The following is a 139856-nucleotide window of genomic DNA, read 5'->3' as shown; positions in this document are numbered from 1 at the left end:
ACAGCACTCCCGGTGCACTGAGAGGGGGCTGGGCCCTTCACAGCAGGAGGGCAGTGGCCAGAGCAAGGTCAGGTCACCGGCATCCTTCCCACGAGGGCCAGAGAAGGGCCAGACAGGATAAGGGTCTTCTCAACGGCAGTTGTCCTCACAAACAGGCTGGCTTTTTTTTTTTATAACGTAAGTTCCTGACACATTTAAAAAGTCTCCTACCGCCTGGCCAGTGTGGCTGTGGTTGAGCTTCGACCCTGCACCGAGAGGTCACAGGTGTCCGATAGCCTGGGGACTGGCACCAGGCAAAGTGCTCGACCATTGTCTCCTTGCTCAGCCTTGTCTCCCACCCTGAACGGCCTGCCTCGAGCTTGTAGATTAACTCCCATCTTGCTCTTATCGATTCACATTCCAGAGGCTCCATGCATAGTCCCCGCAGGGCCAAACCCTAAGGGACAAATTCCAGCTGCAACAGGCAGAAATAAAAGACACGAGCCCCTACATTGAGCGCGGCTTCTCGGACTCCTGACCCCCGGAGTCTGTGAACCCGCCCGGAGTGCACCCAATAAAGCCTGATCCCTGTTTATTCGGCTGATTGGCTCTCCAGTCTCTTCTCTGTGTTATTCGGCGGCGCCCCCCCCCCCCCCCCCGATTCCTTACAACTGGTTCGATTCCCGGTCAGGGCACATGCCCAGGTTGTGGGCCCGGTCCCCAGTGAGGGGCACGCAGGAGGCGGCCAGTCACTGTTCTCTCTCGTCAATGTTTCTATCTCTCTCTCCCCCTCCCTTGCTCTCGCTCTAAAATCAATAAAGAAAAAAGAAATTTTTTTAAATAAAAAGTTTCCTGCTACTGAAAATAAATGTTCCATAAACGCCAAGTGGGTTATATACAGTTTCTTACACACAATTCACTCGGTTCACAGGTTTCTCTTTTCCATCCTGTGTCCTCCACCTCCAACCTGCATGCCCAGCGGCCTCCTTCTCCTGGGTCCCTGTCCTGGCTTCCGCTGCCCTGGGGTCACAGTGGCTGGGTGGGTCTGTGCCCTCCCAGGTCAGCCTGCTCACCGCAGGGCTCTGTCCTCGGCATTCACTCTCTAATTCACCTGGGCAAAGGGAGGGATCAGACACGGCAACGGGCCCTTCAGTAACGCACAGAGGATTCTTTCTCTCCAACCTCGGCCAGCGCCCAGGTCAGGTCCTAAGTGAACCCACTTCATTTCTGCACCTTCCCCAGATGGCCACCATCTGAGGTTCGGCGACAGGCAGCTTGAGGTAGCAGTTATCATTGAGCACATCCTCCCTAACCACCGAGGAAGGGACGCCTTTGGACACGGAGAGGTGGCCCTCCTTGAAAATGAGAAGGACCCATAGCTGACATAATTTTTTTTGTTTTGTTTTGTTAATTCTCACCCCAGGATACTTTGCCAGTGATTCTCCAGATAGGGAGGGGGGGGGGAGACATCAATTGGTTGCCTCCCGTAGGACCCGGACCAGGGCCAGGAATTGAACCTGCAGCCCTTGAACCTGCAGCATGCCCTTGACCAGAAATCGAACCTGAGACCCATGGGCCCATGGGCCGACACTCTAACTGCTGAACCGAACTGGCCAGGGCTCCATAGCTAACTTCTAAAGCAGATTAGCTGAAACATATTCTCGATCCATGGCTGGAAGATTTCATCATGACTTTTTTTCTTTATTGATTTTAAAAAGAGGAAGGGAGAGGGAGAGAGAGATAGAAACATCAATAAGAGTGAACATCGAATGGCTGCCTCCTGCATGTCCCCCACTGGGGATCGGGCCCACAACCTGGGCGTGTCCTGACTGGGAATCGAACCAGTGACCTCTTGGTGCATGGGTTGATGCTCAACCACTGAGCCACACTGCCGGGCTTCATCATGACGTTTAAGGTGAAAAGTGTATAATTTGAATATAAACACGCTGGTCCCGAGCAGTAGCGCCGGCAGGATGCGGGCAGGATGCAGCAGCACTTGCATTCATATGGAAATGTGACTGCTCATGAATTTGCATGTGGCTGAGCTTTTCCTATTCAGATCCGCACCCAGTGCAAGAGGATGGCAAAGCCAGCTGGCTGGCGCAGGGCAGGGGCGGTCAAAGAACATGGGTGGGACCACAGCCCTCCCGGCACAAAGCAAAGACGTTATCAGGGAAGCTCACAAAACAAGCACCCTCAGAGTCAAAACCCAGAACCTCCCCTCCAGTCGCCAGCTCTAAAATCCAATGAAACTGCATTACTAGGAATAACGAACTGAAAAAAAAAAACACAAGTCCTATTTATTTTTTTTAAATCCTCACCCAAGGACGTTTTTCTATTTATCTTCAGATAGAGTAGGAGGGAAAAAGAGAGGGAGGGAGGGAGAGAGAGAGAGAACGAGACACATCGACTGGCTGCCTCCTGCACAGCCCCAACCAGGGCCGGGGATGAACCTCAATGGAGGTACGCGCCCTTGACTAGAATCGAACCTGTGACTCTGGTCCTCGGGCCAATGCTCTAACCCTTGGGCAAGACCGGCCAGGGCACGAGTCCTAATTTTGTGGGGTTAGATTCCACCGACTGAAAGCAGTCTGCCAAGTCCCTGTAGACGTTGGCAGATGCTCACTCCCCGCCTCTGCGTGTCTGGTCCAGAGCTGCAGGGGGGCAGGGACGGGGCCCAAGGACACGCTTGAGTTGGGGGAAAGCGGCAAAGGAGAGAGCCGCGTGGCCATTGGGCTAGGGGGTTGCTGCAGGCAGGGTGGCTCGGAGGCTGGCCATGGGCTTGCTCACACAGGGTGTCATGTGGCCCGTCCCCAAGGAGCCTCGGCGGCCTGACGGCCAGGGTGCCCGGCGCAGGCTGGCTGAGCGCAGGCCTCTGCTTCTCCACCAGGGCCCTGTGCCAAAGGAAAACAAGGCCCCTCTTTCAAAAGGCAGTGCGAGGTGCTGTTCAAGGTGCTGAAATATGACCTGCTCTCCTGCCTTGTGCAGTCGGAGGCGGTAGGAGAGGTGACAGAAGGGTGGGGCCTCCAGCACCTGCTTCGCTGTCCCCCCAGCCTCACTAACAAAGCACAAATGCGGGGATGACATTGCTCAGAATTTCAGCAGGACGACTGCGGAGCATTCAGCCCCGAGCCCGAGCCCTCTGAGCACAGGGTCCAGGTGGCTGCCCTGGCCAAGGGCCTATGACACCGCTGCCACCGGCAGGGACTTACAGGGGGGACCTCGAGCCAGCTGGGGCCGGGCTGGTCCTAACAGCCCCAGAGCCAGAGCCAGGGAGGAGGGGCAGGCTCATATCAGGCAGCCGGTTTAGCGTAACAGCTGCCACGTGGGCTGCCTTGCCCAGTGTGTTCCAGAATGTTCCACCCACTCGAGAACACATGCGCGTCATGAGCTGCACCTGCAAAGCCTCCCCGAGTAGGGCCAGGCTCACTCTGACCCGAGCCACTGCCCCCTCGTTATCCTTTCGCCACTCTGCTGGGTGCGTCCGGCCCTGTCCCCGCCACCGTCCCCGGCCGTCCCTTCCGGCCACGGCAGAGGGGTGCTAACCAGGGCAGAGCCGCCCCGCCAGGCCCGCACAGGAGGCAGCCGACCGCAGTGGACACTTCGGCGGGAGCCAGGCTCCGGCAGGCCCGGACCAGACGCAGGAGCTGGTGTGCCTGGCAGACACGAGCTCCGCTCTGGCCCTGGTGAGGCGCAGTCCTGAATCCACCTGGTGCCAGGGCAGGCGTGTCGCCCGCAGGACTCGCTGTGAGCCAGCTGGGGCGCTGCGTGAGTTGACGGCGGACGTCCTGTCCTTGCTGAGCCGAGCACAGTGGGACACCCAGGGCTTCGCGGGGCGGCGTCCGCAGCTAAAAGGCAGGCAGAGGGCCGGCGGGCACGGGCGCCCCCTGGGAAGGCGCTGGGCGGGGCGGCAGCGCTCTGCTCAGAAATCCCAGGGGAGGAAGGAGCGGAGCGCGTGCCCTTGAGAACGTCCTTGTCTTTGGAATGGTCCCCAACCTCCTCCAGGGCACTCTCGCTCGTGGTCGCCACGGGGGCGAGGCGCCGGGTGAGTCGTGAGAGGCGTCCGCTGTGGCCGGGCAGGCTCTGAGGGCAGGACCTCACGACTGTTGGGGCGATTGAGGAAACTCGCTGGAGTCGCGAAGCCTGGGTTTCTGTCACCTTCCTCCCCGACCTGACCTGTCAGTAGCCAGGGCGGCCCCACCCCTGCGGGAGGTCCCACCACGAGCTCAAGCGGGACACCCTCCTGTTTGTGGAGTCTGAACCGTGTGCGTCGAACGGGCTCCGTGGTCGGTGCGCGCCGGGCGGAGGCCAGACAGTCGACAGTGCTTCCGGGCAGTGTCTGGGCACCGCCTGAAGAGGCTCAGGACCTTCGATGTGGCGCCCACACCCCGAAACATCCGCCGGGAGGCCGTGCCCCGCCTCTGCTGTCAGCACCTTGTTTTTTATCGAGGTGAACTGCACACAACGTATACGTCACCATTTAAAGTGTGCACGCCCGTGGTATTGGCGGGAACGGCAACGTGCACCCGCCTGCGGTCCAGTCCCAGACACCCCTCGTCCCTCAGGGCAACACTGTGCCCACGCACTCATCACGTCACCCCCCCCCCCCCCGCCACCGTCAAGCCCTTCACACTGAATTACATGAATTCAAGTGAGGGTTTTCAGAGAGATCATGGCTCTAGGGCACCTTTCACACTGAAGCAATCCAGAGCTAGACGTCGGAGAACATCACCCCTCGCCGGGCCGGGCCGGGCCGCACTGCCCTGTGCCTGGTCGCCCCGCGCGCTTGGCCACACCGACTTCTAACACACGGGATGAAACCAGCCAGGAGTGAGCGAGGCGACCGGGAGGTGCGGGAACATGGACCGTCTGAGGCTGCTGCCGTGCAACATGCTGTTTCATAACAAACTTCGTGTATGAGTAGCAAGAGTGCACCCTAAAATGACGATGAGAGCACAGTACGGTGAACACAGACCACTGTCATGTCACCCGCCCAGGTGCCGGGCCCGACGCGGCTGTACTTCCAGCGTCACCACAAACACCGCGGCAACGCGCCGTGGGCAGTGTGACCGTGGCCACAATGTCGCGGAGGCGACAGGAGTCCTCCTTCAGCCCCATCGGAATCTCACGGGCCCCGCACGGCCTTGGCGTGCGTCTTGCCTGCACCCAGAGTTCCTGGGAATTGTGGGGACCCCTTGTCCTGGCCACAGGGCTGGCTGGGGAGCGGAAGGGGCTCCGCTGTCATCAGAGCCGTTCTGCCCCAGTAATGCGTTCAGCGGGTTTGCGGCTTCCTGTCATGAGCCGGCCAGAGGGAAGGCGACTCCCGCCCATCCGAAGGGTCTTCCCCACCCCTCCCCCTCAGGGAGCACCCAGGACAAGGTGTGCTCGCACCAGTGACGAGCCAGCGCGCTGACGGAGCCGGACCACGGCGGCGAGGAAGAAGGGAGCAGGAAGCTGGAATCACCCACACGGCTTCCCTGGCTGCTCGGTCTCCTGTGCGTGCCCCCTTCTCAGTCCAGGAGCCTCCATAGAATCGTTCTAAACATCTTCTCTCCTCCTCCTGTGGGACTTGCCACGGTGACTCCCGAGGCCCCGATGGCCCAGTCACAGCTGGGACACAGCCCACGTGCACGGCGGCACGTGGACCCACCAGAATTAAATGTGGTCCCTGCGGACTAACTTTGTACTGCTTTGAGCCACACTAAGCCTATGACCTGAGACATACAGGTAATTCTGGCCAAAACACGTCTGCCTCGAGCAAACATGAGTGAGGTCCACCCATCGGTCGAGTCTGCACCAGGAAACCCGGGTGCTTTGGGGGACACCCGAGAAGCAGGCGGCTTGCCTGAGGGCGAGGACTACAGCCTTTACTCCGTACACACGCCTGACCCCAGGACTGGGCGTCAGTAGCACATCCCAGGGAACCGGCCCTGGTCCGGGAGCCCTCACAGCCTCTGCACAGCAGCTGTGAGCGGTACAGCCATGTGACCAGTATCCAGGGCAAGAGAGGGACTAGAGCCTGCACCCAGAAGTGGCCCCGGGGCCTCCCTGCTCTTGGAAGCAAACATCACTCAGACCGTAATGTCCTTATTTACCACAGTGAGGAGGGTGAGCGCCTTTCCGCGTGTCTGCCGGCCTCCTGTGGCCCCCGCCGCCGTCCTCTGTAGCTTTGGCCCCTTTTCCTGTTGGGCTCCTGGTCTTTTCCGTCTGAGCAGCAAAGTACTTTCTAGCCTGTGAGTTTTCTGCTGGCGGGCTGGTCCCTGTGGTGTCGCCTCAGATCAGCAGAGTTCAGTGAGGGAGCTTATCCCCGGCACGCTGGTGGGCTGGCTCCTTGGCCAGAGGCTGTAGAAGCAGAACCGAGATTGCCCTGAGGAACAGGAGACTCTGCCTGTGGACTGAAGACCTGCTCCCGCCCCGGTTTCCACCGGCCGGGCTGCCCCGCGGACTTCAGACCCTCCAGCGGCTGCATCCATTCACTCGTCACACGCATGGCCAGCGCAGAGAATGACCATGGGGACAACCGACTGCAGCCAGCAAACCAGCCAGCAGGCCATGTCCAGGGGCAGTCGGGAGAGGGGAGGCGGCATTTCGTATCTGAGTTTTCTCCGAGGATGGGAGGGCTGAGCAGAGAATTCAGGGGACAGCGAGTGAGCCGCGCAGTGGGGGTCCTCGCAGACCTGGCGAGTTCTAACAGGATTGTCCAGACGAGCAGGGCCGGGGGAGGAGGGACAGGCTAGGGGCAGGGAAAGGGGTGAGGCCACGAGAGCCACCCCGGGTCCTGGGTGGGTGCCGGGGTAGACGACAGCAGCTGCGTGGGCTCAGGGATGGGCCCGGGGGTGGGGGTGCTGGGCATACACAAGGTGGTGGTCAGAGCAGAGGCCCTGGAGGTAGTGCGGACATCGGCCACGACACGGACGGTGTGACAGAGGTAATGAGAGGGAAGGTGACATTGGGGACTTGCTGAACTGGAGATAATGAGAACAGTCAGAAACGAAAGGGCCAGAAGGAAAGCCAGTCTGCGTGGAAGAGTCGCAGGTTCCACTGTGGTCAATACTCCGTTTCGCGCTGACAGCGACTTCGGGGGTCACTTGACCGTTGAGAAAGCTGAGGCGGAAGAGAGAGGCTCCGTGCAGACCAGACGCAGGTGTGCCGGCCGCTGGCTGTGTACGTGCCGACTCCAGCTGACCTCTGCCCCTGGCACCCCAGAGATGACACCGGTCTCTGCAGTGCTCCCCACGGCCACTGTGTCCCTTGTGACGCCCAAAACCCGGTGGCCGTCCTCGCTCCATGACCACGGCCATCGCTGCAGATCTGGGGGAGCTGGTGGTGCCATGGTGTCAGCCGGTGACAGAAGACGGAGGGGGTGTTTGGGGGCGTGGCCATAGCCCGAGGACTTCACAGGACTGAGAACTGCTCCTGCCTGGGGTCTGAAAGGCTGAAGCCCGTTTTGTTGTTCTTTCTTTTGTTCTGATATAACCCAGATCCCTTTGCTGCCACAAGAGGGCGCCCGAGAGCCGAGTCCCAGAAGGTCCTGGGGAAGGACAGTGCCCAGCGCCCAGGACCCCTCTGCAGGGAAGAGCTCCGGAGCAGGGGCCCCACACATCCCCCCCGGTGCTCCCCTCAGGGTCCGGCTGCCCCAGGGCCTGACTGCTTCTCCAGGCACATTTCACCTGGTATCGAAAGAAGAGAAATGAGTAAGGAGCTCAAGTCACCACTAACTTTATTTATAGAAACTGCAGGATGAAGTGAGAAATGTCTCTGGAATACCAAGTAGGGGGAATGATAAATCGATGCCTCCAAATTATATGAAATGCAAGAAAACCACCCAAGTGCCAATGACTCAGAGGAGCGGCGATTGGATCTGATCAGGACTGGAGGCCTTCCAGTTTGGTGACAAATCGGTTATGTTCCTGACACCCTCCAGGACAGACCCAGCTCTCTTCCAAAGCTGCCCAAACCATTTGCAAATGTGGGGTGGGGAGCCGTGAACACTGAGCACTTCTGGGGCTCCCAAATGAAGCTGGAGCACAAACCGGGGGCCTGTGCTTGGACTTGGGGCTCTGGGACGCTGGCGGAGCAAACACGAGGGCTTTCAGGTAAACGAACAAGCGTGCACCAAGGTCTGCTGTCCCCCAGACCCCATCCTGTGTGCAGCAGCAGGACCCAGAGCAAGGGACAGACTACGAACAAGCATGTTCTTTCCTGACCACCTTGGCCAGCCCACTCTCTAGGGCTTGTCCCCCAGCCCTGGATGCTACCAAATAGGCTTACAGTGCATCCCTCCCCTTGAGTTCCCCAAAATCCTCCCTTCTATTTGGCTCTGTGTAGTAGTCATTAGCATTTTTCTGCCAAATATTTCCTAACTGGGCCCCTTCTAAGCACATGCAGTGATGGTACTGCCAACCCCCTGCCTTTTTTGGCCAACATATTGTGTGTGTGTGTGGGGGGGGGGGCACATGTCCCCTCTGGGCTGGAACGTTTAATTGCCCAAGTGTGACCCCCAGAGCTCTTTCCCCTCTGCCGTGGTGGCTAGTGATGTCTGAGAAGCTGGCCGCCCAGGATTCTGCCCCAGATGTGAAGCGGAGCCCCTGACTGTCCCGGACGGTCCCGCCCAGCATGTAACCTACACGACGGAGGCTGGGGGGAGGGCAGCGAGGAAACCGGTATCAGAAGCAGGAAAGCGGTGGTTCTAGGGAGGCGGCGGTGACTCATGAGCAGACTGTCACCTGCGACTCCCCGGGAGCAATCTTACACCTCAGCAAAGCGTGGCTCCAGGGGCGCATGTTCACTGCTGTTGGATTCTGCTGGGGGGACAGGGTGAGAAAAAATGGGCTCAGACAACAGTGACCGGGTTTGTACGCAGGGCCGAAAGGGGAGAGAGTGAGCAGAGTCGGGGACCTGAGGACCAGAAGGAAGTCACTGCTTCTCCAGCACCACGGAAACGTGATCAAGCAGGAGCATCAGGGACAAACTGCCACTTTCACGAAGGAAACCAAGCCCCAGCCACAGCCCCACTTCTAACCCTCTGACCGGACCCGGCCACCCCCCCCCCCCCAGTGAAGCACCTCAGAACATGGAGAGCCGCCTGGCTGGGGCTCTGCCCGCTGCGCTGGGAGGCCGGCCATTCTCTCCGTGGGTCCGCTGCCAGCCAGTGGCGGGGTGGACAGGCTGGCATGACCCCAGAACCTGCAAACCGGCAACAAAGTAGCAGTTCTCACTCCCTGCCCGGGTCACGCTCCAGTAAGTCTGCGACACTGACTTACCAAACACTGCACCATCGCTCCTGGGGTTATGTTTTCCCAAGCCTTTGGTCACGGCATTTTTGTCATGGGAAAACATTCAGCCAAACCTTCTAGAAAGTTCCAAAGCTTGACTACAGGTGGACCTAAAACTTGCATCCCAAGATCATTTCTGAGAGATCCGTCTCGAGTTCAGAGTGTGGGTTCCCACACAGGACAGGACAGCCCTCCAGGGCCCCGCCGTGGGCTGCACCACCAAGGCCACGGCAATGGCCTGAATTCTGTGTCGTGGAATCGGGGGTGCGGACAGGAAGCAGAGATGTGACGCGCCTCCCTCTTTACCAGGCGTGAGGAGAGCCCGCTCTGCCTTGGGTACTCGCCTGCCTCTCTGTGTGCTTGCTGGGGTCCCAGGACCCATGGGAGAGTCCCATCCAGCCTGTCCCCCACCCAAAGTGCTCCGTACCCCAGTTCATCCCGTCCTTCTCTGTGATAGTGAAATCTCCAAGGCCTTCTTTACAGGTCACCTCAGCTCGGAGGGGAGGAGGGGAGGAAGCGCTGGGGTTAAATCACACCAGTGCCCAGCAGTTTCGACAGGAGCACCTGTTCTAACAGGTGACTGTCATCTCAGGCAGCAGAGGTGGCCACAGGGAGGAAGGCACAGGGAGAGTCAGTGAACCGACTGGGAGACACAGGGGAGGTCGCCGAGGACGCTCTTCCTTACTCGGGTCCCTTGATTAGGTCGTTTCCCCCGCTCCTCCTCTCCCCCATCCTGCACCCCAGGAATCGCTCAGGTCCCGAGTCTGGACAGCTTTCTGCGACCCTCGGGGGCAAGAGTGACCAGGGCAGACGGGACAGACAAGGACAGGGGCTGCCCTGGGCCTCTGGACTGCTGGCATTTGCGAGTGTTTATAACGCGGGCGTCTGTGAGGCTGAGGTCCTCTGGCGTCATGTGTTGTAAACGGTTTGCCGAGATGAATCAAATCCGTCCAGTGGCTGCCTCTCTGTTTCTCTTTGCTCCTCGTTGGAAAACAAAGCGGAGTCAGGTCTGCGTTCCCGGCAGGCTTCCGCCGCCTACGCCATCCTCTCGGGGACGGCTCTGTCGCCCTCCGTTTCTCTGTGTAACAGACAGTCCCCCGAGTTCCCTGTAGCTGCAAGAGGATGGTGAGCGCGTCCCAGAGCTCGGCCCCCGCACCCCAAGGTCAGCGTGGCTTTTCCCATTTCACAGGAGGACACGAGGCTCCGGGAAGCCGGGGACCTTGCGTTGTCTGTCACTGCTGCCAGCCCAGGGCCCCCGGCCCAGTGTGCCCGCCCCTCGGAGCTCTGCGGCACTGTTTGCCCCTCTCAGGGGGGCCCCGGCACGTGGTCCACAGGATTTGTTTGGGATAGAAAGTACAGTCTGGGATAGAAAGTACAGTCACCATGGGGCTATTTCTAGACAACCAAACTTGGGAATTTTTCCCCCAGAAGGGACTTCTTTGGGCTTTACAGGGACAAGTGAGGGGACGTTTGACATTTATGACCCACGCAGGTCTGGGCAGAGTGTACTCCCCAACGCTTTGGCTTCTGAACACAACCTGGCAAACTCCACAGGTGCCCAGGAGAAGGAGTCGTGCGGACACAGAGCATGTTCAGCGAGGGTCAGACCTGTGCTTCCCAGAGGTCATCCCCTGGACCCCACCGTGGGTTCAGCCCGTCCAGCAAGCCTGCGGAGTCACACAGGGCAGGCTCCACATGTACCCACAGGTCACAGGACCTAAGACCTGAGCTGACAGATTTTAGGGACTTCAGAGGCAAAAGCTCATTAAATGATCTGAACAGAATTCTAAGACAGCTGGGAGCAGGAAAGACCTCCCGCTGCCCCTCCCCCACCCCTTCAGTCTCCCTCAGTGCCTTGCTGTGCCGGGCTGGGCATCCTCCCTCTCACACACGCCTGCTCGCACACACATGCACACACGCACGCACACACAAACACGTGCACACACATGATCCGTGGCCAAGTTCAACTTTGCATAGACAAGAGCGGCAAACACATCCTGATGAGGGACAGTAGCCCCCAGGATGGTCTGAGCAGCTCCGGGCAGTGGGATGCAGTTTCGTGGCTCTCACCCCGGTGACTGTAGGAGCGACGGAAGGATGAACACTGCCACGGAGGACCGTGTGTCCTGAGGGGCCCGTGCCGTGATGGCGAGTGTCGGGGGGCTGGGACTGTAACAGACCCTCCAGGACCGAGCTGACTGTTCCCAGCTGTGGGGCCTGCCTGGTCCCTGCCCTCCGCTGCGTCTGATTCTCCACCTTCTCCTCAGTTCTGGGCATAGAGGTCGAGGTGGGAGTAGGTTCCTGTTGCTTCAAACCAAGAATCCAAGTGGGTGCCCACAACCAGGACACCCGGTGGGCCCCTGGGTGTGTACATTCTTCACAGCCGCAGTCTGGTGACAAGCTGAAGTAATCAGCTCTGTCTTTATTTCTAGGTGGCAGCCCACCCACGAGACATGGCCAGTATCTCTTCCTCTCCCGTGATTGATTAAAGAGATATCTGTCACCGCGGGGCCTTCTTGCAACTGATTATTTTTCTCATCAGAAAGAGAGAAACTGCCATTGTCTGTTACAAGGGGAGAAGCAGCACGTTGAGACCTGCTGTCCACATGCAAACCACCACCCACTCACACACGATGCTCCCCTCCGACCCCCCTGCAGCTCACTACCTGCAGAGTGTGTGCTGGCATTTTCCACAAAGCATTATTTTTTGAAGAACTTTCACAAAGGAGACAAGGACTTCAGCAGCGGATCAAAGTGGGTTCCCAGCCGAGCCTGTTCCCAGCATCCCCAGGGGCTGCACATCTGTCCTCAGGAGGCAGGTGTCCCCCGAGCTCAGCCAGCCACCTCACTCTTCTCAACTCACTTCTTGTCGTGTACGCCCGGCACAACAAACACTTTAAGTCCATTTCGGTGGTTGTCTTCAAAATGGCAGGAACTCCCACCCGGACAGGACTTCACGGGGAATTCAGGAACATCCAGGAGCAAAAAGCTTGGATGGGCCCACTGACTCACTCAGGCTTCGATAGCAGACAGATTTGCTCATGAGCCCCTGAGGAACGACCCTGCCTCATCCCCACCCACAGCAGGGCACGCAGGCTACTGTTCCTGTAGGAACAGCACTGAGATGAGACCTGTTGTCACAGTTGGGTGGCCTGCGGTAGAAACGCCCAACATGAATGTGATCATTCAAAGCAGATATTCTAGGAAGCCCTCATCTTGGTCCAAAGGCGTCTGATGAGGATGATGGATAGCCATGGTTCATCAGAGTCATTGTCAACTTGAGTCGACAGCATTAACTCAGAACCTGCCTGGAAATTGCACCACAGGACACAGCTGTGCCCTCAAGTTAATCCGTCTTTTCTCTTTCCAGTGTTTTTATGTCCTGTGTAATGAATGAAAGGTCTGTGGGCCTCCCAACCTCAAAAGATTACAAGGCACTGGTTCTGGCAGCAGAAAATGGGTAGAAATAACAAATCTCAGTAATACACGGAAACCTGTTCCGAGAAATGCCGTCTTCCATTCAGATGAACTCGAATAAAGTATGGCCAGAGACCTGTGAAAAGATGCTCTGCATCACTAATCATGAGAGGGATGCAAATTAAAACGACTATGAGGTATCACCTCACACCTGTCAGAATGGCCACTGTCAACAAATCCTTAAACAACAAGTGCTGGGGAGGGTGTGGAGAAAAGGGGACTCTAGTGCACTGCTGGTGGGAATGCAGACTGGTGCAGCCACTGTGGTAAACAATATGATGTTTCCTCAAAAAAATTAAAAATGGAACTGCAATGGACCCAGTGATCCCATTTCTTGGAATATATCCTAAGAAGCCTGAAACACGAACCAGGAAGAATATATGCACCCCTATGTTCATAGCAGCACTGTTTACAATCACTAAGATCTGGAAACAGCCCAAGTGTCCATCAGTAGATGAGTTGATAAAAACCTGTGATACATTTACATATTGGAATACTATGCAGCTGTAAAAAAGAGATCTCTTCTTCTTTGAGGGGACATGGAGGGAACCTGGAGAGTATTATACTGAGCAAAATAAGGCAGTCAGAGAAAGACTAATACCACATGATCTCACTTATTTGTGGAACTTATTTTGTGAACAAAATAAGCTGTCGAACAAAGAAATCCAGAATCATGGAAGTAGGGAACAGACTGACAAATCTAAGCAGGATGAGGGGTGAGAGGGGTGGAAACAGATAAACCAAAGAACGTATATGCATATATGCACAACCAATCGACATGGACACTAGGCTGGGGAAGGGAGGGGGGTGGGAGCAGGAAGGGGGGTCAATGGGGGAAAAGGGGGAACATCTTGAGAAGGCAAGCCTTCTACAGACAACCCCCTTAGGCAGTGCAGAGACCCCGCCCCTGGCTTTTGTAATCCCCTTACATCTGCCAACTGCCTACACTACAGTGGAGCTAGAGGGCCCCCAAATACCTGGAAGCTTAAATGGCAGCTGGAACCCAGGCTCGGGGCTCAGCTGGGCCAGCACCAGTGTGCATTAAACAGTCATTTTCTAATCCTCCGAGTGCGTGCAGTCTGTCTCTTCCTGCCGCCCAAACTTCTGCCACAACAATCTGTTCTACTCTCAATAGTAAAAAATAAATAAATGATAAATAAACAAAGTATGGCCAATTTACACTGTTCTCTTCTATGTTCATATTCCAAGGAAATGCAATTAAAAGTTAAAAATAAGAAAATATCTACCATTAACAAAGACATTTTAAAAGGCAACCACAGCCCTGGCTGGTTTGGCTGAGCAGTTAGAGCGTCGGTCCACAGACCAGTGAGTCGGGGTTCGATTTAGCCAAGGCCACGTACCTCTGTGTCGGTTCATCCCCAGCCCTCGTCGGGTCGTGTGGGAGGCAACCAGTCAATGTGGCTCTATCACATCGATGTGTCTCTCTGTCTCCCTCTCTCCCTTCCTCCCACCCTATCTGATGATAGAAAAGTATCCTCAGGTGAGGAATAAAAAAATAAAAGGCAACCACAGCCACCACAGCGTAAGACACATGCAGGCTTGGGTTTGGCTCATCCATCGATCGCCAGAAATCTATTGGGACCCTGTAACCCAGACGTGGGTTAGACACTAAGATGACTGAATTGCTCATGAAAGACCCGTCCACACCCTCAGGCCGCTTACACTATTCTTGACTGTCAGGAACGAAGAAAAACCCACCTGTGTTCACACGAGACTGGTGGTTCAGCGGCATTCTGAGTGGTTTTGTAGAATGTAGACGTTTTATTCCCCTTCATTATAAACTAGGAGTCCAGTGTTCTTGTCTGGCAACTCTATGGTCTTCCATTCTGTGTAGATGCTCTAAAGACACCCCCCACCCCCACTGCCTCTCCCAAACCAGTGCCGTTAGCCGGAATGTTAAGTGGTCAGAGTGCGGGAGAGCAGGAGGAGCGCCCCAATTTCTGCCACCGGATGTGGGCCGCTCCCCTTCCCAGCAGGATTGGAGATCGTCCTCGGGGTCCCCGGCCCCTCAGGCACCACCTCAATCTTTCCCATGCAGCTGGAACTGTTTGTCTCGGAGTCTGGCTCCACACTGGACTGTGCCCCCCTGAGAGCAAGCCGCAGCCACTCAACCTGGGCTCCGGGGCCAGCTCAGTGCCCCCCACCCACTGACATTCACAATAATGTTGCCAAGTTAATGAATGAGTGGACAGATGGCATCTTTGCCTGCTTCCTGTCATCCTTCACGAGGGCATTGCACGGAGATCTTTTCTTAACTTCTTAATTGATTTGAGAGAAAGAGAGAGAAACATGATTTGTTGTTCCACTTATCTGTGCATTCGTTGGTTGTTGTTTTTTTAATGTTTTTATTGATGTTTTTAGAGAGAGAGGAAGGGAGAGAGAGAGATAGAAAAACCAATTGGCTGCCTCCTGCACGCCCCGTCCTGGGGATCGAGCCTGCAACCTGGGCATGTTCCCAGTCTGGGAATCAAACCGGCACCTCCCAGGCCTTGGGATGAGGTTTAATCCACTGAGCCACACCAGCCGGCCCATTGGTTGCTTCTGTATGTGCCCTGACCGAGGATCAAATTCGCAACCTTGGTGCATCAGGACGACGCTCTAACCAACTGAGCTACCTGGCCAGACCTGCATAGAGATCTTAAATTCGGGAGTAAGCCACCATGACGCACCCGACTCCTATTGAACTTGAAGACGTGACTTCCCTCGGCTCCCTTGTTGCTACTTTCCAGGGACTGAGCTCAGGACAGGTGGTCACCGCCACACTGGGAATGCCACCTGGCTAGTACCTCTGTTCCTGGTGGTCAGGGCAGCAGGATCATTCAGTATCCAGGTGCCTCCCATCCGTCTCACAGAGGCTGTTCATCTTCCACCTCTCAGCTGTTGCTGACTGATCCATTCATTCCTTAAAAAAATTGGATTCCTATATGTGTCTGACATCACGCTGGATGCTGTAGAGAGTACTATGGTGAAGGAGACACAGCCCCGGGGGAGTTTGAAGTCCACTGGGGGTAGTGTATGATGAGAGCGGGGGGCCCCACAGAGAGAAGTTGAGGGGCTACGAGCCTCTTCTTCGGTGCCGCCGAGTCACGGTTTTGCGGCTGTTTGCTCTATTCCAGGCCGCATGACTTCACTGCCTGCGCCAGGCGTCTGAATAATACGGCCTATTCTATTCTGATGGAGCGTCTGCCGTCTGTCATCTGCATTTCCCTTTGGGGATAAGCTGTCAGTCACTGCTTCCCTGAAATGCATGAGGATAAGCACAGACTAATTTAGGGGCAGCTGGATAATGAGTCACACTGAAAAGGAGCTAATGAGAGCCTGGAGTCGGCCCAGTGAGCACTCACGGACGTTTAACCTGCGTGGACAGCAATCAGCGTCCCTTCACGTGGTCCTTGGCAGCTGGGATGAGCCTGATGGAGGGGCAGAGGGATGGGGTGTCCCACTGAGCCTTGCTGTGGAGGCTGGGACCCATATTTCGACGGGGGCCCCCTCCTCACCAGCAATGTCCACTCTGTCCCCTGCCCGGGCCCAGCCCCAACCACAAAACTCGGGGCACCCAACTGGCTCTGACGTTGCAGCCATCGGGGAGCGCTCTGCAAAGGTCCTCAGCTCCCGCCCCAGGGAGGGGCTCTGCTAAAAGCAGATTCCCAGGCCCACCTTCAGAGACCCTGATGCCTTTGGTCCAGGTGGGGCCCAGCACAGACCCCTGGCACCCAGAGGGCCCTGCTCTGCTGGGGGCGCTTCTGTCCCTTGAGGGCTCGGAGGAGGGACATTGTCTCCGGGACTCAGCCCACACCCGGGTCTGAGACGATGCCTCAGAACATCTTTGCTGAGGGGAAATACTGACCCCTTCTGAAACACCTGAAATAACAGCTTATTCCCACTAGAAGCTAGTATTGCTTTTCCAACACAATAGAGTAAAATGACTATTTTTCAGATTGACCCCTTTATAAGGTAAAACTTTGTATGAAACAGACATCCATACTCGTCACAGATTTAACCAAGTCACGTGGTGCCTTAGTGAGCTCCTCAACCTCTGAAAAACAAGGAACCTGAAACCACAGCCTCCCAGAGAGCCAGGATCCACGATGTGGTCCCAAGAGGAGAACCCTCCACAGCCCCTGGGTCAGGGAGCCTGGTTTGTATCCACTGTGGTCTGCACTCCCACAGACCCTACAAACACCTGGTCCCCCCAACTCTACAGTGAGATCAAACAGACCAGCGCGGCCTCGGACACAAAGCAAGGAAGCCTCTGTTCCGAGCACAGACGCGGGGGCCTGGAAGTGGCAGGAGCCTTCGGGACCCCTGGGTGCGGAGCTGGCGTGTTCCCAGCATGACCTCTCGGGGCGAAGACTGCAGTGCCCCCTCCTGGCCCAGGCAAGGGCTTCTCCAGGCCTCTCGTTTGTTTGCAGTTTTCTCTCCCCCTCTCTCTCTTTGGTGAGGATGTTCATGAGTAACTGGTCATCCTTCGTGACCACTGTGGCACTGGTCACAGGCCGACCCAGACGGAGAGAGAGTTGGGCCACGTGGTCTATTGACAGTGTCCCCAGCACAGACACCCTGTGTCACCGCAGATCCCAGCTCCCATGGTCGTCCACATGCTTCTCACTTTCCCTCCCCAGGCAACGCTTGACCTCGAAGGAGGAGAACCGATGGGGCCTCCGCACCCCAAAACAAATGTTTCTCCTGCAGGCCGGCCATCCTCATCCTGACACTGGACACCGGCTCCTGTTTCCTCCTGCCCCCTTTGGACTCACAGGACCTGTGGTACGACGACAGTCCTGTACGCTGGCCGATCTGGTCCTTAATATCTGGGTCCCGGGGCCTGGCGCCTCTGAGGTGCCCTGAAGGGCTCTGACATCCTGAGCCCTTTCTCTCCACCTTTAGAGCCTCGTCTACACTTTAGGGGCCCCCCAGAGGGGAAGCCCCCTACCTCCTTCTGTTCAGCTCCTGTTCACACACTTACTGGACACCATGCTACGCCCACCCAAGTAGGTGGTGCCCCACACAAGGGTGCCGGCCAGAGGGCTGAGTTCCAGCTCATAGCAGGACTCTGTGGAGTAGGGGCCATGGGTGCCCACGGCTGAGACCAGAGAGCAGGGCCTGAGACACGCTGCGGCCCCCGCGGCAGCACGGGGTGCAGGCCTGTCGCGCTCCGCGGCCACACGGGCGCACAGACACGTCTGTAGACTGCCGTGGACACGCTCTAAGACGTGAGCGCCCAGACCATCTTCTCCCAACCCTCGTGGGCCAGCGAGAGGCTCACGGAGCCTCTCCTGCAGCCCCATTGCCGAGTGGGGGACACGGGAGCCCAGGTCTCAGCAGGCCCAGGATCCTGAGCTGAGACCCACCACAGGGAAGGGCTTCAAGGCCTCTGTGATGGTCAGTTTATGTGTCAGCTGCCCGGGCCACAGGGTGCCCAGAGAGTTGGTTAAACATGATTTAAGGTTAAACGCGTCTGTGAGGGTGGATCTAGCTGACTCCATCTGATTTGATCAGAAAAGATTACAGGGAGGATGTTGGGCAGCTCGTTCCATCTGCAGGGAGGATGTGGCAGGACCAGGCTGGGAACATGGGCAGACACAAGCCAGGGCCATTGACAGGGTCTGCTGAAGACACTGCTGCCGCCACCACCCCAGACGCTGCCACCCCGGACGCCGCCACCCTGGACGCCACCACCGTGGACGCTACCACCCTGGACGCCGCCACCCTGGATGCCAGCACCCCTGACGCCGCCACCCCGGACGCCGCCACCCCGGACGCCGCCACCCCGGATGCGGCCACCCCGGACGCTGCCACCCTGGACGTTGGACCCACCACTGCCCTGAAGCCCTGCGGCCCTGGAACACGACTGCCTTTGCGGCCCACCTCTCGTCTGGGCTTCTCCTCCTCACTCCACAAGGAAGCAGTCCGGGGCTGGGTGCCCAGAGGGAATGAACAGAAGGAAAGTTCCACTCCCCCAGCTTGAACCGAGCACCCGGGTCTCGAGAAATGTTTTACTGAAGCACACAGCAGAACGGAATTTTCTGCAGATGCTTAGATGTCCGTCTCTCGTCACCGAAACGAGAAGCAGCCAGGACCTCGGGCTGCTCGCAGAACGTTCGAGGAGGGCGCGGGCAGGGGCGGACGCAGGTCAGTCCTTGGGAGAAGGAGGCGGGGCCTTCGTTCCGTTCCTGAAGCTCGTGGACCAAGTTCCCTTTGACAGGCCCCTGTGGATGCGACCAGACGTACCCAGAGCGCCGTTTACCCCCGGCTGCACTCCCGACATCGGAGGCCACGTTTCCCAGCCCCCATACGCGGAGGCCGGCCCTTGGGGACCCCGGTCCAGTCCGGACTCCCCTGCCCCTGCGGACAGGCCTGCACTTCCTAACAAACAGACGTTAGGGTTTTAGAGATCTTTTCGACACTGTCAGCTTCTTGGGGCTGACGTAACGCCACGAACTTCGTAGCTTCAAACAAGAGAAATGTCTCTGCCGCAGTCCCGGGGGCCGGAAGGCTGAGCTCAAGGTGTGGGCAGGCCTGGCCTTCTCGGGGGCTCTGAGGACAACCTGTCCCACCCCCCCAGCTCTGGCTTCCCGGAGCTGACACACGCCTCCCTCCAGTCTCGGTGTCCGCCTTCACGGGCCTTTCCCTGCGGCTCCTCCTACGGGACACCTGCCGCTGGACTAGGGCCCACTCTCGTTCCAGGGTGAGCTTGTGCCGAGATGACATCCGCAAAGACCCTTCTTCCAAATGTCACAGTCACTGGTGTGGACGGACACATCTTCTGAGGGGGCTGCCATGAAGTCCACAGAGGCTACTCCTGTCCCTAGAGCCCCAGCTTGTGCGGGAGGCGATGAGCCCTCGGGGACCTGCGTCCCCACAGAAGGTGGGCTGTCACCAGAGTGAGGGAGCCTCACGACAGACCACACTGGGGCCCCAGGTCCCACGTGCAATACTTCACTTTCCACTCTCTTTTTATGCTCACACCTGGGCCCACTTTATAAAAACAAAAAGAAGGCATTCACCCAGCCTTGCAGATCGACAGAGAAGCAGCGCAGAGTTGAAAGCTATTCAATTTCTCTACCGCCGCGTGTTTTTATCTCAAATTGCCTGCATTTCCTCCCCACCGAGGATGTGAAGTGACAGTGTCTCAGGCTCCCCATCTGTGTGATAGTCTGAGGACAGGACACCCCCGGGACCCCAGGAAGCCTTGGCTCTCATCTGTCCAGGGCATCCGGGGGCCGGAGCCGCGCTGGTTTGATGGGGACCCAGCCAGCCCTCCATGGGAATCAGATGGACCGGCAGGGGCTCCCCGATCCTACATCCTGCAGCCCCCCAGGCGGCTGTGAAGCCCAACACTCGCACCAGGCTGTGTCCACCACAGTGGCTCCCTCTGCTGGAAGCTCCCCCTACCTGCCTAGGCCTGACTCGTCATCAGCCAGGCTCAGGTCACACGCCATCCCCTCCGAGAGGCCTTCCTGACCCTCTACCAGCCATAGTGGTCTCCACTCTCCAGATTCTAGGGCCTAGAAGGTGAACCTCACGCGGGCAGGAACCTTGTGCTCCTAACACCAGGAATAGCTCCCGTCACAAAATAAGTACCCAACGAATGTGTGTGCACCTGCCTACGGGACTTCTGTGAACATGTGCTGACATTTACCTACCCAAACCAACATCTCTATTAATTCATCCATGTATGCATCAACCCATCGTATATATGCGTCCATGCAGCCTTCCATACAAACACCCACACGCATAGCCAGGCATCCACCCATCCGTCATTCTCTTCACGCTTTCAATACTAGCATCACTCCACCAGGTGCCTGTGGCTTATGCCATTAACCTCTTCAACTCTTCTCCTGGCTTTTTTTTTTTTTTTGGAAGTTGTAGGAGAAACACACACGGGACATAGATGCAAATGACATGGACCAAGAAAGCTTTGCTCTTATGAGATCGTCATGGCTTGTCTCCTCACCAGGGCAAAGTAGCTCTCTCCCTGACCCAGGGCCCCAGGCCAACGTTTTCACGTCCACCACGTGCACACCAGTAGGGAACCCTAACTGACTGCAGCAGTTTTTCTTACTTGCCCCTCAGTTAAAGCAAAGACTAGAACGCAGAGATCGCTAGAACGCCTTCTCTGGTTTTCGTTTTGTTTGCTGAGAGGTAGCTTTTTCCCTTCCTCTGAGAGGCAGCTAAATGGATTTAACAATGATTCACTAAGGCGCTGTCTCCAGAGCATCAAATCAGTCCCTGGATAAGTTTACATTCAGTCAGATAACTAGATATTTTCCCTCCAGAGCCATAAATCCTCAATCTGACTAGCTCGCCGAAGCAAACGGTTGTTTTCTTGTTCAGTAATGCTAATACCACCGTGATGGGCTATTGTGTGTATGTTAATTACACCCTAAAAACACCACACTCAGCTAAGGAGCATTCCCGAAGAAGCTTTGCATAATTTTCCAAACAGGATCGCCTTTTCCAGTTTCATGCCATTTTGCCCACCAATTTCCTCTCTTTTTTTCAGCTGGAAAGTGAGTGAAAGGTCAGCGCACAAAACCAGCCTGTCACCCGGGACTTAGAATGGTGTCAGCTGGGAGGCGGATCATTCTTTTTGCCTTGCACGTAACGACATCAAACTCACGTGCCTGGTCACAGCATCTCTTGAAATAATGAATGTGGGCCGCAAAATGATAAAAACGAATCTTTCTCAAATATGGAAGACTGTGTATTCTCTCAAGCTGCCATGAGACATCCACGGTACAGGCCTGGGAGTCCTCGTGTGTTTTGTAGGTGGGATGAGATGAATCAACGTGCACCACAAGAGAGATTCCTGTTGCGTTCCCACTGGTGCTGAACGGGCCCATGCGCAGGACTGACGGCGTGCTCAGGTGCACACGCACACGCACATGTGCACACACGAGGAAGGTGGTCTCTGGTGGCCACGCCTCCTTTCCAGCACTGTCACGTGCCACACACTATGGTCTCACTTGCAAATTCTGATGAAAAGGGATCACTCGTAATAGGGAAAGGAACGCGTGACCACGAGGCTACGTACAGCTGGGTGTGCACAGCTGTAAGCGACCGCACAGGACGTCGTTTGCTTCACTCTCATGACAGTCTACAGGTGATAGCTGGTGGGTGCACAGAGAACCGTGTCAGGGTCAGGTTGCACGGGGACATCACTGCCTAACGATTTGTGTCAGGCTTCTTCTGAGCAAAATATCAGGCCAGCTCTCTTACCCACAGGCACAGACAGAGGGACTCCTGCCACAGCTGCAGCTCCCGGTGGGGACAACTGCAGCGGCGGGGTAGCCAGCCCCAAACCCACACACCCAGCCATCCAGGGGGGCAAGTGTCAGGAAAGGCTTCAGGGCTGTCCCGGGGCGGGGAGATGTTCCAGGAGCAGACCTCGTGCCAAACACTTTCAGGGTGCTATTGCTCACCTCTGGGTTTCTGCCCAAGCACCTGGGTCAGGCTGGGGGACTTCTCAGAGGCACAGGTCACTTCGTAGGAAGGGCAAGACCAGGGCTACCTTTCGACATTCTGCTTTGAAGTCACCGTTTCAACCTTGGGCCTCTAGCAAGAGGCTCACTGCTTAATTGAAATTAACTTCTCTGCCAGCATGTGGAGTCTGTTCCTCCGGAGCTCCCTGCTTTAAGTGCTCCTCCGGCTGGGCTGATAGGGCCCCTCCCGCGCCGCTGTTTATGCCCCACAGCTTTGATGGCCTCCCAGCTGTGCGCGTGCCTCCCACACATGCAGGTTCGTGAAAATATCCTCACGCTCTGCCCGCGCTGCGTGGAGGAAGCGAGCGTCTACCGGCCCCTCAGCGAACGTGCTGCAGAGAAGCTTAATTGTCCGTGAATTTCACAGCAGAAGGTTAACCCCTCTAACACTGCTGGGCCTCAGGCGCGAGCCTGGACTGTCCTGCAGCTGCCATCCTGGAGCTGGGGGCAGGGCAGCTCACCCCGCGTGCTGGCTCCCCAGCCACACACCCCCAGTGAAGACCGCGGGGCCCCTCCTCACCTCCGCATCCAGCTGGCCAGGCCCTGAGCGCTCACCTGCCCCTGGCTTACTCTCCAGATGTCAGTACACTCAGGCGACACTGGAATAGTAAGTAGGGAGCCAGCTCTCCCTGGGGGAATGGGAGCTAACAGGTCAGCAAGAGGAGAGTCTGCAATGACCCACGTTGTAGGGTTAGAGCTGAAGATGCCCATGTGGTCACATTCGAATTGACATGGAGGAAATATTTATAGACACGTGTTTTCTCGCACCACCCGCGGAGAGGGTCTAGAAGCAGCGACATCCAGAGTCAGTGAGCCCCCCTGGCAGATGTTGGCTTCCAGTCTCATTCCCCAGGGAAAGGACCGGGGCTCCTGGAAACAGCTGGTTCTGGGCCTGGGACAGGAAATGTCTTTAGTGCCAGAAAGTAAGGAAATGAATGCCGAGAGGGAGGGAGGGGGAGAGGGGACAAGGGAAGGAAAGCACATGGCGGGATGTCCAGGGGACACAGGAGCCAACTGAAAGAGAGCCCAACGGCCGAAGCTGGAACAATTTGAGCAACAAAATAGATACTGGATTACAGCCCAAGAGTAAAATAAATACCCATGAGTTCATGCTGAGATAAATAAATGGTTGAATAAATAAACACATACGGAAGAAGAGACAAGTTTCCCAGGCCAAAGACAGGATCTATGCAGACACTCTGCGCCCCCAGGAGGTGCGTGTACCTCCCCTCTCTCTAGGTGCAGGCTGTGCATGAAGAATTCCTCCCAAAGAGGACAGCGTGGAAAGGGGGTACGAGTAACTTCACAGTGGAGAGACCTGACACACGAACTCTGCCTGGTGGTCAAGGTCAACATCCACAGTGATCCGTCAGTCATGTGACGGCACACTCTGGATATGATGTGAGAAATGCGGCACTTCGCCTCTGTCATCTTCCTGCCCCACACCCACACCCCATCTAATCATAAGACAAACATCAGACAAATCCTCATTGAAGGCACCCTACAAAATAGCCGGCCGGCATACCTCAACACGCCCAAGGTCATCAGGGTCACCGGAAACCGGGAACATCTGAACCTGTCACAGCCTAGCGGAGCCTAAGGAGACACGGTGACTGAATGTCACCTGGTTTTCTGGATGGGATCCTGGGACAGAAAGGGGACTTTGGGGGAAACCGAGAGAACTGCATAAATTACGGACTTTGGTTAAGAGCCGTGTGTCAGTGCGGGTTCGTTCATTGTGACGAGGGTATCTCACTGCGGGGAGATGGTAAGAGACGGTAAGAACAGCTGCAGGATGTACGAGGACTCCCGATACTACCTTTGCAGGTTTTCTGCAAACCTAAAACTGTTCTCAAATAAAAATTTTATTTAAAAAAATATATAGTGAGCATATTAAGCTTGTGACTCACGAACATTATTGCTGAGGATGGGACCCGGGCGTCGTCCCAAGGGCACCCAGGTCCCTGCTGAAGTGACTCATGCCGGACCCAGTCTGGCCTCTCGGAGCTGCTCCCAGAGACTTTCTCACCAAGCTCTCAGGAAGTCGCTCTCTTTCGTCTTGGATTACAGGGCTGGTGGGATGTGGGTTCTGGGCAGCCAGCCAGACAGCCGTGACACCAGCCACATGGGGAAAGCCCATTGGAGGGAGGGGAGACAGACAGACAGAAAGACAGATTAAGACCCTGGATCTATTTGCATCTAATGCCAGATTCACCCCTGGACCCTTTAGCTATGAGTCAAAGTGTTACCCTTCCTTACCCTTGAGTTGAGATTCCATCACTTGTGTATAAAAGGTTCTAACACACCCTAGATGTGCATGACGTTAGCTGGTCTTGTTTTCAGAAGAAAAGAAATTTGGGGAACCGTGCCTCGCATCGTCAGAAGTGTATAGCGGGCACCTCATTGATACAGAGCTCAGATCCGTTTTTTCTGAAGCAGCGAAGTTTGCTGTACGCAGCGGCTAGACACCCCGTCTTTCCACCGCCCGGTCACGCGGCTGCCGCTCTGGCCCTCCGAGGACAGCTGGGGTTTCGCGGGCAGGCTCTAGACCCAGCCCTGCCACTGTGCTTATAAGAAGCCAGGGCAGCACATTTACATTTAAACAACAACAATAACAACCCATAACCACAGTTACAGAGCTACTCAAGGGCTAATGTCCTATAAATGTGTGTGGCTGGTCACCAGGGAGACAGCCTTTGAAAAGAGACAGTGCGGTGCACACACGGGAACCCAGCCCACACATTGGCTGGCTCCGTTCCTGGAAGGTCGCACTGTGCCCCAGGTGACGCTCATTAAAGGCTGACGCTGGCCCAGCACCCTCTCCCAGCAGCTGGATGCCATTACTTGGAGCCGGCTCAGGGAGAAACCGCTGCCTGTCCTGATGTGGGAGCGGAAATTTTGTTTAGAATGTTCAACTTGCTCTAAAGGGGCCTCTTCAGCAATTCTTCAACCTACGCTCCCGAGGGAAAAGAATTACAACTGCCATGGCAACAGTGATTTAGTGCTTGTTACACAGAAAGTAAACCACAGGGCTCTCACACAGCGGTTTCAGTGTGCGCAGGCATGAGAAGGCGGAGAGGCGGCAAGAAGGAGATGTGGACACGGCCCGCCGTGGGTGGCTAAGTGTTTACACACCTTATGCCATGCGATCCTTGCAAAGGCCCCGAGAGCCCATTTTACAGAGCAGAAAGCCGAGACCTAGGAAGGAAAGTTTAGCCATGTAGCCAGCGTGGCCCAGAAAGTAAGAGCTGGATTCAAACCCCAGCTGACCAGACCCAGGATCTGCTGGCCCGACCACTACCAGCCTCCTTACACACAGGTTACCTGCATCCAGGTCAACTTGGGTCACTCCACAGCGTTCGATCCTCCAGTGGCTTTCATCACACCTGGAATGAAAGCCAAGTTCTGCAAACCCAGCTTGCTCTGATCTCTGGCTGTTCTGTCGCCTCCTTCCACCACCTCCCTGCCCCAGCGCTGGCCGCCCCTGGCCTTCCCACCACTGCTCCCTCCACCTGGGCAGCTCTTCTGAACAAGTCTCCTCCGTCAACTGATTCACGTCTCTGTTCAAATGTCACTTCCTCCACCATACCGTTCCTGACCACTAAACATAGTAGCCCAAAGAATTTTCTGTGCTCTTTCTTGGCTTTATTTTTTCCTATTTTATAGGTTTTATCTCTGTCCTGGCATTATACATCTTTGATTTGTTTATTGTCTATCTTCCCACCAGAATATAAGTCCCAAGTAGATGTTTATTGTCTGCCCCCCACCAGAATATAAGTTCAAATTTAGCAGAATTCTGCCTATCTTGTTTATTGGTAGAGCTTTTTCACACCTGTACTGGAGAGAGCTTATCGTATTGCGTGTATGTGTTGGTGGGTGCAGGGTGGAGGGGCTCACATCTCTTCCTCCTCTGTCTGCCTATGAACTCGCCAGAGCGCAAGGCCCAGCTGCTCGTGGCTTTGCCCCAACTCCAGCTCCCGGCTCCTGGCCCGGGGCTTCTCTTGACCCCTGCTCAGTGAGCGTTTATTGGCTCTTGTCTGAATGTGGGCTGGCCCAAAGGGTGGACGGCCCGGCGGCTCCTGCCGGTCCACCTGCTCCAGGCTCCGAAACAGGCCATCCTAACGTTTCCAAACTGGCAGATTCTTTGATTCCTCCAATGTCCCATCTCACCTAATTTCTTAGTAGAAGCGTTTTTGGAAAATTCCAGTCTCTTCCGGTCTAAACTGATCGAGAGAGGAGATTTTCCTCGTCAAAGGATGTTGGGTAGAGAGAGTGAGCACAGCACACAGGCCAGAGCTGGGGTGTCCAGACTGAATCGACAGCCTTTCCCCAGGGGCCAGAGCATGGGGAGGAACACGGCAGGAAGTCTGGGGGTTCGGTGGAGTTCAGAGGCGCAAATGAAGAGCGAGCATGAGAGAGCGAGGAGGAGGAAGAAGACCCTGGAAGGTGCAGGTTATGATGAAGGCTGATTCGGCCGCTGTGACCCTGGCCGAGTTACAGTCATGAATGTCACAGACAAGTGGGACCTTTCTGAGGGCAGGTGGCCAACCGCTGGGTCTCCGGAGACCCTGCTCCCTTGTGACACTGGCGCATCAACCATGTCACCTGGCTCTCCAAGCCCAGTTATTTAAATGCACAAATATTGACAATGGCTCAACGGTTAGGAAAGAAGAAAAAAAGAAAAAGGATTTTCCTACTGTTAAGATCTCACTTTCCCATCATCTGAAATTTGTAAAATATACTCTGTCACACATATTGAGGGAGGGGCACCGTGGGTTTATTTACTTGTTTTGTAGGAACCAAGACAGGAAATGCCCTGCTCTCTCCCCCAGGAGGAGTCAGAAGGCCCTCCCCTTGACCCTCATAAACCCTGGGGTTTGGGGTACGTGGGAAGGTGAGGGGCTCTTACCAGGATGCAAGACAGGGACCTTCTTATGCCTTTGGACAAGCAGCTGCTCAAGAAATCAGTCACAAATCTACAAGAAGCAGGGCCACGATCAAACTTTAAGTTTATGGAAACGTTTCTTTCACTAAAATATGTACCAGCTCTGGCCCTTGAAACTGGCATTCGGTATATTTTTGAAGCATTCCAAGCACCGCGGAGGCCACCAAAATAAATGGCACACCACCGTCCTCTTCAGGAAGCCGGTGGAGACGCTGGAACCCTGGGACGGAGGATGCATGCTGTTAGCACATCATCGCCCCGGTCTGCATACGAATGAGGCTCTGCTATTTCTGGAGATGAGGTCATCAGTTTGCAGTTGATTCCAGGGACAATGGCAGGCTCACCACCGAGCCGAACCTGAGGCAGGAGGAGCCTTGGTTCTTGGAGCAGCCCCAGCGCTGACTTGGAAGCCTGGGGCTGCTCCACACGCCTGGACACCTTGGGGGCCCCTGCAGCGGGGAAGCTGAGGACAGACAGACTCAGCAGCCCACCAGCTCTCCCAGTACTGTCCCCGAGCCCAATGGGAAGGACCCAGCCTGCTGGGTTGGTGGCTGGTGGGCGGCCTTTTCCCCCCTTGCCAAAGAATTTAGGGAGGAAGTGCCTACTGCAGAAATGAGGTCTTCCTGGCAGTTCCCAGAATCGCCTGAAGTAGCCAAACCGCCTACCTCGCCCCACTTTGTCCCATTCGGGGCCTCCTCCAGTCCTCAGTGATGTTCTCTGTCTCCCTCACACTGGCACAGCTCCGGGGCCGGAACGAGCTCTTCCGCTCTGCCTGTCGTCTGAGCCCGGGAACCGAAGCCTGGAGGGGTTGGGGTCTTTCTGCAGCTAAAGGGCCGTGAGCTCCCCCGCCCAGGGTGTCCCTCAGTCACACTCACACAGGACCTTGGAGCCTAAGGCCAGCCGAGGTCACTTGAAAGCCTTTGCAAGTCTCAAGCGCATTTGTGGGGCCTCAGCGTGACAGCAGCCAGCCCGCGCTGGTCTATGCCACAGACGGACACCGGCGGCTGGACGCGGCGCTGCGGGGAGGCCCAGCCCAGACAGCCCCTTCCCAGCCCACAGAGGCTGAGCCCCGCCACTTGGCCGCGTGGGAGCCGGCCACCAAGCAGGGCCCGTGTGTTCTCCGCGTGCGCGTCTCCACCGGCCGCAGTGTGCCGGGCCCCAGCGCCGTGGGCCGGCAGGAAACTCGTCCCTCACAGGGGCTGGAGGGCTCCAGGCCTCGGGGGTCAGCTCGGGGCAGCCCTTTCCTCTCAGAAACTCCGAAGAAGCACTTCAGTTGAGGGGCAGGGAGCGTGGCTCTCAGGGCCGGCTTGAGTGCTGATTCAGCCAAGGTCAGAGACCAGCAGGCCAGGAGCGAAGGACGCCAGCCACTGCGCCACAGAGGACGGTGAGGCCACGCGGGCGGGCGGGTCCCTGTCGCGGAGACCCCAGGACCGCGCCCCCCCAAGGTCACAGTGAGCTGGACAGGGCGGTGACCGGGGTGCTGGCAGTGCTTCCTCGCCTGACAGACGCATAGCAGCCGTGCTCCCTCTGCGCTCCAGGGCTGCGGGTGTCCACACACTGTCCCCGGCACGCTCCAGGCCAGCGCTTGTCACCCCCACGCCGTCATGCGAAGTCAGAGGCTCGGGGAGGACGGGCCGCACCGCGGAGCTCACATAGGTGTGCGGGTGTCCGGGGCCCTGCGGAGGGCGCCCCACCCGCTGCAAAGAGCCGGGGGCTCTGGGAAGGTGGCATCGTGAAGGTGACACCTTAATGGGTCTTAAAAAAGAGGTGATCGCGGTGAGGAGAGAAAGAGGGACGTTCTCTGGGTTGAAACAAGGGGCACAGCCACGGATGTGCCAGCGAGTGCCTGGCGTCTTTGGCAGAAGAGGGGCAGAGAAGGACCCAGTAAACAATAGATGCCTGGGGGGCCACACTGGGAGGCGAGGGGGGTCCCCACAAGGCCGTCCAGGGAAGTGACGTGGGCAGATCAGCCCAATAGGACGATCTGGGGTGCCCGTGTGACAGGGATGAGAGTCAAGGGGAAGCAGGGGACCGGGCGGGACACCACAGAAATGGACCAGAGAGCAACAGGGTCTGACCCTCCAGCTTGCACCAAGGCCGTCACTGTCGCAGGAAGGGGGTTGGGAGGCCAGCGAGGGCCTGGGAAGCCGGCTGACCCCACACCACAGCAATAAAGCGACTCGATATCTGCTCCGCCCCTGGGGTCACAGCCCCACACTGATGAAGAGACGCCTCCTTCCCTATGCAGCCACTTCTAAAACTGTGGGAGGAAACTGCTCCTTCCCTGACAATTTTATCACTTTTACACTTCTTTTTTTCCCGGTTTCATGGAAAAAAATAACATCCCAGCATTTGAAATGTGTTTTGGAAAAAAAAATGCCTAAAACCCCACCACCTCAACACAGCCCCTTCATAGTCTCTTCCCAGGTTGGTCCAACCGTCGCTGGCCTGCAAACTCGGGAGCAGGGGCGGGATGGGCCCACAGTCCCCACGGTCCACGCGCTGACGAATGGGTTGTGCCGGGACCAATGGCTGGAGCCTAAACGCCCTGGATTCTGCTGTGCCGTGGAGGGTACCTGCGTACACTTGGTTCGCTGTACCTTAGCCTGTGTACACCCGTCATCGTTATCACCTTGGTCTCCCCTTGGGCAAGTGTGCCACGATTTAATTATAATTAGTCCCGATCTTCGTAAATGTGGGTCACTTTTTCTTTCTTTCTAAATGTTTCCGTATTAAACGACCTCTCCTCTCTAAGCTGACAGGATCCAGAAGGCCCACAGGGAAGGTGGCCGCGTTTTGCGTCCTTACACACACAAAGCCACATTTTGGAGAAACCGTGACTACGGTTCCAAAAGATCAGCCGCCGACTTGGAAAAGATATTTGTAAAAACATGATCGTTCAAGGAGTACTGTCCTTTGTACAGAAACAGCTGGTCTAAATCCATAATAAAAAGACTTTAAAAACAGAACAAAGGGCAAAGAACGTGGATGCCCTGAAGAGGCACGTGCGAGCACAGACGAGAGTCTGTCTCAGAGAAAGGCAAGCTGAAACAAGACATTTTCCTCTTCATCAGATTGAAGAATGTAAACTGGGTTAAGTCTTATTTTACTGGCGGTGTGGTGAACGGGCACTCTGGTTTTCTGACGGCGGGTGCACAACCCGGCATAGACCTGTACGTGCGACATTGCGATGTGCAACAGGCAACGCGTGTTTGCTCTTCGCCCCGGTGTCAGGCACAGAGCGGCTAAACCCTTGGTTTCCTGATGCTAATAGTAGAAAGGTGTCTGGGTTTTCATCACAGACCCCTTTCGATCTCACCTGAGATTCTGTTAAAGACGTAACTGTCGGAAGCACCTGGGTCACCTAAGGATGGGGGCAAGTTGCCAAGGGAACCACCAGATAATTAGAGGGTTGGAATATTCAACCTCAGCCCCCTCGGGAGTGGTGAGGTGGAAAGAAAAGGGGTGCGGGGGTGCCTCCATCACCAGCACCAGGGATTCTATCAGTGGTGTGTATGTAACGAGCCTCCATGAAAACTCAAAGGATGGGGTTTGGAGAGTGGCCAGGTTTGTGCCACATGGATATTCAAAGAGAGCAGGACAGCCCAGCCAGTGTGGCTCAGTGGTTGAGTGTCGACCCTGCACCAAGAGGTCGCCAGTTCAATTCCCAGTCAGGGCACATGCCCAGGTTGTGGGCCTGATCCCCAGTGGGGGGCATGCAGGAGGCGGCCAGTCGATGTTCTCTCTCAGCGATGTTTCCATCTCTCTCCGTCTCCCTTCCTCTCTCTCTCAAATCAATAAAGAAAAACATTTGTTTTAAGAGAGCAGGACATTCAGGACATGTGAGCTCTCTGCCACTCCCCACACCTGGCCCTGTGCATTGCTCTGTCTGCTCCTGAGTTACATCCTTTTCTAATAACCCAGTGATCTGATAAGGAGTATGTTTCTCTGAGTACTGTGAGCTGTTCTAGTGTATTAATCAAGACCTCTAATCTGTAGTGATCGATCAGAAACCTGGACTTTCACTTGGCGTCTGAAGTGGGGGAGAGCAGTCTTATGGGGCTGAGTCCTTAATCTGTGGGCTCTGACCCTCTCCAAGCAGATGGTGTCAGAATTGAGTTGAATTATAGGACACCAGCTGGTGTCAGAGAATTGCTTGCTGGTGTGGGGAACCCACGCATTGGAATTAGGTGCTCAGACCGCTGACCATTATGGAGAGCAACTCAGCAAAATAAAGAATGGAAATGGCCCTGGTGGGTCTGGCTCAAAGGTAGAGCGTCAACCTGCGGACCAATGAGTCACAGGTTCGATTCTGGCCAAGGGCACGTTCCTCAGTTGTGGTTCGTGCCCGGCCCTGGCCAGGGTCATGCAGAAGGCAACCAGTCTGTGTCGCTCTCACATTGATGTCTCTCTCTCTCTCTCTCTCTCTCTCCCCCTCCCACTCTATTCGAAGATAAATAGAAAAATATCCTCGGGTGAGGATTAGGAAAAAAAAAAAGAAGAATGGAAATGTGCTCACACTGTTACCCAGCACTTTCTAAGGATCATCAATTCTACACAATAACAGCACAACTACCAAAGGGTGGTTTTCACATTGTTTACAACCAGACAACACTGGGGAATGTCAACACCCGCCTTACAGTGCATCTTATCTAAATAGATAAGAGAGCCTGCAGGTCAAAGACCCACGGGGCAACTAGGAAGGGGCGGATCTCTGTCTTCCGATCCAGATGGGACTTTGCCTTTCTACTACATTGTCTGAAATATTTACAGCTGGCCATAATTTTGTAATCACCAAACCCGCAGAGAGAAAGAAGTGTGTATAAATCAGATGCTCCTGAAACACAGTGCCGTGGTCATCTTTCTGCAAGGATTTTCTCCCTTTGTGCTGAAGCTTAGGGCACACAGACCCTTTCTCAGACTCGGGGTGCACCCTGCCAATGGCTGTCCCAGAGCGTCAGACAGCTGACGGGTGTGGGTCAGTTCCCTACCTGTGTGCAGAAGTCCGATTCCTCCAAGAGGCCAATGGTCGGACTTTCAGAATGTAAAGCACCTTGTCCCCAACCAGTTTATAATTGTTTTTCATTTTAAGTTTGTTGTTGTTGTTGTTAATCCTCACCCAAGGATATTTTTTCTGTTGATTTTTTTTTTAGGGAAAGCAGAAACGGGGGGCGGGGGGCGTGAAAGAAACAGCCACGTGAGAGACACATCGATTGGTTGCCTCCTGCACACGCCTGACCTAGGGTCCAGGATCAAACCTGCAACCCAGGTTTGTGCCCTTGACCGGGAATCGAACCCACGGCCCCCCATGTGCAGGCTGATGCTCCAATCACTGGGCCACACAGGCCAGGGCTCGTTTTAAGTGTTTCATGAAAGTTGTACATAAGATTATTTTATTCCTATGTCTCCTCCATTGTTTCTTCCTTTCATTTGCCCTTTTCCTCTCCTGCTTAGCGAGACGTGGCTTTATGTTCAAGGATCTTCTGTGGGTGTGTCCAGCGTTAGTCCAGCGATGACCACCGCGCTAGGGGTGCCCGCGTGAGCGGTGGCACCATCACCGGCCTTCTGCTGCTGCTTCCCTTCAGTGCAGATGACGTACCTCTTCCTGGAAACCCGGACCACTTTGCCAGTTCGCTGCCCTTTGTAACGTCCTTGCAAAAACGTCATCAGCCTTGCGGAGGGCATGGATCGGACCCTACACTTCTGTCCCAGCCCTGTGGGAAGAGGAGAAGACATCGTCCTCCTGCGAACGTGGAAGGTGCACTGAAGTGCTTTTACGGTCCTTGCTCGGATCAGGGGTCACAGAGGGAGTGAACGCCATTCTGACTGCTGGTGTCTCTACAGTGGCCGCAGAGGGAAGAGCGCCAGAGTCTAGGGGGCCCCGATCCCCTTTAACAAGGCTTGCTCCGTGTCTTGTACGAAGTAGGCACCAATACATTTTGCTTGTTTGACAAATGCCTTTTGTCCCCCCCCGCCCCCCCTCCCCATCCCTGGTTCAGAAGAGTTGGTTGGCTTAGGAAGCGATTGGATTCTTTTCGGAATAGCCATTTACAAACACCAGTTAGACCCAAGAGAGAATAGGATGAGGATGCTTTCGGGGCTGAATCAGCAGCAGCCTACTGACACACTTCCTGGCCCACCCAGTCCAGGGGTGCCGCTGGGAGCAGATTTGGGGAGCTGCTGGAAGGTGCTCTGCCTGGCCAGGCCCAGCCACTGTTGGAGTCACCCTCCAGTCTTTCCCTGAGAGCTCCCACCTCCTTCCCAACGTCTGCACCCTAACTGGTGCTGCCCCCTCCGCAGGGACACGGTAGGCCCTCCTCTCCCTCTTCCTCGCGGCTTTGCTCCTTGCGGAGGACGAAGAGCGAGCCGGAGCGGGAGCTGGGGAGCAAACCCCGGCTGCTCACGCACGCTCTCGGCTCAGCCCTCTGACTATCAGTGGGCTCCCACCATGGCGTACTGTGAAGCCCTCCTTTGGTGCGGGCTTTATGGCAATTACAGAGTGAGCTCTGTATACAGGCCCAAGCCTATGTGCGGGCAGGAGGGTGCCGGAAGAAACTGCAGCCCACAGGGGGTGGGGAACGGGCTGGACCCAGCTCCAGCCCTCAGCAGCCCGGCGGCTCTTGGGCACCAGGAGCTCCTGCACCTCCACCCTCCCTGTGAGACTCAGGTGGGTGGGTCTCACACCCATGCTCCAGACAGTTGGAAGCTTCCTCCGGGACCTTCCCCAGGACTAGCTCCCCCTATAACTTCTCCAGGTTTATGCAAACCGAGTCATCGAGTCCACAGAGACCCGCTGGCCTCCTGCTGCCCGGAGGCTCCTGATCCCAGCCTCCAGCCCACTAGGCCCCAGCACACCTGGCAGAGGCAGGTGTTTTCTTTGTTCTTATCTTGGTTCTGGGGCCTCCCATTGGCTGCATTCCTGCTGGACAGGCCAGGACCAGAAATGCAGGTCAAGGACGCAAGGGGCATCCTCCAGCCAATGTCATGGGCACCAAAGGACTGGCTTCCGGAACCTGACCTCGGGGCCCTGCAGGATGAAGGAGCATACATTTAGGCAGAACACGTGCTATGAAAGGGAAGGAGGACAAAACCCAGAAGAACATCAACCTAACAAATGAGCAGAAATGAAAGGCTCGAACAATCTCCAAATCCCACCACTTCCTGCCTTGTCACTGGTCCCCTGCTGCCCTTCCCCCTCCAGGGTACTGTCCGCCCAGAGTGACCCTGTGAGAACCCGAGTAGGCCACTTCTGCCCTGCTGAGTCATCTGACGGGGTTGGGGGTGGGAGGAGGCAAGTCCCTTGTATAGCCTCCCTCAGGGCCTGCCAACCCATCACCTCTCTGACCTCACACCCCCCTCCCCTCCAGCAACACTGACCTCCTGCATGAGAAACCTTGGCACCAGGCTGCTCCCTTTGCTAGAAGGTTCTTTCCTCCCATAAACTCCTCCCCTTGCTCCCTACACTCCACATTCTGTAGCCCCGTCTCTGTATGACTCTTCTCTGTGCTAATTATTACCCAACAGGCGACATGTCACATTGAGTTAGCCCATCTGTCTGTCTCCCACTAAAACGCCAGCTCCTCCGCTGGGTTCTGTGTCTGTGCTCTCCAGTGAGTGCCCAGCACCGGCACTCTGTAAGGCCGGGTGCTCAAGGCTGCAAGTCACTGCTGCTCCGTTGGAGACGGGTCCGGGCCAGGACTGCGGTGTCATTGGTTGAATATCCATAAAGCAGACTAGTCAGTCGGATACTGATGGGAGCAATTATTATCCTGAATACAGGATCAGCCAGGCGGAGTAAGAGGCCGGCCCAGGTGGTGCCACGCGCTCAGTCACAGACCTGCACCCTCCCGTCAGCAGGTAGGTGTCTCCGCAGCAGCAGCACCACCATAGGAGATGATTCAAGAGGGCTGGGTCAGATGACAACAACACATGGAGAATAAATAAGCACCAAGCTCATGAATGAGCCATCTGCCGGGTCTGAGATTTCCACGCCAGGCAGCACACCAGCCCCACAAATCAGTGGCTGGATTCAGCCAAATAGCACCAGAACATTCAACAACAGAGTTCAACATAATCATAGTGCTCGCTCCAATTTTCTGGAGACACATTATCACAATTGTGAGTCAAGTGACTAACTGTAACCAACCGTGTTCACCCCCCCACACACACACACACACACTTCAAAGGCCTCCTGGCTCCCTCATCTCAGCCCCGGTCACTTGTTAAGCGAGCCTCATGGTGCCCAGGCTCTGACGTGGTCCCTTCAGTGCACTGGATGATGGCAAAGCCACCGTCCTTCTTTGAGAGCCCTCATAAGCAGGCAAGGGACATAATGACATGTGCTGGGCTGTCCAAAGGCTGAGGAGGACGGTTCACCTGAAGATGGGGAGCCCCACCCTCTCCAGCACCCCAGCCTGGCCAATGCTCCAGGTGGCCCTGGACCAGGAGTCTGGAAAGCCAGTGACTGTGTGCCAGGGAGAGGCCGGATGGCCAGGGAAGGGAAAGGCAAGGCCCATGGCTGTGGCCAGCCTAGCTCGGGCAGGCCTGGAAGGGAGTCCCCTGGGGACCCCAGGCGCGCTCTCCATCGGCAAAGCCCAGACATTCAGCAGATGGAAGGCAGAGGCTTGGGACTCAGAAGCAAACAGTTACGTGCACTCTCCAGCTGGTTGGACACCCACTTCCCAAAGCGACAGGCACTCCCAGCAACTCATCCGCACTGGGAGAGAACCGGAGGGCCACAGGCAGCCTCACTGTGATTGGCCTGGCGCCCCTCCTTGCCCTTCCTGCTTGCCCCACACTCCCTGTGACAGTTAATAAGGCTGTGGGGGTGGGGTGCAGACCAGTTCTGAAACTAGTTAATAGGCAGCTGGGCAAGCCTCGCTCTGGCTACATTAAGGACAGAAATAAAGTTGCCATCTCAGCTCCGGGGGCAGGTAGAAGAAACTGTCGCTCCCGAGAACGTACAGAAAACTTAGGAAAGGATGTGCCTCAATGACAAGAATTCTTCCCATTTCCTATCGGATGGAACGAACGGGGAAAGGGGCCTGGGGAATGTTCCTAGTCCTGAGTGGTGCTTGAGTTTGGGTGGTGAGCACACATAGCCCAGGGCCCGGGCCAGCCAGGTACTGGCTGAAGACTGACTGTCCACCTGGAGAGGTCGCTATGCGCAACTCTCTGCGGGAGGAGGCGACCAGCCCTGCGGCCAGAGGGGTCGCCGCCTGTGGGCACCTGTCCAGAAGGCACGTGGAGATGGACTGCCCCTTTGGCTCCGTCCCCAAGGCGGCTGGAGTCCAACGGAAGCAGAGGAGAGTGCGCCTTGATGTGGGAAGGGAGGAGAGGGAGCGTGAAGAGGGAGCGGGGAGAGGGAGGGGCGCGGAGGGGAGGAGACCGGAGGGGGAGGGAAAGGAGGGGAGGAGGTGGACGGGGAAGGGGAGAACAGGGAGGGGAGACGGGAGGAGGGGAGCGGAGGAGGAAGAAGGGGAGCGAGGAGGAGGAGGGAGGCAGGAGGAGGGAGGCGGGAGGCGGGAGGCGGGAGGCGGTGGCCGGGAGGAGGAGCGCCAGCAGAGGCCGCGCGAGCCGGCGGAGGCGGCGACCAGGCCCGGTGCGCGGCGGCGCTCTGGTTGGCTGGTCCCCGCGCCCTCCGCCGCCGCCCCCTCCGCCTCCTCCCGCCCTCCCCGGGCGCTGGCGTCGAGAAAGTACAGTAAAAAGTCCAAGTGCAGCCGCCGGCGCAAGATGGGATCCGGCTCCTCCAGCTACCGGCCCAAGGCCATCTACTTGGACATCGACGGCCGCATTCAGAAGGTAGCCCCTGCGCACCCTGCCCCGCGCCGCGCGCCCCTCCCGGCGCCCCTCCCCGGCCGGCTCCCCGCGGGGGCCCTTCCCCGGTGACAGCGGTGGGGGTCGTGTCCGCGCGTCCGCGCGTCCGTGGGTCCGGCTGGTGGTCTCCGACAACTTCGGCGGAGGCAGCAGGACTCTGCCGGGAGAGGTCTCCCCACGCACTGGACCCCGTGGGAGGGGAGACTCGCCGGCGGTGTTTTCTCCATGTCTCGGTAGAGCTTTCTTTGTAACAGAGGTGATTAGGCTGAGTTTGTGCGTCCAGAGGCTGGTACGTGAACTCACTTCAGTTCCGGCGGATCGACCCCAGAGCAGATGCCCTGGAGCGGGTGGGCAGACCACGGGACAGGGTCCCCGCGCGTGGAGGGCGCCCGTGGAGCCGCCAGCCGAGGACCGCGCCGGCTGCCTGGCGGGTGGGGAGCAGGTGGGGGGCACAGCAGGGGTGGTCAGCTCTGACAGCAGAGGGGTGATTGGGGCTGCAGAGAGACCGGGTGGACCCCTGGACCAGCTCTGCTGCCCCTCTGCCTTCCTTGGAGACATGAAGCCCTCCCCCGAGACGGCCAGTGTTCCTAACTAACTTGAGTCTCATCCAGAGCAGACCCCATTTGTTGATGGCCCCTCCTCTTCTAAGGCCCTGGCAGGGGTCCCAGAGAGGCCTGACCCCTGCTTCTCATTGTCAGAGAGGGACAATAAATGAGCTGGCTTGGAGGGGGCTTTCTTAGCTCCCCTAGACTCCCCCCAGGGAAATGCCACAGTGAGGCCACCCTCCCAACCCTCAGCTGCACAGTGCCTCACCTTGCTCTTCTCCAGCGGCACCTCAGGGAAGCCAAGGAGGCTGCCCTGCCAGGCAGAGTAGGCGCCGGGCTCTGGGGCTCTGGTTCTCAGACACGCCTCCAGCAGCTGACAGACTTGCCAAGGAGCCCTCCCTCTGCTCTCACCTCATCCCCAGCTGGATCCCCGGGAAGTGAGTGCGGGCTCCCTTCCCCCACTGTAGCCCAGTTAATAAGGGGGTGGGGGGAGGGGAGGTGCAGAACCAGAACCCCCTCTGCTGTCTGAGCTGACCACCCCTGCTGTGCCCCCCACCTGCTCCCGCACCACTGTAACAGAACCAGATCATGGGGACAGGAAGCATCTTCAAGGGCAGGTGGTCAACAGCAGACAGGACTAGACTCAAGTCCCCTGGCTTCCAGGACCTGTGACTGCGTAGGAATTTATAGCAGCTTCCACTGAATAACCCCTGCTCCGGTGTGCACACACATCAACACATAACATGCACGTGAAAACGTGTGCACGCATGAAAACACTTAGAGACACATACACGTATCACATACAAACTCACGCAAAAGCACAACCATGGCCCTGGCCGGCTTGGCTCAGTGGTTAGAGCGCCGGCCTGCGGTCCAGAGAGACCCGGGTTCGGTTCCCACTAAGGGCATGTACCTCAGTTGCAGTTTGTCCCCTGCCCTGGTTGGGTCGTGCAGGTGGCAACCACTCGATGTGTCCCTTTCACATCGATGTTTCTCTCTCTTCCTCTCTCTCCCTCCCACTCTATCTGAACAAAAAATGGAAAAAACATCCTCGGGTGAGGATAAAAAAAAGCACACCCATGCATGCACTCACGGGCAAACATGCACACACATACAAAACACACACTTTTTGTGCCACACCAGATAAGAAGTATCGAACATCAGCATTTTCTGTCTCTTGAAAGAGGAGAGATGAGATGCTGTCGCCAGGTCAGAGGAGACAGCTCGTTCCCAGGAACCTCACAGAGATCTTCCTGAAAAGCCTGGTTTGAGTGGATGAAAGTGGGAGAGGTTCCTGAGGGCAGGAGGCGAGCTCCCCGTCTGGCAGGCTACTCTGCTGTCCTTGTGGGGAGGGTGGTTTTTCATAGGTGACACACCCGAGGTTGGGGTGACTTCCAGGAAAGTGGCCCTGCGGACGCCCTGAGAGACTCGAGCACCTGTGTTCAGGGGGGAGGCTGTGGCCCTGGGAGGGGCCAGATCTGCTGCTGTTCTGGCTCCACCACTACTGTGATCTTGAGCAAGTCCCTCCGCTGCTCCGAGTCGGCCTGCTCGGCTGTGACGTGGGGGAACATCTGCTTTATAGACGGTCAGGGGAAGTCAGCGCGTCCGTGGAACCAGCCGGGAACGCTGCCGGAACATAACGGCACTGTGCTCGCTCTGCGTCCGATAAATGTCCTTCAGCTGACACGAGTGAGGAGGAGGAGGCCGTGGTCTTTCAACCTCTGCCGTCCCTGCAGTGTCGGACCTTGCTCGGTGGCCTCTCCCCTTGCCCTTGTCATGTTGGAGGCTCAGAGCTGGACTTACAGCCTGGTGGGGAGCCGAATTGTTTGGGGTGCCCAAGCATGTGCCCAAGGGGGTCACCTCCCACTCCCCTTGGACTCCACTCCAGCTTCTCCGTGCAGACTTCAAGTGTCTCTCGGCTCAGGGCTCTGTCCACAGTGTTTTAGGGCTGGCTTTTCTTAAAGTCCCAAACACTGGATTGATTCTGTTCCCGTACACCGTCGGGTCTGCCTCCCTTTTACCCATCCCAGCCTGTCTGTGGAAGGTCGTAGACACAGACCCCGTGCTGCTTCCAAGGAGAGGTGTGGAGAGAGGAGAGAAGGTGTGTGTGACGTGCGGCACACGTGTTGTGTTGTCCTGTCTGGTCATCTGTCCTGCGGCTCCTGCATTCTGTCTGCTGTCTGGCCCCTGTCTATCCTACTGCTGGCCATTCCGTGCTCTCCCCCGACAGTGGCCCTGCGGGTGTTACCTGCTCTAGCAAAGCTTCAGGTGGGTTTCTGTAGTGTCTGGAGAGAGGCCAGTGCTCAGTGTCTCCAAGTCCCTATCGTGGCCCTGGGTGAGTCACTTAACCTCCATGCCACTGTTTCTCGACTGTCACATGGGTGTGCTGTAGGGCTCCTGTTGGAAGAACCAAACGGGACAAGGCCAGTCACTGATTGAGCAGCTGCTACGTGCCGAGTGCTGGGGTCCAGGGTGAATGTACCATTCATGACACAGTCCCACTGAGAAATGGCTCCCTGGCCTGTGCCAAGCACTGGACCTGGGCCCTGGCAGGGCACCATAGTTAAAGCAACCAAGCAGGGCACCTTGCTCCAGACAGGAGGACGCTGCAGGCCCGGCCGGTGGGAAGGGCTGTGGTGCCGGTCGCGGGTGGGCCTATGAGTAGATTCGCCTCCTCTGAGAAGACTGGCTTTGGGGGGAGGGGTCCTTTCTGGACCCGGTAACCTTAGGATGACCCAGGTTAGGATCTGCTGAAAGGCAGGGGTGCCACCAGCAGCATCCCCACACTGTCCCCATTGCCTGCGCCTCCACTTGCCAAGGAGCACACATGGGACCAGCCCCCCTCGGCACCAGGTGAAGGAGGAGGAAGTGGGAGCCAGGTCCCCAAATCTGGAGAGCTGGGACCCTGCCCGAGGACTCCTCTGCAGGCGTTGGGTCTCTGTATCTGTGCCCAGAGGTTTGCTTGCTTCTTCCCTCAGCTCCCCCTGGCCGGGCCTGGCACCTGCTCCTTCCTCCCCCCACCTACAGAGACAGGTGTGCTTTGTGGGCGCTCAGGGCATGACGGGGCAGTGCACGTGGCATGGGGAGTCTGAGGGGCTCCGGCCTGGTGCACATCCAGCTGTGGTTTGCTGACCCTGCCCATGAGGCAGAGTGGAGCCTTTGTATGAGCCCCAGGCCTGGGCCGGGGCTTGGGTTTGGTGAGAAGCCCTGGGGTTCCTCAGGCCTGATGAAAGGGACCACCTCTGCCAGTGCCCTGCCTGGTCTGGGGGTTCCCTGGGGCACAGTCCCCCTCACAGCTCTCTGGCTGGTCCCTGCCTGGTCTGGGGGTTCCCTGGGGCACAGTCCCCCTCACAGCTCTCTGGCTGGTCCCTGCCTGGTCTGGGGGTTCCCTGGGGCACAGTCCCCCTCACAGCTCTCTGGCTGGTCCCTGCCAGGTCTGGGGGTTCCCTGGGGCACAGTCCCCCTCACAGCTCTCTGGCTGGTCCCTGCCTGGTCTGGGGGTTCCCTGGGGCACAGTCCCCCTCACAGCTCTCTGGCTGGTCCCTGCCTGGTCTGGGGGTTCCCTGGGGCAAGCCCCCTTCACAGCTCTCTGCCGGGACCACCCTCGACCACTCTGGCTGCTGTGTTCTGGTCCCTCCTCTGATCTGCAGCAGGTTCCCAGGTCTTAATAAGCAAACAGCCATTTGCGAAGTTGTTTCTATTCTAAAGCGAGGCAACCAGAGAGGGAACTGAAAGGGAAGAGCAATGCCTGAAAGTTGTTAAAATGTCAACAAGTTTCTAGTTGGGAACAGCCCCTCCCCCCACCTGTGACTGCTCCCCCTTCCAGGCAGGAGCCGAGCCCCAGGCGTGCTCAGCCTGTGGGCCCTTCGCACAATGCTTGTCTTTCACCTGGCCTGGCCCTGTTGCGACTTGGAGCCCCAGATCACGCTCCCTGGATTCCTCAGAGACCAGCATCAGTCTCCGTGGGACTGTCCCACGGAGACTGTGGGCCCTGACCCACCGCCCCTCCCTGGAGCTTCTGGGTCTCTCCCGTGGCTGAGCCCTGTGGCCAGCACTTGGAGCCCAGGCCTCTGCACCCCCCGGGCTAGCGAGAGACTTGGCCCCCTACTGCCTGTCTCTCCCTATGTCCCCAGCCCTGTCCCGCACCGCCTGAGGGGCTGCAGGCTCCTCTGCCTTTGTTCTCGCCTTCAGCACAAACACAACTGTGTTTCGGGCTGGCTGCCTGTCTTCAGGGCAGTCCTAATCTGATGGTCGAAGGCTACACCTGACCCACATCTCTAATGTGCTCAGCGCAGTGGGACCTTGGGTCCCTCTGCACAGGCCCCTTTCCCCCTCTTGGAACATGTCTTCCTACCACCTGACGGCCCAGTGGGATTTTCCTTCACTCGAACACCTGTGCTCCTGGTTGGCCCATCACTCGGAGCATCCTTTTCCCGCTGACGGCAGGACCCTTGCTCATTCGCACAGGAACACCGATCAGAGTTCTCTGGGCTTCCGAGCACCTGCCAGGCAGACTCCCCTTCGCCATCATCAGCAGTTCCAGCCAAGTCCATCTATCTTCCTTTAAATGCTTGTCGCATAAGATCTTTAAGAAGATATTGAAGTGGTAACATAAGCTAATTGCAACCAAGGGAGATTAGAGAAAGGGGTGATCCCACCTCCTTTTGGATCTCCAGCGTAAAACAGAAAGGGGGTTGGTAGAAACAGGCAGAGGAACAGGCCATTCTGATGCCCAGCCCCCCCAGCTTGTGATGACCCCTCTGTCTCCAGAGCTGGGCTGTGAAAATTAATGAGTGTCTCGGTTTTCCGTCTCTTTTTCAACAAGTACATCAGCCCGGCTGCCTGCGGCGCCACAGCAGGTGCTGTCCGTAAAGAACTTTTGGAAACTGGTGTCCGTCCACATTCCAACCCCAGGATGCTGAGAAGTGAGGGAGCTGCTGGCCCCCCTGCCCCCTCTCACTCGCTGTGGTCTGCGGGCCACTTAAACCAGATATTTCCAACACCTGGAGGGCCCAGGAAGGAGCTGGACGGAGGCTTGAACCCCACTAATGTCATCGGGGTTGACAGATAATGACATGGAGACCTCCCAGACGGAATGCAGGGTGCCCTGTCTCGGGCTGGGCTGCTCCTGTTGGTCACAGCGAGGGGTGCAGGCTGTGCTGCCGGGGCAGACAGCCCAGCTCTGCCACTTGCCAGCTGGGCAGTCACTTTGTCCTCGGGAACGTGGGTGCAGTGGTGGTGCCTCCCCCGGAGTTGCCCGAAGATGACACCAAGTAGTACCCACGCAGTGCTGTCCCATCCTCTGGCCTGGGCACAGTGCTGCTGGTCCCGTCCTCGGCCCCTCCTTCTCCCTGCACCTGTCAGCTAGGAGGCTCTGGAAGAGGCCATGCAGGTGCTTTTCTTGTCCTTTGATTTGTGCCTCTGTGAAACTGCTGTGGATCTGAACCACAGAGGGGGGTACAATGCCAAGGACCCCAAGGCCCTGGGTCCCACTACCCCTGGCACCTTTGTCTCTGACTTGGCAGATGCTACTCATACTGGAAATGGGGTACTTCACACCCTGAGCCGAGGGGGCCTCACCAGAGCCCCATGGGCTGAGGGCTGCCTGGCCCAGAAGCGTGCAGAACACACCCCGGTTGTCAGGGGAGACAGCGAGGGCAGGGGCGGGCACGGCGTTCGCGGAGACCACTCGTGAACGGCACGCAGATGAGAGACAAAGCAGGGCTGCGGCCAGGAGGCTGTCTCAGCGCCAGCAGCCGGCAGGGAGGCAGCAGGGACCGGCCAACAGGGAGCCTTGGGTCACAGCACGCTGGGTTCTTGTACCCCTGTTCTGGGTCTGCTGCCTGGGAGCATACCCCTCCCCCGCCATCTCTCCCACCACAAGCGGCACCAGCTGAACCATCTCCGGTCAGTCACCCGCTCCCTAGCTGTGGGTGACCCAGCAGGCAGCGTTCCTGGGGGCTGGGGGATGTCCTTGGCAGTGAGGGCTAAGACAGTCTCCAGAGGACAGAGGGATCTCAGGTGCCCACCTTGACAAGACAGCAGCACCCCACCAACTCATCCTGCCCCCCGGGAAGGAGTTCCTCTTGCTCCCCATTCTGCCCCACCAGCCAGACAGATGGAGAGATGAGAGCTGTCCAGCGGGGGTGTGCAATGGGACAGACACACCTGGGCGCCCATTGCTCCAACTCCACGGAGCAGAAGGTCCAGTCAGGAGGGGCACAGCCGGTGCGCACTGCCAGGCAGTGGCTCAGCTCGAAAGGGGTGCACAGCCTCTTGCTCAGCTCGCCGAGCGGGTCCTCCCGCCTCTGTGGCTGAGGATCTGCATCCCCACGGTTCTGGATCTTTTTGAGAAAAAAAGTTCTCTCAGTGCAGACCCCCGAAGACCCGTCTGCAGTATAAAAACAAAGCGCACACATCTCTGCCGGGCACCCAGGCTCGCAATAACGCGGTGGTCCCCGGGCAGATGCCCTCAGATGCTGTGGAGTCAGCTTCAGACATTTTCAAACTCAGAAAACGCGTCTGCAGTTGACGGTGTGGGCTGTTTGCCTCGGCCCGACCCTGACTGCTGGGTCCCCCTCCTCCTCCACCATGGTTACCTCGCGGGCCCATGGTCGTTGCCATGGTCTGCTCCCCTGGCAAGCCTTGGCCCGGGACAAACTCACAGCGCCCCTGAAAGCCAGGTCTAGGACAGTGACGGAAGAGCCAGACGTTGTATTTGCTTGGCTTTAGCTTCCCTGCTAACATGTTTTCATTTTTAAAAACTGTAGAAAAATACACATAACACAAAATGTGACCATCTTCACCCCGTCTGAGCTCACAGCTCAGTGCTATTAAGCACGTCCGTCCGCGTTACTGTGTGAACATCTCCACCCCCGTCTCCAGAACTTTCCGTGTTCCCAAACTGACGCTCTGTCCCCACCAAACACGAATCCCCCACGCCTCCCCCAGGCCTGGCGCCCACCGTCTGCTTTCTGTCTCTAGGAGTGTGGCTATTCTAGGAACCTCGTGGAAGTGGAATCACTCAGTGTTTGTCTTGTGTGACTGGCTGACTTCACTGAGCATCATGGGCTCAAGTTTCCTCCATGTTGGAGTTTATCAGAATGTTCTTCCATTGACGTTCGAATAATATCCCATTGTGTGTATATACACACTCTTTTCATCCATTCATCCATCATGAATCTGCCCGATTTTTAAAAAATATTTTTATTGATTTTTAGAGAGAGGGGAAGTGGGAGAGGAGAGGGAGGAACATGGATGTGAGAGCAAAACCTCGACTGGCCGCCTCCTGCACACCCCCTATGGGGGATCCAGCCCTGAACCTTGATTGGCAGCCTCCTGCACACCCCCTACGGGGATCCAGTCCGGAACCTCGATTGGCTGCCTCCTGCACACCCCCTATGGGGATCCAGCCCTAAACCTTGATTGGCTGCCTCCTGCACACCCCCTACAGGGGATCCAGTCCCGAACCTTGATTGGCTACATCCTGCACACCCCCTACAGGGATCCAGCCCTGAACCTTGATTGGCCGCCTCCTGCACACCCCCTACGGGGGATCCAGTTCTGAACCTCGATTGGCTGTCTCCTGCACACCCCCTACGGGGATCCAGTCCGGAACCTTGATTGGCTACATCCTGCACACCCCCTACAGGGATCCAGCCCTGAACCTTGATTGGCCGCCTCCTGCACACCCCCTACGGGGGATCCAGTTCTGAACCTGGGCATGTGCCCTGACCAAGGATCGAACCTGCAACCTTTCAGAGCATGGGATGACGCCCAGTCCACTGAGCCCGCCAGGCCCTGCCTGATATTTTTTAAACCCCGGTCATTTCCATACTTATGTCCTCAGTTTGCAAAGTGTAGGCCTGTTGCAATGGTATGTTATGTCTTATGAAACACTTTGTGGCCTGAAACCCGCCCCCTTTCCTGGTCGTAGCTGTCTGTCCAGGAGGGTTGTGTGTGGTGTGGTCTGTTATGTGTTACAGGCGGGGAGAGGACAGACGCTCTTCAGATTCAGTTACGCTCAGTCCACTCACCAGCAGCGTGAGGTCACGGCGAGAGCACGGGTTCGGGGCGAACCCGGCAGCATGTGCGAGTTACCTGCGTGCTTTCGCGTCTCCGTCTGCGAAGCGGGCTATCACGATGAACTGCATGAACGTGCACCAAGTCTGAAACGGGCCGGCACGGGAAGCCATGGTTATTGTTATTGGTTTATTATTTATTTTTTTATGTTGTGGATTCAAGGCAGCCGAATCTCTGTGTCTGGTTGGAGGAGGCTTACCTAGACCCCTAACCTCATGCTCCAGGTTGGCGAGTGGCCCGTGGGCATCTGCCCTCGTTCCGGCACAGGGACTTGTGCCCAGGCGTGCTCCATGGGACAGGGGGCCAGCCCGCCCACGGTGCTTCCAGCCCAGCGATGCCGTGTGATTGTGTTTCCCAGAGCAACCCCAGGTGCACCCTCCGTCCCCCATTCTTCCCACCAAAGAAAGGACTACAAATGCCTCTCATTTCTCCTCCGACCTTTCAGAGGTGGAGTTCCATCACGGCTGCGAGGAGGGAGGGCAGGAGGAAGGCTGGAGGGAGGGAGGGGGCCACTCAGGTCCTGGGCAGCAGGTCCTGGGCTTAGGTTCGTCTGTTTCGGGGGGGGGGGCAGTAGTGAAACCCAGCACTTCGCGGTACTCTGACAGGCGGAGTCAGCTGCTGGGACAAGCTGTTTGGAGAGCGCTTGGCCCGTCGCTGTCCATCACAGCCCCGGACTACTCTGCTGTCTTTGTCACTTGGTTACTGGCCATACCGCCCACAGGCCCTCAGCCCCCCTGTGCAGCCTGGGAGAGCTGCTCAGCCCTGGGGGGTGGAGGGGAGCTTTGGGGAAACAAAGTCAGAGCCCACCATAGAATGGCTGTAGTTGGCGGGATTCGTCATACGCGAACTGTCCTCGGTTTAGTTCCGAACACTGCGATCAGGGGACACCGCCACCCTGCCTCCTCCAGTTACCTCCGCTAAATGGCAGGTGGGTGACGAGGGCACTGGCTCTCCAGATGGGGTTCAGTCATCCTTGGGGTTCCAGCTGCACACTGTGCCGTCTCATTCTGTAAACAGAGCAGTTAATGGAGCCCAGAGACTCAGGCTGTCTTTATCCTCACCGCTTCTGCCTTTGGGATTTTTTTTTCTTTAACTTTTACAGCCTTACAAATAACTGAAAAGGAGGCAGCGCATTTGACATTATCGTCTAGAGATCTTCAATAATGTCTCCACCTGGAGTTTGCATTGGATAGAACAGCAACCCAGAGCATCATCCCCGACGGCTGGCTGTCAGCAGACGCAGCTGGGTGTGGCTGGAGACCCCGTCTGTCACATGTCTGTTGGCCCCGCCGTTTCCAAAGTGCTTTGGGGAACAGCTGCCAAGATGTTTTCGCTCAAGGTTGTGTTTCACGCAGGGAAAGGTTACCATCGGAGTGAAAGGTTCAGAATGAATGGTCAGACATGCTCTGAAAATCTCTCAGGGAAGCATCTTACATGAGACTAGCTTGTCTCGCCGCTGCAATTAATACGAGAACATCCGAAGCTTAGGACGTACACGAGAAGCGCTGGGAAACGTGACCCCAGAGGTGGCCAGTGGCTGCCTGGCTATTGGGGGTCCTGAGTACCTAAGATGGCCCCTGAACCATCAGGATGTGGATCCGTGGTCCCCACACGTGTCCGAGTCCCATTTGCATTGTGGTGTTCTGAAGGTGGAGCCCAAGGGACAGAGATGGGAGACGGCATCTGTGCCCTCCTGGCAAACACAGCCTGGAATATGCCAAGCAGTGAGGGTCAGGAGAGGAGTTGTTGTAAATGGGGGGAGTGTAGGAGCGGTTAGTTTTCTCTGCAAATATTTCTTCTAAGAGTGCCGGGGGGCACCGTGCTGAAGAGGTGACGGGCCTGACGTGGGCCACAGCCTCGGGCAGCTGAGAGCACACAGGCTCAGGGGCTGCGTGGATGACCGAGGAGCTGTGCCGGGCACCTGGTGGGTGGGGCAGGCAGAGGGCCCTTCTCGGAGTCGGACTCGCCCCCCCCAGGTGCCAGAAGCGTTCACCCATAATCATCACCCAGACCAGAGGTTTCCATGAACGAGCCTGAGGTGTGGGCTGGGTGTGCCAGCAGACACAGGCTGACCTTCTGAGCTACAGACATGTCAACACGCCTTACGCCTGGCCACCTACTCCCTGCACCCTGACGCATCTTCAGGAACAGGACACAGAGTGCCAGCCCCACGTCCCGTTTTTCCCAACCAGTCTTCTGCCAGCATCCCCCTTCCCAGGCCTTTCCCCAAAGCCCAGGCCTCTCCAGGGCCTGGGGACCCCAAGTCGCCTGGCGTTGGTGCTGGAGTAGGCGGAGCCGCCGCTGGGTCTGGGGGTTCGGATTCAGCCGTAGCCTCTGCGGTGAGCCCACTGCACACCCTCCGGAAGATGGGCCAGGCCGCCCCGAGAGCACCCTGGAACCCGCTCAGCTCCGCACACCAGCAGCGGCCCCCCGAGCGCCCCCAGCTCCCACCTGCCCCTCTGAAGTGCCAGGCGTGGCCTCTGGGAGAAAGCCTGGGGGTTAACAGCTTTCAGCCAACTGCTGTGATCTCCAGGCATCGAACTAAGCTCAGCGGGCCAGAGAGGATCGTGTTCGGTGCAGAAGGCAGTATGGGCACCCGTGAGGGACACAGGTGCTGCCCGACGTGGGCCGTGGCAACGGGGGATGCTGATCTCAGCGTGATCGGAAGGCACCGAAGTTACGTCCTGAAGCCCAGCGGCACTGAGCAGAAGCCCCGCTCCCCGGGGTACCCGCAGCTTGGGGCACACGAGGTCTGCACCTGGGGCGCTTCTGCGTTCACGCGAAGCAGGACGGGTGGGACCGTGACTCCAGTCACCGTAACGGCGGGCGTGAAGCTAAGCTGGACCAGCTCGAGGTCCCTGCCGCCGCCTTCTAAGACATTTCTTTTCTGGCAGGAACACCGTGCTCAGTTTTTCGAATGCAACTTCCGGCAGTGGAAAGGAACGGAGAAGAGGAGGCCAGGGAGAGAGGGAGGAGGCCTTCTTCCCACTGCAGAGGAAGCTCTTTGGACCCCTGCAGTACCCACGGCCATCCTCTGAGGCCTCCGAGTACGACACACGCGGCCACTTTCTCGGGGTGCCTGTGTGAGGGCCTCGAGTTCCATCTCGATGCTTGATGACTAGGACAGCTGAGCTGTCTGGGTCTGAGTTGGGGTGGATCCTTCCAGCCTCCCGTTCTTAGGTCTCGATCTCACACGGTTCCTTCTACGTCCGTCTCTTTGCCCTTGTCCGCCCACTGCCCTGCTCACAGCCGCCTGGGGACGAGGCTGCAGGGGCTGCAAGTCAGGAGAGGGTTCCCCAGGGACGGTCCCTGTAGGGCTTCAGCCCCAGGTCCTCCCCAGCCCTCCCTCCTCCACCCTCCCTCTCCCCGGGGGTGCCAAGAAGCCCTGACCCAGGACAGGCCGCAGGGACCACACCGGAGCCCTGATTCAGCAACTGGTCAGGCCAAGGGGAGAAGTGGGCAGAGGAGCGGAGCGAGGGTCTGGTGAGGGGAAGTCTAAGGATCGCGCATCCACAGTCGCCTTTTCGAATCTGAGCTCAAGGAGTCAAGCAGGCTGAAACCAGGAGACACCTTCAGTCTGTACCCCCAAACGTAGTCCTCTGAGCTCGCTCCGGCTCAGCACGCTTCTCATTCCGTCAGCTCCCGGTTTCTGCACTTGCAGTCCCCTGTGATCCATCACTGATGACAGTGGAGATTGGCCCCAGACACCCGAAGTGAAGAAACAAAGCAAAGCGGCCCAGAAGGATGACAGGAGCGGTGATCGGATCAGCCATGACAGATGGGTTCAGTGCAGAGGAGGCCCGAGACCGCCGCAGACGCCCGGCCGGAGCAGAGCTGGAGGGGTGTGCAGACAGCCTGGCCAGCTGCGTCCTGCTAGGGAACACCCTCAGCGAGGACGGGAACTCCCCACAAATTCCCAGACCGTCTCCTCCAGGCTCCCCACCTCCCAGCTCCCACCCAGGCCCACATCGGCTCTTCGCGGGGCAGCTTGGGCCTGCTCCTCCGCCTTCGGAGTCTCCTCTCTGTAGCCCATCTTTCTCTGGTCCCTCCTGAAGCTGGGTCCCAATCACGTGCACACTCCATGCCTCACACAGCTTAAAGGACTCGTTACCTGTAAGAAGGGCCCAGCCTCCTCCTCGGTATGTGTCGCCAACTCTCCCTCCGGCTCCCTGGTGATTTTGTGATTTCATTTAGGGCCACCTGGATGTTCGGGGATAATCTCTTCTCAAGCGCCTTAGTCTAATCGCACCTGCAGAAGCTTCGGAGAGCAGAGCCTCCTGGGGTCAGGCTACTAGTGTCTCCCCTGTGTTGCAGTTTACAGAAGTGTGTAGAGAAGAGGGTCAGGAATTTGCCCACAACCCCGGAGTCCGTGAGAGACAGAGCTGGCATGAACCAGGGGCCGGCTCCAGGCAACAGGCAACAGGTGGTCATGCCCCAGTGGACAAAGGTCTGCCCATGGAATGAGATGGTTGTTGAAGCATCTCAGGCTCAGGGCAGAAACTGCCCCGTGGAGCTCACAGCACCTTGAAGCCAGAGGAAGTGGCCTTATCTCCACTCTGAAGATGAGACTCTGAGACTCAGAGATGTGAAGAGACCTGTCTAGGGCCACACAGTGTGTTAGAGAAAGAGCCAGAGTCAGATCTTTGAACCCCGGCTCCGAACCTTTCCACCATCCAGGTCAGCGGGCTTATTGGACTTCTCTTCCGTCTCATCACGACCATGCAAGCTCTGCAAAGGCAGTGAAATTGCTCTTCAGGGGCCTCTCTTTGTATTTGCCCACAGCAAACTCTTCTACAATCCCAGGGGGTTCTGTACGCGCGCTGCATCCGAATTGGTCAACGTCCTGGGCCTTCACCCACACTCGGCCTTCACCGTCTAACAGAACCTTGTCACTTCATCCCAGGGACCAGCTCTTCTTCTTGCCCTGTGCTGACCGTCACCCCTCTGCTGGGCGAGTTCCCTAACTCTCTCAGCCTTAATATCTGCCAAAGAGGAATAACAGTACCTACCTCTAGGGCATAGGGTCAAATACAGTGTGTGTTCTTCAACAAACAAAGGCAAGGAAAAAAAACAGGGACCGTGTGATACACACACACTTACTAGACGAGGCTCACACACTGCGTTGGCTTGCTGTCTTCTTAAGGCTCTTTCTATCCATAAGTTTTGTCCCTTTTACATTCCTTGCCATTTATTTGATGAAGAACACGTATTACTTCTGATCCTTAAAACATGCCTTAAAGATATATATAGGTATTGATAGATGATAGATAGTTAGATAGATAGATAGATAGATAGCAGCCTGAGAAGATAAGGGAAACTGTTTTTAATTTTCTTTCCGTGTGATAATCTCACTGTGGCCATCTTAAACCAAAAGAAAGAGATCTTATATTTTAAAGATCCATACTGCAATACACACAGGTGATACAATACGATGTCTGGGATGAGCTTTATAGTAACTCCGGCCAGGAGAGTTGGGTACAGACAAGCAGGCTGCGCCTCGTGTTGACAGCTGCTGACGCTGGGAGGTGGAGGGTGGCTTCCTGGAACCACACCTTCTGCTCTGTGCTGTCTGAGCATTTCCATCGTGCAAAGCTCTTTATTTTTTCTTTTTTAATATAATGTATGTCTTGTGCCTGCTTGTGATAATAAATGGTAGTTTCTGTTACAATTTTATATCCTTTTCAAATGCAGTGACCAGAAGCCTCCTTCCTAAATTGGAAAGGGAAATAAGACCTAGTGCAGACTTTATGTTAGCAAACAAAACAGCAGCGTGCCTGGCAGCTGACTGCAATCCGTTCTAGTGGTGATACTATTGCCGTGTGTTCTAAAAATAAGGGGCTACACAAAATGAACCATTTTATCCATAACGCACAATTAGAGGTGAATTGCCCGTGTGCATAGACGGATGGAGGGATGGATGGATAACTAGACAGATAAATAGATAGACTACAGCCTTTCTTCAGTGAACGCGTATTTATTTCTTTTATTTATTTATTTATTTATTTATTTATTTATTTCCAAATCTTTATTGTTGGATGTAAAATGTATTACAGATGTTCCACATTTTTCCCCCATTGACCCCCTCCTCCCCACTCCCGCCCCCCTCCCACCTTTTCCCACACTATTGTCTGTGTCCATTGGTTATGCATATAAGTTCTTTGGTTTATTTCTTCCCACCCCCCCAACCCCTTTCCCTTTGAGGTTTGTCAGTCTAGCCATGAGTTTGTGCTTCTTAATCCCTTCACCTTTTTCACCCATTCCCCCAACCCCCTTCCCAACTGGCAACCAATAAAATGTTCTCTGTATCTATGAGAATGTTTCTGTTCTGCCTGTTCATTTTGTTTGTAGATTCCATTGTTGATAGATATGTATTCATTGCCATTTTGTTTGTTCATACATTTTATCTTTTTCTTCAAAAAGACCCTTCATCATTTCATATAATAACGGTTTGGTGGTGATGAACTCCTTTAACTTTTTCTTGTCTGGGAAAGTTTTTGTATGTCCATCGATTCTAAATGACAGCTTTGCAGGGTAGAGTAATTTTGGTTGTAGGTTCTTGGTTTTCATCACTCTGAATATTTCTTGCCACTCCCTTCTGGCCTGCAAAGTTTCTTTTGAGAAATCAGCTGACAGCCTAATGGGTACTCCCTTGTAGGTAACTAGCTGCCTTTCTCTTGCTGCTTTTAATATTCTCTCTTTGTCTTGAACCTTTTGCATTTTGATGATGATGTGTCTTGGTGTGGGCCTCTTGGGGTTCATCTTGTTTGGGACTCTGTGCTTCCTGGACTTGTATGTCTGTTTCCTTCACCAAGTTAGGAAAGTTTTCTGCCATTATTGTTTGAAACAGGTTTTCGATTTCTTGTTCTCTCTCTTCTCCTCCTGGCACCCCCAAGATGCGAATGTTGGCACGCTTGAAGTTATCCCAGAGGCTCCTTACTCTATCCTCATTTTTTTGGATTCTTTTTTCTTTTTGCTCTTCTGATTGGGGATTTTTTGCTTCCTTATATTCCAAATCGATGGTTTGCTCCTTGGATCTACATACTCTATTATTGAAGCTGTGTAAATTATTCTTTATTTCAGTTAATGCCTCCTTTAATTCTGTGTATCCATGATTTCTAACTGGTACTTTTTTATGCTCTTGATGCCCTCCCTAAGTTCACTGAGGTTCTCACTAAGTTCATTGAGCATCCTTATAAGCAGTATTTTGAACTCAGTATCTGTTAGGTTGCTTATCTCCCTTTCGCTTAGTTCTTTTATTGGGGTTTTGTTCTGTTCTTTCATTTGGGACCTGTTTCTTTGTATCCTCATTTCGGCTGCCTCCCTGTGTTTGTTTCAGTGTATTACTTAATGAGAGGTATGGGGCTCGCTGAGACCCGGTGCTGCTTGTTTGAAAGAATTTAGGAAAAACCTGAAGCAGGATCCAAGACCGGCCAATCCTATGGTTAAGCAAGTGGCAACAGCTTGAAAGTTGTGTGGGGCAGGGCGGGGCCTCAGGGAGTCAGCAGGGCGGGGCTACGAGTGTGAGCCAGGTTGCTGGAGTCCCAGATATGGTTTCTGTCCCCCAGGAAGGGCTCACCAAAGGAACAAAGGCCTCTGACAGCACATTTGTCCCCGAGGAAGCCCCATCTCCAGCTCTCGCTCCAGTGCCAAACAGCTTAGTTCTTCCCTGTAAGACTCTGGCGCCCCTCGAGCTGCCTCCCCTCCGAGCTTAGAGGGAGAGAGTCCGATAAGTCCGTGCGCGGGCCCTTTAAGGAGCTGCCTGGGGCTCCAGCCGCTTCAGCTTCCCTGAGCCTCAGTTTCCACTGGTTTTTCCAGCCAGAAGTTATGGGGACTCTCTTCCTGGCACTGGAACCCTGAGCGGGGCACCTGGTGTGGGACGGGGACCCCTCAGTCCTCAGGAAGGACCTTCCCAGCCACGGGATCCTCCTGATTTTTATCCACCACGCTTGGGTGTGGGACCAGCCCATCTCACCGCTGCGCGCGCGCCGCCTCCGCTGCGCCGCTGCCCCCCCCTCGCGCCGCCGCCCCTCCTACCGGTCTGGATGTAGCTGCTTTTTTTTTTTTTTCCTTAGTTCCGTAGTTGTACGACTTCCATTCAGCTTGATTTCAGGCGGTTTTGAATGATGGTTGTTCTGTAGTTTAGTTGTAACTTTGATGTGGTTGTGGGAGGACGCGGTACCGCGTTTACCTCCCGCCATCTTGACCGGAAGTCTCCCGCGTATTTATTTCTTGAGTAATAAAATGTGGGGTTTGGGTCCTGGCCGGTTAGGCTCAGCGGTTAGAGCATCAGCCTGCGAACCAGAGAGTCTGGGTTCGGTTCCCACTAAGGGCACGTACCTCGGTTGCGGTTTGTCCCCGGCCCTGGTTGGGGTCAGTGTGAGTAGCAACTAGTCGGTGTATCTCTCTCACATCAATGTTTCTCTCTCTCTCTTCCCCCCCTCTCTCCCTCCCGTTCTGTCTGAAGATGAATGCAAAAATGTTCTCGGATGAGGATTAAAAAAATTTTTTTTTAATGTGGGATTTGGGTCTTGGTCTCTTTTTAGTTCGTTGTATATATTAGGCGTCTGCCATTCTCGAGCACTGAAGAGGCGGCGGGAAGTCCCTGCGTGCTCCCCAGAGACAGGAAAGGCGCAGGTGCACTCGAGCTGGAGTTTGGCTGTCCCTCGGGTGGGCGTGCTGGGCTTGCCTCTTGGAGCCGGAGCGAGAGGTCCGGAGCCAGCCTGAGATGCTCTGGTTTGCTTCGAGGGCGGGCAAGCCTTCAGAGAAGCTGGTGTGAACGCCGAATCGTTTATAAACGCTACAGAAAGTGAATCATGGTCCTACAGACAAAAGGAATGGAATTTGAATTTGTTTGTTTTCCTGTGGGAGGGGCTCTGAACCCATACTCACTCCAAGTGTGCAACGAGAAATACCAGTCATTTGAGAACAGGGCAAACAGATACTGTAGACTCCATTAAGGGACAGTGACAGGGCAAAGAGGCCAAGAAACCACCTCTACTTCCCATGCAGACCTGCACTGAGGGTCTGATTTCATAGCTCGTGTCTCCGGGCTTGGAGCCAGGGGGTCCGCGGTTGCCTCCTGGACCACGTGGACAAGCCAGGCCCGCTTCTCTGTCTGTGGCTCGGAGTCCTCACCTGTGATGGTGATGACGACGACACCAAGCTTAGGAGATCCTCCGGCCAGGGGTGGCCCTGGGATGTGGAACAGCAGGAAGGCAGCTCCGGCCCCCCAGGGCCACCCAGTCACAGCGCCAGCCCAGAGCAGCCACCCGCCCGGGTCACTCTGCTCTCTGCCCCCTTTGCCAGGCCCCACTCTGCCTGATGACCAGATTAGTACAGTGATTTGAGCAATTTAGCAACCAAACTGGTTTTTTTCTCATTAAGTGTTACATGTGATTCTTATATATAAAACACGGAAACAGGAAGTGACATGTACCAGCACCCATTTACTCTGCAAGTTCAAATCTAGAGCACCCACTAGAGAATTAATGGGAACAGAGAGGGTCCTTGTGTGAGTCTCATTTGGAACTGGGGGTTCGGGACGGCAGCCACGGGCTCATGTTGGGCTCAGCATCAGTTTGTTTTGCTGGCCCCCCAAAGGCGGCCCGAGGTGGGCCTGGCCTGCGGCGTCCTCTGGGTGGGGCCAGGCCCGAATGCCCTCCCGCTCGCCAGCCAGCAGGCGTCTGTGAGACAGCCGGGGCTCAGGACAGCAGTCACGCCTCGTGTGGACGTGACCCCAAAATCACGTGTCCCTCCTCGAATGCGTTAATACTTCGGTGATGATAGCTGAGTGCTTGCTTTGTCATTAGTGTCTAAAGGAGTTGAAGTCAATCTACGTAAAGAAAGGACATCCGAATCCACTGCTGCCAGGACCCAGACCCCTGTGGCCCAGGGCAGCACTGGCCACGCCCACTGTGGAAGTCTGGGGTGTGGTTTCCCCACCGGAGCTTGTCTCTGCCCACCTCCAGCCTGGACCCCTGGGGCCCCTGCCCAGGCTCCTTACAGCCCCCTTGGAAGGAGGCCCCGGCCTGCACACCCCTCCTGGTCACCAAAAACCTCACTGCAGTAGGGTCTTGAAAATGCATGGATATGGGGGCCATTAGGACAAGGTCTGGACTTCTTTAACCCGATGGGGAGGGAGGCCTGGCTACGGCTGACCCTTGGCACCCCGAGTGACTGTGAGGGGTGGGAACTTTGCCTCCCCATTCCCTTTTCCATCTGCATGTCTCTAGGTCTCCCATCAGCTGCTCAGCCTGCTACCTGTGGCCAGCACAGAACAATGGAACCTTCTCCGGGTCCATCCCAGGAGGCGCCTGGCTCCATCCCTGCTCAGTCTGGTGCTCTGCCCCCACACCGTCTCTGCCCCTCTCCCACTTCCCCGAGTCTCTCTGGGTGCACCACCTCCCCGCACTCCTAGCTGCATGCTGTTTAAATTCTGGTTTTTGTCTTCTGGTTCACTGTCGTTTAATTATCTCATCCGCTTGGCTTAATGCCAAAGAGGATTCTTTCCAGACGAAAATGGTAAGACTTTTTTTCTCTCATAAGAATTGTGCGTAAGGGCAATGCAGCATGCTTCTAGGCACCCTTGTAAGCTAGTTCTGTTATCATTTCCTAACTTCCGCTGCTAACCAGATAAGTTCTTTCTTCTTTCTGCGCATTCATTGTAGAATATTTGAAAAATGCAGAGCAGTACAGAAGGAAATGGAATAAGCTGTTATCACACCGCACAGAGGAGACAGCTAGCATATCAGGCCTCTCCCACTGGTGTTTTCCCCGAGTGTGCGTGCACGTGTGTTTCTCTTTTACCTAATTTTTGGCCCTGATCACTTCCATTCCGCCTCAGCGGCATTCCCAATAGAGCCTTAGTCTTCAAAACCATGGTTTTCCTGCCCGTACAGTGTTCCGTGATGGAGACGTACTGAAACGTCGTCATTCTAGCGTTTAGGAGATACTTAGCTCACTTCCTTGCAGTGAACAAGACAAGAGGAACGTCCCCAGCTGTGCCTTGCCAGCAGAGTGACCTTGCGGCGGTGGTTTGGGGGTGAACCCGGGAGGAGATGGGGTCGCTGTGAAGACAGGCTGATGAGTGAAAAGCACCCAGCAGTGCCCGCCACGTAATGAATGCTTTTACTAGCTGTTTGCTGTTATTATTTTCCTAAGAGCAACCCCTAGAAACGGGATTCTGGGCCCAAGGGCCGAAGTATTGCCAATGCGCTTTCCCCGGGGCTCTGTGGACACACATGCCTCGAAGGGCGCCCTCCCCAGCCCAGACGGAGGAGGTGCCGGCTCCTTATTCCACACGGGCTCTTGGAGAGCGTCGCAGGTGGAACATGCGCTTGTCAGAAAGACGCCGGAGAGATCTGTGCCCCCTTCACTCGGGTTCCCCAGTGATGACATCCTGCAGAATTACAGTGCTGTGTCCCCACCAGGATCCTGACAGTGAGATAGTCCCCCGTGCCATTCAGTGTGTATTCAGTTCTCTACAATGTCATCCCACATGCAGGCCCTGGCATCCTGCACCTCGGTCACAGTACAGAACAGCTCCATCCCTTTCATAGCCCTCCCCCTCCCCCGTCATCTGTGTCCCTAACTCCGGGCTGACGCTACTCTGTTCTCCGTTTCTGTAATTTTGTCACATCAAGAATGTCATATACATGGAATCATACAACTTGTAACCTTTTGGGGTTGGCTTTTATTCACTCGGCTTACATCCCTGGAGACCCGTGGTGGCTGTCATGTGGATCGGTGGTTCCCTCTCATCGCTGGGCAGTGCTGTATGGTGCGCAGGGACCATGGGTGAGCATTCCCTCACCGAAGGACATCTAGGCTGCTTCTAGATTTTGGCATTCTACCCCTGTTTTATTATGGCCAATTTGATTAAATAATTCAATTTTCGGAGGCCAGTGTGGCTATTTCTAGAAGTCGGTGTCTTTATTTGGGTTGGGTGGAGATTTCTGATGTCTGTGTCATACTTATAATGAATCAACGTCATTGTCAAGTTATAAGAGTAAGTAAAACGATGACGGTGTAATGCTGAGATTGAAGGTGCAGGGACGCAGTGAGGTCAACAGCCAGAAGAGACTGAGGAAGGGCCAGAGGGGGCGTGGTTGGAAGAGGAGCCAGTTCTGATTGGAGGAAGGAGGAAGGGCGCTCAGGCACGCTCCTTGGAAGGCCACCAATGGGAAGGGCCGGTCTCTTCTCTCCCTTTCTTCCCTGCTCCCGCTAGGACCCAGCATCATGGTTCTACTGGTCTCACCTTCAGCCATAGACATTCAAAATCCCTCCTGGCCCTGCCCCTCCCCCCACCCCGAAAAATAAAATAAAATCCCTTGGGGGAGAGACTGTAAAAGACTTAGAAGGTAGAAAATTTTGCTCCAGAGTCGTTAGTCCAATTTCAAAGGAGCGCTGCGAAATTGTCACAAAGACAGTTGAGCAGAAAATTTCAGTCGGTGTGAGCAGTACCAGCGAGACAATGAACGTAACTACATGTTTTACAACAGTCAACCCCGAAGCGTGACTTACCTGACACCACTTTTCAGGATTGTGAAAGGGAGAGCAGATGTGTGCTGGGATTTTTTTTTTTTTAATCCTCACCCGAGGACATTTTTCGATATTTTGTTCAGATAGAGTGGGAGAGAGAGAGAGAGAGAGAGAGAGAGAAACATCGACGTGAAAGGGACACATCGAGTGGTCGCCACCCACGTGACCCAACCAGGGCCGGGGACAAACTGCAACCGAGGCTCGTGCCCTTAGCGGGAACCGAACCCGGGTCTTTCCAGACCGCAGGCCGACGCTCCAACCACTGAGCCAAACCGGCCAGGGCGTGTGCTGGGATTTGAAAGGGAACCAATGCCGCAGCAGCTGGGTAAGATCGTCTCCTTGGTGGAAAATCTCGGGACCACTGTCCTCTGACCACCCCTCCCTGCCCGGCCCCACGCACTGAACTTCCCACCCTGGCTGGTGGTGCCTTTTGTCTTCCCAGCCCGCAGCGCCCAACCCGAGCCTAAATTGCTATACGGTTATCATATCTGTCCTGGGTTGGGAGCATTTCACAACATAGCCCCACAAATATCCATGCGAGAAACCCACAGTTTCTAGTGGTTATTGACTTCATGCCAATCCAAACTAGAATTCGACAACCCAGCAAGAAATGTCCTGAGCAGCTGCAAGGAATTTCTATTCAAATAGAAAAAGGGAGCTAAGCTGGGGGTCTTCGCCCTCCATCCCGTATGGACGTTATGGAAGGAAATGTGGGCCTGGGGGCTGGGGGGAGGCCTGGCCGCAGCGCCGGCTTCCGGCCCCTCTGCTGTTCCCATTGGCCTCTGCCAGGGCACCTCATCGCTCAGGAGGAATAACATCCTCAGCAGCCACGCCACGGGGTTGGGACTGAACAGATGCCTAAATGATGAGGGTGAATGGGCACAGAAAATGACAAGTCGTTTTTATGTGTGGAGCCCAAATAAGGATGCCACACCCGTGCTGTCTCATACATTCCTGCCTGGCTGGAGCCCCCCTTGAGGCTGCCCACACCCCAGCAGCCAGGCTAGTCCTGTGTGCCTGGGCCATGCACCCCCCCCCCATAGGTCCTCGGTGAAATGTCCTAAAAAGGCAAAGGCAAGAAGAAAAAGGAGAGCAGATGATGGACATTTAAGACCAGCTTTTCTGAAAAAGCTTTCTTTTAAAACGTCTTCATAAAGGTGAATTCGTACATCAGTTTAAGTCACATATGTAAGGGAGCATACGGCCTTCAGGGCACGCTCCAAAAACCAGACCTGGTATCTGGCAAAAATGGAATGCAGCACCTGCTGGGCAGCACCTGCCCTAGCTCTGGGCACACGGACAAACATGCCCTCCACTCCTGAAAACAGACGGTGTGGCAGCCATGGCCATCTGTGGTGAGGCCGGTGGGCATGACAGCAGGTGCTGGGCCTGCCACATTCCATGTCAGGCACGCCCAGACGAGGGCTGGGCTTGAGGTCAGGGAGCCCGGTGGTGGCGCACCCACTTCCCCCCGAGTGCCAGGGTTGGAGTCAGAGCTTCACAAAACCGTGTGCATCATAGTCCGGCAGCTCCCCTGTGGTGGCATCTGCTGCTGAATTAAAGGACTGGTCCCCAGAGGGATCTCGCTGGGCTGGTCCCTCCAAACTGGCAAATGGGGCTTTATTACAACACCTTACGTAGTCAAAACCACATGGTGAGCCAGGAGCGGTCCAGGGCAGAGGTCCCAGCCTGAATCAGGAGGTGACAAAAATGAACCCTGGTTTCTCCCCACAGGCCAAGGGGGAGGAAGCCCCAATGCAGGCCCCCCTTGGTGGTGGAAGACCTTTCGGGAAGGTCTGGCACAGGTGGGGCTGCGCCGGTCTGGGGGTGAACGCCTCATCGCTTGTGTTGGTCTTGCTGAAGCCTGGACCCTCGCCCCCATTTTGCTGCTGGCGTCGCCTGTGTCCTACTTCCTGTTCAGTGCTCACTTGGTTGGAATATTGTTTCCGCTCCAGAACCTTCCGCAGGCTCATTGCTCCCTCCCTTCACGACGCCCGCACTGCATCTCGCTGAAAGACACGCTGCCCTTCCCGCCAGGGTCCCCGGGGAGCTCCCGCTCGGCGTGATCAGGTTTGCGCCGCTTAACCGCGCAACGTTGGACCTGCCCACAGACTCATGTCCTCCTGCCTCTGGCACAAAACAGCAGTGTGTGGTCAGGTCGGTGTGGCTCAGTGGCTGAGCATCCGCCCCTGCACCAAGAGGTCGCCGGTTCAATTCCCGGTCAGGACACATGCCCAGGTTGTGGGTCCATCCCCAGTGCGGGGTGTGCAGGAGGCGGCCAGTCGATGTTCTCTCTCATCGATGTTTCTGTCTGTCTCTCTCTCACTTCCTCTCTCTCTAAAATCAATAAAGGCTGCCAGACAGGCACTGGAGGGGTCCCCTTCCTGTATTCTCCCCTCAAGGAGCCCCTGAGTGGGCTGTCGGGGTGGGGAGGAGAAAGGGGGATGCAGTCATGTCTCAGGAAGAGGTGTCTGGACTCAGAGTAGAGACGTCACTCCCGGGCTTTTTAAAATGGCCCAGTCCTGTCTCTTCAAGACAGAGGCCACCGGACACGGTTTGGCAGCCCTCTGCCATCTGCTCCACTTACTCCGGTTTCTCTAAGTGTATTGGTCAAGCTCTTTTGATACCAAGAAACAGAAACTTTCTTATGCCTTTTCAAGAGGCGGAGGTTGGGGGGGGGGGTCAATGGACTCGGGAAGGGGGCTTACCCACTGAGAGCTTCTGTAAGGACACTGCAGTCTCCAGAAAAAGCCTCAGGATATGGGGTGCCAGGAAGCCTGGGGGGTCCTGGGCTCTCTGCCCTCTGTGATTGGCACCTCCCTCTCGTCCCTTCTCCCGGGGCTGCCTCTTATTATTCATCTGGGTGGCTGGTGTGGTCAGCTGAGGACGGACCCCCCATGACCCTGTGCTCACCCCAGTTGCCGCCAGCTCCGAATCACTTAGTAAAAGTCCTGGTGAGGAAAGGTGACTGGATAATGACCATAGGTCGGGCCGTGGGGATGGGGCAGGGTCGCCAGGAGCCAGGACCACCTGTCCAGGGCCGAAGGGAGTGTGCTGGACAGCCAGTTGGTCGAGGCAGCCCTTGCCATGATGGGTATGGGCTGGCTGTTGTGGTCACCTGGTCTCACTCCCAAGTCCCCACCTGTAAGACAGGGCTAGCGAGCAACTGTCAGAAAGGCGCCCACCCAGCCAGCTGCGTACAGTCCTGACCAGAGCACTGGGCCCCGCCTTTTGGGCTGTGCAACACGGATGGATCAAGGCTGGTCCCAACCCTGAGCTGAGCCAGAAAGTCCCGTCCATCCGTGTGTGCTCCAGTGACCCTCACCTCTCTTCTTTGTTTTGATTGGCTGTTGATCGGTCCCAACAAAGCAGGGGCCAGCCGGCTGTGAGCGCGCAGCTCAGGGTAGGGGGTCCCGGGCCTCAGTTCCCGACTTTCCAGGTCAGTGGCAGCTCCCTCCCCAGGAGATGCAGGCATCACAGAGCTGGGTCAGCCGTTCTTTCCTCAAGCTCTGGAAATTCTGCAGATGGAATTCCCACCAAAATAAAAATTGGGCCCCACACAGAATGTGGCCAGGTGCCATCTGGGTGCCTTTGGCTTGTGTCCAGAGCCAGGGCATCAGAAACAGCAGGACCGTGAGATTCACGGGCACCCGAGAGGGTGTGACACAGACTTGCGTGTTCAAACAGGTGTTTTGTGGGATCCTTTCAGACGCGTTCCCGCACATATTTCTCATCCCAGCTCTGAGAGGCAGGCAGAGCTGAGATGACCAGCCCCATTTACAGAATGGCAAACTGAGGCTCCAAGTGGTTATGGTCTTGCCCATGGGGGGTGGGGTGAAAGAGAAGGCCATAAGCAAAAGGAGTAACTGTGGGGACAAGCCCTGGACCCATGCGGCTGTCACAGCACCACTCCCAGGCGGCTGGTCCGAGTGTAGCCGTCAGAAGACCTGGCGTCAAGGGTTGTGTTGAGGTGTGAGCACTGGACCGCGGTGGCCTGGGATGCGGTTCTGACTGCCCCTCGCTGGCTGAGCCTGAGCCTGTGGCTCCGTGCACCCCGTCTCCTCGGGATCCCTTAGCACGGGGTCTGGCCTGTGGCTCGTGCTCAGTGTCGGTTATTCTGTGATGCAGGCAGGATGGTTCCGGGCGCCAGCGATTCCTCTGACATCCACAGGCCCAGCTGAATAGGGAAGCTCAATACCCGGGGACGAGAGGCCTCTGCCTTCTCGTCTACTCTCTGGTCTTGTTTTAATATCAGGGGCTGCCAATCAAACCTCATGCAAGAGTTTGGGGTGACCTGTCATGCTCACTCATGACCTCCGGCCCCGATTCGCCCCCAGTGGGAGGCCAGTACAGACTCTTCTCCGTCAATCTTACTGCCTCCGCATCTCATCCTTAAGTTTCGTTTTACCAAACTGCCCCCCCCTTTGTGTCTGTGCTCTTTGCTTCTGGATAAAGGATTTGCAAAATGTTCAACATGTGAACAAAAGCCTTCCCGACAAGGCTGCCGGGGGAGGATGACCTTCCTGAGTCAGCCAAGCCTGTGTGCTGTGGGGCTGGTTTCTCAGCCACACCTGAGCCCGGCCACAGCTTCTCGGACACCCTGCGAGTCGGCGAGACGTTGCTGTCCCAGCACAGCTGACGTGAGGGCGCACCTGCTGCTTCACCCCCCGCTCACCTGCCTTGGCCCTGCTGAGGGCTCAGCAACTAACTAAGTAAGTAAGGTAAAGGCACGGCCTTCACACAGACATGAAATGACCGCATCAAAGCATTAGTTGAGCGACAGAACTGGTAAGATGTTACCACCAGTTCAAACAGAGAAACGAAGAACCATGCATTTGCATGCAGAATATGGAAATGCATTTACCAATGGACACGGCGTGGTTTACACTGGAGACTCCCCAGGGACTCGTCCTCTTATTCCAAACTTCCCAGCCTGTTGTCAGAAGGAATCTGAAGGAAAGATTATTCTGGGTCGCAGCGTAAGGTTGGCATCACTGGATTTGGCTGGATGCTTCGTACAGGGCAGCAGAGTGTCAGTCTGCCACATGGGCCTTCTTGTGTTTGCTTTGCTAGAAGACTTCATAATTGGCTTGTTGACACTTCTACTGTCTGCCGTTCCGAGGCTGGGAAGGCCAGCGCACAAAACTCTTACAGATTGGGTGAACACATCTCTTGTGAAGGTCCTCAGAATACCCCAAGGTCCCCGTGCTGCCAATAGGCAAGGCCTTTCTCCCCCGATGGATGGCTGGAGCCAGAGGGCCAGGGACCAGGTCAGTCCCCCGGGGAGGGCTTTGCAAGCACCAACTCCTCATGGTCACACTCGGCTCCTTACAAGAGTCGAGTAAATGAGCACGTTGCTTAGAAAACGGATTTCCCCGGTTATATCCTGGTAAAAAGGCGGACAGATTATTTAGGAAACTGCAGGTAACAATGTTGCCATGAGAAGTAAACACTTACTAAAAGTTTCTGAATTAGGGGCAGGCAGACAGTAAAAATCAGATACCATTGAAAATGTTTCACTTTGGTTCAGGAAAGAATCTGTTAGGTGGTAAGGAGTAACCGACAGCTGCGGGAGAGAGAGCGAGAACTTCCACAATGAAGCCTTAAAACGAGGTCTACACCACACAGATCAGCACAGCGAACTCCTGGTCATTCTCCGCTCGGGTTAGCACCTCATCAAGCTGTCTGTTTCTGAACTAAAGAGAGTTCTGGAAATCCTGGTCGGCCCCCTGGAACCGTCTGAACATCGCCCAGGCGAGGCCATCAGACACCAGTCCCCATGGTCCTTTTCTCTAGGGCTCTGAGGTGGCCCTTCAGTGATGTCACAGACTGGCCTCCAGCTGGCCACAGAGCCTTCAGCAAGGGTCTGAGTGAAACAAACCATCTGTGGGTGACAGGAACACGTGTTTGCCTGTTTCACAGAAGGTAAAATTGAAGTACGAAGAAGCTGAGTAGCTTGCTGAGGTCACAGACGAGGCAGAGGGAGTGTCAGGGGCCACCAGGCAGCCAGACCCCCCATCATCGCTCCAACTACGGCAGTGGGAAGGCCCCATCTGCGGGATAGGTGCTGTTGGCAAAGTTGAGTTCCTTCTGGCGAAATCAGGGAGCCCTTCAGTCATAAGAGGCTGTGATCCCATTAGCAGCCTCCCTCGCCTTTTGAGGTGCTGTTGTTGGTATGATTCCTTCATCAAGCTCCCCAAAGCCCGTGGTCTGAAGCTGTCTTGCCTGATGAGACTGGAGAGAAATAACCCCCGAGATGCCCCCCACCCCACGAACTCCGAGGGGCTAGGACAGGACTCCTGCTAGACGTGTAGTGTCTTTGCATATGAGCCTTGAAGAACTACACAAGGTGCTGCTTCTCCTGGGCTGAGCCAGCACCACCTGCCTCGCCGGAGTGCAGGGCCTCAGCCCAGCAATGGACGTGAACGTGACAAAGGTTCAAGATGGGGAAGTCAGAAACATTCCCTTGGCAGTGGCTGAGTGGGCAGGACCCCAGACCCAGCCCTCCCACGCCGCACCCCGCACGGCACAGCCAGGGAGGCCAGGCCTGAGCCACGGACGTGCTGTCATGAAAACGTGGGCCTGACACACGGTCAAAGGCAAGACCTCTGGCAGTGGGTTCGGAGGCTTTGAGACGCCGCCACTGAGTCCTGATGGCCAGGAACAGGGGGGAACAAGGAAAGGGGCGGGGGAGGGACTAGAGCAGTAGCAGGAGTGGGAGCCAGGGGCGGACTCGTCCTGGACTGAAGGCCGAGGATAGGAACTTGGCAAGGACTCCGGCTAGAAGGACAAACCCCAGAACCTCACGTGCTCAGGCGAGGAGGTGGCCCTGTGGCTCAACAGATCTGAGTTCTAGAAACCGAGGCTGAGCGAGACCAGAGGCATGGACCAGTGCAGGGGTTGGTTGCTGCAAGGGTCCAGGGCTGAGCCAGGACAGTGGCTGCAGGGTGAACCGTGCAGACCAATGTCACCATCACTAACAGAGACTTTGTCCCAGTGTTGTAGGCCATCAGCACACAGGAAGTGCTGTTAGTCATACAAAGGTTGAGTTTATGGGGGAAAGATCTACTCATTGTATTTAACTGTTTCCAATAAAGGAAAACGCAAACTGATCTTAGCTAGAAGTGGTGCCCTGGGCACTGACAAATCACCACCCGGCTCAGCCTTTCTGCGGTCCCCAGCCCAGGCTCCTGCTGGTGAGCAAACAGGCCCAGGTCAGGGAAATGCTGAAGGAAAACATCTGTTGTGATGAAAATGGGGCTCCGGTGTGGACTGTCACATGCACTGTCTGCCGTGGAGAACACCTCCGTCAGTGTACTTGGAGTCCCTCAGGGAGGGACGAGGGGTCCCTCGCACCAAAGGTGCTGATGCCCGTGCACTCTCCCTGTCTGGTGGGAGGCACCCCGAAGATGTGCCCTGGGGGCCATGGTTCACGTCACATCCCTTCTCACTGTGATTTCCTCTTCAATTTAGTCATATAACCTCAGCCCCCAAACCCTAAAAAGCAATTTTTAAAAGTTAAAGACCTTAGCCCTGGCCGGTTTGGCTCAGCGGTTAGGGTGTCGGACTGCGGTCTGGAGAGACCCGGGTTCGGTTCCTGCTAAGGGCACGTACCTCAGTTGCAGTTTGTCCCCGGCCCTGGTCGGTCGTGCGGGTGGCAGCCACTCGATGTGTCCCTTTCACGTCGATGTTTCTCTCTCTCTTCCTCTCTCTCCCTTCCACTCTATCTGTACAAAAAAATGGAAAAATGTCCTCGGGTGAGGATAAAAAAAAAAAAAAAAAAGGTTAAAGACCTTACAATTTTTTTTTTTTATCTAATGGCCCTCATGAGGTCATGGGGAAATCCCTCTGATGAGACATCGTTAAGCCAAGGTTGACTCCAGTGAGTCAAACACCACCGATAATGGGCGTGTGGCAGCAATGTCACCTGTGGGGGTGTTTCCGGGGGTGGTAGCTTTGTTGTATACAACCCTTTTCAGTGGCAAAGGCATGAAGTTTGTCACAACCTCTCTAAGTGCACTCAATGACGTGTATTATGTGCAACATTCCAGTGCCCAAGGTTACAGGGTTGTTGTTTTTCATTTATCTTTGTTGTTGAAAGTATACAGATGCCCTCCCTTTTCCCCCCATTCACCCCCTTCTTCCTTCCCCACACTATTATCTGTGTCCATTAGTTATGCATATATGCATATAAGTTCCTTTGTTTATCTCTGCCTGCACCCCCCTCCCCTCTAAAGTTCATCAGTCTAACAACTGATTTGTACTTCTTTTCTTGTTAAATCCTCACCCGAGGACACTTTTGCGTTTATCTTCAGATAGAGCGGGAGGGACAGAGGGAGGAAGAGAGAAAAACATTGATGTGAGAGAGACACATCAACTGGTAGCCACCCACATGACCCCAACCGGGGCCGGGGACAAACTACAACCGAGGTACGTGCCCTTAGCGGGAACCGAACACGGGTCTCTCTAGTCCATGGGCCGATGCTCTAACCGCTGAGCCAAACCAGCCAGGGCCTAATGTGTACTTGTTAATCCCTTCATCTTTTTCACTCATTTCCCAAACCTCCTCCCATCTAGCAACCAACAAAAAGTTATCTGTATCTGTAAGTCTATTTCTGTTTTGCTTGTTCATTTTGTTTGTAGAATCAATCATTGATAGATATGTATTTATTGCCATTTTATTGTTCACATTTTTTATCTACTTTTTCTTTAAGAAGACCCTTCAACATTTCCTATAATACTGGTTTGGTGGTGATGAGTTCTTTCAGTTTTTCCTTATCTGAGAAACTCTTTATATGTCCATCAATTCTAAATGATAGCTTTACTGGGTAGTGTAATCTTGGTAGTAGGTCATTGCTTTTCATCACTTTGCATATCTCTTGCCACTCCCTTCTGGCCTGCAAAGTTTCTTTTGAGAAATCGGCTGACAGTCTTATGGATAACAAGCTCCCTTGTGGATAACTAACTGCTTTTCTCTTCCTGCTTTTAAGATTCTCTCTTTGTCCTTTACCTTTTGCATTTTGATGATGATGTGTCTTGGTGTGGACCTCTTTGGGTTCATCTTGTTTGGGACTCTCTGTGCTTCCTGGACTTGTATGTCTGTTTCCTTCACCAAGTTAGGGAAGTTTTCTGTCATCTTTTCAAATAGGTTTTGAATTTCTTGCTCTCTCTCTCTCTCGTCCTTTTGGCACCCCCACGTTGGGAATGTTGATATGCTTGAAGTTGTCCCAGAGGCTCCTTACACTATCCTCATTTTTTTAAATATGTTTTTATTGATTTAGAGAGAATGGAAGAGAAAGAGACAGAAACATCGATGTGAGAGAGAAACAATCAGCTGCCTCCTGCATGTCCCCCACTGGGGGTCGAGCCCACAACCTGAGCATGTGCCCTGACCAGGAATCGGACCAGGACCTCTCAGTCCATGGATGACACTCAATCCATTGAGCCACGCAGGCTGGACTTTTCTCTCTCTCTCTCTTTTTTTTTTTCTTTTTTCTTTTTGCTCTTCTGACTGGGTGTTTTTTGCTTCCAAATCGATGGTTTAATTCTTAGCTTCACCTACTCTACTGTTAATACTCCATAAATTATTATTTATTTCAGTTAGTGCATTCTTTATTTCTGACTGGTCCTTTATTATGCTCTTGAGGTCCTCACTAAGTTTCTTGAGCATCTTATAACCAGTGTTTGAACTCTGCATCTGTTAGGTTGCTTTTCCTGGAGTTTCGTTCTGTTTTTTCATTTGGGACATGTTTCTTTGTCTCCTCATGTTGGCTGCCTCCCTGTGCTTGTTTCTATGTATTAGGTAGAGTTGCTACATCTACTAGAGTTGGTAGGGTGACCTATTATAAGTAGGTGTCCTTTGTGGTCCAGTGGCACAGCCTCCCTGATCACCCCCAGCTGGGCCCTTGAGGTGCATGCCCCATGGGACTCTGTTGCAATTGAATCTCGATTGCTGTTGGCATGTCAGTAGGAGGGTTTTACTCAGGCTGCTCAGCTGCAAGGACTGGCTGTGCCCACTGACCACCGACTTCTGACTGCTTTGGAGGATCAGCTGTGCAGGGGCCACCACACAGAGCAAGACTTACTTCAACCGGGCTCTGGTACCCACTGAGTCCACCCACTGAGTGGGTCATTTGTGGAGGTGGTGGGTTAGTGGTGCTTTGATGTGGTCCGAAGTTGTTCACTGGGTGTGCTGGCTCTGGGGCCTCCCAGGAGGTGCAGGCCAAGGTCAGCCACTGCCTGAGTTCTACCCAGGGCCACCCGGCATAAGCTACAAAGTGATCTGCAGATGGCTGCTTCTTGTACTGGGCTTGGAGGTACCCAGGTGAAGCCAAGCTGTAAACCGAGGCTGGCTGCTTCTAGTGCCAGGCCTGGGCCACTTAGAGAGAGGTACATGGCTCTCTGCTGTTAGTTGAAAGATTTTAGGAATATCCAAAGCATGAACCCAGATGGACCCGGTGTATGGAAAAGTCACTGAAAATGGCTTGGGTTGGCCCAAAAGTTGCGTGGGGCGGGGCCGCAGGGAATCACCAGGGCGGGGCAAACAGTGTGAGCCAGGTGGCTGGAGGCCCAGCAATGGCACCTGTCTGCCTGGCCCCTAGGGGAAGGGCTCATCAAAGGAACAGTGGCCTCCGCCAGCATGTCTGTCCAGGAGGAAGCTGCCCGCACCCCACTGCCAAACAGTGCAGTTCTCCCCTATGTCTCTGTGACTTTCAAGCTGCCTCCCCTGAACTGGGGCTCCAGCAGCCTCAGGCTCCCTCAGCCTTGATCCCTGCTGGTTTTTACAGCCAGAAGTGATGGGGATTCTCTTACTGGCACTGGAACCCTGAGCTGGGGGGCCTGATGTGGGACAGGGACCCCTCATTCCTCAGGGAGGACCTTCCCAGCCGAAGTATCCTCCTGATCTTTATCCACCACACGTGGGTGTGGGACCAGCCCCTCCGCACCTCCACCCTCCTACCAGTCTGGATGTGGCTTCTTTAATTCCATAGTCGTAGGACTTGCATTCAGCTTGATTTCAGGCGGTTCTCAACGATGATTGTCCTGTTGTTCAGTTGTAATTTCGATGTGGTTGTGGGGGGAGGCAAGTACCACATGTACCTATGCCCCTATTTTGACTGGAAGTCCCAAGGTTACATTTTTTTTCTTTTTAAAATAAACCTGTGGGTTGGGCGGGCGAGGGGGATCAGGGCTCTGCGGTCAGCGTGGAGACCAGTCGCCTGCTCCTGCCGCTCCTCAAGCCTGTTGCTCTGTCCTGCAGGTGATCTTCAGCAAGTACTGCAACTCCAGCGACATCATGGATCTCTTCTGCATCGCCACCGGCCTGCCTCGGTGAGTGGTCCAGCCTGGTCCTGCCGGAGGGCTCCTCTGCCCCCGCGTGTTTCAGGTCACCCTGCGGGAAGGCACGGGGAGGGCGGGCCGCCGAGCAGGCGGCGTGGGAGGGGTGGAAGGCACTGGGCCCACCTGCGGCAGGAACTCTCAGATCAGTAATGAAACCCTGGAGGTTCCGACCGCAGCCTGCCCACGGGTGCCCACAGGCGCCCCGTGTCTGCACAGAGGAAACCACTGGGTGGAATAAGCAGAAAGGACCCTCAAGAGTTGTCCTTTTCTGCCCTGGCCAGTGTGCGCAGTGGTTGGAGCCTTGTCCCTCGAAGGAGCTGGGGTCCCTGGGTTGCAGGTTCGACCCCAGCCCTGGTCAGGGCCTGTGCGGGAGGCAGCCAGTCGCTGTGTCCTCTCACGTCGCTGGACGTGGCGTGTCTTCCAGGAACACGACCATCTCCCTGCTGACCACAGACGACGCCATGGTCTCCATCGACCCCACCATGCCCACAAATTCCGAACGGTAAGCGGCTGGCGGCTTCGCCAACCCTGTCTTCACGGTGGCTGCCACTCCACGCCCGCAGGAGGGTCTCTGTGTTGTTTTCATACGTTGCTGCTGTTGACACTTGAATTTAAACCAGAGGGGGGGAGCGGTGACGGAGGCTTCCTTCGGCTGGTTCTTGACAAGATGGTAGAAGTTGGAAACGTGCCAGGAGCCTTCCCAGGGCTCCAGGTTCAGTTCCCAGCAGGAGCCTGAGTGCACGCTGGTGTCAGTACCCTTCCCAGGAGGGCAAACTGAGGCACAGGACTGCGTGAACAGGAGTGGGGCCAGGTTAGCCTCCCTACCCCAGCCCCATCCACCTCAAGAAGAGAAGCAAGACATCCCCTGACGTCCCTGGGGGCAGCCGGTGCTTCCCCACTAGGACGAATCCTGGGGGTGATGAGTGCTACCCGCAGGACTCCATCTGCCCAGGGAGGGGAGATGCCTGGGGGCAGAGGGAAGCGACGGGGAGAGGGGTCCGCAGCGAGCTCATGTGTGAGTAGAGGTGCACTCGGTGAAGCCCGGCTGTGTGCGGCCAGAGGAGGGAAGGACGAGGGCTCTGAGCAGGGACCCCCCATCCCCGATCGACCCCTCGCCCTGCAGCCTGCAGAGTCCCCGGTGGCCCCCACTTCGTCTTAAAGTACATTCTCTGTGGGTAACAGGAGTATGGTCAAGTGTGGGGGTGCCCCTGGGGACCCCAGTCTGTGTCTCCTGGTCCTCACTGAACACCCCCTCCAAGGAACATGTGTTACTCTGGTCATCGAGGTGTCCCATTGACTGAGCCGCGCCAGCTGTCCTGAGCCCACAGGAAAAAGTTTGCACCAGCCAGACGCTCGCATACCCAGCAACTGCAGGGCTCTCAGTGGCCCAGTGACAGCTTGGAAATATTCGGGCCCCCGTGGCGGGTGCCCCGGGACCTCCCCTGCAGGTTCACCCACCGCAGGTATGTGCACACCTGAGCGCCCAGGAACGGACACCTGCTCTTCTTCCTGCCCCCAGAAGCCGGCCTGCCAGCCCCCCATGCTAGGCTGGGTGCAGGATCCCCAGACCCAGGCGAGGGCACGATCCTTCTGAGGGCAGCCAAGGCTCGGGCAGCACAAAGCCCTGGGGACCGTGGTTGGCACTGGCCTTCCCGTGCACCTGGATGCCTCAGCCGGGACTCCCCTCCCGCTGTGCCTACTAGTCTCCCTGACTTTCACCCATCAGGAGCTTTTGCCCCCTGATTGTGGGCTCCGGGCTCCCCAGAAGGAACAGTGCTAATTGGCTCCCTAAAGACTCCAGTGAAATTCTCGTAAATCTCAGCACAAGTCCCGCCAGAGCTCGCTTCAGAAGGAAAGTCGACAAGTGACCTGTCCTCCTGACTTGTCCGCAAGACAAGAACGATCCCGTCACTCAAACCAGTGCCCTGCCTCTGACGGAGCGGACCTGCGTTTTTCCTGAGTTCACTTAAACCGTGTCTGTTCAGACGTTGTCACTCATTACGTCTGGTTTGGTCCTTCATTCTGTGGCAGCACTTCTTCCGTGCGGGGGACATCGGGGACATCTGGAGAGAGTATGGCCGTCGCTGCCGGGGGAAGGGGGTCCACTGGCTCCAGTGGGCAGAGGTCAGGGTGCAGCTGCATGTCCCTCACACACAGGACGGCCCCACCACAGAAACGTCCCTCCCCAGTGTCAGTGGTCAGAGAGTGAGAAACCCTGGTTCGTGAGGTCTCTCTCCACCACTTGTCCCCTCAGACGTCACCAGACCCTGCCGGGCAGGTGGTCAGCATCACAGGATGGGGAGCTTACTGCAGGAGAGCACCCCTCCCCAGCCCCCCCCCCCCCCATCAGGCTCTGATCCTCAGGTCTGGGCCCAGAATCGGCATTTCCGCAGGTTCCCTGGTGACAGTGAGGATGGTGGGCAGGACCGGGCAGTGTTCCTGTTCTGAACACTGCCCCCCCCCCCAGCCCCTTGCCTTCTCCCTGCATTTGAGCTGTGACCTTTCTAATTTGGGGACCTGCACCTCCACTGAGGATTCTCCTTTCCCACGTGGGGACTCCTCCCTTCTCTGTGTACTTCACACTCTCACCGGTAACAGGCGGTGCGCTCAGAGTGGGGTGTCCTCAGCCCGTCGCCTCTCCCTGAGTTGCGTGTGAGCGGCCCCAGCATGGCGTCCCTGTTCCCTCCATTCCTCTCCTGTTCCCCATCTCCAGCTGGTGGGGCGTCCTGCCCATTCGAAACACACAGCTTACACTCGCCCCGCTAAACCAGTGACGTTCGGCCCTGGCGACAGGTGGAAACCACCAGGGACCTTCAAAATGACCCCTGCTAGGAGCAGTTAAATGGGAACCTTTGAGGGATTTTTAAAGGTCCCCATGCAGTCCAGGTGAGGACCAGTGAGAAACCACGCTTGACCCCAGGGTGGCGCTCCGCCCGCCAGCGACCAGAGTCGCGTCCACCAGACACAGCACCTTCGTTCTTGGAAAAGCACTGGATTCATTCGGTCCCTTCTTAGCAATGACAGCCAGGTTGGTGACACAGTGAGTCAGGCGTGTCCCACTAGCTTCCACCATTCCTGGAGACACATTCGGCTTGGCCTTGTCACCTCCTTGTCCCCCACCTCAGACTTAGGACCCACCAGTGGGGAAGGACTGGCCTTCCAGTGCCCACCGGCCACCATGCTCGGATTCTTCCGAGTTTCCCATTCACGGGACGGGCTGTTCGTGGTCTTGTCCCCAGATTCCTAGGGCTCTTGACTGATCAGACGTGGGGGTCCCAGTTACCCCGTCTCTTCTGCCTAAACGCTTTGGCTCATTTCAAAGCCAATGTCATGGCCTTCTGGGTCTGTCTTTAAAATGCTCTCTGCTCTGACGCCTTCCTTAGTTGCCTCAGCCGACCCTGGGTCAGACCGTCCTCTCTCCTGTCCGGGTTCCCCACGCACAGACTCCTGCTTTATGCCTCCAGTTACCCCTCCGTCGAGTCCCGTCCGCCTTCCAGAAAAATTGGCCTCAACGCGGCTTTTATGCACGATGCCCGGCGTTCTCCACGGGCCTGCTCGCCACAGGATGTCCAAACTCTTCTATCAGAATGGCCCAAATTCTCCTTAAACAGTGGTGTCCACGTACGTGGTCGCTGAGTGCCCACCCTCACCCCACTGCCCCTCCTCAGCCACCTGACTGCTTCCCTCCTCTGCGCGGAATTCCTGCTGTTCCCTTTGGGGGACCCACCGACGGCTCCCTTCCCTTCTCTCGTCCTGGTTCTTCCGTCTGGTCAGAGAATGTCCAGACCTGCATGGGTCTTTTTTCTGTGTGTGTATGAGTGTGTTTTCTTTTTTTTCTTTATTGATTTGAGAGAGAGAGGAAAGAGAGGGAGAGAGAGAGAAACATTGATAAGACAGAACATTGATTGGCCGCCTCCTGCATGCCCCCCACTGGGGATCAGGCCTACAACCTGGGCATGTGTCCTGATCGAGAATTGAACCGGCGACCTCTTGGTGCAGGGGTCAGCGCTCAACCAGTGAGTCGCCCCGGCCAGGCCAGACCTGCATCTTAAATAACCTGCAACATAACGACACTAGTCAGGAGCTCTATTTTTCAGTGGGCCGAGTAGCTTCCGCTCTCACGTCGCTGGTTAGAAAGGTTATTGATTACCAAGCAACCCTGATCCCTAATCACCCACAAGTAGGAACAGACACATCCCAACGTTGTTCAGATAACGTTCGGAGGGACCTTGAGCCGCCTGGTCCCGCTCCTTTCCGGACAGGGGACCATTCTGGATCCCTCCGCATCCAGCTGACAAAGGTGTTGCCTCTTGACGACGCCACCTCTCCGCTTCGGCCACAGCTGCTTCCCGGTCCTCGTGGGAGGAGAGAAACAGATGCTCACAGGGCGTGAGAAAACGGGGCGTGTGGCAGAGCCAGTGGAGAGGGAGGAGACCGGCGACAGCCCGGTGTCACCGCACAGCGCCCCTTTGGTTTCCATTTCAGCCAAGTTGTCACGTGCGTCGCCTTCTGGTGGACAGAGGGGCTCAGCCTAGGACACAGGCCCCTGGGCCTGGCGGGGCTCCTCCCTCTCGGCGTGTTTGACAGGAGGGCGTCCACGCGGTGGCGTCTTCAGAAAAGACAAACGCAATAAAAGTCAAGGCAAGTGCGTCCCGAGAGCGGTTTGCACCGGCTTGTCGTTGAGGAAGAGGAGGCGAGGCAGCTCGACTTGGGCCGAGCCAAGCGTTGACCAGCCGTGGCAGCCGCTTGCCTGGTTCGGAGAACAGCCCCACTGCTGGGTCAGGTTAAGGATCAGGGGCCAGAACTCAACCCCGGGCATCTTCGGCTCAAGATCTTGGCACATTCGGTCCCACACTCACTTCTGCTTCCGGTACCGATTTGGGGTTCCTGTTCCCGGTTCACCCGTGAGAGGTTCACCTCTGTGCACTTGAGCAGCCGGTGGGCGTTACAGGGACAGTCGGGCTCCACGGGGTGTCTGTCATCAGCGCCTGACAGGGAAGTTGCTGGGACACGAGGCTCTGGCTCTCTCCTCCTCCCCGCCACACCTGGGTGAGCCCGCCTTGTCGCGGTATTTCTAGTGCCAGCCGTTCACACGGTGGTAAGACGTGTCCTTCCCATGTGTACTTGGACGTGGGGGGCAGCCCCGGGAGGGCAGGAGCATTGCTGTCTTGTTCACCGTGCCACCTCCGGGACCTGCTACCGTGAGCCCTCGGACAAAAACTCACTGACGGAGGGAATGACCAAATGAGTGCCGTGAACAGATGACATCTGCAGGTGTCCCCAGGTCCTGTGCATCATTGCTCCCCCTGAGACAAGGATTGTCGTTACACGCCGAGGAGTCGGCTTGACTCGTGGCCGCCCTGTGAATGAGTGACGGCCACCGGTCCTGCCCTCCGCAGCCCTGCCCAGCTCCTGTGGACTCAGCCTGTGGCTTCTTTCACAGGGTCAGTCCGTCTCGTCCTTGGTCTCCCTCTTTCCCTGCTGCCGTCTGTTTTCCCAGCAGTCTGGTCTTTTCCGAAGAACCTGCCTTCTCGCCATGGGCCCGAAATAGGACAGCTTCGGCTTTGTCATTTTGCCTCCAGCATGTTCCAGACTGCATTTGCTCTAGGCCTGCAAAGGACCGTGTCTTTAAATTCTGATTGGTGTCACTGGTTTGCTTTCCCGAGGGCGTGGCCGTCCACGGCAAACCAGGGACACTTGCGAGTGCCGTTTCCTTGTCGCATCTCTCCTGAGCTTGCGAGCTTGCTTTCTTTTCCGCTGCTATCAGCTAGCGCCCGTTCCTGTTCTTTGCCTACTTTCCATTCCTGTCCTTGCCTGTTCCTTTGCCAGAGGTCCCTGCCCATCGGTGACTGAGCTTTCATCCATCCTAAGTCTCACCAGTGTTCTCTCCTGATTCTGTCTGGGTCTCATGACTCCTGGGGTGGCATCACCGCGGTGCCAGTGTATTTTCAACTGCGTCACTGACACCACCCTCTCTTGCGCACTTGGGAGACGCAGCCACCAGGAGCTCAAACCGAGCAAAGGAGAGAGAGCCTGCCTGCGGTCAGGCATCGGGGCGGACCTGGGCAGTTCTGGCTCTTCCCCCAGCTGGATTCTACACCCAAGCGACAACAGTGGTCTTGATGACAAAATCGGTTTTATTGATCACATAGGAACATTATAGGGAAGTTCATCATTCAAATCATATACTTAAACTATTTAGAATTCTTCTGAATGAGGAAGATCAGAACAGCCAAAGGAACTAATTTAAAAAAAAAAAATGAATCCCGTGAATTATAATGCACCTGAGCGCTTATCTCCGGGGCCAGCTGCGCCGCGGCCGGCGGACAGCATCTCACAGTGCCTGTCTTCTCTCTTGCAGCACTCCATACAAAGTGAGACCTGTGGCCATCAAGCAAGTCTCCGGTAAGGCTCTGCTCTCATTTTAAAAGTTAAAAGAAAAAGAAGCACGCTCCAGGCTCCCCGTGTGACGAATGTGTATTAGTTATGCATTAGCATCTAAAGCCCCACTTGATTCCAGGATCTAAAGCCATATACAACAGCCTTCTGTTCTGCCCATGACAACTCCTCAGGGGCCCTCCCTCCCCCCAAGGACTTAGCAGACACGGGTGACAGTCCACTCTTGCCGTCCTGAGGTCAGTCGCTGCCCTGCCCATTTAGACTGTGAGCCACAAAGGTGGGCCCTTTTCAACCTCAGGCCTCAGGATGTCTCAGTCTGTCCGTGGAGCTATTTCATTAAAATCCCATTTCCTCTTAGACATTTCATCGCTCTTACTTCTGTGTGCTTTATGCATAATGAAATATTCCTATTGCAGTGTGTATTTTGATGAGCTTTGGAAAATTTATATACCCCTGTAGCTACCACCAAAACCAAGACACAGAACATGTACATCACCTGAAAAAGTTCTCTTGTGCCCCTCCCGGTAACCCCTTGCTCTCCTGAGCTCATCTGTAACCATAGATGAGATCTGTCTTTTCAACAGGATCAGATACAAGCAACTACGTAATATATGTGCTCTTCTTGACTCGAACAAATGTTTTTGAGACTCACCCGAGTGCTGAGCGCATGAGTAGTTCAGTCCTTTTTATTGGTGATCGTGTTCCATGGTGAGAAGGGCCACAGCCGGTTTATCCGGTCCCCTGCTGACAGACCTTGAGGCTGCCTCTGGTTTGGCGCTTTTTGAATAGGGCTGCTGTGTGCATATACGTGGGGATGTATATTTTCGTTTCTAGGGGATTGAATGGAATTTCTGGGTCATACGGTTAGTCCACGTTTCACTTTATTTTTTTAAATTGCACATCAGTGTTTTCGAAGCGGCAGCACCGTTTTGCATTCCCACCCACACAGGGTGTGAGGGTTCCGGGGCCGCCACCTTGTCACCAACACTTGGTGGTGGCGATCTTTCTCATGTTTCTCATTCTAACGGGCGTGCAGTGGCCGCGCATTGGGTTTTCATGCGTGTCTCCCTAGTGATTACTGACGGTGAGAGTCTTCAAAGTGTTTCCTGGTCTTTCATAATTATTCTTGTGTGAAACATCAGACCCTTTCTGATCTAGTGCCGGCGGCAGAACTTCCTTCCTACCACGGAGCTGGGAGTGTTCTGATGCGTTTGGATGTGCACCCTTTGTCAGATACACATTGTAAATCTTTTCTCCCAGACTGCGACTTGCCTGTTCATGACCTTATTAGTGCTTCCTAATGGCCAAACATTTTTCATTTGGATTTAGGCCCAGTTGACCCATCTTGTTCTTTTATGGTGTATGCTCTTTTGTCTCCTACCTAAGGAATCTCAGTTTATCCCGTCATTACAAAGTTTTCTCCTGTGTTTTCTTTTAGTGGTTTTATAGTTTGGGCTCTTGCATTTAGGTCTGTGACCCCTTCCAAGTTGATTTTTGTGTATGGTATGAGGGAGGGGTTGAGGTTTATTTTCCCTTTCAAAATGTAATGTTAACGTTGTTTTAAGGTTTGTAAGATCGATGGCTACAGAATAGAATTTTGAAGCTAGATGGTGCATGTGGGGCCCTGTGTCTGCCTCAGTTTCTTTAAGGTGACAGTGTTTATACGTGGGCACTGGTTGCTGTAAATCACTTTTATGCTTGGGTAGCTCTTCATGAAAACTGTTCAATTCTCTTAATAGTAAATGTTAGAATAAAAATGAATTCCAACTTTTTCTACTGCAAAAAAATACCTTTTAACACGAAAAGCTTTTTAATCCCTTGACTTCATAATGAACATTTTTTACATTATTATTAACTAAACCCTGTACTTCATTTGGATTCCAGCAGTTTTCTCCTGATGTGCTTCTTCTGTTCCAGACCGCCCACCTTCCCACCCGGCATTTAATCGTTATTCCCCCCCAGGCTTCTCTGCACTCATTTCTCCGCCTTTCCTGTTGGCCAGGACCGAGGCTTCTCGAAGAGTCTGCAGAGTGCCCCCAGATCTGGCTTTGTCTGATGCTCTCCTTGTGATGAGCCTGGGAGTGTGGGTTTGGGAGAAGAATACCTGGCGTCCCTCTATCCAGATGAATCCTCTTCCCCTTCCCTTCCTCTGTTCTTCAGAAGCGAGCCCCTACGTCTAGTTCACTTCAAGCAGCGGAGAAAGGAATTGGGGTTCATTTTCTTTACACAAATACCCATTTGTTCCAGACGTTTGTTGAAAAGACAATTTTTGCCTGGCCGGTGTGGCTCAGTGGTTGAGCATTGACCCTGCACCAAGAGGTCACCAGTTCAATTCCCAGTCAGGGCACGTGCCCAGGTTGTGGACCCGATCCCCAGTGGGGGGCCTGCAGGAGGTGGCCAAACGATGTTCTTTCTCATCGATGTTTGTCTCTCTCTCCCTCTCTCTAAAATCAATAAAGAAAGAAAGAAAAAAAAGATACTCCTTTTCCCCATTGAATTATCATGATAACTTTGTCAAAAATCATTTGACATGCCCTGGCCAGTTTGGTTCAGCGGTTAGAGCGTCAGCCTGCAGTCCAGAGAGACCCAGGTTTGATTCCCACTAAGAGCATGTACCTCGGTTGCAGTTTGTCCCCGGCCCTGGTTGGTTGTTCGGGTGGCAGCCACTCAATGTGTCCTTTTCACGTCGATGTTTCTCTCTCTCTCTTCCTCTTTCTCCCTATCACTCTATCTGAACAAAAAAATGGAAAAAATGTCCTCGAGTGAAGATAAAAAAAAAAACCAGTTGACGTGTATCTTTTCCAGGACTTGCTGTCCTGTTGCATTAATGTGCATGTCTCTCCTTTAAAGCTGTGCTGTATTGATCGCTGTAGAATTACAGTAAGTCTTGAACTCAGGAAATGCAAGTCCAAGGATTTCTCTGCTTTTTCAATAACGTGTTGCTTATTCCAGGTTCCTTTAATTTTCAAATACATTTTAGAATCAGTATGTCCATTCCTACCAAAAACAAAAACAAAACATTCTGCTGGGATTTTGATAAAAATTGTATTCAAAATATAGAAATATCTGGGAAGAATTATTGTCTTAATATGCAGTCTTCTGATTCATACATATGGTGTATCTCTCATTTAGGTTTATTTTAATGTCTCTCAATAATGTGTCATAGTTGTCAAGGTAAAGTTCATCAATGTATAAATCAATTGATAAATTGATTACTAAGCATTTCATGTTTGTAATGCTGTTGTCAATGGATTTTTTAAAATTTTGATTTCCAATAATTTTTCGTTTATAGAAATATAATCTCTGTTGTATATTGACCTATCTAAACTATCACTGCCTCGGTCCAGTACTTTTTTTGTACATTTCTTATGATTTTCTACCTCTGCATATAGAAAATTGCTTCTTGCTTTTAAATCTGTATGCCTTTTATTTCTTTTTCTTGCCTTATTATACTAGCTAGGGTGTCTAGTACGATCGAAGACTAGAAGGTGTGAGAGTGGAGATTCTTGTTTTGGTCTCAATTGTAAAGGGAATGTATGGAGTCTTTTATCATTAATTATGGCATTAGCTGTAATTTTCTTTAGATGTCCTTTATCAGGTTGAGAGGTTTATTTTATTTTTTTTATTTCTAATTTGTTGAGAGTTTTAATAATACATCTGTGTTCAATTTTGTCAAATACTTTGTCTGCCTCTACTGAGAGGATCATGTTGTATTTCTCCAGCCTGTTAATAGTGAATTTCACTGATTGATTCTAAATCAGTAAACTAATCTTGCATTCCTAGTACAAACTTCATTTGGCCATGGGGGGGGGGGGGGGGTGTGTGTGAGTATTGTTCTGGGTTCAATTTGCAAATATTTTGTGAAGTTTATGAGGGATATTGGTCCATAGTTTTCTTAAAATATGTTCATCTGGCCTCAGAAAATGAGTCGAGAAGTTTTCTAGGGCCTCCGTGTTTTTCCTGGGAGAATTGGTTGGCCTTGTTTCTACCTTCAGCGCTTGGTAGAATCCACAGTAAATCCATCTGTGCTTGGAGTTTCTTTGTGGGAAGGTCTTAAATTATGAGTTTAATTTCCTTAATAGATAAGTATATTCAGGTTTTGTACTTATTTGGGGATTCATTTTACGGGGTGGTTTCCATTTCATCTAAGAATTTGTTGGCATGATGTAGTTTGAAATATGTTCTTGGGATCCTTTTTATGTTCATAGGATTATAGTGAAATCCTTACTTTCATCCAAAATATTAGTAATTTATAGCTTCTCCCTTTCTGAGTTTATCAGTCTAGCAAGAGATTTATACATTTCATTGATTTCTTTTTTGAAAGAGCCAGCTTTGGGTTTCATTGATTTTCTCTATTTGTCTCCGATTTCATTGATTTCTCCTCCTTTGCTCCAGGTCTCATTTGCTCTCCCTTTTCTATCTAATAAAGGGGAAGCTTAGATCATTGACTTTAGATCTTTCTCTTTTTTATAATAATTTAAAGCTAGAGATTTCCCTCTACACGTACGTTAGCTGTATCTCATAAATGTTGGTGTGTTGTATTTTCAATATTATTCAACTCAAAATGTTTTCTAATTTACTTTGTGGTTCTTTCTTTGCTCTGTTTGTTATTTAGAAGTATATTATGTAATTTTCAAATATTTGAGTATTTTCCCGTTATCTTTGTTGTTGATTTCTATTCATTCTATTGTGATTAAAAGTAAACCTGTATAACCTCAGTCTTTTTTTTTTTTTCTTTATCCTCACCCGAGGACATTTTTCCATTTTTTGATCAGGTAGAGTGGGAGGGAGAGAGAGGAACAGAGAGAGAGAGAAACATCGATGTGAAAGGGACACACCGAGTGGCTGCCACCCGCACGACCAACCAGGGCCGGGGACAAACTGTAACCGAGGTACGCGCCCTTAGCGGGAACCGAACCCGGGTCTCTCAGGACCGCAGGCCGACGCTCTAACCGCTGAGCCAAACTGGCCAGGGCTCAGTCTTTTTTTTTAATTTATTGAGATACATGGTGTATGTTGGTGATTGTTCCGGGTACTCTTGAAAAGAATGTGTATTCTGCTGTTAGTGGATGGAATCATCTACAAATGTCAATTAGGTCAAGTTAGTTGATAGTGTAGTTCAAGCTTCCTATACCTTTACTATCTTTTGTCTACTTGTTCTGCTGATACTGAAAGATGAGCTTAAAATTGCCACTAGATTGTGGATGTGTTTCTTTTCTCAGCTTCATGCATTTTTAATTTCCATTATTGGGTATGTATTTAGGATTGTTATGTCTTCTTGATGGATCTACCCCTTTATCCTTGACTTTAAAGTCTTCTTTACCTCATATGAAATGGCCACTCCAGCTTTCTTATGTGTGGTGCTCATATGTTACATCCCTTTCCATCTTTTCACCTTTACTATATCTGTGTCAACGGTTTCATGCATTCTTCTTTGATATGTTTCTCTCTTTCCCTATGTCTTTTGGATAATGAGCATTTTTAATTCCATGCTTTCTCCACTCTCGGTTTATGATCGATACTTCTTTATTGTATTTCTTTGTGGTTGCTCTTGGTTTTACAGTGTGTATCACCAGCTTATCACAGTCTTTACGTTGTGTGACACCACTTCTCGACAGGTGGAATCTTACACCTGTGTGCGTTCGTTTCTCCCCCCTCATTGTGCCCTATGCCATGCTTTTCACTTCCACTTACATAGACAAAAACTCATAATACACTATTATCATTTTTTTTCTTTCTACAGTTACATTTTTTTCTTCATTTCTTTGTGTAGGTCCATGTTTGCATTTTCAGTTATCTCGTTTGACCATCTGGACTTTGTTTCTCTCCTTAAAGAGCATGGGCTGTGTCCGGGCAGGTGGTGAAGCTACTCACAAGTCAGTCTGATGAAGCCTTGGAGGCCCGGTTGTGAAGGTTTGCTGGGACTGCGGAGGACACTTGCTGCAGGCGTAGTTCAGTCCTCCTGCTAAGGCGTGATCCCTCTGGGGTCCTCACTGGACTCCTGGCTGACCATCAAGCTGTCTGGAGCTCAAACATTTGGATATGAGGTTGAGGGGTGCTGGGGGCAAACCATGTGTGACCCTGAAGTCCATACAGAAGCCACTGCAGTAGGAGGGGGAGGGGGACAAGGGAAGGTGGTGAGGAATGGTCAGATTCTGGCATATTCTAAAGGAAGAGTCAGGTTATTTCCTGAGTGGAGGTGGGATAGGAAAGAAAGCGAAGTCAAAGAAGCCTCCACGGTCCAGCCTGAACCGCTCAGAGCATGGAATGGCATCCCCCCTCCCCAGGAGGATGGGAGCTAAGGTCGGCACAGGTACGGGGAGAAGAGAGGAACTGAGTTTTGGACATACGGCACGGTGGGCTGGCGGACATCAAGTTGAGTGGATGAGTTGAGAGGAGCCTGGAGTTTTCCCTCAGATGGGGATGGGACACGGAGATGGGGCATGTTTGTAGCCATGGGCTTGATGAGTTCACCAAGGAGGGCGGGGGGAGCAGGAGGGACTGAGCCCCAAGACTCAGGACAGAATTCCAGAAGGAAGGACATTGGCAACTTGACGCTATTTGGACGCAGGGCCGGGAGGAAGGAAGCCCTTGAGGGAGGGTGGATGCAACAAAGATGAGCTTCAGGAAGAGAAGAGTAGCCCTGGCCGGTTTGGCTCAGCGGTTAGAGCGTCGGCCTGCGGTCCAGAGAGACCTGGGTTTGGTTCCCGCTAAGGGCATGTACCTCAGTTGCAGTTTGTCCCCGGCCCTGGTTGGTCGTGCGGGTGGCAGCCACTCGATGTGTCCCTTTCACATCGATGTTTCCCTCTCTCTCTCTTCCTCTCTCCCTCCCACTCTGTCTGTACAAAAAATGGAAAAATGTCCTCGGATGAGGATAAAAAAAAATTAAAAAAAAAGGAAGAGAAGAGTAGAACGGCACCCATGCGCAGATATTCACGAGATTATCAGTGCAGGTAGAATAAAGGGGATTCTGTGTCATTTTGGAGCCCAACTAGGACCAATGGGAGGTGGACTGGGGGCTCATTAGGGAAAGAACTTAAGGAAAGCTAGAGCCAGTGTGAGCAGAACTGGCTGTCTTGAGGGCGGGGCTCTGTCTCCTGCAGGACTTGGGTGAAGGGCTGGGGTCTGGCTTTCACTTCCTCATGGGGTGCCCAGCAGGTGGCTGAGGTGGGGAATGGGGGGAGCAGCAGCCAGGGGGTGTCAGTCCCTCCCACACCTGGGATCTTAGTATGACAGCCACCTCTCACAGACACCAGAGAGGTGTTATTGACTAGCCCCCTGAGTCAGAGGGAGCGGCTGTCCCCTGTCTTGATCCTTGTCTTCTCATATAAATGAATTTAAATGGGAGACTCTAGATAGTGTTGGTGTTGTGTTTAGTGAACTTATTAAAACATTAGAGCATGCACATTTAGTAAAGAGGCAAGGCAAGCCAATCTGGACATCTGACTCATGAAACACAGACTTCGGAAGCACAGACGGTCTCTCGGCTAATCTGAAGAGCAAGTGGGGTGGGGAGTTTCTGACTTATATACCCTTCTGTCTGTAAGTTGTTTTATTTTTGTTGTTGGTTTTTTTTTTTTTATAATTCCTCTGCTAGATATCCTGGTACAGATTAACTCTGAAAGTCTCCTCTTTTGCCCTGGCCAGTTTGGCTCAGCAGTTGAGTGTTGGCCTGCAGACCAGAGAGTCCCGGGTTCGGTTCCCGCTAGGGGCACATACGACCAAAAAATAATAATAATAAAATAAAAGTCTCCTCTTTTCTTTGTTATGACTTGCTACAATTTATGGGAAATACCTGGCAATTAAATCCTAACTACTAGCTTTCTGTTTCTACTTTTCTTTCCCCTCCTCCCTGCTGTTTTAACAACTTCAGGATGATTTGCAGTGAGATCTCCTCATCCGGCTCCTTCCCTTCCCCCTCTTCTCCTACATTCTTTTGTGAAAAGAGGTTTTAACCCTTTGTCCTCAGGATAAGACCCTGTTACAAGCTTGCAAAGCTCTTTGGGTCTGTTTAATTTTCCTGCCTCGGTTTCCCTATTCCACTTGCCCCAGAATTGTCCTACGACAAGAGGAGCCACAGAGAGGTTTGATACAACTGTGCTGCAGAGCACAAAGAGCCATAGTAATAGCTCAGTATCGTGAGACTCGGAGTGAAAGAACCACAAAGAGCATTTCTCCTCAATGTGCCGGGATGAGTCCCCGGCCTGCCTGGGGGCTTTCTCTCTGCGAGCAGCTGTGCCGAGGGCGTCCACCCCGGGACAGTCCTCCTGGCAACAGAGGGAGCTGATGGACAGATGCTGGCTTCCTTGCCCTGCGGACAATTCGTTCTCCAGTGTCATCTGTGCAGTTGCTCAAAGGGACCCCAGACCCATGAGTGGCAGCTGCCCCCACCGAACCCTCTTACTGACTTCCCCTCTGCAGGCTTTCTTTCCTTCTTGCCTCAGTTCCTACACCCTCCAAGGGTTTTCTGGGATTGCCTCCAAATACGCCGCTGGCACCCAACTCCTGGTCCCCAGTCTGCCCTTGAGGGACCCATCCTAAGAGCTGTAGACGGGAATGGGAGGATAAGGACCAAGGGCCATCCCTCTGCCCTTGCTCTATTGTCAGGGGGTGAAATGGCCCCAGGAAAACCTCTCACCCCATTGCACTTTGATGTCCCCTCACAGAATAGGAATTGGGATACACACCTCCAGTGATTCTTCAGAGGCTAAATGAAGCAATTTTTGCAAAATGCTTAGCATAGTGCCTGCCACTTGGTAAGTGCTCAGTAAATGGTAGCTGTCATTTAAAATGACCTACAGGGCATTTTTGGATGGATTGTTCTGTCTCTCTGGAACTGCTGAGTTTTAATAGAACGGGGAAGCTTCCTAAGGCTAAACGCACATAGGCACTGCACGCACATAGGTGCTGCACGCACATAGGTAGGTACTGCACGCACATAGGTGCTGCACGCTTCGTTTGCACTTGCAGGTGAAGTTAATGTCTGAAATTTGAGCCAAAACATGTTGTTTGTGAGAAATAATACAGCTTCTTAATAACAGTTTCTATTTTTAGTGCAATTTCATTGCGAACAGCTGTGTAATCATAGTCTTAGTCATTCTGATTTGCATTATTTTTTAAACAAAAGGCGTGCAGTGTATCAAATGAGAAGTAGTAACCATTCTCCTGTGTGCGGGGGGCTCATTCCACTTCTGTTTCCTGTAGCTTTGTGGAACTGTGTTTCTGCTCCCTCTGGGGTGGTCTAGCCAACAAAGACAGCAGCACCTAGACCCTCCCTGTCACAAGCGTAGGTGGTCAACAATAACCCCAGAACCCACGCGTCATGACCATAGAGCCTAGTGTGATAGAGACATGCCTTCTGAATGTTCCTGCAAGCACCTCAAGGGAGCAAGAGTTCAAAGTGCTCCTTTGCCCTCAGGCATTACAGGCAGAAGCCACGCACAGCCCATGAAACTGTGCTGTGAGACACACACGCGTGAAACGCCCAGGTTGATGGGGTCTGGTGAAAGTATACGTGCCTGTAACCACACCCCAATCAAGACAAAAGACATGCCCTGGCCGGTTTGGCTTAGTGGTTACAGTGATGGCCCACGGACCAATGAGTCAAGGGTTCGATTTGGTCAAGGGCTTGTACCTCAATTGTGATTTGTCCCCAGCCCTGGTTGGGGTCGTGCAGGAGGCAGCCACTCAATGTGTCCCTTTTACATTGATGTTTCTCTCTCTCCCTCCCACTCTATCTGAACGAAAATGGAAAAATATCCTCGGGTAAGGATAAAAAAAAAAAAAAAAAGACACTTCATCACCCCAGAAAAGTGCCCAGTGCCTCTCTTCAAGTCAGCTCGCACACACGGTCACAAAGCACGTCCTGCTTCGGTCCCCACAGTTCCTTGCTCTTCCCGAGTTTCAGGGGAAGGACGTAGGTGTGTGTTTCTTCGTGGGCGGGTTCTTCCCTGCATGTGGTTGTTTACTTTGGTCTGCCAGTCGGCTTCCACCGTGGGAGTGTCCACAGCTTGTCCGTTACCTCTCCTGTCGATGGGCATCCGGGTCATTTCCAGTTCGGGGTTAAGCTGCCGTGAGCATTGCACAGGTCTTACCGTGGACCTGTCCGTTGTCTTGGGTGACTCCTAGGAGGGATGTTGCTGGTTCCCATGACAAGTGTGTTTAAGTTGATAAGAAACTGCCACACCGTCTTTCCAAGTGGCTGTGGCGCCCCACACTCCCGCCAGCAGTGTGTGGGTGATCGCCTGTCCCACAGCCCGCCCAGCACCGGGCACGCTCAGGGGTTTTAATTCAAGACTTTCAAGCAGGCATAAAATAACATTTCATCGAGGTCCAGTGTGCATTTCTCTGGGAGACCATGATTGTTCAGCATGATTTTAATGTGCTCATTGGCTACTTGAATATCGCAGCTTGGGAAGCTTCTATTCTAAGTATTTTGCTCATTGTATAAACTGTCTTGCATTTTTTTTTAGCGTGTTGTTTGTAGGAAATGTTGCATATTTGGGTATATTTCATTGGTCAGTTTGGCAAATGTTGTGTCTGCCAGTTTGGGACGTGCCTTTTTCATTTTCTTAATGAGGGCATTTGATGACGTTTTTAACTTGATGAAGTCTAATGGAACACATTTCTCTTTTGTATTTTGTGTGTCTTCCCTACAAGCCCTTTCTCTACCCCAAGGTCATGAAGATCAATTTTTAGGAGTTAGACTTGGAACTACTATATTGTCATCTGTGATCTATTTTAAATTAATGTCGTGTGTGGTGTGAAGTAGGGGTTGACGATCTTTCTTTCTGACGCGTTTGTCCGATTGTTACAACTCCACTTGTTAGACTTTCCTTTCCCACTGACTTACTTTGGCCCCTTTGTTGAAAGCGACTCGTCTCTGTGGGAGGGTCGGTGGGTGGACTCCGTGCTCCTGACCCGCGTGTCTGCCCAGGCACCGATGCGTCCTGGCTTCGTCGCCCGGCGAGCAGCCTTCCACCTCTGCGCCGCGTTCCCGGTGACTCTGGTTACATGGGTCCTTTTCCCTGCAAAATTAAATTAAAATAAATTGACAAGCTAATTCTTTTCACTTTTTTTTTTTTTTAATCCTTACCCAAGGATATTTTTCCACTTATCTTCAGACAGAGTGGGAAGAAGGGAGAGAGAGAGAGAAACATCGGTGTGAGAGGGACACATCGATTGGCTGCCTCCTGCACAACCCCAACCGGGGCCAGGACAAACCGCAACCATGGTCCGTGCCCTTGATCGGAATTGAACCCGGGACTCTTTGGTCCAAGGGCCGACGCTCTAACTGCCGAGCCAAACCGGCCAGGGCTTGACAAGTTCATTCTTAATTCTAAAGTGACTTTATTCAGATTGCATTCAATATATTTATTTAATTAACTTGGGAACAATAGCAGCTGAGCAATCTGGAGTCTTCCCATCCATGAACGTGATCCATCCCTCTCAGCAAAGTTCAACAGCTTTCAGGACGGAGATCCTGCATGTCTTTTGTGAAATCTGTTCCTCTGCCCAGCCAGTTTGGCTCAGCATTAGAGCATCGACCCTCTCGGACCAGAGTCACAGGTTCGATTCTGGGCAAGGGCACGTACCAAGGAGCACAATTGCTGGACTGTGTGGTGAGGCACTGTTCAGTCTGTAAGAAACCGCCAGGCTGTCCTGCAGGGCGGCTGCCCGCGTTGCGTTCCCGCCAGCAGTCCCGGGGTTCCTGCTGCCCCCCGTCCTCGCCGGCATTCGGTGGCGTCACTGTCTGGGTTTAGGCCATTCTCGCAGGTGCGCCGTCGTATCGCGTTGTTGTTCTAATTCGCAATTTCCTGATGACATGGGACGTTAAGCATCTTATCATATGCTTACTTGCCATTTGTGTATCTTCCTTTATTGAAGCGTCCTTTTAGATCTTTCGCCCATTTTTAAACCATAGTTAATTTTGTACCATTTCACACTCCAGTAAGTTTGCAGCACTACAATTTTACGTAACCCCTTCCCCACAACCTTGGAGCTATTGCTCCCGTATATTTTACATCTGTGCTATCGCCTGAATGCTTGTTGCCCCCAGAATTCATGTGTTGAAGCCCTAGCCCCTAAAGTGATGGCATTGGGGTGGGCTTTGGAAGGTGATTAGGCCATGAGCGCAGAGCCCTCGTGAGTGAGATCACTGCCCTAATAAAGACATCCCGTGGAACGCCTCCACCGGCCACGTGAGACCTCGGTGAGGGACAGGCGGCGGTGAGCCAGGAAATGGGCCCTCTCCAGACACCAGATCTGTCGCTGCCTTGCTCTTGGAATTCAGCCTCCAGAACTGTGAGAAATAAATGTCTGTTGTTTACAAGCCAGTCCATGGGCCCGGCCGACCCAGGCACCAAGAGGTTGCTGGTTCGATTCCTGGTCAGGACACAGTCCCAGGTTCTGAGCCAAGTCCCAGTGTGGGGCATGCAGGAGGCGGCCAATCGAGTTCTCTCTCACCAATGTTTCTCTCTCTCTCCCTCTCCCTTCCTCTCTCTCTAAAATTAATAAAGGGGGGGCAGTCCATGGCGTTCTGTTAGAGCACCCCAAACAGACTAAGACACTCCACATACATTATAAACTCCACAACAATGTTATGATTTTTGCTTTGAATAGCCAGTAGTCTTTTGAAGAAATTACGAAAAGAAAGGTAAAGATGATTTTTTTTATAGTTCACACGTGTTTGTCACGTTTGGTGTTTTTATTTCTTCCTATGGATCCCAAATTCTAATTGGTATTACAGCCCTTCAGCCTAAAGAATTCCTTTTCTCCTCTAACGGTTCTCGCCTGCCGAGCTGCTGGTGACTCATTCCTCTGCTTTTGCTGCTCTGAGCCTGTGTTTATGCTGCCTTCCTTTGGAAAGAAGTTTTCCGGGGTATAGAGTTCTGCATTCACATTTTATTTTTTAAAAGAAGTTTAAAGGTGTTGATTCTTTTTTTTTTTTTTTCTTTCCCTAGCCTGTGTGATTTCTGATGAGGAGTCAGCTTTTCCCGTGTCTTTATCCCCCTACATGGAATATGTCCTTTTCCCCCGACTGTGTTCAAGGTGTTTTTCCTTTCCGGTTGGCTTCGGCAGTTTGACCCTGATCTTTGTAGCGCTGGTTTTCTTCTTGTTTGTTCTGCTTGGTGTTCATTGAGCTTCTCTGGCCCGTAAACTTGTGTTTTCACCAAATTTGTAAAATGTTCAGCTATTATGTCTTTAACTGTATTAGATGCACCGTTTTGTCTCGCCTCCTGCTGAGGCTCTAGCTGCTTGTGTGTTAGACAGTCTGCTGTGCCCTGGCCTGTTTGGCTCAGCGGTTGGAGCATCGGCCTGCAGACCAATGAGTCGCAGGTTCGATTCCAGCCAAGGGCACGTACCTTGGTTGCGGTTCATCCCGGCCCTGGCCGGGCCACACAGGAGGCAACCAGTCATGTGGCCCTATCACATTAATGTTTCTCTCTCTCTCTCTCCCTCCCGCCCACTCTAGCTCATGATAAATAGAAAATATCTTTGGGTGAGAAATAAAAAAAAAATTTTTTTAAAACAAAGTTTGCTTTGGTCCCTCAACTAACTGGCTCCATTTTTTTTTTTTTTAATCTTTTTTCTTTCTGCTCTTCAGATTGGATCATTTTTATTGATTTGTCCTCAATTTCCCTGACTCTTCTGCTGATTCTAAACTCCTCTAAACCCCTCCATGAATTTTTTATTTCAGATATATTTTTAAATTCTATAGTTTTTATTTGATCTGTATTCATAGATTTCTCTCTTGAGGTCCCCCGCCTGTTTATTATTCATTAACATCTTCTTCTTTCATCCTGGATGTGCTTATAGTTGCGACATTAAAGGCTCCATCTGCTTATTTCAGTGTCTGTGTCGTGTTAGGGTTTTATTTTTGTTTCATTTATCTTGCTACAGCCTCTACAATCGAGTGCGACGCGATAAAGCCCACAGATAGAGTGAGACCTTTGGTCCGCACAAAAGGCTCCGTCTCTCATAGATTTTAGAAGAAGTCCTGTCATTGGCATGACTAAACTCGCGATCCGTTGGTTTACTAGATCCCAGTTTACCCTGACAGAAGTCTTCCTGAAACTCGGCTTGTGGGGTCACTGGACACACCGTCAAGGCCCAGGCAGGGTGCACCAGACTTGACCCTCTTTGACTTCACCACAATTAAACTTTCCCACGGGGTGTCTTATCACAGCGACATACACCCGTTATCACAGAGAGGACAAAGTCTCGCCAGCATGCACAGTCAGCTGCTCGCCCAACAATTCAGATTCGTCTGAGGGCATTCTCCAGGGAATGTCATAACCACTTCCTTCTCCCTCAACGTTGACTTCATGACACCATGGGGGGGAGCTGGTTCGGAGGGAGGAGGAGCGTGTGCAGAGAACCTTTCCTGGGGTACGTGTGACGCTGCGCCGTCTCTGCAGCCCTAAACGGGAACAGGACTTGGCCGTGTGGTGACTTGGCTCTGGGTCTAGATCACGCAGCCACTTTGGGTTATTAGGAGAATTAAATGATCCACGTATGTGCCCAGCAGGTGTGGCTCAGTGGACTGAGCATCCTCCCATGGACTGAGAGGTCCCAGTTTGATCCCTGGTCAGGGCACAGGCCCGGGTTGCACACTCCATCTCCAGTAGGGGGCGTGCAGGAGATAGCTGATCCGCGTTTCTCTCTCACATAGACGTTTCTCTCCCTCCCTCCCTCCCTCTCTAAAAGATCACTAAAAACATAATTTTTTAAAAAACTCTGTTAAAACAATAAATGATCAACGTATGCACCTCACTCAGAACGTTGCCTGGAACAGAAGAAGAGCCCAGGGAGTTGCTTCGAGTTGTCGCAGTCTGTGGAACAGGACAGGAAATCGCCACTGCCTCACAGGCTGACCCTCCAGGCAGCCATCCTTCTGCTGGCGAACTAAGCCTGCGGAGGATGGGAAGGCATCGGGAGGATTTTACCCAGACATCTGAAAGCGAACTTAACCTACACAGAGCATGAGGGTCCCTTCTCCGAACCAGAAGGGAAAGCTCCATCCAATTCCTGCCCCGGGGGAGCAGCCCAGCAGGTGCGGAACACCCCCCGCGGTGTCGGATATGCTCATCAGGGTCCTCCGGCCTGCTTTGCTCTCTTTGTTCTATCGAATGGCTGACAGCGTCTAGTCAGTCACACCACAAGTCACCTGAGACACCTCTCCCTTTGGCTGTTCATGAACGGCAGGGATTTCTTGGTGGGACAGACCATGGAAAGGGCTCCTGTGCCTTTAAGAATTGAGGTGAGGTCACTGTTGACCATATAACTTTATTGTGCTCCTGGGTTATAAAGGAAACGTCCTCATTCTGCACATCTATTTTATGACGTCCGTAAACAGTGGCTTGCCCATGACTGTGCCCTGGGCCAGGACGTCCTCCACCGGCTGGAGGGGCCGGGAGACCAAGAACGGGACAGGTGAGTGTGCCCTCTGCGAACCCGGAAGAAGGCGGCGAGGCCCCAAGGAGCAGAGAGGGGTACACGGGAGCCCCCTCCAGGCCCTTCCTAGGCAGAGCCCTGGAAAGAACGGAAACAAATGTACCCCCTTATCAGAGCTTCAGGGGAGCTTGTCTCTTTGGGGCCCAGCAAAATGGGTTGCTTTCTGTCGCGCACAGTTAGATGCCCCTTCCTGAAAGAATAGCAGTTTTGCCTTAAAGGCTTTGGGAGAGTCTGTCGCACGTGTACTTCTGGGACGATGCTCAGCCGCTCGCTGCATCGTTTCAGGTGAGACTGATACAGTGAAACATGGCTCAGCTCAGCCCATAGTAGCAGCGTCAAAATCCAACAGTGGTGCGGACCACAGCTGCCCACAGAGCAGGAGATGGGGACGACGGTGAAGTCCAAGGCACCTCACGTATGCCCACAGGTGTTACTCACTGCACCACGGGGGGCTCTGAAGCGTGGGGTTCAGATGCCCAGGCTGACATCCTGGCATCTTCCCTCAGTGCGCAGGTCGGGGGCCGGCCGATTGCTAGGGCCAGGTTCGCGCTCCTGTGCCGAGGGGAGAAAGGTGGGCAACCCAAGCAGCTCAGGTGTGCAGGGGCGAAAAGAATGATGATTCTTATTGTTCCAGGCAGCACAGATAAAGCGGTAGGCCAGGCAGCGGGCTGGGCAACCGAATTAGTGTGTCATGTTAAACTGATCTTTGGAGCAGGAATTATAGGCGGTGCTGCCCTGTGGATCAGTTAGAGCAGATTTGCATGTCAGTCTGTGCTGGGAGACTCGGATCCTGTGGAACAAGTAAACAATTCCTGGAAGGGTGGGAGAGGCAGAGGCAGGTTCCTTGAACTGTCCGCAGCGGCTCAAGGCGGAGTCGGGGCCCAGCCTCCGGGCATCGGGAAGTGCAGGACTCGGGCACTCGTCAGAGCAGCTGGGTAAACCGTGGGGAGGGGGCCCATCCTCCACCCAGGGGCTCTCTCCTGCCCATGACCCCAAGAGGCAACTCTGCAGTCCTCTCCCAGGGACAGGTGGTTCCAGTCCCCTCGCTTCTATTCTAGGGTCAGGTCCTGAGGCCACTAAGTACAGATTCATGGCCTGAAGCTGGGCTGATCAGACAGCATCCTAAAAGCTGGACCCACCCTCTGCCAGCCTCCAAGGGCGCCCTGGCACTAAATGAAAGTCTTCTCTAATATGAGACACTCTGCCAGCCCCAGCATTTGTCCGTCGGCGCCTGTCACCTGAGAGGCCAGCCAGACAAGCACCCAGACCGTCTAATTTAGGCCGGTCCAGGGGTGAGCGGGTGGACAGCAGCCCAGCCTTGAAGCGTCTGACAATGAACCCACAGAAGCCTCTGTCATCCGGGGGCCCAAACCTCCGCCTGTTGTTGAAGCCCCAAGGTCCAGCCCCGCGAGCCTGCTCTCCAAGTCTGCTGGGTGCCCAGGCTCGGGGAGCGGTTTTCCCTGGAGAACCTGAGGCCGGGGAACATCAGCCCGCCCTCCCTCGGCCTCCGTCCGTGTGGATCAACAGTCGTTGGTGCTGACCCACCGTCTCTCAGAATCGCGTTTCTTTCTCTGGATTTCCTGAAAAAGTCCCGGTCCAGAGGGACCCCACAGACCCAGTCATGTCTGACCGACCCTGAATCGCCAGGGCCCCTGGCTGTTGCTGGTTATGCTGGACGCTGTTAAGAAACCCTCAAAGCAGCATTGCTAGACATTTTATGTATGCCATGCAGCACTGGAGGGTCGGGCGGGGCTCCCACGCACTGCCAGTTGTCTCTGACGGGCTCTCGTTTGGCCACAATGATTGGGAATGACTAACCTGTGGGAGTGAAAACTGCTGCTGTCCCTAAACCTGGGAGTTTGGGGCTCTCTGAGCTCCAGAGGCAAGAACAGGTTGTCAGTGATCCTTAGTGATGTAACACCTGTGGTTCTCACTAACCCCTAATGGTGTAACAATAACACCTGTGCGCTATTTCCAATCACTAAGATCTGGAAACAGCCCAAGTGCCCATCAGTAGATGAGTGGATAAAAAAGCTGTGGTACATGTACACAATGGAGTACTATGCAGCTGTAAGAAAGAGAGATCTCTCACCCTTTGAGACGACGTGGAGGGTCCTGGAGAGTGTTATGCTGAGCGAAATAAGCCAGTCAGAGAAAGACAAGTACCACATGATCTCACTTATTTGTGGAACACAGTGAACAAAATAAGCTGTCAACCAAAAGAGATCCAGAGTCATGGAAGTAGGGGACAGACTGACAAACCTCAGAGGAATGGAGGTGGGAGGGGAGGGAAGAGGTAAACCAAAGAACCTATATGCCCATGTGCACAACCAATCGACAGGGACATAGGCTGGGAAGGGAAGGAGGGAGGTCAATGGGGGGAAAGGGGAGACATCTGTAATACTTTCAACAATAAAAATAAATAAAAAAGAACACCCGTGGCAGACAGCAGCACTTGGTGATGTAATAACAACCAGAACCAGAATAAACAGCCCTCCTCCAGGGCCCTGTCCTGAGTACTTGACACAAATTAAATCACAGTGTGTTTTTAAGCCCTGGAATCCACTGGGAGGAAACAGTGGCTGCTGCAGGAATTGCAGTGAGCGAGGTGGGAGGGGAGGCCCCCATTTCCTGATGGGGCTCAGTGTATGGCCGCGTGGGTGGGGCTGACCTTCGTGCACGAAGGTGTTTTTTGCTCCTGTCCTCGTGCAAAAGAATGCAGATGGTGCATTTTCTAAAGGGAGGCCCCCACATGTGCAGTGGGTGTGAGCACACGACCCTGGCAACGGCACCCGGCTCCTCTCTGGTAGCTCAGTCTGCACCTGGGCCCTCTGACGACAGCTAGGCCGGCACAAGGACACGCAGGCTGAGGTGTAGGTCTTACGTGGGCCAGAATGCGAATGTCTCCCCTTGGCCGCGGGGAGGAGAGAAGAAGGTATGAGGTGTATGAGATGAAATAACAAAAAGCATTGTTACTGCCCTGGCCAGTTTGGCTCAGCGGTTAGAGTGTCGGCCTGCGGTACAGAGAGACCCGGGTTCGGTTCCCGCTAAGGGCACGTACCTCGGTTGCAGTTTGTCCCCGGCCCTGGTTGGTCGTGCGGGTGGCAACCACTCGATGTGTCCCTTCACATCGATGTTTCTCTCTCCCTCTCTTCCTCTCTCTCCCTCCCTCTCTGTCTGAACAAAAAAATGCAAAAATGTCCTCGGGTGAGGATTAAAAAAAAGCATTATTACTGTTTGGGCTGGAAATGAAATGTAGGCATTAAAATCCTGTACTATTCAATGGATCCCACCTCAAAAGTCCAAAGGGAAATCCTTCCTTCACTTTTTTCTTCCATTCTCTCTATAGAATGTTTTGTTAAACTTTTCATTTTTAAATCAGTAAAGATTCGCACACAGTCGTGAGAAAAAAATACAGAGGTCGTTCAGCCTTGACTCGTTTTCCCACAATGCTAACATCTTTGCAAGCGTCAGCCAGAGAGTGCAGTCGGGCCGTCGGTACTGATACGTCTAGATACACAGTGTTCCAGCCCACAGGGTCCCTCCCGCTGCCCTTATAGCCTCACTCAGCAGCTTCCTCTGCAAACTCATCGAGATTGTTGTGTGTAGTAATAGTTTAGTCCTTTTTATTGCTGAGCTGTGTCCCAGGGTGGACTACAGTTTGTTGGCATCTGGGTTGCCCCGTCTGGGGCTATTACCTATAAAGCTGTTCACGTACAAGTCTTTGTGTGAATATAAGTTTGCATTTCTCTGCTCCAGGGTGCACTTGCTAAGCCATATGGTAGTTGCATCTTTAGAATTTTTAAGGAGCTGCCAAATCATTTCCCAGAGTGGCTGTGCCATTTTACATCCCCACCGGCAATGTGGGTGATCCAGTTTCTCCTCTTCTCTACCAGCACTTGGAGTTGTCACTTTTTTTTAATTTTAGCCTTTTTGATAAATGTGCAGGGAATGACTCTGTGGCTTTAATTTGTGTTTCCTAATGGCTCAAGATGCCCAGTCCCTTTCCATGTCCTCTTCGGTACAATGTCTGCCAGTGTCTCTTGCACGGTTTCAAATTGGGTGGTTTTGTTTTGACTGTTGAGTTTTGACAGTTATCTTCATATTCTATATTCAAGTCTTTGTCAGATGTGTGCTTTGCACATATTTTCTCCAAGACTGGAGCTTGTTTCTTCATCCTCTTAACCTGCTCTTTCTCAGAACAAACGTTTTCATTCTGATGAAGTCCAGGGTATCCGTTTTTCCTTTTATGGGCTGTGGTTTTGATGTCAAGTCTGAGAATTCCCTGCCTAGCCCAAGATCCTGAAGATTTTCACTGATTTTCTAAAAGTATTATCGTTTTTTCTATTTCACACCTGTGATTCACTCCTCATTAATTGTTGTATAAACTGTGAGGGTTCGGGTGAGGCTCATTTTCGGCCTGGGAATGTTAGACTGCTTCCGCACTGCCTTGGGAGGACTCCGTTCTGCACGTGGTCCAGATCAGCTGTGCACATCTGTGTGGGCGGGATTCTGGGTCTGTGTCCTGCTCCACTGAGCTCCGAGTCTGCCCCTCAGTATGTTTCCCCACATCACACCGTTTCATTATTGTAGCTGTATAATAGGTCTTAAAAGGCCCTGGCTGGTTTGGGTCAGCGGTTAGAGCGTTGGCCTGTGGTCCAGAGAGACCCGGGTTCGGTTCCCGCTAAGGGCACGTGACTCGGTTGCGGTTTGTCCTAGGCCCTGGTCGGTTGTGCGGGTGGCAGCCACTCGATGTGTCCCTTTCACGTCGATGTTTCTCTCTCTCTCTCTTTTCCTCTCTCTCCCTCCCACTCTACCTGAACAAAAAATGGAAACATGTCCTCGGGTGAGGATAAAAAAAAAAAAGTAGATTGGCGTGCTTTGGCCGGTTTGGCTCAGTGGTTGGAGCGTCAGCCCTTGGACCAATGAGTGTCAGGTTCGATTCTGGTCAAGGACACCAACCTCAGTTGCGGTTCATCCCTGACCCTGATCAGGTCGTGCAGGAGGCAGCCAGTTGATGTGGCTCTATCACATCAGTGTTTCTCTCTGTCTCTTTCTCCCTCCCTCCCTCCCACTCTTTCTGATGATAAATAGAAAAATATCCTTGGGTAAGGAATAAAAAGAAAAAAAAGTAGATTGGCGCTTCCTCCCATTTTATCTTCGTTTTCAAAATTGTTCTAGCTATTCTAGTTAGTTTATTTCCATATAAATGTTAGAAAATCATCTATTTCTAAAAATCCTGCTGGAACTTTGATAGAAATTGTGTAAACCTGTCTATCAATTTGGGGAGAATTGACATCTTTACTATATTGAAGCTTCCAGGTAGGTCTCTCCTCATTTATTTCTATCTCCTCAGATTTTTTATGGGTATTTTGTGGTTTTCAGCATATATTTTCTGCATGTGCTTTGTTATACTCGTACCGAAGTGTTTTTAAGTGTTTATAAATGGCATCGTGATTTCATTTCAGTGACTATATGGTCATTGCTAACATATGTAAATACAGCTGATTGCATGTGCGTATCTTGTATCCCGTGACCTTGCTGAACTCACTTACTGGTCCTAAGACCATGTTTTCGTAGATCCCCTGGAATTTTCTCTGTAGACAATTATGTCATCGGCAAACAAGGACATTTTTATTTCTTCCTGTCAGATCTGCATGCCCTTGACTTCCTTTTCTTGCCTAGTTGCACTGAAGGGCCAGCCCTGTGCCGAGAGCAGTGAGCAGACCGGGGCTCTGCAGACTCCGGCAAGAAGCATCGTCTTCACTGCTAATACGTTAGCTGCAGGGTTTTTGCACATTTTTTATTGACTTGAAAAAGTTCCCCTCTTTTTCTGTTATTCTGAGTGTTTTATCATAAACAGGTGTTGAATTTCTTCAAGTGCTTTTCATGAAGTAATTGACATGATTATATGATTTTTTTTCTTTTTAGCCTGTTAATATAGTAGATCGCATTGATTGATTTTTGAATATTGAACCAGCCTCCCATCCCTGAAATAAACCCTACTTGTTCTTAATGTATAATTATTTTTATATATAGCTGAACTCTATTTACTCATTATTTTTAAGGGCTTTTACATGGGTATTCATGAGGGTTATCAGTCTGTAGTTATCTTTTTTGGTTGTCTTTGTCTGGATTTGGTATCAAGTTAATACTAGCTTCATAAAATGAATCAGGAAGTGTTCCGTCCTTTTCTGTTTTCTGGAAGAAGTTGTCTAGATTTGTGGTAATTCTTCTCCAAATGTTTGGTGGCATTCTCTAGTGAAACCATCTGCATCTGGAAATTTCTTTTGGGAGAATTTTTGTTGTTGTTGTTATCCTCACCTGAGGACATTTTTCTATTTTTTGTTCAGACAGAGTGGGAGGGAGAGAGAGGAAGAGAGAGAGAGAGAAACATCGACGTGAAAGGGACACATCGAGTGGCTGCCGTCCACACAACCCAACCAGGGCCGGGGACAAACTGCAACTGAGGTATGTGCCCTTAGCGGGAACTGAACCCAGGTCTCTCTGGACCGCAGGCTGACGCTGTAACCGCTGAGCCAAAGTGGCCAGGGCTTATTGGGAGAATTTTTTAAATAGAAATTTAATTTTCTTAATAGTGATAGGCTGTTCAGATTACCTGTTTCATATTGGATGAGTGCAGTGGTTCATGTTTTTCTAGGAATTGGTCCGTTTTCATCTAAGATGTCAAATCTATGTGTATAAAGTTGTTACTAGCGTTCCCTTATAACCCTCTCCATGTCTGGAGGGTCTGGAGTGATCTTTTCTTTCTCATTCTGGTTTTGGTGATCTGTGTCTTCTCTCTGTTTCCTTGTCAGTATTCAGGTTGGTCAATTTACTGATATCTTTAAATAACCAGCTCTTCCTTTCACTGATTTTTCTACACTTTCCATTTCATTGATTTCTGGTCTTTATTATTTCCTTCCTTTTTTCTGCTATTGTTGTGGATTTATTTTGCTCTTCTTTTTTCTGGGCTCTCAGATTATCGAGTGGGGTTTTTCCTCTCTTCTAATGTAAGCATTTGGTGCTGTCCAGTACGTGTCCCTCTCTGCATTGCTCTCGCTGGCTCACGGCTAAATTTCGATGTATTATATTTTCATTTTCATTTGGTTTGATGCCTTTAAACTTTTCCCAGAGACTTCCTCTTTGATCCGTGGATTACTCAGACATGTGCTGTTTCGTTTCCAAGTGTTTGGAGGTTTTCCTGCTGTGTTTCTGGTTTCTAGTTTGATTCTCTTATGGCCAGAGAACATACTGTATATGGTTTCAGTCCTTTTAACATTGTTGAGGTTTTCTTTATGGTCCAGGATGTGGTCTATCTTGGTACATGCTTCGTAGGCACCTGAAAAGAACATGTGTTCCGCTATTGTTAGGTGGAGCAGTCTATAAATGTCGATTGTTTGATGGCCTTCTAAATTTATCTCAAGACTTAGAGATCATTAACTCTTGGAGTTTAAGCGATATATTGCTCCTGCCAAAGATTTCAGAATAAGTTATCTGAAACCCTGCTGATTCACCAAGAAGGCCTGCGAGACCTTCTCACGGGTGGTTCTCGTCAGGGGAGCGCCCAGTTGGCTTCCAGGACGTGTGAGCCTCTCGGGCGCGTAGGGCCTTGGATCAGCCAGCAGCTCGACGTGGGCTCTGTGAAAGTTTCCTGGTGGACATTTTTACTCTTAGAGTTTCCAGAGATGTAACAAAATGTCGTTTCTCTTCTTCTCATCAAGTCATAGAATACTTAAGCCAGAGGGAACCGTGGGTCACCTGGTCTACCCTTTCATTCAGCAGGTGAACGGATGAGTTCTCAGGGGTTAATTTAGACTTACTAATTTTTTAACTTTTTTAATGAGATCAATATGTGCTTATTATAGAAATGTATAAGATAGAGAGGAAAAATAAGAAAATAAAATGTACATATAGTCTTACAAACAAAACATAACTACTATTATCATTTTGGAGTATATCCTCCAATGTTTCCAAAAATGGATTCATACTGTTTTACAGTCTCTCTCTCTCTTTTTTTTGCTTTAACATTAAATAGAACATTTTCCAAAATAGTATTTCTAATAGCAGAATATGATTCCACAGTACAGACATGTCATCATTTATTTACTGTCCTTTCGATGGAGAGACCGGTCGTTATGTGAGGTAACGCTGATGGGTATCTCTGTGCACGTAATTTCCTAGAAATGGAGACACTAGACCAGAGCATGTGAACATTCCCAGCGTTTGAGCCTCGTTGCCCAGTTGGATTATTGAGGTGTGTGTTTGTTTGGCAGGTTTCTTCTGGTTTCGGTGAAGGGCCAGGCATAGAGCCCACGCCGCTTACAAGGAGTCGGGACTAAGCCTCCGTAGGCTCAGTGCTTTAGGGCGTGAACCGCCGGCCGGCGCGAGCCAAGCAGCGGTCGCTCCCTGTCCAAGAGCATGGGCTTGATGGAAAAGGCAGGTCTGGGAGCATTTACACCTTCCTCTGAGCTATCCATCAGCGGGCCTGTCAGGAAACAGGAAACCAGGCAGGTTATATTCAGCCTGGGACCTGAGCCTTGTAAACCAGTCACCCAGCCCAGTTTTGCGTGCCAGGCAACAAAGGGACAGACTTCCGCCTGCTTCCGCTCTCTGGACCCGCCATGGGAACATCGTGTTTTGCGCTTGAAATATGCCTTGAACTCGCTCTGTCATAGTAATTGCCCTCATAAAATGAACCAGGGCACTCCGTGAAAAACCCCTTATTTAGAGATCCAGTCCTGCCTGCTTTTTACAGCCGGTGCCAACAATGGGAGGGCCACAGCCCTGGCCGCTCTGCCGAGAGGCCACTAAAAGACAGGTCGGTGACCTGGAGCAGTCCAGGACAGAAAGCATTTGGCAGTGGACAGGAGAGGTCCCAGGGTGCTGCCGGGGTGCCAGGGTTTCCGCCCAGGTAAGGCAGGCAGTGCCTCACCACCACATCAGTGACACTTGCCCACAGCCGGTGAATTCAGTCCACACTGATCCCAAGACCCTTTCCTTTTCCCAGCTGTCTTTCTTTTTCGGTCTGTAGAGAAAGAAGAATTAATCCAGAGCGTGCTGACCCAGGTGGCAGAGCAGTTCTCAAGGTACAGACTTTCCAGTGCGACCTCTGCAGAGATGTGCTCGCTGTCTCTGGCGGCGGAGCCCCCCCCCCCCCGCCCCGGGGCCCTCTCGGCCGCAGACGCTTACCGGAGGGGCTGCTCTCCAGACGCAGTGGCTCTGTGACCGAGCCAGTTGGCCAGGGTCCAGGAAACACTTATATCAAAGGCTGTGTGAAGTGGGCACTTTTAGAATGAGAGCCCACGTGGCCGAGGTCTTTCTCCACTGGCTCTCCTGGGACTCGGGGTTCGGGCTACAAGCCCCGAGACCATTCTGAAATAGGCTCTCACGAAGCTCCTGGGCACTTGTCTTCCTGGGCTTCTCCAGCTCCAGAGCCAACACTTGCTGGTCCTCAGATATTTCACGGTGGCATCTCACTGCCCCCCAGGGAATGCAGATGGGGAGAAGTATGGGTGTACTTTCTTAAAGCCCCAGAATTGTTTGACTGACTGGGTTGGAGCCTGGAGAGGCCACACGAGGTCCTCTGAAGGTGGTCTGTGCCCAGGGGAAGGGGTGAGGTCAGGCTGTCCGGCTGAGAGCAAAGCATCCCCTTCGAGAGCACCCCCAGTATAGGAAGGAAGCATCCCCACCGGCATGGTACCGCTATGTGTTCCCACGTGGGAAATACCCCTCCAGATAGTCTGAGGGTGTCTCTCCTTGCTCCCCTCCACCCGCAGACAGTGCTAGTTCCTTTGTGTGCGCCCCTCCCCTGCCCCGCCCCGCCCCTGCCCCCGCCTGTGATTCAGTGGCTGTTTGTTGAACCCTTTTTAACTCTGAGACTCTTATGACTTATGTCTTGTCTTCTTTGTTCATTCCTAGAGCATTTAAAATCAACGAACTCAAGGCTGAAGTTGCAAATCACTTGGCAGCGCTAGAGAAACGCGTGGAGCGTGAGTGGGGTTTCTTTCCTTTCGCTGTGTGTCTGTGTGTCTTTCAGCCCGTTTCAGTTATCCTCATAAACCGGTGGTGAGAGGTGAAGGGAAAGGCGATGCCATTCCCGTGTGAAGCGCCTAAAACTCAGTGTCGAGGAGGCTAGACCGGCAAACAGCCGAGCATTTAAAAGTAACAAGTCCCCTAACTGGTTACATGCTACAGTAGCAGCATGGAAAGCCGCAGCGGTGGGTGCAGAGAGCAGAAGGAAAACAAGAAGTCCTCCGAGTACACCTTTCTGGACCGGGCTTTCTGCTGAAGACTTTGTGCTTTTACATAAACGAGACGTGCGGACCCACAGTGTGGGGGAATAGCTCCACTATAATCACCTCTCGGTTCCCTGTTACCACAGTGAAAAGCAGAAAACCTGCCGATGAGCAAGGAGAGGAGATTCAAGTCTGATTCGGTGACCAAACAGCTGAAATTCTGGGAGGAAAACAGCTTCAAGTCATGTGTGCTCTGTCCTCATCCAACTGTGCTGGATCCCACGTGCTCACCGCCCCCCCCCCCCCCCGAGTCCTGCGTGGAAGGCTCCCGTCTACGTCAAGGCAGCCGTATTGATTAACTTCGGGGATGACGAAACAAAATCCAGGCCTGAGGCCATCAGGGTCCCCCAACACCACCTGGCTGATTCGTATTCATAGGACTTCACTGAATGTCACCTTTCAGCATCTTATATGAATTGCTTGGGTTTTTTTTTTTTTTTCAAGAAAAGAAACTCAGGATCATGTGAAAACCAGTCCACCTACATGACGTCAGACATGATTTGCACAGTCTTCCTTTCCCAAGTGCGTTGACATTTTCACCATTGGAACTTCAAAACGGTTTTATTCCCCACTGACGAGAGACGCCATGAGAGATAAGTAATCTGCTCAAGTTCACTCAGCAGAGCAGCAAAGGAAATAAACCAGGGCCAGCGCCAGGGCCCTGGCGGCTGCTCGCTGCCTGCCGCCTGTCCTTCTGTGACACGACCCCTCCGTCTACCCTGGCCGGGCCCTCAGGGCGCCTGAGAACGTAGGTTAGGAAGCAGGCTGCAGGCAGCCGGGCTTGCAGCTGTGGTCACAGACACTGGTTGGGGCCAAATTGAACAGAAAAGGGCTTTTTCAGCCCGGCTGGCGTGGCTCAGCTTTTGAGCATCGACCCATTCACCAAAAGGTCGCCAGTTCGATTCCCGGTCAGGGTACATGCCCAGGTGGTAGGCCCGATCCCCAGTGAGTGGCATGCAGGAGGCGGCCAATCAAGTTCTCTCTCATTAATGTTTCTATCTCTCTCTCCCTCTCCCTTCCTCTCTCTCTAAAATCAATAAAGAAAAGAAAAGGGGCTTTTTCAGAAGGATTTTGGGGGGCACCCATGCCCACCAGGAGGGCTCAGGTATAGGGCTCAGCCAAGCTTCAGGAAGGATGCCCCAAATCCCAGGAGAGCTGACTCTCTGAGGGCGCTGAGCTGCTGTATCTGAGCCCCGTGTGTGTGGCACCTGCCCAGCACCTCGAGTTCTGTTCTCAGCCCCCCACAGCTCCCGGGGCCACTGCTACGGCCGTCAGGATGCTTCTCCCTGCACTGGCTACAGAGTCCAAGTCTGGACAGAAGGACCGTGTGCCCTCACCCTAGCAGGAAGAGAGGCCAAAGTGCACTGGTGTCCTGTGGCTGTCATGACAAAGTGCCACGCACCGGGAAGCGTGAAATGACAGAAATGAATTCTGGAGGCCAGGAGGCGTGATCAAGGCGTCTGCTGGACCGGTTCCGTCTGGAGGCTGGCGGACCTGTTCCAGGCCTCTCCTAGCTTCTGGTGGCTGCCAGCGTGGTTGGCTTGTGGCCAAGTCACCCGAAATTATCTTCACAGGGCCTCTCTTCCTGTGTTTCTGTGGCTCAAGTCCCCTCCGCCTATCTCTTACAGGACACCTGTCTTTGGTTTTAGGACCCACCCTAATCCAGGATGATCTCATCCCGAGAAATCCTCTAAGAACCTTTTTCCCAGGTTCCGGGACTGAGGATGTGAGCCCATCTCTGCAAGGGGAGGACACAGTTCAAGCCCCTGTAGTGAGCCTTTGGGGTTTCCGCGTTCTGAGGGGGAGGTGAGCTCTGCTTCCCACCAAGCCCCACAGAGCAGGGAGCTCTCCAGACGTGGGAAGAGGTTGAGCCAAAGAACACAGAAAATGAGAGTGTTTGCTATCGAGTCCCCGCCTGCGTTTACAGAGGGGAAAGTCACGGTCACCACCAGGCACACGTGTCCGGGACAGCGAGTGCCTCCTCTCCTCCAGCTCGGTCCACTTCTTCCCGCCTCCCGCTTCCCACGCGGAAGCCCGCTCCAGAGCCCACCGTTCCTTGCAAACGGGCAAGTTGAAGAGGCCATGAAGGAATATTCAAACCCCTACAGAGAGCCACGTTGACCTCAGCCTGGGTGGCTTCCAGCGTCTGGCCGTGGAGACAAAGATCGGGCCAGGAAGAGGTTTTGTTTTGCCTTCAAGTGCCATGTGAATTAAGGACCATGGAAGGAAGCAGCCATAGGACCTTCTCCCCTGCCCTGTCTGAGCGCCGGAATTCTCCAGAACTGGCTGTCTCATCGTCGGGGAGGCATCTCCCCGCAGGGCCTTTGAGTAAACCACAAAATCCTGCAAATTTTACCCGGAAGAGGCGTCACCTTCCTCCGCTGAGCTCAGGCTCATTGCACAGGTCTAAACTACTGGTCCTTTTACTAGTGGTGCTCATTTCTAGCACCAGGACCCAGGGGGGACAGTCTAAGAATTGTGGGCTTGGCAGTGGGTCCCGCACGGCCCCACTTTGGAGTCTCTGCTCCCACCAGCCCCGGCTTCCTCACCTCCTCCTGGCTGCCCGCCTGCCAGGAGCATGGCCTGTGAGGTCACTGCCCCAGGAGGTGGCCACGAGTCCTGGCTTTGGGCTGGTCCTCTCCCGGCACTTCTGGCTGCCGCTGCCCAGTCTCCAACAGCCCTTGTGCTGGCACAGAGGTGGCAGGGTTGTCTCGCCAGAGGCCCCGGAGACAGCAGTGTCTTTACCCGAAGGATGTGGTAACCGGGACATGGCAGGTACCCAGGAAGGGGAAAGGGGGATCCTTTCGAGGAGAGGGATCCTGCAGCTGAACCTCTCATGGAGATCACTTGGGAGAAAGGTCATCCCAGCTCTTCAGAAGGTCATTCCTGACCCAGCACAGCTGTCAGACAGGCTGGCCTGGGCTGCCGGACTGGGAAGGCTGCCAGGAACATGACTGCCACCTCCTTGCTGGGCCCGGGCCAGATATAGATCCACACACATGCACACACACACATGCACACATAGAAACACACACAGACACTGGCATAGGCACTCACGATGCATACACACCCCAACATGCACACACGTGTAAACCCATAGACACAGGCACATGCTTGCACACCCCACAGACACACACGTGTAAACACTCAGGCACAGACACACCCGTACACACGGTCATGTGCACGCACACACACACATTTATCTGGTCTGTAGGAGCTGCTGCTAGCTGTTCTCTGCTTCTCGGGGTCAAGGAGGCGGCCCGCTTGCGCTGACCATCTGTAGGCGACATTACATTGTTTGACTTGTTTTTAATGGCATTTCCTGCTGTTTTTCCACCATGTCAAACATCGTTCTTCGGAGTCAAATGTAAATTTCTCCATTTCCTTCATTCTCTTCGAGAGCTTTCCTTCCTTTTCACGTAAAGAGTTTGCCTCCTCCGGGGAGTCTGGGGCTGCTTAGCTGAGAGTGTTTTGTAAACAGAGTGCCCAGGTCCTCACCTGCTTCCTGGTCGGAGATGAAGCGGCACAGTGGCTTCACTTCCTGTTTGCTGGACACTGGCTGCCGCACGGGTCCCTGCGGTCGGGCAGCCTGTGCGCTGGGCCAGGCCCAAACCTGATGCAGGGAGACCTGGCCCCGGGGGTCATGCGAGCAACCCAGGAGACTCGAAGCTGAAACCAAACCTCGACGTTCTCCTTGTCGCTCGGGAAATGTGCTTTATGTCTTTCTTTACCAAAGTCCTTGGAGGAAGTGTTGAAACACAGCTCACGTGGCTGTAAACAGCTTTAACTCGCTCTGCAGCTGAAGGGGGTTCACTGCCCCCGGGGGCCTCTTCCATGAGCCCAGCGAGGCTGCTGGAGGCCAGCGTAGGACAGAGCTGCCTCTGTGCCCCGTGCTGCTGCTGCCGCCCACCGAGGGCCTGTCCCCAAGGCCAGCGTCCCTCTTAGAAAATCACCCTGAAAGGTTCCCTCTCACGGTGGCCTATGACTTGCCCGTGGAGCCACCTCTAAAGTGTGCGCGAGGACAGCCAGGTTTCCGGGTGTGCCCATGCTGTGCCCATGCTGTGCCCGCTGGGCCTGGCAGCAGAGAATAAACTGAGTCCAGTGCTGGGTGGGGCGGGGGAGCCTCTCTTTAGTTTGGGGCTCTGGTCTGTGCCCACCTCTTTAAATTCAAGATGGATGAGTGGGGCCGGTGTATGAAGCTGATGTCCAGTCTCGGCTCAAATCTCACCCAGTCTGTGCAGAACTCTTCGCTGAGGAGGCCCCAGCTCCTCGGAGGGGCCTTCTTCCTCCCCTGGCAGGGGGCAGGCAGGGCTGAAATGGGTCCAGGAGGTGGGCTGTGCACTCGTCCCAAAGCAGTCCAGGGGCTGGGACAGGACCGGGAGGCAGGGGCCCCGTCGGCTGGAGCCCGGCCTGCCGTGCGCTTTGTCACCATCTCGGCCCACCTGCCCCGCGGTCCACTCTTTAACCTCAGGGTTTTTCTCCTCCTCTGATTAATGCACGACTTTTGCCGTCTTCTGACTCACTATCAATTTCCTTGGCAACCTCGCCTTTCATATAGGAAATTGCCATGAATGCTGAATCTGTGGGGTTCAAAGTGGTGATATTATACCGTGTGGCCCAAAAGGCTTAATTTTAACACACACACACACACCCCAATAAATGGGCAGGGAGTCTGATCTACATCCCCTCCAGTATCAATACAAACATGACCCACCACCAAACACCATGACCAAGGAGGCGACTTACTGATACTGGGAGAAAACAGAACAAATGGCATGATCCCAGTTTTGTCTTTTGAAGGTTAAGCATAGACAGTTAGAATTCATGGGTAGAGCACAGAAATGCTTGGAAAGATACGTGCCGATATATATAATATTAAATAGGTTGTTCTTTGCCCCAGTAAGAGCACAGCTAAATTTTTTTTTTTTTTTTATCCTCACCTGAGGACATTTTTCCATTTTTTGTTTAGGTAGAGTGGGAAGGAGAGAGAAAGAGAAAAACATCGACGTGAAAGGGACACATCAAGTGGCTGCCACCCGCACGACCAACCAGGGCCGGGGACAAACTACAACCGAGTACGCGCCCTTACCAGGAACCGAACCTGGGTATCTCTGGACCGCAGGCTGACGCTCTAACTGCTGAGCCAAACCGGCCAGGGCAGCACAGCTGAATTTTAAAATATTTTTTGAGATGCTCCGTATTTCCTGTTTTCTACAATTATCATGCGTTGTTTTGTGTAAAACGATGTTTGAAACATAATCGATGTAACTGGGTGCAGCTGCCCTGTGGGCTCTACCCTGCCAGCTTCATCTGTCCCCCACATCTGTTCACTTTTGGATCAAAGTCTATACCACCTGCCAGGTTTCTTCTCCAGATGTGTTCACTTTGCGGGACTTGCTGCCCCTCCTGTGTTGGTAAGACTGGGCCCCTTCTCGTCACCGATGTCGAATCTACCATCTGCTGATGTGGGTGTCCTACTGGCAGACCCCCCAGACACAGCTCCACTGTGGCTCTCTCCTCCTCGGGGTGATCGTCCTGCAGTGTGGACCAAGGTCTGGGAGTGCGTGGGAGGCCACCCTGTCCAAGTGCAAACCGTGAAGGGTGCGTACTGACGCGACCTTCCTTGGAAGAGAAGCTGCGGCTTTCTCTGACTTCCTCCCTGGGCCGCGATGCCAAAAAGGGCCAAGAACACCGCACTCCAAAACGAAGGGTGTGTGCTCCCGATGAGTAAGCAGAAACATACCCGACGTCAAGTTCCCACTTTTCCCCACTGGCCACTAGTACGTGGCCTCAGCCACCAAGACGGCCACCTGGCTGGTTCCAACCACTTGCATTTAAGGCCCCAGACTTTGCTCCCATGTCCTGGTAGAAGAGGGACAGTGTCCCAGGCGTGGCGCAGAAGCAAGTCGCCAGGACCGGCCTTGAGTATCAGATCTTCCAGATTCTGGTCACTTACGCAGAAAGAAGCAGTGTTTTCACATAGCCTGGCCCCCCGTTGGCCCCTGACCCTGGGGACATTTAGAAAACCTGCCCAGGGAGGTCATGCGTCCAGCCCAGCTGCTCTTGGAGAGTCTCCTGAGTGCTCTGGAGCCAAAGCACTTCCTGGGGGTGGGAGGAACCGCCGAAATCTCCGAGTGGATTTGTTTTCCTCAGAAATCACAGCATTTTATTTTTAGCCGTATTCGGAGCCAGGCTTGATGAAAAGGGGAACAGAGTGGCATCCTGGTCTCGTCTCTGCATGAAAATGGAGGTGTGATTACAGAGTGACAAAGCCAATCTTTCCTGTTTCTTGTCAATGACTCTAAGGGCCTCCCCAAAGCCTCTGGCCTCCAGAGTGAACATCTGGAAGTGGGCCGGGCTCAGAGCCGCAGCCCCAGCTCATCCTTGGACGAAAGCACTCCCTGGCTTTTCCGGCCCACCTCCGCCGTGGGACTCGGGGTCCAGCTAGCCAGGCTCTGCTCACCGAGCGGCCTGTCTCACCTGTTTTAACCTCCTGGTTCACTGCTCCAGGGAGGGCCCTGAAGCGCAAACTTTACTCAGTGCAGTGGGGGTCCCTGCCGGGAAGGCTGTGCTCTTCCCATGGAGCCCTCCTGCCCTGCGGCCACGTCCCCCCCTTCCTCTTTCGTATTGGAGACCCCTTGTCCCATGTCCTCGACTCGTGCGTAGGGCTGTGGAGAGAGGAAGCTGGGAGAGGGTGCCTGAGAAGTCAGGATTCAGGGAGCAGGGCGGAGAGGCTTCCGTCCTGTAGAAACCCACGGATGAAGGCGACAGCCCACACTTGCCACGGAACAGGCCCACGATGCCGTGTCACTGGCTGAGCTGGATGTGGGCGGAGGGACAGGACCTGAATGCCAGCAGCCGGGCAGGAGTGGGAGCCACTGCACTGAGTCAGCTCTGCTCCAGGGACACGGCGGGCGGCCCCCACTTACCCGCCCTAGCAAGCCTCCCTGCATATCCATGGTAACCCCTTGTTTCTCTTTGTTACAGTGGAAGGACTAAAAGTGGTGGAGATTGAGAAATGCAAGAGTGACATTAAAAAGATGAGGGAGGAGCTAGCAGCCAGAAGCAACAGGTAAGGTCCGCGTTGGGGGTGCTCCACGTGGGGTCGGGGGGCTCTGGTCTTTGTGTTCCCCAAAACACAGCTGGAGCCTTCGATCCAGCTCCGGCTGGGGGAGCACAGGGAGGCAGCCCTGCTCCCCTTGGGATTTGAAGAGCTTTCTTAGCATCAAAGAGGATGGCCGAGGTTGGGACTGCCTATCGGGGGAATAAGCCTCCAGGGCAAAGTGTTAGTATTGATCTACCCAGATTGAAAGGAGTTGACACCGGTCTTTGAAGAAAGGGAACAATAAAAAGAAAAGGCCCTTGGCTTGCAGAGGACAAGTGTCCTGGTGCCCCAGAGGTCCCACTCCTGGGCAGACACCCCCATGGTACAGAGCAGCAGGTGGTTCTGGTCACTAACATCACTGCCGAACTGTAGGGTTGGGGGTTTGGTGAGTGCACAAAATGTAACCTGGAGGTGTGCATTCTCGCACACGTGGGGTTTGGAAAGCCGCCCGGAAGGTATCCATCAAAGTATGCAGGGTAGGGCCGGGGCGCCGCCCTGACAGTATGATCGAAATATACACGAGGACAGATAAAGCGCGCGTGTTGGATGTGCAGAGCCCCCTGAAAGTGCCAACGGGCTCATCGCCCAAGCGTAAATGTATTCGTTCTACGTCTCCGCCGAGAGACAGCTGGAGCAACAAGTATACCGGACTTGACCGTAAGGTCAACGGAAACACAGCCTCGAGGACCTAATTACCTAAAACACCACATACCCAAGGGAACCACTTTACAAATAAGTTGGGCTGCATCCAGAGATCAGGATCATTGGCTCCCTTGCGATGCCCCCCTCACTCCAAGCCGTTCTGCTTGGAGTTCGTTGCGTTGCGACGACCCCAGGCAGGCAGAGAGTCAACACCGAACAGGGGGTCCTCAGAGTTGGGCCCCCGGGGCTGGAACCTGGCTTGGCAGCTGGAAGGTTGCTCAGACCTGATGTGACCCTTTGCCATGGTGTCACCCTCAACTCAGGACTTAGCATGGCTCAGCTTAGCCTTCTGGCTGGCCACGTGCCCCAGCCGCCACATGCAGGCCTCCACCCTGTGGCCAGTCCTAGTGCCCAGTGATCCCGGCCCTGTCGGCCGTGCTCAGCCCAACCCCTCTCCAGCGGGCCTCAGACTGGCCGCCATGGCCAGCGTCACGTCCACAGTGGCAGGAGGGCAGTGGCCCGATGCGGTGCCCACTGAGAGGAGCACATTGGGCCTTTGCCCGGGGCCAAGTGGAGCAGGTAGCCTCGGAAGGGGGTGTGGGTCGGGCCCGGGGCTTTTCCAGTCACCCGGCAGCACCAGAGGGAGAGGGTTCAACTCGAGTTCTGGCTTCGGCCTGACACTGAAGGCCCCCTGCGTGACCTCTCAGCTTCAGCCCCTATTCTGTACAATGGGCTGGAGGACCCCTGCCCAGATGGTGTCCCCCTTGGTTCCTTCCCACCTCTGTGGGCATCACCTCACCCGGAAGCAGCTTTGTCCACGGAGCCCACAGAGCACTAGACCTTCTGCAGCCTCTTGTCCCTTCTCAGATGACCAAGTGCCACCTGCTAGAGGCAGCCAGGGCGAATTGCAAGCCCAGCCTCGCTGGCCTCGCCCCCGCCGTGTCCAGGGGCCTGGCTCCTCCACCGCCCTCCCCTGCAGGAGAAGCCGGGCGGACGCAGAGGGTGTGCCGCTCCCGGCGGGCTTTCTGGCGGGCTCTGGTCCTCCGGGTCAGGTGCCAGTGGAAAAGCAACGTGTTGTCCAAGCTGTGTTAGTGTCCTGACTGCTGTCATAAAATGCCACAAACTGGGGGCTTACAACAATAGAAATGTATTCAGTCATCACTCCGCAGGCCGGAGGTCTGAGGTCAAGGTGTCGGCAGGGCCATGCCCCCCAAGGCTCTTCCCAGGCCTCTCCCAGCCTCTGGCAGTGCCCGCAACCCTTGGGGTTCCCTGGAGTGTACAGACAGTTCTCCCGTCTCCGCTGCCTGTCTTCACACGGCAGACTCCCCGTGTGTCTGTCCAAATGCCCCTGTTAGAAAAGGACACCAGCTGTGTTGAATTAGCGCCCACTCCTCCTGTTAGCCACATGTTAACTAGTCACATCTGTAATGAACCTATTTCCAAATGAAGTCACACATGGGTCCGGGGGCTAGGACCTTAACATGTGACTTTGGAGGGATACAACGCAGCCCACAACACACCACATGGGGAAAATACACCTAATTTCAGAGCACCTGGGAGGAAGAGACAACCTGGGGACCAGAGACAAGATGTCATCTGCAGGCCCCGCCCTGGGGCAGGGTCAGCCGAGCTGAGATAGAGTGGGTGTTGGGGCTCAGCACAGTACTCCAGGGCCCCTCTGCACCACCCCCCAAGCACATTCTAGAGCTCACAGCTCCATAATCCAGAGAGATTTCCCGTGTCCTAACCTCCAAAGGCAATGTTCTCAGCAGAGTTGTCACAGCACCCCACACGGGCGAGACGAGAGACGTGTAAATGTGCCTCTTCAGTCAAAAACAGAACGGGGGTGGGAGAGCTCAAACATCACGGACACACTGAGAACAGAGAAGTCCGCGTGCTGGCTCAGGGTGAGTTCACAGCATCACCCCCCGGGTCCGGCCCAGGAGCCCTGCAGCCCCTCTGTGCCGGCGAGAACAGCCTTCCCTTTTCTTTGTGGGGAAACTTTGTGAGGAGCAGAACAACCCGTCGTTGTACTGCCTTCTGTCTGTCAATGGCAGGGTTCCATCTAAGTCCTGCAGGGGTCCATGTATCATTTGTGTCCCTGGGACAGGCTTGTTCAGTGTGACTTCACCTGCAGTGCCAGGGGAGAAAATGCACCTCTGAGCAGCCCTTTGGGTGATGTCCACCCACCCCTGCCCCTCTGGGAGGACAGAGAGAACAAAGGCACCTGGCCAGTTGAGCCCCCCTGTACCTACGAACCAATAGCTACTGAGCCTGAAGTGCTGAGCCACGTCCACCCACACACAGCACCCCTAACAGGGTTCGGGGCCAGGGTCTGCAGGCATCGGATCCCCTTCTCCTCTTGGGGAGGAGCAGGTATCGGGTGGGGCAGGCTCACAGACACCTCCAGACACACAACCTCGGGGTTTCTCTTGTTTTTCCCCCACGAGGAAAGGGGTCCAGTTGCCTGCTCGAACGTAGGGCACAGAGTGGAGCTTGCTGGTCGACCCAGGGCGGGGGAAGGTCACAGGAACATGGGTGGCTTTTGAGGGCTTTGGGCTTCTGTAACCTGTACTTCATCCCAAACAATGGCCTTGACCAATGGTCTGAGCCCCAGGGGAGCAGAGGCGGAGAGCCCAGGAAATGAAGGAAAATTACGCCCCAAATAGAATGAAAAGAAAAGGCACCATGCCAGCTGCTGTCAGCTGGAGGATGCTGGTTCCCATGGCAACAGGGTGCAGAGGGAGCAGGCAGGGCCGCCTGGAGAGGTGGAGAGGGCCTGGCACAAGTTGCCAGGCGCCCAGCAGACGCTTCTCAATGCTGGGTTTTCAGGGAAGCAGCTGACTCCAGCGGTCCAGCCACCTTGCTTGGTGAAGCGGCCGTAGCCCTCCCGGGAAACACACGGCATGTGTGTGGATATTTATACAAAAGAGGTGAGCAGGGCTGGTGTGGCTCAGTGGACTGAGCGTCATCCCACGGACTCAGAAGTCCTAGTTCGATCCCCGGTCAGGGCACATGCCCCGGTTGCAGGCTTGATCCCCAGCACGGGGCGAGCAGAAGGCAGCCGATCGATGTCTCTCACGTTGATGTTTCTGTCTCTCTCTCCCTTCCTCCGTCTCTAAACATATCCATAAAAAATTATATTTTTAAAGAGGTTAAAAGCAGAAAAGAGATAACAATGATGCTATCTGTTCTTAAGTGCAGAAACGAAGTTCCTCGCTGCTCAGAAATATGTACGTTGCGTTTCTCCTTTCCAGGGTGACAGTGGAAATCATTTAGTTGGTACCTTTTGTTGGTTCGTTTTGTTATTCTTTCGTTAAGGCCCCTCCACACAGGAAGCTGTCACAGGCAACTCGAGTGGTTTTGTAAACGTCGAGCTGAGGGGAGGAATCGCAGCATGCCAAGAAAATAGCACTGAAGGCTCTTTTCTCAAAAAAGGAAATAGACTTCTTGTTCTGAGTTTGCAAGCAACTTAGCCTCCTTGTAAAACCATCAGACTATCCTGATGAGGGGGTGAATCACCAAAGTGACAGCAGCCACCGTGTCCCCAACTGAAATCTGGACACTGACTTCCCAGATGTTTTTTTGTGTATAGACACCTAGTTTTGGAAAACAACTAAGAAATATGACGTCATCACCTTTTTTCACTTGCGGCGTCGTGAGCGATGAACAGGTCAGATCTAAGCCACACCAGCTCGTGCGTCCTGCAGAGGGCGCAGCCCGGACTCACTGTCCACCCCCCGGAGTGCCCTTGTTTGCTCCAACCTGGGCGCCTGTCTCAGCGCCCTCGTTCAGTACATACTGTACCCGACGTTTCTTTTTCCCTCTCACCCAAAATCTCCTCACTTTACATCATTTTCTTAATTATCTTAAAGATCGCACAATACCAAAATGGTCTGAATGAGTTCCCATTTGGGGCCATTTAGGTAGCTTCTCGTTTGTTCTGGTGGTTTTATAACCACAGACCACGTGGCGATGAACGCCTCTGTGCGCAGGGCTGTTGGCTTGTGTCCAGTTCTCCTCTTAGGCTCAATCCGAGCTTAACGGATAGGAATGCTCCGCGGCTCCTACTATAGGGTACTACATGGCTCTCCCAGAAGGCCGGCCTTCATTTACAAACCGCTCGAGCTGCACCTTGATGTGCTGACCCCCTGCCCACCAGCCTGAGAATCTCAAACAGGGGTACAGACCCCTCCCCAGTCCTCGTACTGCCCATCAGCAGGAGGGTGGAGAGCATGTTCACGTCCAAGAAAGTTAAGGTCCCCAGGTGGGGAGGGGGCCATAGAGTGGCCAGATCTCCTGGGGTGGCCCTCCACACCCAGCCTCCAGGTACGACCCCACAGGCCAGCACACTCTCCCCCATATCAGAGGGTGGCTTTCCACCCAGAACACACCGGGCTGCTCCTGTTTTGTTCCTATGTGGGATCCCTTGGCACTGAGTAATGGAGAAAATGGGCAGATGGCAGATTCCTCTGTATGTAGTGGGAAAATTGGAGACGTCCTGGAAGTCCAGCTTGGGGCTGACTGATAACACGCGGTGCGGCCACACCCTGGGGCACCGAGGATTTGCTGCTAATAACATTGAGCTCGTGAAGCAACACCCAGCAAGTCTGTGGTGTGTTCAGTGGGAAAAGCTAGTTGCCGAAGAGTAAGTTTGTCCAACTCCATCTTTGTTTCAAAGCACACTGGGCCCTGGCTGGTGTGGCTCAGTGGTTACAGCGTCAGCCCTCGGACCGAAGTCGAGGGTTCGATTTTCAGTCAAGGGCACACGCCTGGGTTGCAGGTTCCATCCCCAGCCCCTGTCAAGGTCGTGCAGGAGACAGCCAATCACTGTGTCTCTCACATCAATGTTTCTCTCTCCCTCCCTCCCTTCCGCTCTATCTAAAAGTCAGTAGAAAACTATCTCAGGTGAGGATCAACAAAAAATCAATACATGTAAATAAATACTGTTGGAAATTTTTGGAATGAAAATGTTTTGCTTTCATCATTTGAAAAAAGTTTCCAGCAGCCAGCTTCCTGTAACGAAGTTGCTTGTTCCCAAGAGTCCAGTTATCTACAGAGGCCCAGCTGGGTCCCTGGGGGCTTAGCAATGAGCCCTCACTGGCTTTCCGACTTGTTCTCCCACAACAAATACAGCCGAAGAGGTCTGTGGGGGTGCTCCGGGTTCGGTGTGGGGCTTCTCATTTGTTTCTGTCCTGAGGGGGCCCCACAGAGCCCTACCCGCGTGAACACCAACACTGAGGGACAGTGCCAGAACTGATCCTTGCTCTTCCGTGTAGGACCAGTTGCCCCTGCAAGTACAGTTTTTTGGACAACAAGAAGCTGACACCTCACCGTGATGTCCCCACGTATCCCAAGGTAAGATGAAACTCTGCCTCTGAAGAGAGCACCTGTGACCACAGCCCCAGCGCCTTGGCCGCCTGGCCTCCTGGCCAGGCCCCTGATGTCTGCACATTTGCAAACCCAGCTCCAGCCCCGCAGGATAGGCCTGTTCTTCTTAAGCAGAATATTTTTCTCTTTGACATTCGTTTAGCAAACGTGGTCCCAGGCCATAGCTTACTGTGCCAGGAGGTAATGGCTAAATTTTTAAGTACATTTTTTTAAATCTGCTTTATTAGATCTCCTGTCCCTGAACAATACATTGTTGTTATGAGAAGTTTTGCTTTCTATCACAAAAGATTTCTCAGTTACAAGAGACCCCAGGCCCTTGTTAAAACAGCAGTGCCTCCCTGGCCAGTTTGGCTCAGCGGTTAGAGCGTCGGCCCGCAGACAGGAGAGTCCTGGGTTCAGTTCCCGCTAAGGGCACGTACCTCGGTTGCAGTTTGTCCCCGCCCTGGTTGGGGTCGTGTGGGTGGCAGCCACTCGATGTGTCTCTCTCACATCGATGTTTCTCTCTCTCTCTTCCTCCCCCTCTCCCTCCTGCTCTATCTGAAGAAAAATGCAAAAATGTCCGCAGGGGAGGATAAAAAAATAAAAATAAATAAATAAATAAATAAATAAAACAGCAGTACCCTGGAAATTGGGGAGGTGGGTCTTTAAGCAAATACAAAAGCAAGTTCTCAGGGTGGTGGTCACCCCTCAAAAGTGCCTGCCGCTGATGAGCGATTTTCAACACCCTCTTGAGCTGATACTCAGGCTCCCGCCTGCTCACGGGGTTGTCCGTGGTTTTTCGATGGACACTTGTGTTTTTTCTGTAGAAAAGTGTGGCCCAAATTGCTCATATTTTAGCTCCAAGGAGTCACAAGGCCCAGCCGAGATCCAAAAAGAGGGTTTCAGTGTTTCTTTGTGGTTCCTTAAAAAAAAAAATTGAAACCCCGTAAACCTGGGAGAACATGATCTCTAATCCTGAAACCCCAGGACTGTCTGGAGTCTGACGTCGCAGTTTCTGTTTCCTGTGGTGGTTTAACCCCAACTCTGGTGCCCCGCAGAACCTGCCTCGGCCGCAGCTAACCCAGGGATGGGCTCCCTGAAAAGGACACCCACCCAAAGCAGCTTCTTAGCCAGTATTGGAATTTAGGCTAAGTCACTGTTTCCCCTTGACTTCGTGTTACTGTATTTTTCCAAGTCAGGTTTATTGCGATGTAACTGACGCGCAGTGACATTCTTCTGCAGCTGTGTTGTGTTGTGACTTTTGACACACTTGTGTGATCACATAATGGCCACCGCAGTCAAGGAATGGAGCGTTAACGTCACCCCAGAATGGTCTCTCGTGCCCATGTGGTCGTGCCCAGCGCTTGTGCCCTGCCTCGGGCAGCCACTGGAGGGGTTTCTGGCCCTAGAGTGGCCCGTTCAGAGTCCCTGTAGAGTGTAGCCTTCAGGTCTGTACACAGGTGCCCCGAGGGGAAACAGGAGAAGACATCTGCCGCCCACCAGAGGTGACCAGCCTTTGTCACAGCACGGAGGCTAATGCTGCCTTCTGTCCTTCCCAGTACTTGCTGTCCCCAGAGACCATAGAGGCCCTGCGCAAGCCGACCTTTGATGTGTGGCTTTGGGAGCCCAACGAGGTGAGTGCGGGAGCCTGCTGGGACCAGCGTCTCGGAACTTGACGGGCACCCCCATCACTCTCCTCTCTGTTCCTTTCGTGTGTTTTAACTTCATTCTCCAGATTTTAGCTAAACTCACTCTTGGTAGGCTCAGGGAGGCCTTGGGGACAGAACTCAAGGAGCGGGTGTTAGACAGAGGAGCAGGTGGCCAAGTGCAGGGGCCTCGAACCCTGGTCCTGACTGCGGGTGCTTCCCTCCAGGGAGCATTACTGTGGCATTGTCGTGAGTCCCCAGGGGCCGTCTGCTGACCCCACAAACATCCTCTCAGCTGGCCAGCAGCTACCAACAGACCCCCCCCACTGTGGAGATCCAGCCCCCCAAGAACGGGCTTCTGTGGGAGACCTGTGCTGGGGAAAGGCGCAGGCAGGCAGCTGTGGCCCCGGACACACCCGGGTACAGCATCTGGGATGGCCAGGCACTGAGCAATTTTTTTTTTTAATTTCCCTTTTGCTGAGAAAACACAAAAGAGAAGGTTTTCTTTGTTTGGTCTAGTTACCTAATTACAGCAATCATACCCTTCTCCTTCCGAACCTCAAGAACACAAAGCCCCTGCCCTGGCCGGTTTGGCTCAGCGGTTAGAGCGTCGGCCTGCGGTCTGGAGAGACCCGGGTTCGGTTCCCGCTAAGGGCACGTACTTCGGTTGCAGTTTGTCCCCGGCCCTGGTTGGTCGTGCGGGTGGCAGCCACTCGATGTGTCCCTTCACGTCGATGTTTCTCTCTCTCTCCCTTCCTCTCTCTCCCTCCCACTCTATCTGTACAAAAAATGGAAAAATACCCTTGGGTGAGGATAAAAAAAAAAAAAAAAAAAAAAAAAAAGAACACAAAGCCCCTCATCACAGACCTCAGGCCACCAAAATCTACGGACTCTTTCCTGCTTTCCAGTAACAGAGACGCACACAAGGCCGCTGCCCGCAGGCCACCCACCTGGACGAGCGCGGCGGCGACAGCCCTGCAGACGGAGGGAGGTCTCGGCACCCGAACACTCCCCAGCACTGGCCTGCACCCAGGGGCTAGCGTCTCCCGAGGGAGCCGTGTGCGTGCTTTTGTTCCTGCTCTCCCTGTGAAGGACAGGCCTCGGCAGAACTGGCCAGAAACCCACAGGTTCCCCCACATGGCCACCCTGGGAAGAGCCGGCCTGTGTCCAGGGGACTGTCCCAGAGCAAACACTGAACCAGGGGACCCGTGCGCTTCACAACATCTGGCCACCAGGTAGCCTGCAGGACAGGAGCGGGGATGTTGAGGAGCAGGAGGCGTTTTAAGTGTGTAGCCATCACCTGGCAGATCCGTGCACCATCAGAAATGGACCGGGTGCGGGAGGCCACGTGGCCTGGAGAAACGAGAGAAGTAGGAGGACCTGTGGCCTCACTGCCTCTCTGCGAGCGGGGCCCCTGGCTGGCCTGTCCATGGGTGAGGGGACACACAGCCTGGAACGTGCGGATCCCTGCTCCCAGCCGGTGGACCGGCACCCCCAGCAGAGACATCTGGAAGAATCGCAGTCCTGACGTCATCTTGCCTTCAGCACCAGGAGCAGGAGCGAAGCACCTGTGTGGCACCTGCTGCTGTCGTGTCTCCTCTGAGCTCAGGGCTGTGTGACCAGAGAGGGGACGCACCCTCGTGTTGAGAGGTCGAAGGATTCCCGAATCCACACTGGGAAGGCGGCCTCCCTTTCCTCCCGTATGCGGGATGTGTGTGTAGCGGCCACAAAGGCAGGGATGAGAGGAGCCAAGCAGCTCCCTGCAGTGGGCTCGGCCTCTGTGTGGCCACCTGCCGGCCTGGGGCTCCCACCAGCACATCAGCGGCACTGGGAGGCTCGTGAGGGCTCTGGCACTTCCAGAAAGTTCCCAGCTGCCTCCAGTGACAAACCCGAGATGCCCCAAAACGGGGCCCCCTGGCCTCTAGAAAGTCTGGGGCACAGTGAATGTTGGACCATGGGCGGCAAAGATGACCAACCGAAGGGTCACACCTGAAAACTTTAACAGCCTCCCTGGCCCCCCAAAACTGCATCTGGCCAACCACAAAGCAGCTCGCACCCTGAGAACGTCAGGACCCCCAGTGGTGGCTCAGCTCTCTCCCTTGGAGCAGGAGCGACCCGCCCCGCCCTCCCCCATCACACAGCAGGAGCCCAGGACTTCACGCTGCTGCTGTCCGGCACGCACGCTGCGTCAGAGCTCCCGGGGCTGGGAATAGCAGCGTGGCCACCACGCTGAGCCTGGGCTTCCAGGCTGGGCCTCCCGGTCATGTCCTGAGTCCTCCACCCTCCCATCGTCCGGCTGTCTGACTGGGACCTGCCACAGCGTCCGGGCGGCCAGGGAACAGATGCTCAGCCGTGTTACTCCTGCTCCAGACCCACCACATACGCCTCAGACGTGGCACCAGGTGGCTTCGTCTGCGAGCATCTCCAACTCTTGACTCTGGTTTCATAGCAAATGTTCCATTCAGCACGTGGGTTGCCTGGAGCGATGCATGGGCTGGCGGGTGGGGGCGGGGCGGGGGTGTTGGGGCTGCAGCCCTCAGTCCTGAGGGCCTGCCAGGTCTGTGCAGGCACTGGGGCCTCTGGCGGATGTGACAGAGGGAGGGCACAGGTGTGTGGCCCTGGGCAGAGCAGCACTCGCCGGTGTCATGCTCTGCACTCCCAGGTGACATCTTAATTGTCTCTGCTTTGCAGATCTGTCTCCCTGGGCTCTCCATCGAAGACCTGCTTTCCCAGAAAGCAAAGCCTGCTTTGTCAGACTTTCATTTATTAAAAACGATTAAATCTTTCTTTCCCCACTTAATTAGCTGCAAGGCTCTGAGCTATATTTAAATAGGTGATAAATCCTCTTTGGGACTGAAAACAAAATGCGTTTCAACGGGAGCAGGGATTTGTTTAGAAGATAGTCGGTGAAGTGAGGTTTGGGAGGGGACGCTTGCCCAGAACCGGCTCACCTTCACGTTAAGTGACCTCAAGTCCCCGTGGCCCCGGAGGGATGCAGTGAAGCATGTTCAGGATGTAAGTGGTCAGAGCCCCTTGACCGTCCAGCCCAGGCACGTGAAGGGCCTTTCTCCCTGTGTGACACGGCTCCCAGGGCTGTGTTAGACGGAGCCGAGTCCCAGGACCTCGACGGTGATGCTGACCCGCTGGGATGCTGTCTGCTGGGTGGGAATAAATGAAGTCATTTCTGATGCGGTCCTTTGGGCATAGTGTGCTCCCTGTCAGCCAGTCACCTGCCATTCCCTCTTGCATAGAATTCCATTGACCTCTGAACACTCTTTCAAACCCGCATCCTTTCTGGAGGGTACTGAACCCCCAGTCACAGGCTTCACTCTCAGGGGACCCGGGGCAGGGAGGGCTCACCCCCGGGCCTGGGACTGTAGGGCTGGGTGGCCCAGTGCCGCTGACCATCCTCTGCTCTTCCTGTGCCCGCAGATGCTGAGCTGCTTAGAGCACATGTACCACGACCTCGGTTTGGTCAGAGACTTCAGCATCAACCCCATCACGCTCAAGAGGTGGCTGGTAAGTGGCAGCCCCCTCCAATCCCTCTTGAACACAGTTTCATCCAATTACACAGGAGTGACCATCTGGGCACCTTCCTGATGGCACTGGACGTTCATGAGAGTTCTGCCAGGACATTCAGCCAGTCTGTGTCCCCACCACGCACTCTACCCCTGAGCATCCACTCCAGAGCTCAGAGACAATGGTTAGGACCAGGGCAGACAGTGCAAAAGTGTGTTGTAAAGCAGGAGTGTGTGTGAGTGAGTGTGTGTGTGAGTGTGTGCATATGTGTGCATGTTTGAGTAGTGTGTGCATGTGTGTGTATGTGTGTGAGTGTACATATGTGCATGTGTGAGTATATGTTAATGTGTGAGTATGTGTGTGAGTGTACTGTGTACATGTGTGTGTACTCATGAGTGTGTCCCTGTGTAAGTGTGCATGTGTGTGTGTGCAATGTGAGTGTACATGTGCGTGTACTCATGAGTGTATGCATGCACTGTGAGTGTGCGTGTGTGTACTCGTGAGTGTGTCCATGTGTGTGCACTGAGTGTGTGTGTGTGCTCATGAGTGTGTCCCTGTGTAAGTGTGCATGTGTATGTGTGTGCACTGTGAGTGTGCATGTGTGTACTCATGAGTGTGTCCCTGTGTAAGTGTGCATGTGTATGCATGCACTGTGAGTGTGCGTGTGTGTACTCGTGAGTGTGTCCGTGTGTGTGCACTGAGTGTGTGTGTGTGTGCTCATGAGTGTGTCCCTGTGTAAGTGTGCATGTGTATGTGTGTGCACTGTGAGTGTGCATGTGTGTGCTCATGAGTGTGTCCCTGTGTAAGTGTGCATGTGTATGCATGCACTGTGAGTGTGCGTGTGTGTACTCGTGAGTGTGTCCGTGTGTGTGCACTGTGAGTGTGCATGTGTGTGTACTCATGAGTGTGTCCCTGTGTAAGTGTGCATGTGTGTGTGTGCACTGTGAGTGTGCATGTGTGTGTTTAGCAGCAGACTTTTTTAAAAATAAAATATTGCTCAGAACCAAATATTAAAGGCCTGGTAAAGGTCTGTTGGTTACTAGGGACCCAGGTAGTCCCCCCAGCTCACCCCTCAGCTTCACGTCCCAGTGTGGCTCCTCAGACACCCTCTGAGACCCCTGAGTCCACACACGCAGGGTGAAGGCCTGGGGAGGCTCCTCCCACAGCTGCCCTCTGCCGGCCACCTCGTCCTTAGCGTCAGCAAACACGGCACACTGTCGGCCTCGGCAGATGAGGACGGGCAGGGAGCCTGGGAACAGCTAGAAGGGAGTTCGGGGAGGGGGCAGGCCCGGCCGCCAGGACCTGTCTCTCTCGCAGCTCTGCGTGCATGACAACTACAGGGCCAACCCTTTCCACAATTTCCGGCACTGCTTCTGCGTGGCCCAGATGATGTACAGTGTGATCTGGCTCTGCAGGCTCCAGGTGGGTCTCAGGGGGCCCCCCAGAGGGTGCTGCACCCCACTCAGGGGTGTGGCCCCACCCAGAGGGGACAGCCTTGGGGTTCCCTAGTGGCTTCTCCACCCTCCCAGGGAAACCTCCCAGCCCATCAGCGTCAGCGCCCTCCTAGGTGAAGCCCCTCCAATTCAATGAGCAAGTGGGCCCGCCTCACCCCACCCCAAGAGGGGGTCCTCTCCCACCAGGCCAGCGGCTGGAGGGGCTTCATCCTGCCCATATCGCTCATCTCCCACCCACTCCACCCCCTTCTCCCCACCCCACCCTGTCTCTAATCCAGGAGAAGTTTACCCAAATGGATATCTTGACCCTAATGACCGCAGCCATCTGCCATGATTTGGACCATCCAGGATACAACAACACGTGCGTGCATGATGACTTTTCCTCTTATGTATTTTTTATTTGTTTTATCTTCACCAAGGACATTTTTCCATTGATTTTTAGATAGACTGAAGGGAGGGAGGGAGAGAGTGAAACATCAATGTGAGAGAGACACATCGATTGTTTGCCTCCTGCTGGACCACAACCAGGGCTGGGGGTCGAACCCGAAACCAAGATACTTGCCCTTGACTGGGAATCGAACCCATGACTCTTTGGTCCACGGACCAATGCTCTAACCACGGAGCCAAACCAGCCAGGGCATGACTTTTCCTTTTAAAGGGCACTCGGTTCAGCTCAGTACTCAGACCAGTACCAAGTTAGAGCGGAGGCCTCCAAGCCCCCAGGGCCACCTCCGAGGACACAGCTCCTCACTTTGGGACTTTGTCCAAGTGGGCCTCCCCGGCGCAGGCCCCTTCAAGGTTGCCAAACCCTAAGAGGCTGCCACACCCTCTGCGGTCCTGGCTCCAGGCTGTGCCTCTGCAGCGGCCTAGAGCCCGAGGGGTGCCAGGACCTCCCTCCCCCTGAAGCAGGGCCTGATGCCAGACGGGACTGCGGGCAGTCCACCGTACCCCAGTCTCTGGATCTCACTCCCCCAGCCTGTTCCCAACAAGGCCGAGGCCGAGGGCTAGGACTGAGCAAGAGGCGTGTGGACGACCGGGGGTGGGAGGGGGCCCACCGCCAGCCAGGCAGTGGGGCCTTTGCTGCAACATAGATCCTCTCCCACCTCGGGGTGAAGGCACAGAGTTCCACCCCCCTAACTGCCGAAGCCCAGACCGCGTGGCGTTGGTTTGCATTCACAGTGACACACGGCTTCTTTCTACCAAACTTGTGCATTTGTGTACCGAGTTTTATTGTGTGCATGGTAACCTTGAATGTGCCCCTAAACCTTGCTGCCATTTATCAGGACCAGAGTGGATTCTGAGGTGTGGAAGTCCGTGGGCATCCACTCTCTCGCTGCCCACTCTCAGTGATGGGCCAGCACAGGGCCTGGACCACAGCATCTGATTCCTCGCCCAGGCGTCTGCCTTCTGCACGTGTTAAAATGTTTTGCAAGGCGCCATAGCAAATGACCTGGTCACCGTCAGGGCATCATAACGGAGAACTTGAGATTTCTAGGTGGTGTCCACTGGCAGGACTTGGGCTTACCTCGCTGAAGGGCAGCAGAGAGTCAGGGGAGCCGGGAGAAGTGAGCTCCTGGCACAGGCAGAGGCTGTCGCCTGCACCAGACCCTTCACCTGTCTTCCAGCCCCTACGGCACCTCAGTGTGTGGCCCTGACTTCCAGGTGCCTCCAGTGCAGGCTCTGAGGCTCCTTGCCCCTCGCCCCCGATTCCAGGTACCAGATCAATGCCCGCACAGAGCTGGCTGTCCGCTACAATGACATCTCCCCACTGGAGAACCACCACTGTGCTGTGGCCTTCCAGATCCTCGCCCAGCCCGAGTGCAACATCTTCTCCAACCTGCAGCCGGACGGGTTCAAGCAGATCAGACAGGTATGCAGGGGCAGCACTCTGACTACAGAGTGAAGGGGAGTTTGCAGGGAGGTAGTGAGCTTGGCCAGGGGAGAACCCCCTCTCTAGTTGCCGAGGTTCCTGGAAGCTCCCAGTCACAGCAGTGCCACCAAGGGTCCTGGGGAACGGGCCCTCCATCCCACCACCTCCAAGGCCACAGAGCACCCCAAGAAGAGGTGCACACCCCTGGCAAGTGTACCCGGGATCCCACTGACAGCAGTTCGCACCCAGTGTTGAACTTATCCTGTGAGCTGAGCCCTTTCTCCATGGCAGCCCAGGGAGGGAGGCCCGCAGACCCTGGGTAGCTTGATCCGAGAGCACAGTGAGTACGCAGGCCCTGGACAGACACTCCTGCTGCGTCCAACCCCGCAGAGCCCTGACCACTATCCCCTAGCCCCCAGGCGCTGTCCCTGCCTCCCCTTGACCCAGTCAGCCCCACTGTCCACTTCAGATGAGCGACTTGACACTTCTCGGGACACTGGGAGGAGGGTGAGAGCACCATCTGTCGAGAGGCAAACACTTCAACTCCCCACAGATTACAGTGCCCGTCACACAGGAGTCCCGCTGAACACGACCGGGCGTCACCCTCTGACATTCACGGGGGAGGGAAGATATCAGAGTGATTTCTTGGAGGAATATAGTAGGTTGGTTGGTAGCTACACCCCTGCAAAAAAAAACAAAAAAAACAAATACAGTATGTCCACCTCCTGACCTTCAGACCTTGTGAATATCACTTTATTTGGAAGAAGGGTCTTCACAGTTGTAATTAAGTTAGGACTCGAGCTAGGACTAGCTTGGCTATCCAGGTGGGCCTGAGTCCAATGACAAGTGTCTCTGTAAGAGACAGAAGAGGGGAAGACACCGGTACTTGGACAAGGTCATGAGATGACACAGGCAGAGACTGGGGTGACGTGGACACAGCCACGGAGCACCTGGGGCCACCAGTAGCTGGAAGAAGCAGGAAAGCTGCCCCTCGAGTCCCCGGAAGGAGTAGGGCCCTGTGGCACCTTGGTTCCAGACACCTGGCCTCCAGAACCCTTTGAGATGACCCCTCTGTCCTCCGCCACCCAGCCCGTGTTGGCAGCCTCAGGACAGTCGCACCGGAGCTGTGCTCTGACACCCACGAACAGGAGCTCGCCCGCGTGGTGTCTCCGTGGCCCCGCTCAGAGACGCACTGCATAGGCAGGCTGCACCCCGAGCTGGAAACCACGTGCCTCCGTCTGGGGGTGACGAGCTCCGCTCTGTCCGAAAACCGTCATAAACGTCGTTTCCCAACTCGTCCCCACTTCCAGGAAGTTCAGAGCTAAATACAGGGTTTAATCACTGCCGTACTGACTCACCGGTTCCTGGTACAGTTCTCCTATGTCCAGGCTTTCTGGCCTCTCGCCCACGTTTCAGGAGCCACCCAGCAGGCACGTCCGTGAGTTCTTCCGATAAGTTCTAGGGGACCTTCCTGGGGGGCAGGTAGAGGGGCAAATCCCAACACAGCGCTGCATTGCTGCTGCCCTTGCTGGCTGCCTGTGATCCACTCGACCCGGAGAATCGAGCACCTGAAACCCCTTCGTGCACAACGCAGCATCCCCTGGGAGACAGGTGCCGGGCTGGAGCAGCGCGTACCCCACAGCCCAGGTCGTCCTCGTCCTGTCCGCCGAGGGCAGGCGACAGCCTCTGTCCGGCGCTTTTCGTTCAAACGAGGCTTTTCCTGAGGGTGAAACCGGCTGTCCCAGTTTTTAATCACACTTCGTCATTGAATATTCTGAGGGCTAACTCCTCACGGGCTCAGAGCCTCCCCTGTTCCACAGTTAAATCTTCACAAGGAGAGGGCGCCGTCCAAAGTGCCCATGGCGGCCCTCCTCCCTCAAAACACATTCGAGGTGATCTGTGCTGGCTGATTCAGTTCTGCATTTGATGCCTGTGGTTTTATTTCCGTGGAGAAGTAGGACACCATACTCAACACACAGTGTATTTGTAAATGCTTGTGGGGTGGGTGGGTGGGTGGATGGACAGACCAACGGACAGACGATGTTACAATGAACAAGTTAGATGGATAAATTGACGGGTGGGTGAGTGGATTGGATGGATGGATGATCAGATGGTCATGGTTTTGAATCATGTTACCTTTAAACTACTATTTGATTACCAAGGTAATAAAATATATTAAAAGCTCATTGCATCCTCATCGGCAGATTTGTTCATAGAAGAATGCCATTGTATGTCATCAGACTTTGATCATCCCCAAGCAATAGATACACATGTAATCACATACAGATTAGATACCAGGAAAACATACCCTTGGAAAATCGGTCATTGACCTCCAACAAGATCTGGGAGGAACAAACCATGTGTCTAAATGACGAAACCAAGGTGGAGCACCGGCCACGCACAGGCAGCTGGTCCTGGAGGCCTGGACGCAGCTCCGCTGCGCAGATACCCCGGGAGGCGTCAGGCTCCCCCCTGGGCTTGGACCCCGGGCTTCCGCTCTCCAGCTGCCGCCTGGGCAGGGCCCTCGGCCTCGTCAAGTCTCTGCATCTGAAAATGAGGACAGTGATTCTTCGACATGCACATCGAGTTGACATGAGGACTCGATGACAGTGTGTGCAGAGGGCTGGGTGCAGAGCCGGTGCCCATTGAGGAATCGGGGTCACGCCTGGTGTTGATGCTCCGCTCTTTCGCTCTGCAGGGGATGATCACACTGATCCTGGCCACGGACATGGCAAGGCATGCGGAAATCATGGACTCTTTCAAAGAGAAAATGGAGAATTTCGACTACAGCAACGAGGAGCACACGACCCTTGTGAGTAGGCTCCTCTTACCTCTCGGGGTGGGGACTGGTGAACAAGTCCTCCCCTCCCACTCAGACCGGAAACCAAGACACCAGAATTCTTAACCTTAGAAGGAGGTGTCAACAGAGCTGGTTTCCAACGTCCCGGTTCTATCAGGGACCCGCCCGGGAGCCCTCCTGGGAAGGCTGTCCTGGGGCTGCAGGCAGCGTCTCGCGTCCTCCAGCTCGCCCTGGTTTGAAGACAGGAAGTGGGTCGAGGCCGTTCATCTTGTTCCGGTTTCCTGAGACCACTGAGGGCTCCCAGAAAGCACAGCCCAGGAAACACGCAGAACACTGGCCTTTGGGAGGGCACTTTGGGGACCCAGTAGCGGGGACTCAGTCCCTGACTTGGTTTCCTCCGAGACAGCTGAGCCCTGGCTGGCCCGAGCCTGGTGTCGGGGGCAGCGTCCCCCCAGAGGCCTGCAGGCAGAGCCCTGGATTGCCGGCGGCCTACAGCCCGAGTCCTGGATTGGCCCCCCGAGTCCTGGATTGGCCCCCCGAGTCCTGGATTGGCCCCCCGAGTCCTGGATTGGCCCCCCGAGGGAACAGCTAACGGGCAGCACTCACCTCGAGGGTCAGCTGGCGTTGTGCCAGACCTGAGCTGAACTCGCTGTCTTTGCCAGGTCGCACCCCCAGGCCCTCCCCTGGAGAACCAGCCCAGGCAGATGTGGGGCCACAGCCCAGGGGGACCTTCATGCCAAATCAGCCTCAGACCCTGAGTGGCAGCGAACACTTTGACTCAAACACTAGCAGTTCCGGGTGACAGTCATTTGTGTCGTAGACAGTCCCTAGGGCACTCACCTGGCTGGGTCAGGTCTCCATCTGAAGGACCCACTGTGTCCCTAAATCTCAGCAGGCTGGAGGGAGTTGGTCTCTTAGGAGGACCAGAAATGCACCCAACTGGGAACAGCACGGACAGGCTGTGGTTGTGGGGGCCTCTGAGGGGGCTGGAGAGGCCAGGAAGCCTGGAAGGAGGGGCCAGAGCAGGACCCGGAAGGCCGTGGGGGAGGAGGAGGCTTCGGCAGGGTGCTGGCTTGGCCGGGTTCACGGGCAGAGCAGAGCCCCGGCGAACCCGGCGAAGCCGGCAGGCTTGGGAGCAGAGGGCAGAAGCCGGGCCACCTCTGACGTGCGTGCAGTTTTGCTGACCCGGCGGGACAGGAGGGATCTGCAGCTGCCACTCCTGCTGGGGCAGATGGGTGGATTCGGGCCCTCTCTGCTCTTCCGTGTGGGTCTCCTTCGCCCTGTATTTCTAATGTGCCACTTTGTCACTCAAGGGTCCCAGCACTGTCTACTTTTATTACTCTTTTCACCTCTGATTCTTTTTTTTTTTTTTATCCTTGCCTGAGGACATTTTTCCATTTTTTGTACAGACGGAGTGGGAGGGAGAGAGAGGAAGAAAGAGAGAGGGAAACAGCGATGTGAAAGGGACACATCGAGTGGCTGCCACCCGCACGACCAACCAGGGCCGGGGACAAACTGCAACCGAGGTACATGCCCTTAGCGGAAACCGAACCCGGGTCTCTCTGGACCGCAAGCGGACGCTCTAACCGCTGAGCCAAACCGGCCAGGGCTCACCTCTGATTCTTAATGTCAAACAAACTCAATAAGAGTCTGGAAGTTTTGGCTAGAAGTAAATAATCAAGATTTACTCAAGGACCTTATGATTTGCACACCGGAAACAGCTAGGTACAAAAACCCAGAAATGTCCCGGAGCAGAAAGAAAGCAAAGCTAAGAGTTCTTACAGCAGATAGTACATTCTTGAGAAGAGTCTGTTCTGCATTCTTGCCCTTGGATTGGTCCAGGATGGTCATCAGTCAGGTAGCAGGCGGTCCGGGGGTGGACGCCAAGAGGTCTGGGCACGCCCAGCAGTCTGAATACAGGAACATTCCTTTCTCAGTCCTTCAGAGGTAATCAGGCAGAGGGTCACCAGGAAGTCTGATGTATGTCCCGGCATTGACCCGGGACTGCAGAGTTCAAGTGCAAGCTCCCAGGCTGGTTAGGACAAGACTGGAATCGTCTCCTCGTGCCTTAGGCAGCGTGATGTCAGTAATTAGCGGTTTGACTGCAGGGGCTCCATCATTCACCACTAACGACCTCCCTACCCTTTTTCTGTATCAACAATCAAGAGATACTTCTGAACTTTACAATGTATATTCGTATGACAGAGAGTCCTGTGTTCCGTGGGCTGTTTAACCACTCAAGGTCCGTCCGGGGAAGCAGTCTGATCCTGCGGGGTGCAGTGACTCCCCCCTTCCCCCCAGTTGAGGCTGCGGGTCTAGAGGCAGACCACCAGGGCACCACCCACCTGCCCGCCGCTCTCCTGGGGGCAAGTGCAGCCCACACAGTGGTGGTGGGTTCCAGCCTTCGAGCCACTACCTGACCCCACGTCCCCTTCCAGCTGAAGATGATTTTGATCAAGTGCTGTGATATCTCTAACGAGGTGCGCCCGATGGAAGTAGCGGAGCCGTGGGTGGACTGCCTGTTAGAAGAATATTTTATGCAGGTAAGAGTATTTTATGTGACTCTCGTATGCCCAGCAGCTGAGCCTCCCTTCGCTCCTCGTGGCCCCTGAAACGGGGTGCATGTTTGAGCCCTGACAGACGTGTCACAGTGGACTAGCAGACGGGTCGCAGGCGTGTCTCCAGCCTACAGAAAGCCTTCACAATGGGCACACGTCCCAAATGAAATGGCTGGTAGTTTCAGACATGAAAGACTAACAACCTGGAAAAGCTGTTGTCAGACTGCTACCTGTCACCACTAATTGAGCCGTTCTTAGGGGCGGACATGCCAGACCAAGGGCCTGGAGGTCAAGACCGGCCCCCAGGGTGGCCGGGGAGGCTCCGACACAGACAACCAGGCCAGCCTAGCAGAACGCTGCAAAGAATAATAAGCCACTGGCTGCAACAGCTTCATGAACCCCAGAGGCCCCGGAGGGGGGTCTACAAGCGGCTGCTACCACTGAGCATCCTTGTGACCCACTTAATTAGCCCCTGCCAGTCGCCTCCCCTCGGCCCTCACAGCACGGCCCTGCACACCCAGAAAACACGCTGTTCAGCACTCGGGATGTCATCATCTTTTCTAATAATTAGTCATTGTCATTACTCATTTACATAGTGCACAGCGGTTTGGCTGGTTGGGGCATATTAGCTCATTTTTCTCTTCCTCGAAGAACAGGGTCCCTCGGAGTCCCCAGGTCCCTTGTGTTTCCTTCTTTAATGTTGCCGTCTGCTGCCTCCCCAGAGCGACCGCGAGAAGTCGGAAGGCCTTCCCGTGGCCCCTTTCATGGACCGGGACAAAGTGACCAAAGCCACGGCCCAAATTGGGTTCATCAAGTTTGTCCTGATCCCAATGTTTGAAACAGTGACCAAGGTGAGTGACCATCACCACACGCTGGATGACACGACCGTGAGAAATACACATGTGCACACACGCACACTCGTGTACACACATGCACATTCACATACATGTGCATGTGAGCCATGATTGCCTGCCCACCACCCCGCCTGAAGTTGCCCTCCCCCGTAACACTAGCACACCCAGAATGCACCCTGTCACTCCCCACTCACCCTGCCACCTCCTGCTCCTGTGACCTGTCACCCAGCAGCACAGCCACACAGCCACCTGGCTTCCCCTTTCTTGGCCACCATGGCCAGCCTGCCAGCTCCCATGGAGACCTCCCCCACAGTGCCTCTCAGAGCGCCCCACGCCCCCCACCCCCAGGACATCAGAAGAACCTCTGAACCAGTCCCCATCTCGTCTCGCCCCACTCCACCCTGCACGTGGTCATCACCAGGCTAACCCTCAGGAAGGAGACTGTGTGCACCTCTCCCCTGAACCTTCCATGGCTCCCCACTGCCCCACACAGGGCCGTGGTCCCCCACCCTCCCTAGCACTACGGTCTTGCAGGATGGCCCACAGCTCCTTGTCCCCGCCTTCCTTCCAACCTGTACCTCCAAGTCCATCCTCCCTTTGCCTGCCCGTCTTCCAGAGCTGCACCCTTCCTTAAACACGTGGCCCTCTTTCTTTTTTTTTTTTTTTAATCCTCACCTGAGGACATTTTTCCCTTTTTTGTTCAGATAAAGTGGGAGGGAGAAAGAGGAAGAGAGAGAGAGAGAAACATCCATGTGAAAGGGACACATCGAGTGGCTGCCACCCGCACGACCAACCAGGGCCGGGAACAAACTGCAACCGAGGCACGTGCCCTTAGCGGGAACCGAACCCGGGTCTCTCTGGACCACAGGCTGATGCTCTAACCGCTGAGCCACCTCGGCCAGGGCGCACATGGCCCTCTCCCTTCTCCGGGAACTGCCTTCCTGGACCCAGCGCTCACTCCGCAGACTGGCGCCTTCGGGCTGCAGTGACGCCCAGACCCTGCCTCCCGCAAGGGGGAGTGCGGCTGCATAGGGCTGGAGCTGGGGGGGGGGCACCCTGTGCTGAGTCTCAGATTGAGAACCATCCCAGGTAGATGGGCTGGAAGAGAGGCGCTTAGGCTGGAGGGCAGGTATGAGCGGAGTCTGCTCCAGCCTCTGAGGCTGTCAGGAGCCTCATGGGTGAAGTTGGCCTTTGGAAGGTGGGAAAGCGCAGCATGGACAGTCGGGGGACAAAGGAGGCAGAAGGAGTGGCTTCTCCCAGTCCCTGTGAAAAGCAGGAGACAGCGGAGACCTTGGAAATAGGTGGGCAGGCGGCAGGTGCGAGGGGCTCCGGGAACCAGTGACCAGACGGTTCCCTAGCAGGCTATGCCCCGGGGGCTCCGAAAGCGCCCCTTGGACGGAAGCAAATTCCCTGTGTGATCCACTGAGACACAGGACCTGCCGCCTGTTTCCCACGCGTGCCCTGTCCCCTCCGTGGCGGACTGATGGCGAGCCCGTGTCTCTTCCAGCTGTTCCCCGTGGTGGAGGAGAGCATGCTGCAGCCCCTGTGGGAGTCCAGGGACCGATACGAGGAACTAAAGCAACTGGATGACGCCAGGACGGAGGTAAACGTGCCTCCGGGGTGCGGGCCAGCAGGTGCCTGGGTTGGATCCGCACTGCTGACGTCACCCGGGCGGCCCCTCTGGTTGGCGCTGGTTCCCACCCAGAGAAAAGACAGGTGGATCACATCAGGGAACTTAATGTGCTTAGATGTCAGGTGGCAGTGCTGCCACCCGGGAAGTGAGCGAGCGACAGCCTCCACAGCACCTCCATCCCCTCCCACGGCGCCGGCCCCAGGTCCTCCCCCTCCCCCTCTGCCCAGGGCTGACCTTGCACAGTGAGAGCCCGTGGGAGAGACGCTCCCCCGGCGTGGGAAAAGCTGCCACCCACGCCCCAGTTCTAGGCCACAGACTCACGCGGTTGTTCGGCCCCTCCCGGGGGTCAGGGAGACAGACTGGGCCTTTAGGGTGCTTTGGGGACTGATAGTGTTTTCAGGGGAGGTCCAGGTCACAGGCTCAGAGCTGGGATAGAGGTTTCCCACCAAGTCCCTCGAGTTAGTCTGACCCAGTCAGAACTCCGGGGTGCACAGATCTCTGCGTCGGGGCCCCCTGCCTCTTGAGACCACCAAGGACCTCCCACCTGACCTGCAGCCACCCAAGGTGTGGCTTCCCCTCTCTCCAGGGGCCCTGATGCAGCCGGAACAGTCTCCCTGCTGCCTCATACTTTGGCCCCATCTGGCCATGGCTGCCCTCACCCCACCCCACCCTGGCAGGGCCCCCCACCCTGACTCTGTACCTCTTCTTCACTGCTCACTCCAGCCAGGGCCCCCCGCATTGCGGTGCCCCACCTGCCTGTGCCACTGGGAACTCCCGCCACGCCCTGCTGAGGCTCGTCCTGAGTTGTCCCACCTCTCAGCCCACTGGGTGCGGGACGTACCATAGGTGCTCAGTAAGCGCTTCAGGGCCCGCTGACAACAGGCAGCGGTCTCCGTCCCTCTAGTTAGACTCTAGCAGAAGGTGACAGACAGGTCCTGAAACTCCAAAACCTTAAGGGCAAATGATACAGAGGACAGAGGTCAGAAGAGGTGGCCCCTGCCCAGGCCCTCTACAGGAGAGCCATGGGGCCCCGACTCTCCTGGGGCACCCACGAGTCATCCCATGAAGGCCTTGAGTCCCCAAGTCCCAGCCCTGGCTGCCCAGAAAGGACAGCTCGGGAAAGGAGGCGCAAGGGCCGTGGACTCCGCGCTCACCACCGCCAGTCCACGGCCGTGCGCACTGCAGATGGCGTGGGCTCATCGTCCAGGGCGGGCGGGCTGCGCCTGGTGAGGCCCCCATGCGGGGAAGGGGACCCATGTGCAGAACCGTGTCTGAAAAGCCCACACACGTCTGTTCTAGCACAACGAGGTTGCAGGTGTGAATCTCAACTTCATATTTTAGCATCTTCAGTCAACAGGGAGCTCCTGACTCACTCGCTGTCCCCCGAGCCTGACTGTCGCCTTCTCTGTCCTGTTACAGACGAAGACCGAGGGCCTGGCGGGCGGGGGCGCCGACAAGTCGAGGGAGAAGAGCAGAGATGTGAAAAAAAGTGAAGGTAATGCTGTTCTGCATTGAGGTCAGGGTAGTCCCCACCAAAATGGAGCCAGCCGGGGTTGGAATCGGGGAGGTGGGGGGAGGAAATCTGAATACCACTCATTTTAAATGGATGCAACTTTTGTTCCTGGCCTGTACTGACTGGAATGGGGCTCTGAAGGAATGGGGCATGCTTTCGTTAAGAGAGAAAGCTCAGTCATTAGCATGTGTACCACCTTCTAAGGCAAAACGCCTTTTTAAAGCCTCTCAAAGGAAGTGGGTGCTCGCATCGCTGCGATCATTTCCCCGAGCGCTTGTTGGCACGAGCCGTTCAGCCAGTCCACGCAGAAGACACGCAGCCCATTCGGCCAGAACAATAAGGTTACAGCACACGTGTGGCTACAGGTCACTCGAGAGAGGCGTATATAAAGCACTCCAGGTGCCGGGCATGAGAGTGGGTTTGGTTTTATCAGAGGAGCAGAGGCCTCGGGGCCGCAGGCCAAGGCTCTAAACCAGAGGGGATCCGCCCGGCCCTGTTGCTGTGTTAGCAGTTAGCCCCGCAGAGAGCAGGTACAAAGAAGCCCGCAGTCAGCGCCAGCTTTTCATTTCGAAATCAGATCGTATTTTTGAATGGCTTGGGAAAGGGATCAAAATTGTTTTCTTTTGCCAAAACCTGTTCAACATTATGTCCGATGGCCTCGTTTTCCAAACATAGTCTGTGTGTAACCCTGTGACCGTGCGCCACGGCCAGCACAACACAGACCCGAAGCCATTTCCGTCCAAGCAGACGGTGCCTGAAGGAAGCAGGAGCCGCCGCGGTGTTCTCGCTGTGTCCTGGGCCCGGCCACCCGACAGATCCCTCCACGCAGGGAGAGCCGATCCTGACCCCCTGGCACCCCACGACCACGTTTTCTAAGAACCATTTTGTTCATTGATACAAAAAAAAAAAAAGGAATTCGTGATGCTGTACAGAATTTTTATTTTTAAACTGCCTTTTAAATAATATATTCTTATACAGAAGCGGGTACTGTACTTATTCTTTGGCGGGGTAGTGTGTGTGGCAGGCCGTTCTCGCGTGGGGACGAGGACGCGTGCTTCTTCGCAGCTGCACCCAGAGCGCCTGCCCAGTGGGAAGCGACGCGTCCTCCGTGCAAACTCAGCATTGAACGTCAGCGCTGCCCGGGGCGCAAGGCGCGTGCGTGTCCTGTTTGTGAGCTGCGAGGGGAGGTGGGGACCTGAGGCAGCCGGGCCACCCTGTCCACAGCATGGAGTCCACGCAGGACACAAACATACCGCAGGCTAGTGCCCATTCACGGGAAGGTGGCCACTGAGCCTTCAACTCGCAGCGAGAAAAGGAGCTGCACTGACTCAGCACATTTGAGGGTGTCCATTGCAGGGGAGGAAGCTGCCTTTGGTTGGGGGACAGGCACGGGGAACTTTCCAGGTGGCACTGAACCCACAAAGGGAGACCCAACCCCGGCTTGTTCTCCGTCAAGCTTTGCCGAGCTACATGCACCTACTAAGCTGTCACTCAGAGCCCCACGCCCGTGTTTAGACTCCTCAGTGCCCCCAGGGATGTGGGCTCCATCCGTGCCCCCTCTAGGGACAAGATAACCTGCCGGAGGGCCCCCACTCTAAGAGCCGACTTTTAAAGGGCGTTGGCATCGCCTGGTTGGTTGTTTCCTCCCGGGTTCACACCGCCTAGGTGAATTCCAGAATATGACTCCCCATCCTGGCAGCGTTCATCCTGAGCTGTGGGATTTCCCTCCTCTTCTGAGAGCTGCCGTTCCGAAGCTCTGACGCCCACAGCAGGAGAAAGTCCCCTCCCAGGCTGTGTGCCTGCCCTTTCTTTTAAAAACACTTGGTGGCCCTGGCCCGCTTGGCTCAGCGGTTAGAGCTTCGACCCATGGACTGAAGGGTCTCAGGTTCGATTCCCAGTCAAGGGCACCTACCTGGGTTGCAGGTTCAATCCCCAGCCCCAGCCAGGGTCATGTGGGAGGCAACTGATCACGGTGTCTCTCACATTGAGGTTTCTCTCTCGCTCCCTCTCCCCTCATCTCTCTAAAAATCAATGGGAAAAGATCCTCAGCTGAGGATTAACAACAACAATAAAAACACATGGTGGCCCCCTGTTTGTGCCAAAGCTGGGCCTTCCTCGTGGCCCCGGAGTCAACCCACAGCACAGCCTGGCCTTTGCCATGGCACCGCCTGTCCCTTGCCATGGCACCGCCTGTCCCTTGGCTCCTGCCCTCCCCCCCTCCCTCCTGTCCTCAAGCGTGTCTGGTGCCCGTGTGGATGTCAGGTGCTTGCGGCCCACCCCCTCGAAACGCCAGGAATGCAGGATTGTTGTGAAGCACGTGATCCTGTATTGCGTGTGGTCACACAAGGCACCTGGGAACCTGCAGAAAGAGCTTGGGCGGCTCCAGGGTCACCTCTGACAGGCAGCTGGGAGCCACCGCCTTTGTGACCTGCTTTTTGGAGGAGGCGGCCCTGGGTCCTGTCAGGTGGTCCATGCCGTGAGCCAGATGAAGGTCCAACGAGGCAGCATCCACACCAGGGGCAGCGTGGCAGAGGCCCCGTGGCCGTCGAGCAGGCGGCCTGAGAGCTCAGGGGTGGGGGAGAGGGCTGCCAGGTGCACAGGGAGGCTGGGAGGCCGGGGCAAGGCAGGGCCTGGGCGGAGGAGCTCCGGGGAGTCTGCAGGATGGGCCACACTGGAGACTGGAGGCCAGGGAGGGACACACCATCACCGTCAGGGAGAGACGGCAGTGGGGTCTGAGGGCTGGTCTTGGGGGTCAGTTTTGAGAACGAGGGGGAGATGTCCACCTGCAGTCACCACCGAGTGGACTCAGGCTGACCAGGCCGGCCCATGCCCTGCGCCTTCCCCGGCTCTGACACCCACCCACAGGAGGGTCCTGGCCACCAGGCCTGCCCCGGCCCTGCGGCTCCCAAGGAACTTCCAACTGCCCAGGCGGACTGAGGTGACTCAGCGTTTATGTAGATAGGCACCCGAAAACAATAATTTCCCAGGTCCTCTCGCACCCTGGGGCTGGCCCTGGCGACTGGTCCATGTTGGGCTGAGACATTCGCCAACCGAGTCAATGAATTTGAGTTTGGTTGCTCCCCCAAAGAATCATGTAAGAGGAGAAAGTCATGTGTGTGTGGTGGGAACGGGGGAACGGGGACACTCGTGTACATCTGTGTGTGTGCGCACGCGTGTTCGTGTGTGAGCGTGTGCGCGTGCATGTGTGTGCACATTTATACGCAGTGCACCTACTACACACCAAGCCTCCTCCCCACTGAGAGAAAGAAAGTTAAAATGACAAAAAGGTGGCAGGCATCTGTCCTTGGCACGGTTTCTCAGACCTGGCAGCACACGTGGCCGTCGCTGGGGAACAAGGGGCAGGTGCGCGGGCGAGGCGGCGGCGCCCGGAGGAGCAGCGAGACGCGGCAGCCTCCTCAGCACCTGGCGGCTCTTCGTGGCAGTGAGAGCCCGGGGTAATTTCTGCTGTTTTCCTTAAAAGCAAATTAAAAAATTTTTTTTCTTTATTGATTTGAGAGAGAGAGAGAGGAAGGGAGAGGGAGAGGGAGATAGAAACATCAACAAGAGAGAACATCGACGGGCCGCCTCCTGCACGCCCCCCACTGGGGATCGGGCCCACAACCTGGTCACATGCCCTGACTGGGAATCGAACCGTGACCTCTTGGTGCCTGGGCCAATGCTCAACCACCGAGCCACACCGGCCGGGCAAAAGTAATTTTTTAAAAGTTCCAAATGCATTGGACTTGCCCGTGGGAATGGGACAGAAGGAAATGTTACGTGGTGGTCGCTGGCGGGCTGACCTGCCCGTTCTCACTGCCGCTGGTAGGTGCCAGAGATGCTGCTGTGTGTCCCGTGGGCGCTGACAGGCCTGCAGGAAGGGGTGGCAGCGTGGACACAGTGCCCAGCACTATGGAAGCTAACGCTGGCTCCGGGGCCAAGGCTGCCCGCCAGCCTGATAAATGCGGTGGGCTGACCAGTCACCGGCTGGGAAGGAACCACACTGACATGTTCCTTCTGTTTATATGTCGCCTGCTCGCCTCAGACAGGCCCACCCGTCCGGAATGGGAACCCTGGGAAGCGTCCAGAGGTCCCCGCCCGCCTCCTGCTATGCCATCCCCTCTCCGGGCGAGGCTGCTCCCTCCTCCTGCGCTGCCCAGCTTCTGCCAGCAGGATGAGGGTCATCCAGGGGCCGTCTGTCCTGGGAAGAGCCCGGCAGGACTGGGTTTGAACCCTCTGGGGTTTCTCTGCCCCCCGAGTGTGGGAGCTACACACTGTCTCAGTGCCCTGTGGCTGCCATAGCAAAGACCACAAGCGTGGGGGCTGCAAACAACCGGATTTTATTCTCAGTTCTGAAGGCCAGAAGTCAGCGTGTGAGCAGAGCCTGCGGACTCGAGGGGAGAACCCTCCTCACCTCTCTACCAGTTCTGGTGGTGCCGGCAGTCCCTGGGGCTCCCTGGCTTGTGGCAGCGTCACCCCAATCTCTGCCTCCACTGTCACATGGCCTCCCCCCCGCGGAGTCCCTGTGTCCAGATTTCCTTCTTTAAGGACGCCAGTCATTGGACCAGGGCCTAGCCGAATCCACATGATCTCACCTTAACTTGATTGTCTCTACAAAGAACCTAGTTCCAAATTGGGTCACACTCATAGGTGCCAAGGGTTATGTTACTGGGCAGGGCGGTGGGGGACCCTTCCAACCCCTGCCTCCTGATCTGTCACTCCCTCCCTCTCTGGGCTATGGCGAGGGTTAGACAGATAGCGTGCCGAGTGTTCGCCGGCCTGCCTCAGCTCTCCCTCGACGTCACGCAGCCTGCAGAGCCTGCCTCCGTCTCCCCACAAGGTGAAGGCATCATCGCACGAGGCCATCACTGGCGTGCACGCCCGCCGGGGCAGGGCTGTAGCTCTGTCATTTGGGGGTGTTTTCTCTTGGTCACGTTTCCCCAAGTGAGCCAGGGTCTGAGGAAGGCAGAAAGCCACCTGTGGGGAAGGGGGACGCAGACTCAGGGTACGAGGCAGATGCAGGAAGGGATGGCGGGTCCCTCCCAGAGGACCCTGCGCTGGGTGCAGAGTGACTCCGCGGGAAGAACGGATGGAAATGGGTCAGAAGGAGCAGGTTGGAAGAAAGCTAAGAATCCAGTCCAGCTGGTGTGGCTCAGTGGTTGAGTGTCGACCCTGCACCAAGAGGTCGCTGGTTCGATTCCCGGTCAGGCCACATGCCCAGGTTGTGGGCCCGATCCCCAGTAGGGAGCATGCAGGAGGCGGCCAATCAATGTTCTCTCTCATGGATGTTTCTCTCTCTCTCTCTCTCTAAAAATCAATAAAGAAAAAAAATTTTTTTTCAAGAAAGCATCCTGTTCACCCTTTAAAATGGTAGGAGAGCAGGGTCACTCAACTTTCTGAGAAGTTTGGAGGAGATTTGGAGTTTTCAGGCAGCTCTGAGCAAGGTGGATACAGTGTCTTCCAAGTGGCCGAGACTTGGAATAAACCAGGGAACAGCCACAGGATGTGACCGTCTGCAGCTGCAGCAAATACCATGTGTTTCCAGGGCTTTAAATTTTATTTTAAAATGTTTATTAAATAATGTTTGATTGGGCAACTAGAACCCAAAATGGTTTCCACAGTCTGATCCTGATTTTGTTGGGGGAAAATATAAACAGCAGGTATTTCACAGGTTATTCCTGGGTGAAATTACAAGGGATGTTTTTCCTGCCTACTTCCCGTACCTTCCACAATGAAAGTGTACCACTGTTTAACCAGAAGGCAGCCATGAACAACACCGTATTTTGATGGGGTAGCCTGGCCACAAAGTGACACCGATGGCCCAAGGCTCAGTGGTCAGACCAGGTCTCGGGTGAGAAGCTGGCAATGTTGAACACGGTGCCCAGGCCAGAGGAACAAGACACATTTCTAACCTACAAGCAGGCAGTATAGTTTTTCTTTATATTTATGGTCAGAGAAACCCCACCCCATAAAGGAAAGAGCAGCCACACTGAGTCATCCTACAGCCCCAGCCTGGGGGCGCTCTGCCCAGCCCCTCCTGGAGACCGAGTGTGCCCCTCAGTCTTACTGCTCCCCAAGACATCTGAGCTCCCTCAGGGCTCACCTGAATGAGACCATGATTATGGGGCGAGTGTTTGGAGCTTAATTAGATCTGCAATTTATGGTCATAATTAGGTGTTTAATTACCCAGAATCAATCATGCGACTTGAACCCAATGAGGTGCGTGCGGAGTTCGGGGGAATAGCCGTGTGGTCGAATCTGTTTATTCAGTACCGCCTGCCTGATCTTTTCATTCTGCTGCGCACCTCCCAAATCTAACCTTGCCCGTGAACCTGTGAGCCTCCCCAGGACCTACCTAATATGAGCAAATGTGTCCGACCACACAGTCCACCTGTCACGTCAGCACGTGAGTGATAAGCTGCAAAAAATCCAGTCAGGAATAGGAAGCTTTCAAAAAAATTTTTTGTTCTCTTAAACAACTAATGTCTGTCTGACAGGTGCGCAGCCCCCATCGGTATCTCAAGGAAAGACCAGAGCAAACAAGTTGGTGAGGATGGGCACCAGTAAACTCGGGGAGAGAAATTCTCTGCTTCCTTGCTGGTGCCCTGGTGTGGGCCAAGAAGTGCTCAAGGATGATGGATGGATGGATGGATGGATGGATGGATGGATGGATGGATGGAATGAATGAACCAACAATTAAATGACAGATACACGAACTGTTACTTATTCACCTAAACTGCTAAAATTATCGGGTATAGTACTCAAGTTTTCAGCTGAAAGGGTTACTAGCTTTGCATTAAAATGGACTTAAGGAAGCTTGGAAGAGGAAACAGATGGTAAAATGCATGGTGTGCCCCTCCCCTGCACCCCCCACCCCAAAACCACCCACTTCAGATAGGATGGCACAACATCCCCAGGGGACAGGTATATAGTATGTTCATGATCCGCTGTGACAGGCCACTTGCCCACCACTTCAACTACACAGATTCTCAATGTATTTGTCGTGTGTTTTTTTATCCTCACCCGAGGACATTTTTACATTTATCTTCAGATAAAGTGGGAGGGAGGGAGGGAGGGAGAGAGAGAGAGAGAGAGAGAGAGAGAGAAACATCAATGTGAGAGAGACACATCGAGTGGTTGCCACCCACTCGGGGCCGGGGACAAACTGCAACCAAGGTACGTGCCCTTAGCGGGAACTGAACCCGGGTCTCTTTGGTCCACGGGCCGACGCTCTAAC

General features: G+C 54.5%; 1 protein-coding gene and 1 long non-coding RNA gene across 2 annotated transcripts; one reads left to right on the top strand and one right to left on the bottom strand.

The window, feature by feature from the left end:
• Window positions 1-32591: 32591 nt before the first annotated feature.
• On the bottom strand, window positions 32592-37911 carry LOC118617507. The gene is made up of 3 exons (XR_004956833.1): window positions 37812-37911; window positions 34038-34209; window positions 32592-32896 (listed from the first exon to the last, which is right to left on the bottom strand). It is a non-coding gene; the product is annotated as an uncharacterized LOC118617507 (long non-coding RNA).
• On the top strand, window positions 36884-133462 carry PDE9A (phosphodiesterase 9A). The gene is made up of 19 exons (XM_036243486.1): window positions 36884-36983; window positions 69426-69496; window positions 69930-70007; window positions 75867-75910; window positions 100395-100449; window positions 101282-101352; window positions 108646-108730; window positions 114685-114763; window positions 116335-116409; window positions 119854-119940; window positions 121258-121362; window positions 121673-121755; window positions 123108-123264; window positions 125963-126076; window positions 128503-128607; window positions 129345-129473; window positions 130984-131079; window positions 132529-132604; window positions 133370-133462. Exons 1-19 carry the CDS (start codon window positions 36915-36917, stop codon window positions 133378-133380), a joined length of 1590 nt encoding a protein of 529 aa, XP_036099379.1. The 5' UTR covers window positions 36884-36914; the 3' UTR covers window positions 133381-133462.
• Window positions 133463-139856: the final 6394 nt, after the last annotated feature.

Source organism: Molossus molossus, unplaced genomic scaffold, assembly GCF_014108415.1.
Source record: "Molossus molossus isolate mMolMol1 unplaced genomic scaffold, mMolMol1.p scaffold_m16_p_5, whole genome shotgun sequence".
NCBI lineage: Eukaryota > Metazoa > Chordata > Mammalia > Chiroptera > Molossidae > Molossus > Molossus molossus.
Note: the sequence above shows the minus strand (reverse complement) of the source record. Positions and strands in the feature narration are given on the sequence as shown.

What these genes read in the sequence shown, in the direction of transcription:
- PDE9A (XM_036243486.1), top strand. Translation starts at nt 36,915, where the DNA reads ATGGGATCCGGCTCCTCCAGCTACCGGCCCAAGGCCATCTACTTGGAC. An exon ending in TCACGCTCAAGAGGTGGCTG is followed by an intron (nt 119,941 to 121,257) that starts GTAAGTGGCAGC and finishes TCTCTCTCGCAG; the next exon opens with CTCTGCGTGCATGACAACTA. An exon ending in TGTTTGAAACAGTGACCAAG is followed by an intron (nt 129,474 to 130,983) that starts GTGAGTGACCAT and finishes TGTCTCTTCCAG; the next exon opens with CTGTTCCCCGTGGTGGAGGA.